General features: G+C 43.4%; 6 protein-coding genes and 1 long non-coding RNA gene across 11 annotated transcripts; 3 read left to right on the top strand and 4 right to left on the bottom strand.

The window, feature by feature from the left end:
• Positions 1-12054: 12054 nt before the first annotated feature.
• On the bottom strand, positions 12055-28842 carry SASS6 (SAS-6 centriolar assembly protein). Of its 2 annotated transcripts, none has more exons than XM_083156944.1 (16): positions 28344-28842; positions 27599-27659; positions 26235-26419; positions 23993-24161; positions 23811-23888; positions 21077-21196; positions 20050-20241; positions 19406-19600; positions 19221-19310; positions 18793-18972; positions 16522-16603; positions 15176-15261; positions 14954-15067; positions 14756-14835; positions 14471-14559; positions 12055-12810 (listed from the first exon to the last, which is right to left on the bottom strand). In XM_083156944.1, exons 1-16 carry the CDS (start codon positions 28412-28414, stop codon positions 12713-12715), a joined length of 1890 nt encoding a protein of 629 aa, XP_083013070.1. In that variant the 5' UTR covers positions 28415-28842; the 3' UTR covers positions 12055-12712. The 2 variants fall into 2 exon arrangements, with proteins under 2 accessions (XP_083013070.1, XP_083013069.1); XM_083156943.1 differs by having other exon boundaries at positions 14933-15067; positions 28344-28838.
• On the top strand, positions 28660-39621 carry TRMT13 (tRNA methyltransferase 13). 2 transcript variants are annotated; one of them, XM_083156946.1, is made up of 11 exons: positions 28660-29138; positions 31560-31606; positions 31699-31765; positions 33368-33427; positions 33683-33752; positions 35451-35557; positions 35954-36121; positions 37091-37157; positions 37231-37305; positions 39008-39329; positions 39439-39621. In XM_083156946.1, the coding sequence occupies exons 1-11, from the start codon at positions 28950-28952 to the stop codon at positions 39608-39610; spliced, it is 1344 nt and encodes a 447-aa protein (XP_083013072.1). In that variant the 5' UTR covers positions 28660-28949; the 3' UTR covers positions 39611-39621. The 2 variants fall into 2 exon arrangements, with proteins under 2 accessions (XP_083013072.1, XP_083013071.1); XM_083156945.1 differs by having other exon boundaries at positions 28668-29138; positions 38963-39329.
• A 325-nt stretch (positions 39622-39946) lies between these two features.
• On the bottom strand, positions 39947-49186 carry LRRC39 (leucine rich repeat containing 39). The gene is made up of 8 exons (XM_083158206.1): positions 49033-49186; positions 47875-47980; positions 46867-47023; positions 44252-44388; positions 43557-43702; positions 43337-43489; positions 41887-42032; positions 39947-39966 (listed from the first exon to the last, which is right to left on the bottom strand). Exons 1-8 carry the CDS (start codon positions 49155-49157, stop codon positions 39947-39949), a joined length of 990 nt encoding a protein of 329 aa, XP_083014332.1. The 5' UTR covers positions 49158-49186.
• A 4589-nt stretch (positions 49187-53775) lies between these two features.
• On the top strand, positions 53776-54511 carry LOC146027065 (uncharacterized). The gene is made up of 3 exons (XR_014454648.1): positions 53776-54102; positions 54197-54335; positions 54428-54511. It is a non-coding gene; the product is annotated as an uncharacterized LOC146027065 (long non-coding RNA).
• A 3659-nt stretch (positions 54512-58170) lies between these two features.
• Positions 58171-65202, bottom strand: LOC146027064 (dynein light chain Tctex-type 5-A-like). Its single transcript, XM_083158067.1, has 2 exons — positions 64825-65202; positions 58171-59918 (listed from the first exon to the last, which is right to left on the bottom strand). The coding sequence occupies exon 2, from the start codon at positions 59909-59911 to the stop codon at positions 59333-59335; it is 579 nt and encodes a 192-aa protein (XP_083014193.1). The 5' UTR covers positions 59912-59918; positions 64825-65202; the 3' UTR covers positions 58171-59332.
• Positions 65203-70099: 4897 nt separating this feature from the next.
• On the bottom strand, positions 70100-96355 carry DBT (dihydrolipoamide branched chain transacylase E2). Of its 2 annotated transcripts, none has more exons than XM_083156940.1 (11): positions 96200-96355; positions 94956-95073; positions 92372-92447; positions 90591-90772; positions 85914-86038; positions 80664-80907; positions 77582-77748; positions 73975-74052; positions 73681-73872; positions 73523-73594; positions 70100-70967 (listed from the first exon to the last, which is right to left on the bottom strand). In XM_083156940.1, the coding sequence occupies exons 1-11, from the start codon at positions 96248-96250 to the stop codon at positions 70800-70802; spliced, it is 1473 nt and encodes a 490-aa protein (XP_083013066.1). In that variant the 5' UTR covers positions 96251-96355; the 3' UTR covers positions 70100-70799. The 2 variants fall into 2 exon arrangements, with proteins under 2 accessions (XP_083013066.1, XP_083013065.1); XM_083156939.1 differs by having other exon boundaries at positions 96188-96346.
• Positions 96356-96459: 104 nt separating this feature from the next.
• RTCA (RNA 3'-terminal phosphate cyclase) lies at positions 96460-114782 on the top strand. Of its 2 annotated transcripts, XM_083156942.1 has the most exons (13): positions 96460-96713; positions 98233-98272; positions 98586-98673; positions 99129-99229; positions 100714-100857; positions 101054-101177; positions 103226-103284; positions 108847-108988; positions 110294-110418; positions 110532-110590; positions 111770-111864; positions 112789-112893; positions 114434-114782. In XM_083156942.1, the coding sequence occupies exons 3-13, from the start codon at positions 98623-98625 to the stop codon at positions 114524-114526; spliced, it is 1098 nt and encodes a 365-aa protein (XP_083013068.1). In that variant the 5' UTR covers positions 96460-96713; positions 98233-98272; positions 98586-98622; the 3' UTR covers positions 114527-114782. The 2 variants fall into 2 exon arrangements, with proteins under 2 accessions (XP_083013068.1, XP_083013067.1); XM_083156941.1 differs by lacking the exon at positions 98233-98272 and having other exon boundaries at positions 96463-96713.
• The last annotated feature ends 494 nt before the right edge of the window (positions 114783-115276 follow it).

The raw sequence follows: 115276 nt of genomic DNA, 5'->3' as shown, positions 1-115276 counted from the left end.
TTGATAGACCGAGATTCCTCAGTCAATGTTCGATGTATATGCAAAACAAATGTAAATGCAATGTATCCGAATGGGATGTAATTATAAGGGTTATGTTGATAGAGACCAGTGATTTTAAGAGGGAGTCCGCACCCAACTCACAGGAAAGTTGGAAAAGATACACCTATAAAGGTATATCTATACAGCCCGTTGTGATCCTGGAGGATTTATCACAAAAAAGATACCTTTTTATCGGTGTATTTTTTCCCACTTTCCTGTGAGTTGGATACGGATTCCCCCTTAAAATCACTGGGCTCTATCAACATAACCCTTATAATTACATCCCATTCTGATACATTGCATTTACATTTGTTTTGCATATACATCGAACATTGACTGAGGAATCTCGGTCTATCAACTGTGACAACAAATCCAGTGCTGACAACTTTGTTTTCTTCTGTAAAGCTTTGCCAATAGGGAAGCTTTTGTGGTTCCTCACCTAACTTGTGCCTGCACGGCTTGGCTGTGCCTTGGGACTATTTCAATTTCTTGTTTATTGCTGCATCAGCAGATGATACTGACCTAAGTATCAGGGTGGCAGAAAACCACAGGATTCCACACAGCATATGCGGTACTTTAGCAAATGTTGTATCGTATGTGGCCCTAGCAACTGCTACTGGATTTGAAAAATGCAACAAAAGTGCAACAATTGCGATATCCGTATCTGATGTGCACCAGATCACGGAATCGGAGGTTAGGCACATATGACTTACCACTTTTCACCTGAGTTCTCGGACAGATGCATCGGAATTGGGTGAAAAGTGTCCAAATGCTATAAGTGTATAGGCACCTTATGAATCATCGGTGGCCCATACATCTGTCTTATTTTCCACCTACAGAAGTGACTCCTACAAAAGACAAACTACAGTACACAGACTGATTAGGGTTATTGAAGATATTGCTAGAAGCTTATTGAGTAATTAAAATCTAAAGATGCTGCAATAGGAATTAGTTGTATTTACATTTAATAAATCCATATTGATGGCAAAGAGGAGAGTTAATAATGTGTCACTCTCAGTACCCACATTTCCAGTTTTAAGTAAACTACTTTGCTATTGGCAAGGGGCATATGGGCCTAATTCACACCTGCTGTCAGCGTCCCCCCTGCTAGCAAATGGACAAAAAAAACATGTGCACTGCAAGTGGGGCAGGCGTAACCTGTGCAGTGGGAGACAGATTTGGGTGGGGTGTGTTGAAACGGACATCTAAATTGCAGTGTTAAAATTAAGCAGCCAGTATTTACACTGCACAGAAACAAAGTAACTCACCCTCTCTTTGCAAGTCACATCAGTCCCACCCACAACATGGTTCTGTCCACCTGCCAACAAAATGAGCCCTTTTTAATGTATTTCTAATGTTGTTCTTTTCAATACCTGAGACCATCATGTAACTTTTAATCATACACTCGCTACACCACATAAATATATTGTACTGGTTTTCCTCATAGTATAGATAATATTGCTATTCAGTGGTGTTACACACTCAGTGTATATAACAATACGAATACTAGCTATAGTATGCGAAACGGTCATTAGGTTGACATGCCTACGGTTGACAGGGTCAAAAGGGGGTGACCCAAGCATTAGGTCGAAATTGGTAAGGTTAACATGGGTTTTTCACATTTTTTTGAGCTGAGGTGCTCGACAGGTGGTATTTCATGCCCTACCATCACCATTCACTACCACGGTCCTCAAGGCAACAGTGCATGTTTTAGTGATGTCCAGGCTTGAGCACAGGTGACTTAATTAGTACCTGAGTTTTTCTGATTAAACCATCTGTGCTGAAGCCTGGATATCACTAAAACCTGCACTGTTGGTGTGCCTTGAGGACTGTGGTTGGGAATGCCTGCACTGGGGCACGGAGGGAGAATGTAATAGTGTACCCAAAGCATGGTGAATTGATGTGTTGCACCGATACTGTGTCCATAGGGACTATGTTTATATTAGGGAATGTGAAAAGGCCACATTGACCTTTGACCTAATGCTTGTGTCGACCTTTTTGACCTTGTTGACCTTTTGCCTCTGTCGACATAAGGCCTGTCAACCTTCCGTGGTCGACTTAATGCAAGTCTACCTTAATTTGGTTGACCTTATTATCAATATCCCTATAGTATATACCTGTACATAATTCATTAAAAACACTAATACAATAATTCCCTATACACACTACTTTAAGTAATCTGTCTATACCCATATAATACAGCAATAAAAGTCAGTGCTAGGTCTTTGAGTGATTTGCTGTCTCTGGAGAGCTGCTGTTACATTGCATAATGGGATCCCTATGAAAATAACAGCAAAAACACTCCTAGGAGATTATGATGCTCCTTCATATTGTGGAACTAATTCCTGATATTTCTAGGATTATCGGTATAAAGACTGGGAGCCTGATTCAGAAATGGATGCTGTTGCACAGCAATTGCTATATAACAACCAGTGGCGTAGCTAAGTTTTGGGTGCCCCCCCCGCCAGGCACCCCCCCGCATCCTTACCTATCGCGCTGGTCCCGGCGGCTCCGTTCTTCTGCTGAGGACCACCACAAGCAGACAGTTTCAGAGAACCGTGTGCTATATGGGGGCGGCCATTTTGTGGTGGTCCTCAGCAGAAGAACGGAGCCGCCGGGACCAGCGAGATAGGTAAGTCTGCGGGGGATTGGGGGGGTGTAACGATAGCACCGCAGCCCCCGGCGCCCTCCCATGCACAGCGCTCCCCCGCGGGGGCTGCGGTGCTATAGTTACGCCGCTGATAACAACATGCTAATACCTGCAGGGAAAAAGACACCTCCTGCCAGCATTTCAGATCATAGTGCTGTGTCTGCTTGCAATGTTTGCAGCATCAGCCATCTGAATAAGCCTAAGCGTACTTATAATGGTCATATACTGTGCCTGCTTGCGAAGCCAGTAAATCTGGGCCTAAGATACAGACATTGACCTCACCACTCCCAGAAAACTGGGACTACATGCCTATTTTCTGGAAACACAGGCAGCACCACTTTCAACTGGCTGCATTTTGGGGACACAGGGCCTTATTCTAGTTCACTCTTAGAGGCAAATTCCTTCTTAGCTGGACAAAACCATGTGCACTGCAGAACTAGAATAAGGCCCACAGGTGTGATCTTGCAGGACATGTGCAGTCCCACATACAGTCTGGTCCATAAATATTGGGACATTGACACAATTCTCAGTATTTGGGCTCTATACACCACCACAATGGATTTGAAACGAAACAACCAAGATGTGCTTTAACTTGTGCAATTTTGGGGGGCAAAAATAGACCCAAAATAGGTTGAAAACATGTATCAGTGACAAATTTGCTGATCTACATGGTTTTCACCCATGCTGTATTTTTCAACACGGGCATTGAATAGTGTGAATTAATTTCACTTGGTGAACAATCCTGCTATAATTGAATACCCCTCTGTGTTAAAGAGGGGTGAAGAGAAGATGGATGCAGACCTGTAGCAATTTCCAAGGCTGGTACAAACTTCAATGGTGCAATGGATAAAGAGCTAGAGAGGAGCTGGACCTACAGCTCCTGTCCAGCCCTTCAACCATTGCACCACTGATGTTCAACCAGCCTTGAAAATTGCTACAGGTCTGCATCCATGGAACGGCGGTTTCAAGCCACGCCATACATGCTGAGGATACCAAGAGACTCTACAAACCCCTTTTCAAGTTGGAATCGGAAGAAACATCACTCCGACCACATGGCCTGAGATTTGAAGCCCTGAATTCCTTAAGGAACGGACTCATGTGCTGTGGCATTTGAGCACCTATTTCAAAGTGCTTTATTGATGCCATAAGCTTTTGTCTAGGTGTTGTAATGGCCATTTATTAATATGTGTTGATTATTTATAAAAAAAAAAAATTTAAGTCAATCCAATCAACCCTATCTTTAGCGCTGCTAAATTCACTTGTTTTTGTATTCTGTTATACAGGTCTAACTAAACCTGGTTACCTAGCAGTTGCTCTAATTGTCTAAAAAACCCCTGTGATTGTGCCTCCATTTGACCCCTCCATATGGATCAATAATTCCAATTGTCACAATGACCTGTACCCACTGCTGCAGGTTCAGCTGTATGTAATCAAACATACTGGAATTGGAAGAGGGATGCCCCAACCACCTGGGAGGGTTTTAGAGACCTTAGCTTGCAGGTGGTTTATCTGCAGTCTTAATGGAAGGTCGAGGGCACTGGTAGTGCTCAGTGTGTCAAAGATTCCTCTGCCGGAGTAGGTGGACACTCCTTGAGATATCTGAAATGGTCTACATCCTTGAGATTGAATGGAACAAAATCAAGAGGATTTGGGAGTAGAAATTAGAAGCTACATCCTTTTTTTCTTCTTTTTTTTTTTCTCTTGTAGCTTCAGAAATTATTTTATAAGCGAAAACCCAAAAAGAAAGGTACTGCTTATATGGTCCGCTTAGCATCTGGATTAGCATTCCAGGAATGCAACCAGATAAAACGTTGAGCTGAAATTCCCAATGCCTGAAGTCGTTTTTTTACGGACATTATCTAATAAAGCATCTCCACCATAAACCCTTGCTCAACAAGGGTACATAAATCATCAATAGGGGCTGCAGATGGTAATTTATAACATTACTAAAGCACTTAACTGCACACAAGACAAAGTGGAAGTTCCTCTCAAAGTTAATCTAGAAATTATAAATGCATCAGTCTTCCTATTCCTTTTTTGCCAAGACCCCCTTGGACTACGTCGCCCTGGGACAGGTGAGTATGGTTTCCTTCCATAGGTTCCTCCATGGATTTCGTCGGACCCGGACGGCAACGGCGACAGCGACGGTCGACATGGAGCCAGAAGACGACACAGGACCAGAAGATCAGGACCAGGGCTACCTATGGGATGAAGATAGGTAAGTATCAGTATGTATGGGCTTTGGATGTATTAAAGTTTTATTTTAAGTGTGTGTCAGTGTGTTTTATTTCACTATTTTTATTACTGTGGAACTACAAGTGCCAGCGGGCCCTTTAATGCCCCGCAGGCTGGGACTTGTGGTTCTCCAAGTCCCAGCTTGCAGGGGAGGCTTGCTGGGACTCATAGTTCCCCAGTATTAGACAATAGTTTATTCTTTTTTTTACACTTTTATCAGCCCGGTGACCACCGCTCCAGGGTCACCGGGGACAGCACCAGGCTTCAGCCTGGTCAGGTAAGTCCTGGAGGGGGGGGACCCCTTCATTGGGGGGGTCCCCACTCCCCCAGGGCCCCTGGCCAGGCTGACTGGTCAGTAGGGTGATGTTTTGGCCACGGGACCTTATATCATAAGTGTCCCCCGGCTGTGACATTACCCTGCTGGCTGGTTTGGCCTGGGGCTGGTTCTTAAAATACGGGGGACCCCTAGTCATTTTGTCCCCCGTATTTTGGGAACCAGCCCCGGACCCTGGGGCTGGTTGTTAAAAATCGGGGAACCCCTATTTGTCAGGTTCCCTGATTTTTAATTACCAGCCCCCCGGCTCTTTCAGTCTGGTGCTGGTTACAGCTGTGGGGGGGACCCCACGCCGTTTTTTTTATTTATTTATTTATTTAATTTTTCTATTTTTTTTTTTCCCCGAAGCCTGCACAGATCTGACTGATCCGTGCAGGCTTAAAGCAAATACGACAGGGAAAGCAAGGTGTATTTTCCTGTCGTATTTGCGTGCCTGTTTTACACCAAGTAGCAGCCGTATTATCAGTACGGCTGCTTAGTAAATCAGGAACCACCATTCTTTTGAATGGTGATTTCTGTCGTATTCGATCGATGGTGTAGACATTCGTATTTGTAAATACAAATACGAATGTGCCATCTTTAGGAATACGAATTGTTGTATTTTCGGGATTGTAAATCCCGAAAATACAAATGTGTAAAAAATAGGTGTATTTCTGCCTACGAATACACCTATTTTTTTATGAATCCATTTTGGTAAATTTCCCCCTTTATCACTTCACCGAGCTTAATAAATCTGCCCCTCAGTGTGGCCGCACTAGATTGTTCAGTGGATACGGTCATATTGTCTACAGCATTTAGGTCTACAAGCATTAGGTCTACACCACTAGGTCGACCTGCATTTAGGCAGACATGCATTTAGGTTGACATGACTGAAGGTCGACAGGGTCATTAGGTCGACTTTTACAAGGTTGGCAGGGTCATTAGGTCCACATGGGGAATGTCAACAGGCAAAAGGTCGACATGGGGTCATTTGACTGTTTTATGAGTCGACTTGTGCCGACAGGCGGTATTTCATGCCCTACCATCCACTAGGGCATGGTGGGAGAATAAAATAGTGTGTTGGGTGTAGCGAGGCACTGTGCCTGAAGCATGGCGAGCGCAGCAAGCCATGTGAGGGGACGCGGTGCTATGTTGACTGTGTCGACGCTTGAAATATGGAAAAAAAAAACATGTAAACTTTTTCACTGTCGACCTAATGACCCTGTCGACCTAACCCATGTCGACATTCAGTCAGGTCGACCTAAATGCAAGTCGACCTAATGGTGTAGACCTAATGCAGTCTGACGAATGATCCCATTCCATTGTTCAGAGGGTAGACAGCGGTTGCAGGACTTCTGCCTTTTTTTTTTTTTAGAAATCTGCCTTTTTTTTTTTTTTTGAGAAAGCTGCCCTGTGAGCAGTAAAACTGCAGGTGCTATAATACCGTGGAGCCCGCCAAACGCTGTCCCCGAAAGCCCCCATTGTGTGTGCCTTGAAACTGAAATAGTCATTAACAACTATTACTTATTTGCATGAACTGTCTAAATAAAGTATGATTAACTTAACATCATGTGAGAAAATAATTAGCACAGATATAGAAGAAGATAACTCGGAAGCAGTGTGGGCAGAGATAACTGACAATAATAAAAAAAACAAAAAAACTAAATTATAATAGGGGTATGCTACAGACCACCGAACATAAACGAAAGGGAAGAGTCTCTTCTTTTAAACCAAATCAAACAATCATCAAATCAGGGTCAGGTATTAATTATGGGGGATTTTAATTTACCCGACATTGATTGGGAAAACGAAACAGGTAAATCAGCAAGAAGCAATGGGTTCTTAATTTTACTTAAAGATCAGTTTATTACACAAATGGTAGAAGCTCCAACTCGTACTGAGGCACTCTTGGATTTAGTATTAACAAATAACATAGACTTAGTTTCAAACACAAAAGTAATTGAACACCTAGGGAACAGTGATCACAATATGGTTTCACTGGAAATCAACTTCAGTAAATTACATCAAAAAGGATCTGCAAAAATACTAAACTTCAGAAAAGCGAACTTTGAATTATTCAGGGAAGCCCTTACAGGAATTGGGTGGAAAACGGTTATGGAGGGAAAAAATGCAGAGGAAATGTGGGATACTCTAAAAAAGGTGCTTGAATCATTAACTATTAAATACATTCCTAAAGTAAATAAGGGTAAATTCAATTAAAAAAAAGCCACCATGGTTGGACAAAAAAGTAAGGTCAGCTATCAACAATAAAACCAGAGCATTTAAATTCTATAAAAATAACTTGAATGAGGAGGCGTTCGCAAAATACAAATAATCAAACAAAACTTGTAAAGGGGTAATCAAAGCAGCTAAAAAATATGAAGAGCGCATAGCCACTGAAAGCAAAACTAACCCCAAGAAGTTTTTTAAATACATAAACAGTAAGCGTTTAATTAAGGAAAACATAGGCCCATTAACTGATATTAGTGGAAAAAGTGTTACTGAGGATAAGGGAAAAGCAAAACTGTTAAATGAGTTCTTCTCATCAGTATTTACTAAGGGAAAGCAGACTGTGGAACGAACATCTACCACAAATGGGACAAATAAGCCAGATCTCATTGTGGATTTCACGCCGAAGGAAAGAATACTGAGGCTCAGCAAAATCAAAACAAATAAATCACCGGGACCAGATGGGATTCATCCAAGGGTACTAATGGAATTAAGGGATGAACTAGCTACCCCCCTACATTATGGGCGGTATTCAATGAGCCTGATTCGCCATGTTTTTATGGCGAATTTGTGCTGATTGGCGAATTTTTGACAAAAACGGTGAATCACCCTATTCAATGAGCAGATGGTGAATACATTTCAAGGTTTTTTTCGCCATGATTCACCGAGTAGCAATCGCTATCTTTTTATGGTGAAGTGGAATGTGAACTTTTAAAATAAAGTGTTTTGTTTTTTTACATTTGGTGTAAAAAAATCAGGAATTTTATTCTGAGGAGGGGCATGCTATTTTTATTCATGTGCTGTAAGCACATGAATATATATTTAATTTAAAAAAAAATATATATATATATATATATATATATATTTTAATACAGCAGCCAGCAGGGGGCGCCGGAGCCGAGCTGCTCATTAGATATTCATATATTCACTGCACCCGATCGTTATCGGGTGTAGTGAATATACCCGGTCCCCTGCTGGCACCGCCGGGGGGCAGCCTGTGCTGCCTGGCACCCGGGGAGCCCACCTCCCCCCACATACGCTCTGGGGCAGGCAGAGAGACTTCCATCTCCCTGCCTGCCACCGTCCTAAGGCTCCCTGCGGCATCGCCGCAGAAGCACAAATTCGCCAGTCAGGGGCAGTGAGCCCCTGACTCGTTGAATACCGGAGCCGTCGAGGCTCCGGAACGTGGCGGGCAGTGGTGAATGTGCAGCGAATCCTAAACAGGATTCGATGCACGTCGCTGGTATTCACATTGAATACCACCCTATATCTTTAGCAAGTCACTATCGTCAGGTAAAGTACCAAAAGATTGGAGAATAGCAGAGGTAGTGCCAATATTCAAAAAAGGAGGATCCCGCAAATTACAGACCCGTTAGTTTAACATCAATTGTGGGTAAACGATTTGAAGGATTTTTAAGGGATGGTATCCAGGAATATTTAGACCATCACCGTCTACTCAGTACTAACCACCATGGGTTCGTGAAAAATTGTTCATGCCAAACTAATCTACTAGGGTTCTATGAAGAGGTTAGCAAAAACCTTGATAATGGAAACACTGTAGATGTGATTTTCCTAAAGCATTTGATTCTGTCCCACACAAGAGGTTGATTAATAAAATGGAGAACCTAGGATTGGGTTAAAATATCTGCAGATGGGTAGGAAATTGGCTGTGTAATAGAGAACAAAGACTGGTTGTGAACAGTGCCGTATCAGATACGATACCAGTACTAAGTGGAGTGCCCTAGGGTTCGGTTTTAGGGCCCATTTTATTTAACATCTTTATTAACGATATTGGGATGGGGTTTCTCAGCAATGTATCCATCTTTGCGGACGATATAAAACTGAGCAGAGTTATTAAATCATCAGAAGATGTCACCACGCTTCAAAATGATCTTGCAAATCTAGATGAGTGGGCAAAAAAGTGGAAGATGAGGTTCAATGTAGAAAAATGTAAGGTCATGCACCTTGGGAGACACAACCAGTGTGCTAGCTATAACCTTAGCGGAGAGGAATTGGGTAATTCCATACTCAAAAAGGATCTAGGAGTCCAAATAGACAGCAAACTGGGGTGTAGTGCCCAATGTAATGTAGCAACAAAAAAGGGCAACACAATTTTAGCATGCATTAAAAGGGGAATGGAAACTAGGGACTCAAAGGTAATTATGCCACTGTATAAAGCATTGGTAAGACCTCACCTCGAATACGGAGTGCAATTCTGGGCCCCACACTATAAAAAGGACATCATAGAATTAGAAAAAAAACCAAAGACAAGCAACTAAGCTTATTAGGGGAATGGAGAATTTAAGCTACGAAGAGAGATTAAGCAATTTGGGACTATTTACATTAGAAAAGAGACGTTTAAGGGGGGACATGCTCAACATGTACAAATATATCAGGGGCCAATATAAGGAACTATCACACACCCTTTTTTCTACTAGAAAGGAATCTAGGACGCAATGGCATGAGTATAGATTAGAAGAAAAAAGATTTTGTTCAGCTAGAAGAAAAAATTTATTTACGGTCAGAGCAGTCAAACTCTGGAACTCTCTTCCCGGAGAGGTGGTAACGGCTGGCTCAATAAATACATTCAAAACAAGGTTTGACAAACATTTACTGGATAAAAACATCCATGGGTACAAATAAGAAATATAATCTGTCTTTAAAATATCATAACCTACCAAATCAGCAATGGATATCTATTTTAGGTTGAACTAGATGAAGCAAGTCTTTTTTCAGCCTTACCTACTATGTAACTATGTATATATGCGCTAAATGAACTTTTGCATAGCCAATTGGAAGTATATGAAGAGTTATCCCCTGGAGACTAACAATCTTTAATTACACGCAGCACAGCACTGTCCATGGACTTCATTCAATGCGTCTGGCCATGCAACTAATATAATTAACCCCTGGGAGGTTCTTATGCTTGCATACTAATTGATTGCATTTCAAACACACAAGTTTGCATTTATATTTATATTCTACTGGTTATATATCAATTATATTCATTCCTTTATTTTAATCTAGTAGATTTGTTTTTCTTTATCATTTTTAATTTTCTATATTTCTCATATTTTTTTTTCATATATAGTAAACAGTTGGTATATTGTTAATAATGATATATTTTTAACCATTGTTGTTGTGCTGTCTAGTGCTACATAGAAGTATCTTACATGCAGAACAGGTCCTGCATTATCACACAGGCAAAATGCTCCCTAAACCACAGCTTGATTGACAAGCTGCAGCCAATTAGGGGCAGGAAGGAGGGGGAGGGGCGCGACAAATCATATTGCAAAATGGTGACATGATTATAGGGTCCTGATCCCAGCAGCTTGCATTTCCTGCCCATCCTAAGGGTTACACAGGGCAATCTGATGCTGCGTATTCAGCCGCAGGAGCAGAAGCGGTCTTTTAACATGCAAATGACTAGGCGGCGCGTGTAGGTTTATATCAGCTGCATCCAAAGACACAGATTCTGTACAAACGGTGTCCATTTCTGAAGGCCAGCAATGCTCTAATACTGGGGTAGCCAACCCTAGTCCACGAGAGCAACCAACAGTGCACGTTTTGCAGGTCTCCTCACAGAATCACAAGCCGCTAATCACAAGTTAGCTCCATCTGAGGATCTTTTAAAATGTGTTAGTGAGTAATGAGTGCAGCAGCTAGGTTGTCTGGAAAATGTGCACTGTTGGTAGCTCTCGAGGGCTAGGGTTGGCTACCACTGCTCTAATAGAACTCTAAATTATTTACTAAGAATCCATGGGGCAGATGTACTAACTCCCTTAGCGCTTTTAAAATAATGGGTCCCGCTTCTCCTGCATAACGAGGAGAAGCGGGCACCCCTTATTGGCTAATGTATTAACCCCCAGCAAGCCGGTAAGGAGAGCCATTATGCCCAGCGTTAACGGCTCTCCCGGTGTCCTGCGAGAGATCTCCAGCGCAGCCCGAGCCAGAAGCAGGACTAGCATTGTCCCCGCAGTGGGGGATAGGACAACACTAGCCCTGAGCTGGCGAAGCAGCCGGGGCGATTTAACACCTGGGCGGCTGTAAATACATCGCCCCGGCCACTAAACACTGGGGGCGAGCGTAACTCGGCGGGCTGTCACTAGCGCACTTTAGATGCGCTAGTAATACATTGGGGAAAATGTAATCCCCCCAGTTAACCAGCGTTAAGTGCATTTCTAACCTTAACGCTGGTCATACATCTGCCCCAATGTTATTTGCGCAACTTGTGGTAAACTACCATAAATATAACATTTCACTAGTTTGTAAGGAGATGTGATATCACAGTAAGGTTCTAGTTTCTCACTGAAATGTGCATATAAAAAAGTCATTAAATATTTGCTCTGGTTTATAGAACAGTTTCCATTGTGAAGTGGCAGGCTTGGCAGGAACTGGAAATGATTATATAGGATTCAGTAACTGTGCAACAACCATTGTGACAGCCCGTGCCAAAATCCTGTCACAGAAACCACACACAAGTCCGTTTGTTACAATGTAAACCTTTAACACCCACAGCCCCTCTCCACCCTTCGAGGAGAATCAATACAAACAGTTGTCATGAGAAATATTACACAGGGAAACAAACCAGCATATAACAGTGTTTTTATTATGTAATCATTACTTTCAGAATATTATCTGAACAGTTCAACGCTCTGATTAGAAGACACTGCAAGACAAAACTTGTTATACAAAAATAAGAGGTAGCATTTAAATATTTCTTTGGAGACATAAAAACATTTAGCTTTAAGTTCATGATGTGCAAAATACAGTATTAAGGAATGTCCTTTTCTAAACATGAATTAGGACACTGTAGTGAAGAGCTTTCATTTCGTTCATGTCTGTGAACCAGTCAGCCAGACTATTCCGTAAGCTGCTCATTATTCATTACATTCAGCTTCTAATGACTGTACATGCAAATAAAGCTCTTTCCCATCTGTCATGGATTAATGTTAAAACATTGCAGGATAAGAAGCATTACATTTTGTATTCACATTTGACACACACACACACACCAAAGTAACTTAACGTTGTTAAATATACAGGAAAGACTGACAGTAAATGTGGCTGAAGCGAATATGGAAAATCTCCTGGGTCCATGGCACATCGGTAATCAACAATTGTTTAACCAAATAAACCTCAGCAGCCACACCATCCAGTCTGTATGGAATGAGCCCCACAAGAACTTGATCCACAACTTGATCTTCTGTAACTTTTGAAAATGTATCACGTTTTGTCTTAACCAATCATGAAGAGGACACTTGCCCTGGAAAGTAAGCGGACTGTATGGGAGGGCGACCAGTCTTTGCTTGTGTTACTGTACGCAAGGAGGCTTTCTGGGGCTCTGCAAGCGAGAAAGATCATGATATTACTTCTGTTTGTAGCTGCGCAAGACAAACACGGGGCACGAACAGAGGGGGTTATTCTGATTCATTCGGAAAAAGGCAAATCACTCTCTAATGGACAAAACCATGTGCACTGCAGGTGGGGCTGAAGTAACATGTGCAAAGAGAATTATATTTGGGTGGGGGGTGTACTTCAAAGCGAAATCTATATTGCAGTGCAACAATAAAGCAGCCAGTATTTACACTGCACAGAAACAATAAAACACCCAAATCTAATTCTCTCTGCACATGTTACATCTGCCCCACCTGCAGTGCATATGGTTTTGTCCATTAGAGAGTGATTGTGCCTTTCTGAGGAAATCAGAATAACCCCCAGAGTACATTTATTAACAGTTTCTTATATAGCGCAGCATATTCCGTTTAACTTTTTGAGATTTTACAGGGGTTCCATAAGAATCCTGAAGCTCCATAGGGCTCCCCCTCGAGATTGGTGCATCCCCTTGACTTAAGGCACACCACTTTTTCACTGCAAGTTGCTGAGGGGAACCCTAGGCTCCAGAGTAAGAGGCCTATGGGATTGTGAAGGAATCCCTAAAAGACCACCGGAACCCCTGCAGGGAATCCCTCTACTGCGATACTGCAGTGAAACCACAAAAACAATCTTATATGGGAACCCCACGCCGGTGACAAGACCACCGCGCAATTATACAAACTAACCCCCTCCCCAATTTGTGTTCTATCATTTTTCTTATAACTCTTTTTTCCATTTTAATTTTATAATTTTTTCTCTTATTTCATCCATTTTCTGGTATTTTACTTACATATAAAGTAAATAACAATTGCAACATGCTCTGACATTTCTTTACACAATTCAAAAATACATTGTAAATTTACACACAGATCCAGAATTAATCCCAACAGGGACTTGACAATTAAGATTTAATGCACCCTCTGGCAGAGCTTATGCCCATCTACTAAACTAATATTGAACCAAAAGGGTCTGGGACACCCTTAAGGAAAAGCAGCGTCAGGCCCCACACTGATAAACACTGGTGAGTGCAGTGTTCCTACCAAGTTAAACTATTGCCATCAACCTGTTTTTCCGGTTGCTCCACTTTACTCCCACAGTCAAACAAAAGAAAAATCAATCCTATTGGCTAAAATTCAGTTTCAGTAGATAAGAACGTCCAGATATCCGATTAGTGGCTGTTTACGGTATATTGGCCGAAATAGGCCCCGGACGGAAAAACATGGGATTGGAGTTAATGTGTGATCATGGGTCCCAGTGGCTGCTTATATGCTCCCATATGCTTCACGTGCCTCAGGCATACAAAACATAATATTTAATAAAAGTGGACAAGGCTAATAGGATGACCCCCGGGAAACTTATCTGCAGTAATGAAGCACCGCTGCTAATAGGATTTCCTTTAATATATGAATGTGCATGTGTCTATGTAAATGACAAAGATGAATTATGCTTTTGTCCTTAACAGTCTATGCAAAACCTGTGATTATTTTTATTCTCTATTAGAGAGTAGACATTAAATCCCCAAACGGTGTTCTTGGTTAACTCTAGGAAATGATCCAGCCTTGCATTAAAAGTTCCATACAAATTTCTGCAGACAAACATTCTGTGCCAACGAAGCCCTGGTGTCCTACCTGGGGCAGTGTTCAGACTAACTCCTTGTAGAGGCTGACCTCCCTCTCTCCTCTTTAGATACTTATGATCCAAGCCTGCTGGCTCTCCACTGAAATAACACAAATTGCATATTTAGTGTTGTCCATAGTGTCTTGGAAACAATGTAGGAAAACAAGTATGTTCTGTATTTATGAATGGAGTCTCAGAAGAACCCCTGACAAGACCGCAGGAGGTTAGATTCCATAAATAAAACCAGAAAATAAGGCAGGAAGGCCGCGTCACAGGGACTGTTGGGAAATACTTACTTCTCTTTATTTGCAACTTGAGATGATGCAGAAAGAGCTTGCGGGAGACTTGCTTTAGCAAGTGGATTATTGTACTGAACCTTAAAAGAAGAGAAGTTTAATTTAATGGGCAGCTGCTAAAATGTAGGACTAGGATGCTAATTCAGTCCCAGCCCTTTCTCCAGACTGTTTCCTTACCCGTGGACCTGTGCGAATTACCTCCAGGGAGGGCTGTTGTGAGGACGCAGCAGGTGCAATGTAAGGTATCACTGGATAGGAGGAAGGGAGTGGGTAGGGTATCCGAGAGCTATGAAGTGGTATCCTGTTTTCTGGCTGTAAAACAAATAAAGATGAGTGTGGAATGACAGCCCATAAAAATACATAATTAGCCTTAATAATTAAAGCATAGTAAGTGATGTATTAGCTCAGAAAATGACTCACCATTTGGCTGGTTGACACAGTTGTCCTGGCTGGATTGGAACTCACAGATTGGTTCTCATTAAGTTGCTTATTTAACCAGGAAATAACTACATAAAAAGGGTATTATCAAATTAGTTTATGTTTATCTACCGAACAGATATCGAAACAAATTTACTTTAGTAATAACGCGTAACGGGGAAATAAAAATAAACACATCAATGTCATTACATTCATTTTAACTTTAAGGATTAAATGGCCCTGTTCTTTTTTAAGTGATGAAGCCAAAATATATGCGCACAGACTTTATTGCGCTAGTGGTGCTTCCAGTTACAGATGATTGCGAACAAGGGTTAAAGAAGGCGTCTATTGCGCATCCAGCTGCCAAGTAATCGACTTCCCACTAAGGTTTCTCAAAAAAAAACTCCACCAAACACCACATAAACAAGAAATAGGAAAGTCACTTATCAGGCGCTTGGAATCCTGAATTTGTACTGTTGTCTTCAATTCACTCAGCACATAAGTGAAAATAAATGAATGGGATGGTGAAGTATGTCAAACACCACTACATGTCATTTAATAACAGCAATAAAACACAGTAAAACACAATAATTAAAAAGACATCTTCATATAAAATCATCAGCACTATGGGTAAAGTGCATAAGTGTCCGAAGCAAAAAACAGAGACCGAGGATTACCGGATTCCATAGGAACTGTGATCTCACCAGTTCCAAGTGCACATAAACACAGTCCCACAAGAGCGTTTCAGCTGGGCACTTTCAGTGTTGGGATTCTGGTCCTGCAGTCTCCTCCCAAGCTTCATACACAGTCCACCTGGTGGACTTGGGAGGAGACTGCAGGACTGCACTGAAAGTGCCCAGCTGAAACACTCTTGTGGGACTGTGTTTATGTGCACTTGGAACTGGTGAGATCACAGTTCCTACGGAATCCGGTAATCCTCGGTCTCTGTTTTTTGCTTCGGACACTTATGCACTTTACCCATAGTGCTGATGATTTTATATGAAGATGTATTTTTAATTATTGTGTTTTACTGTGTTTTATTGCTGTTATTAAATGACATGTAGTGGTGCTTGATGTACTTCACCATCCCACTCATTTATTTTCACTTATGTGCTGAGTGAATTGAAGACAACAGTACAAATTCAGGATTCCAAGCGCCTGATAAGTGACTTTCCTATTTCTTGTTTATCTGGAGTTACAGATGATTGTCTTGTGGTTTAAACCATTGTTCTTTTACATCAAAACAGTGTGTGTATTGCCAAAAGGGTGAATGCAATGCGAGCACAGAAATCAGGTTGGACACAATGGCCAGCCGATACAAGGAATATCCTTAGATAATGTGTTCTCACCATTCTCATTTGTTTTAAGCAGCTCCTTGCTCTCCTCCAACTTCCCTTCCGTTTGTTGAAGTTGGTGATGCAGTTTTTCTACCTGAAATAGATTTTTTTTTTTGCTTTTATTATTATTTCCCAATGTTTACAAAGTTAAAACCTCAACAAATCATGGATTTAAACGTTCCACATACTCTATTTTCCATATTACATATAACAACTACACCAGTATGTGCAAATAAGGATTTGTTTGTTTCAATTTTAAAGCCAGATAGGGATGAGATAATTACCTTCTAAAGGTCCATACACACTGGGTGATTTTGAGCTGAAAGCCGCTCAAAACACCAAGTTTGAGTGGCTTTCAGCTCAAAGCCGCTCAGTGTGTACGGACCGGCGATGAGCTGTGATGCGGCTGTGTGGACAGCTTTCAATAGTGCTGCGCTATGCAAAGCTGTTCACTGACAGAGCCGAGCAGGGGGAAAGCCACACAGTGTGTATGCACTGAGCGGATTTCCCCCCAGCGATGACAGCCCAGTGTGTATGTATCACTGGGTGATTTTGAGCTCACTTTTACAGTTTGAACTGCTTTCAGCTGAAAAGCCGCCCATTGTGTAAGGCCCGGCGGTGAGCACTGATGAGTGGCGGCCAGTGATGATGCAGGAGAGCACATCTGCTGATGTTCTCAACAGACGGATGGGTTTCCATAGCGTCCTGCTAAGGAAAGCTGTCGAAATCGTCGATGATCACTTGGAGGGGTGAATATTGCTCAGTGTGTATGCACAGAGCGATTTTCAGCCCGGGATTTTCCCCTTCATTGCTGTCCATACAGGCTGGAAAAAAACACCCTGTGTGTATGCATATTCGCACTACTAACATATCTTCTAAATCTTTCATGTGCTTTCCTAGTGAGGAATCAGTATCCTCTACCTAGGTCACACTGGAAAAAATGTGTACTTAAGCACTATGGTGACTGTAGTGTTGAGTCAAAGACAGAAGTTGAACTATGAAAGTGACATTCACCCACTACAAAAGGCTGCTTAAGTCCTGACCAATGAAGATATAATTCATATGACCAAACACGCAGCCTGGTGCTCCACAGCAACAAATAGCTAGGCATAGCTTTAGAACCTGGCTTCCCTTTCATATTTATAAGGAAAATTATTTGCGGTTTCGGTACTTGTTTCCTAGCACGGCGCCTGCGATTTTAATTGCATCCATCGGGAACCAAAAAATTGCGTTGATCGCATCGCATGCAACCAAATCGCATGCGATGTGATTGACGCAATTTTTTACATTGGAACCAATGTAAAAATAGTCCCCCCCCCCCCCCCAGACCCCAATTTTCATTGTATACCCACCCTCATGGGGAAATGCCCCCCATTGTAATGCCACCCCACAATCAACACCAACCCGAAGCGTGGCGAGCGGCGGCGGTACGCGTCCTCCGACCTTTTCATACCCCCACTATCCACGTCGGCGTGGAGTTGATTTTATATAGTGTGGTGAGCGCAGCGAGGGGACGCGCATTACTTCACAGGTATTACGCATGTGCTTGCCTCGCTGTGCTCGCCACACTATCTAAAATCAACTCCACGCCGACGTGGATAGTGGGGGTATGAATAGGTCGTAGGACGCGTACCGCCGCCCCTCGCGGGCTCGCTACGCTTCGGGTTGGCATTAATCGCGGGTTGCCGTTAACAATGTGGGGGCATTTAACATACACATTACCCATTAGGGTGCCTATACAATCAAAAATCTGGGCCATTGGCCCAATTAACATTGTTCCCTATGTAAAATCGCGCTGATCGCGTCGGTCGCATCGCATGCCATTATAATGGCATGCGATGGACGCGATCAATGCGATTTTGTAATAGCCGGCTAATTTATCATTGCTCCCTATGTAAAATCGCGTTGATTGCGTCGGTCGCATTGCATGCCATTAGAATGGCATGCGATGGACACGATCAACGCGATTTTCTCATTGCCGGCAATAAAGGCTAACAATAGCTAAATATCAAGTTGGTCGCGTTCATTGCATACCTTAAGTTACCTTAACTTAAGGTATGTAATCACCCACGACGGGCGCCGTGCTAGGAAACAAGTACCGCGGTTTCATGCGGATCAACTTGATAGTATAACACAGGAAACCACTGCAGAAAGGACCACTACATTTTCCTGGGGATATGTTCAGTATTCATCAGTTCTACAGTCCATGTCACAGGACTACCAGTGCACACACCTACTAACTAGTCCCTCACCAAAGGCAGGTCAGAGTGTGCGATTCTTTACCTCTTCCTCTTTTAACCTCAGGCACTGCTGAACATCCTTCATCTTCCTTTGCTCTTCCTGAATCAGAAGTGTGTTCTCGGATAGCAGCTTCTCCTGTTGCACAGTCACTGCATTCTTCAGCTTTAATTTGCTCATCAAAGTCTTCAAATCCCCTTGAAGCTTCTTTATTATATCATTGGCCTTCATAGCAACAGGGCAACATAGCATTAGATCTGGGAGAATGGCGTTATTGGAGCAGGTACCCAGCAATTCATTTAGTTAAAAGCGCAGATAACAGACACCATTCAATTAATTTCTCCAATACAAAATAAGCTCCCCAGACAGACATTTCTCCACTACTAGCGTGCATCTCTAGGGTACCCATGACTTTCATGGAGCCAGTACAATCCCGTGTTCTTATTCCGTGGAATACAAACTTTGGTTCTCACCTTCAGGAGCTCAGCAGATAAGGATTTTATTGTTGCCTCCAGCTTTCCGATCTGCACTTGCTTCTTCTCAGCACTGGCTTCTAACCTAGCCTGTTACAAAAATAAATAAATAGTAACATAAAATAAATATCCATAAAAAAAACACTGGTGTCAGACATTTACCAACGATAAAGCAATGCACCTACCTTTTGCTCCTGTGTGGCTGTGAGAATCTCATTGCTCCTCTGGACTAAGTGATCCTTGTCCTTCAGCTCTTGCTCGAGAACTGCTAGTCGTGTCTGAAGTCGGTTTACCTCCTTCTCCTTATCATGACACTCTGCATCTAGTGCAGTGTTCTCTCTGCCAAGGGATGACACCTTTTGCTGGGATCTCTGTACCTCCTGAAAAACAGGACCGTGCCAGCGATATTAGTCAGCGTTGTGGTCATTTATCGCTTAAGCATATGACTTTTTCCCCAAGTGGAATCCAACTACAGGAATACTAAACAAACAGCTGCAAGTTGTTGGTCATAAAAAAGGTCAGAACCAACTGAAATCTCTAAAGTGTAATTGAATGTAGTGAAAGGGTGAAACATTTCCTTTTATGGTATCTGGCATTAAACTACTGACAGAGGAGATTAAAGGCAGTTGTTATGCAGCTCTGGTGACATTTGTCTCCGATGTTATGGTAGCCAAGCATTTCCCAAACAAGAATCAGAAATCTGACCATGGTCTGGTAATAGGCATCAGGCCCTAGATAGTATTATGATATTTATAAATATGCACATTTCTAGTGAAAGTAAAAGGAGGTAATATATGGGAAAGAATGTGTCAGGAAGGGCTATCAGCACCTCTTCCAGGCCTTGGTACTTTGCTCTGAGCTCCCTTATGGTGGATTCAGCTTTGTACCGCCTTTCAAGAAGTTCCTTGTTGGATTGTTCCAGCTCATTGAGTCTGTCCTGCATCTGCTGCGTATTCTTCTGAAGTGAGCTCTCCAACTCCTTTCTCTGTTGCTCATACTGCTGTTGTAGCTGTGCAGATGCCTGAAAGGAAATCGCATATTGTAAATAAAAAGGAAAAAAAAGCAAAAGTTTTCCAATAAATTGTAAAGTTACCAATTGGAGATTGGAGCGATTAAGTACTACATACTAAAGATGGTGTAGCGGTTAGCATTACTGACTCACAATACAGAGGTCATACATTTGATTCCCACAATGGCCCTAACTGTACAGAGTATATTTATTCATTCATTTATTTATAAAGGCATTTATATAGCGCACACATATTCCGCAGCGCTTTACAGGGAATATTTGAACATTCACATCAGTCCCTGCCCCAGTGGAGCTTACAATCTATATTCCCTACCACATGTACACGCACACACATTCATTCTAGCATTTATTTTGTTGGGAACCAATTAACCTACCAGTATATTTTTGGATTGTAGGAGGACACCAGAGCGCCAGGAGGAAACCCGCGCAAGCACGGGGGGAATATACAAACTCCACACAGTTAGGGCCATGTGAGGCAGTAATGCTAACCATTACACCGTCCGTGCTGCCCAGATTTGCATATTCTCCCTGTGCATGTGTAGGTACTCCGTTTTTCTCCCACTCTCCCAAAAAAATACTGATTGGTTACAAAATGTAATCCTAGTGCTCATGTACCTGTATTTAAAGCAAATTAAATCATAGCCTGTCCAAATGGTTCTTATCTACTGTCAAATTATATTTCTATGCCTCAATTTTGAAAAATACAGATATTAGACATTAGAATAATTTCTCTAATGACCGGTCCATACATGCCCGCTCTCCAGCTGTTACCCCGATTGCTGGGCACAAGTTTTCCTTTGGAATGAGATAGCCACAAGGGATTTACCTGCTGAGCCTTCTCTTTTTCATTTGTGAGCTCTGCCATGTGCTGACTCGTCAGGGCTGTAATCTGGTAAGAAGAGTCACTTTTCAACTTCTCCAGTTCAAGACTTTTCTCAGACAGAGCCTGTGTGAAAGACGGCAGCAGAGAGATCAGACACATATGATACAAATATTAATGCTATAATACTAGGGTAGGATATCTGTGGTGACCAACAACACAAAATCAGACTGCTGTATGATATTTTTCTATGGTATCCGAACCACAAGCAAATATTTATGAAATACATGCCCTCCTTTCAAATGAAAGGCTTGGATAGCATTATATAAGAATAAGTTTGCTGTGTGAGCAGGTTTATAATCTTTACCATTATACACATCCAATTCAGCAGGTAAAACTGGAACACAACAATTTTTCAAAAATCTAGAAGCAAGATCACCATCCATATACCAAAATATCTGAGATCTTCTGCCGACGGGTTACAGTCATTTGGTCTACAGCATGTTGGTCGACAAGCATTGGGTCAACACCATTAGGTCAACATGTGTCAAGGTCGACACAATCATTAGGTCGACAGTCAAAAGGTTGACATGGGGTTTTTCACTGTTTTTTTTAGCCAGGCAGTATTTCGTGCCCTACCATCCACTAGGGCGTGGTGGGAGAAAGTGTGCCAAGCGCAGCGTGCCCGAAGCAAGGGGATGCGGTGCACTTCAAACTGTGCAGACATTCGGGTAAAAAAAAACAGTGAAAAACCCCATGTAGACCTAGACCCATGTCGACCAACATGCTGTAGACCAAACGATCCCAACCCCTGCCGACCAAATATAACTATTGACTACCCTCACACTTTTCCATATGCTATCAGACCCGTCTCTGTATAGTTACTCGTCAGCAGATTTGGACTATGTGTCTGGCCCTAGAGAAGTCCTGCCACTTTTGATAGTGAGTGGCTTACAAATCTTTTTGGACATATTTGCACGGCTGCAAATAGATTAGCAGCTGAACACAGCTCCCACAGCGATCACATTCATTTGCAAAGCGGGATCTTCACTCTGCAAATTAGCAGCTGTGCAATCAGGTCTGAATCCCGGCCCAAGTCTCCATATCACAAGCCACAGATGCTGAGGCCAGTAAAGGGTGAATAGCAAACCCTGAACCTATAGAAATGGACTTAAGACAACCTTCCAACATTTTATCTAACAGATCCTTAAAGGACACCGAGCCCTGAACAGGAAGAATAATGTGCTTAGCAGCTAAATGAGACACTGCTTCAATCTTAGAAGAGGATGAAGCGATACAAAATAGCAAAGAACAGAACGTATAGGCCTCAGCAACAAGATCTGAAGAATTAAAAGGTACAGTAACTCTTTTGCTCCAATGCTTTAAAGGACCCACCAGCTTCACCAATGAGATCTTCTATGCAGAGAAATTCCCCCTCTTCCAAACCTTTTAGCGGGACTCTAGAAGATGTAAGATGCTTATGTGCATTACGCTGCCTAAGATTCTCCCCAAAACTTTCTAAATAAGAGTAAATGTTCTGTAGCCACGATGCCATGCACTTCATGGTACAATGCCGGAGTGGAGCAGGTTACTGTTCCGCTAAGGCAGACTCAGCACCCTTTCCTTCCCAACTCCTGCAATACACCAGGCCCCATCTGACAGGTCGCGCACAATGGCCCTTATTCGGGTTCACCAGTAAAGGCAAATTCTTTCTCAAATGGACAAAAACATGTGCACTGCAGGTGGGGCAGATGTAACATGTGCAGAGAGAATTAGATTTGGGTGGGGTTTTACTTTAAAGGTGATGTTTACTAGCAGGAAAGAATATGTGGTACTTGTGAGTTATCCGGGCGCCCGATTTTAGATCGGGTACCATCGGATCGCGTCGCATCGCGTGTTAACCAAATGGCATGCGATGCGACGAGATCAGCACCCGATTTTAGCAGTGTACCCGATTTTAACATTGGAATCAATGTAAAATGGTCCCTGAGACTCGATTTTACATTTATTTCAATGAAAAAATGCCCAAAACCCCCAAAAAGTGACAAAACTTAAATCCCATCCCCATTGTTAACGCCACTCCACTATTGATGCCAACCCGAAGCGTGGCGAGCGCAGCGAGCCCGTGAGGGGCGGCGGTACGCGTCCTCCGACCTTTTCATGCCCTACTATCCACGTCGGCGTGGAGTTGAGAATAGAATAGTGTGGCGAGCGCAGCGAGCCACTGAGCCCGAAGCATGGCGAGCGCAGCGAGCCCCGCGAGGGGACGCGGATACCTGTGAAGCCCGCGAAGGGCCGCGCTTACCTGTGAAGGTATGCGCGGCGCTCGCCACGCTTCGGGCTCGGTGGCTCGCTGCGCTCGCCACACTATTATATTCTCAACTCCACGCCGACGTGGATAGTAGGGCATGAAAAGGTCGGAGGACGCGTACCGCTGCGCTCGCCACGCTTCGGGTTGGCGACAATAGTGGAGTGGCGTTAACAATGGGGATGGGATTTAAGTTTTGACACTTTTTGGGGGTTTGGGGCATTTTTTCATTGAAATGTGTTAAAATCGCGTTGCATCGCGTGCCATTGTATACCATACAATAGCATCCAATGCGACGCGATTACGATGCGATTTTGGATACAAGGACATTTCAAGGGAAATCGCGTTGCATCGTACTGACATTCAATTTCAACATCGGGCGCCCGGATAACTCACAAGTACCGAATATGTGGATGTCACAGACTTCCTCACCTGCTGGGCGCACATCAGCTGCCGACTCAGATCTGCTTCCATTTTTTTCAATGTCTGCTGCAGTCCTATTTTTTCATCCTGCACAATAAGAAACAAATACTGTGAATTGGCTATGTGTCACAATGTAAGGGAAGAAATGATCCCTACACATTGTGTATATATATATATATATATATACTTACCTTAATACATCTTAGACATGTTGCCAGGTAAGTCTTTATCTCCATGTCGTTTGCTGGTAGGAGTCGCAGAGACAGGTGTGTGAGGTGCTTAAACGGATTAGTCTCAACCACATCTAGCTGAGCAGGTGAACTACCCAAGAGAGCACAGGAGGAAAACTGGAGAAGGAATCTGCAGACAAAGACCAGTAGAAACCAATTTACAGCCTGCGCCTAATCTACCAACAAATAGTCAGACATCCAGTTATACAAGGTATATGGGTGGTTGACAGACAAGGGCTAGGTCAACATGACAATACTAGCAAAAGGTCTACATGGCAATGGTCTACATAAGTTTTTAATTTTTTTTTTTGGGGGGGGGGACGACTTTTTCATACTTTACCATTCCCAAGTGTAGTCCGCGTGGATGGTAAAGTGTGTCAAGCAGCACATTGCCTGAAGCATGGTGAGTGAAGCGGTTCAGCAATTGGGGTGGGGTGTACCCAGGTATCGCTTTGATAACCCCCAAAAATATACAATATACATCCAGCAATAGTGTTCTAATAACTCCTCTCCAATTCATAGTGATTATTCAATCACATCTACTGGCAACTACTCACAGTCTGTGGTATTTCAGACGCCAGCAGGGGAGAAGAGAGTGCTGCAGGCACAAGAATGGTCACCTATCTCCGGAGCTGTGCAGATTCCCCGGCATGAAACCTCTAATTCTAGATACTAGAATATAATTGGTTCTGCGCTCTCTTATAATAGAAAAAAACATTTACAAATAAACATGATTCTCCCTCGGAATGTCCACCACCCTCCTCTTTAGTCCCCCTTATGCCCACACACCCCTATTACTACACAGCCTCCTGTTTTCCTGTGTCGTGACCTCCGCCACTGGGGAGTCCCTGACTCAAAAACACCCTACTATACTATTGCACACACACACTTAAACAACACGCACACCCACCCACAAATGTCACTACCCTCCACACTATCAATGTACATCTTACTCTGTAACCTCTTTTTAATGAAACAAAACAAAACACATCATATGCTCTCTATTTAACACATTTCACCTATAACTCAAGTTGCAATACAGGCATCTTTCATACAATTCTACCCATATTTCTCACAATACAAAAGTCCACAAATTAAGGGGGCGCAGCCCCTTACGCCGGTGTGAAGTGCGCCCGTAGGGCGCGATGAATCACCTAGTAAATTATATATACAGGGAATAAATTCTATGCTAATAACATAACTAAGGATCAGAATTTGCTGACTATGCAGCACTTTATGATGGAGGCTGCATGTACCAAGATTTATGACATATCTACACCCTGCAATCTGAAAATGCATCCTGAGAAAACTAAAGTACAGTCCAGCAACTTATCCTTTCAAAAAGGTTCATAGTTTAAAAGGTTTTGGGGCCCACACGGGGCGACACTTCTGAGCAATGTAGATCGCTCAGCAAGGTTGCTCAGCACACAGCGATGTCAGGGCCCTGTGCTGAGTGATCTGTCAATTAAGTAGATTTATCCAGCATGCTGGATATTAATTGCTGGGCAATAACGACGTTCAGGGCCATGCATTGCTCTCGCTATAGCCCCTACATGCGGATCGCTGTAGGGGCATTTTTTTAAGCAATCTAGACAGATCGCTTACAAAATTCCCTGAAATCACTCAGTGTGTAGGACGCATTAGATCATTTACAAATAACACACAGGGTAGGTAGGACACTGCGGCGGAGTGAATTTGCCCACAACTTACCCCCAACTGCCATAGAGCCCACTAACATCAGGCCTCCCTCCGGGCAGAGGTGCAGGGGGAAAAGCTCATCAGCATATGGGACTCCTATATTTTATCCGGATCTAATACTGTAAATGAGGAATAGGACTATCCTTTCCTGCATATAACGGATGGTAACTATTCTCTAGAGCTAAACGTATGATCACTACTACTGATTTAAAGGAACCTTGAGTGAGAAACACGTATTATCTATTAAGAGGATTAATGCATAAAATGTGGCTTAACTGATTGATTTTTAAGTATATGTATGTATTTTAGATTCCAGTAATTACTGTGAGAAAATATATAAATGTCTTCTTTTTTATTATTGGTTAATAAAAACCTTTTTTATACTAGAATATAATTTGTTCTGCGCTCGCTTATAATAGAATTTTTTTTTTACAAATAAACATGATTCTCCCTCGGAATGCCCGTAAAAAGCTGTAACCTTGTATGTATACAGCAGATTCCTCACCTAGGCACATCTTTGTTTTCTTCATTGATGCACTGATAAAGCAAATCAATAAACTTCTGAGGAAATGCAGAGAAATCCACTAAGAGGCTCTGCTGTAGTTTCAGGCTCTGGAAATCCTCTTCTGATATGATAAGGTTGTAGAGGAAGAATGGATCAGTGTCATCAGTCATACGAACCACCAGGTCCTGCATAGGAGGAAGAGAATCATTTATACAAGAAAAATCACAATGAAGTCAAATACAATAAAGTGAATGAACAAATGGAGATTCCAAGCTATTTTTAAAGTGGTACGTCAATGGACAGAAATAAAGATTGAATCCCAATCAATTACTGCATTCTGTCACATCCTTATCCAGTGGTTTCTATTGTAGCGATCACATCAAATTACTGGAAGTCTTGGTTTAATAAAAAAGCCATGCCATTTATCAATAAATAACCAATGTAGAATTGAGGCTAGAGAATTGTATCCAGTTGTTTCTACTGTATAGTGTGTGAAGTTGTGCATCATCTCATCTCATCTGACATGACACACATCAGGTGGGACAATGTGATATATGACTGGTGAAAACATCTGATTGGGTGTACACACTATAGGGTTGTCATTCCTATCCACCCCTGGAAGACATATTGGACTACAGATCTTGATAATGAATACCCAGCACTAAAATTTACATTCAGCACAACATAAATTGGACTGGGCAGAAAATAGATAAAAAATGTTATATACACACTTTGACAAGTTTCATTGACACCCCTTTCACACCAAAATCACAGGTCCAGCCCTGATCACTTAACACAGGTTTCAAACCATATCACAGCAGCTTAAAACCCGTTTACACTGCAGGCTGTACCCAGGATATCGCAGAGGCTTCTCTTCTGACAGTGCTTGAAGATGACAGGTGAGCCGACTCTTCATATGTGTGAATGGGACCTGCTGAAATGCCCTGGGTTAATTATTATAACTGCCCCGTAATCTGGATTTCCTTGTGTCCAACAGAGGTCGCTAGCCGAGTTGGATTGCTAGGTACCAATGTACACTGAACACTATACAAATGTGATTTTTTTTTTTTTTTTTTAAACAGGCATCTAAGCTTGTCCACCATCTAAAAATACATCCTCATTAAGACCCCCTCACTGCCTGCTACCGGGAAAGTGTGTCCTGATACACAGGAATAGACAGATGGCAACAGAGAGGGATGACCACATGGCCAGAAGTACAGAGCAGTGGCTAACAGTCATAACCGAAATGACAGGTCAGTTGAGTGAAGGGATGTCTGTGTGTAACAAGTACTGCTTTTTTTTCCACCTAGAATAAGGGAGCAATCAGCTACTCTCAGATATGCAGGTAATGGTCACATACACACCTTCTTATGGACAGGCGTTGAAGATGTGCACAACTCAATACAGATCCGGACACTGTGTCGTCTGGAAGAGATTAGGACATGGAAGCATTTTATAGCAAGTGTAATGTACAGAAAAGCTTTAGGTAGGAAACAGCCAGCGGGGAGCAAGTCACTAAATTAGTTATTAAAATAGACATATTAAATATAAGGTGCGAGTAAAGATTGGAAACATAGGAAATGCACTGAAAAAGCTGGAAACCATGTAATTTGCACTGAAAAAGTAAGAGATCAACTATGTAAGGACATTGAGTGCATTGCCATTGCGTTCCTAACGAAGTCATACCTCCCAACATGACCCTCTCCAGGAGGGACACATTGCTCTGCTCCTGGACTTCCCTCTTAATGTATGATTGTCGTAAACTGTGTTGAAGCACCTTTCTCTAGCAATTACCCTGTTCACCACAGGTGATGGCAATCATACATTAAGAGGAAAGTGCAGGAGCAGAGCAATGTGTCCCTCCTGGAGAGGGTCGTGTTGGGAGGTATGACGAAGTGACAGCTGTTAACATTGGCAGTCTGGTGATTAGCAGTAGCACAGCTCCCTGGCAGCACATAGCCAGGCTGTGTGACTGGGACACTAGCTGATGTGTACTGTAGGTTGTCTGATTGCTGCAGAGCTGTTGAGCATGTTGGCAGTGAATGTATAAAGACAGAGAAGACCTAGTGCTGGCATGTCACTTCAGGGCACCAGTTATGGGCACATTACCTGTCCTTGCAGTCTTGATTCCGCAGAAGGACCTTTATCTCCTGGCTCAGCAGCTCCTGAACCTGAGACATCCTGCAGTCCTGCCCTGTCCTAGGGCCTTCTCGATGGGAAAACAGATCAGTCGCTGAGCCTTATCAGCTGTATACCATACTGTATACACTGTCTCCTTCCGCTCTCACCCCCTACAGGGACTGTCTCTGTCAGCAGCTCCCTGCGTATACCGCCCCTCTGTCCTCACCCCCGATTCACTTAAAAAAAAACCCGCTTCTTGTGGCCCTCACCGCTACCAGAGGCAGCCTCTGTTGTCGCGGTACAGTTTCCAAATCAACCGCCTGCTGCGTCCTGTGCGGCGTGACGTCACGGCGACTCAGACTCCACGCCGCCATGTTGAGTGTGGTCGGGCTGTGTTCTCCCTACTGCAACTGAGGGTAATTACACGCGCGCTGGCCTGTGCTAGTTCGTGTCCGGACATCTTTGGTACGGGCAGCAGAGAGGGAAATGCTGACTGAGCTGTAGGGGAACGTCAACGTAGTAATGTGAGAAAAAAAACTACCACAGTGGCCACTGGCCAGTGCCACTAAGGTCAGATACACTAGTCGGGAACTGATGGAGTTTCAAAAGTTCCAGGCAAATTCTAAAAAGGAGAAGCGAGGTCCACCATGTACGGACCCCAGCCTTGCTGCAGGTCCCATGCCCGGGAGGTGCAGTCACTTCGTGCAGAGAAAGAGTAGTTATTGTAAGATGATCGTATCAGAGGGGAAGAAGTTCTGTGGAGAGCATGCAGGGAACGTGCAGGTAATAATGTATGAATGACTAGTGGCTAGTGATGGGTAGTTCGTGAATGATTAGTTCAAAATGAACTAATCTTCAAAGTGAACTAAATCGTTCAGATCACTGCTCTGGCAAAGATTAGTTCATTTAGTTCACCAGGAAGTAAAGCAAGTGGGAGGTGTAACACAGACAGACAGAGCCCAGCAGCTCCATAAGGCTTATTTACTGGATCTTTACTTCCTGAATCTAAAGTTAAAAGTACAACAAAGCCCAGCAAATACAGATCTAATAAAATATAAATATGCACTGCCTAGCCAAAGTCTATGTGTGGTGTGTCTGTGAGTGAGCATGTGTGCTCATGCTGCTCACCTTTATGTGATACTATCATTATATGATTAGTTCAGATGTCCAAGCACTTGCTGCTGCTTCTGGTACTGGGTCCTGAGCATACTGCTGTGCTAAATCTTCTGCTGGGATCTGTGTAGGAGCTTCTGCAGCAGCCATGTTATCAGCTCTCATGCAATACACAGGAGGCAGTACATGGTAGCTGCCAAAGATGGCAGTGCTGAGCTCAGACATGGTCTGGACTCTGCGGATCCAAATGAACTACATTGTCCTGATGACTCATGAGTCCTGCAAATAGTTCAGTAGTTCAATTAGTTCACTGATCATACAGATCCCTGATCTAATCTCTGACTATACAGAGACTGACTATAATGAGACTGTACATTACCTGTGAGCTACCATGTGTGGCACTGCTGTGCTCAGGCATATGTATTGTGTGTATGCAGCCACAGACACAGTGCTGGCTGCTGCATGTTATACAGTATACTGTAGTAGCTCTGTTTACTCCACATTACAGTCAGAGATGGATATGTATGAACCTTCATGATGCATACAGTGGAGCAGTTGCCCCTAGCAACGAATCAGCAACTGGTTACTTTGCAAAGTCTCTACTTTATCTCTCTCTAAGGTCAGTTACATTGGGGCAAGGGGACATGTTTTTTTTCTAATTACTGTACAGTATTTTAAAAGCAGAAAAAATTTGACTTTATAAATTACTCTGAATTTGGGTATTTTACTTGCATATTATGGAAGGTAAAATAATAACCACAATGGGATTAATATTGCAGAGCTAAACAATAAACATGTCACTAGAAGGGTGCTGTATAACTTATTGCTTTTCTAAACTAGAAAATAATCTGATTTATTAAACATACAGTATATGATCATTCTAACAAGACTAAACTCCTACAATGAGCTGGTATTACAATGCCTGCTCTGTGTGTCATAATCTAGTCTAGTTCATCTAGATCCATGCACTCCTCTCAGTCTCTGAGTCAGTGATGGAATAATGAACTAGATGAACTAATCTTCTGATCTAATCTTTTGGGTGAACTAGATCATAATGAACTAGTCACCAAAACGAACTAGATTTCCCATCACTACTAGTGGCAGCATGAGGCAGTGTGAGGCTGCTGGCATGCACAGAGCACTGTTGGTGAATCAATTTTGCAGTAAAATGTATATAGGCGAGCCAGAGTAGAGACCAGTGTATACAGGATAGATAGAAGCTAGTGGCATGATGATAGATACATATACACACCGTTACCCACCCCATTAGTGTACAGGAAGAGCACAGTGGAAAGGGTTGTAGCATGTCCAGCTGTAAAGCACAATGGAATATGCTAGCATTATGTTTGTGTTAATATTATGCAGAGAACAAGAGAGGTGGGGATTATTTGCCAACCACCAATGTTTAACTTTAGTCCTTGATTGCGGAGATCCAATGGCTCTCCTCCATTAATGGCAGAAGTACATGCGTACATTGCAAAGTTGTGCTGCTACTTAGCCCCTACACTCTTCATCAGTTGGACTGCCAGGTTAGCCCCACCTCCAATGCCCCTATTCACCCCATCCACCTGTCCTGATTGAGCCATCTTGTCTGACAGCAGGAATGTCATTTAAGTTCTTAACCCTCAATGGTTTTCCATTGATAGTTTCATGCCATCGATGGCCATCAGTAGAGGGAAGGTTAGTGGCATATGCAGGGTACAGGAGAGAAGAGAGGAGTAATGGAATATGTAGGGTACAGGAGAGTAAGGTATTTGGTGTACCAATATAGCTATGCTTAGCTTGCTATAACTTGCATAGCTGTGAGCACATCTTAGCAGCTTTCATTAAAGCCAGCCCCCCTCCATTTACAATGTCTGGTCAATAATGGCATGACTATTGAAACCATGATATATTGGGCCTAATTCAGACCTGATTGCAGGACAAAATAGTTCTCAAAATTGGCAAAAGCATGTGAGGCAGATGTAATATGTGCAGGGACAGTTAGTTCCGAATAAAATGTCATAATAATTTTAACCTAAATTTAGAGCAGCCTGAACAGGGATATAAATGTACAAAACTATGAATGAAGGGTCATGTTTTTTGTCCTAGGAGGAGAGTAGCAGAAAGCGGATCGCTTGTCCATTAGACCCAAAACAGTGAGTATCCCTGATGTGATCCTGACCATTTCCTGCAATCTGAAAACATTTCCCAGCATAAAGGAACTGTATGGCTCTTGCTTTTTCTATAGCACGGTATATGAGGACCAGCTCCAAAAACACCTAAAGAAGTGCAACTCCAGGGACAAACCTAAGCCGGTATGTTAATATGAGTATTTATTACACTGATGCACATGAGGCTGGAATCCTGCGGTCACCCTTTCTTGATGAACTCTTCCCTCACATGCATCAAATAGCCCAACACTTTACCAGCCCAAACACCATCCCTGACAGGTGATACCAACAGGTGCTTTGTCTTACAGGACTGTGGGGCTGATTCAGACCTGTTTGTTCAGGTCCGAATTCGGCCCTATGTGGAATATGTGTAGGTACAAACCCAAGGGGAAGGCTTGGACGAGATTCACACGCACCGAGCCTTTCACTCCGGGCTGGGAGGGCAGCATTTTATGGCCATCCCCATAAAAATACTGGGCGTTCCCCTGGGCACGCAGGCATGTCGAAATCTGCGTGCGGGCAACAGATGTCTCATGACGTCAGCACCAGCCCCCTTTTTGGCCATCTCCAGCCAGGATGAAAGTAAGTATAGACTTACTTTTATCAATGAACAAAGAAACAAGTGGAAGGATTCCAGCGTGTGTTCGGCGGGGCGCCATATGGCACTTACGCAGCGTAGCCAACAGGTCTGAATCGGGCCACCTGTACTGCTGAAGTCCCTCTATTGTTCCTCATAGAGATCCATTGTAAAGCTACTAATAACATGCCGTGCAGTCATTTTTTCAGTCCAGGCATCACTGCAGATAATGGGGAGGTTACCCGGTGCCCTATCTGATATATCATTAGGTTGCATTAAAAAGGGGTTCCTCAAAAGTGGATACCCCAAGACTACAAAATATTAACCTAAGAAATAACATAACCCTTACGTGAAAGTTCCATGATTATATAAATATCCAACTTAGTTTTAAGAGGTGCATTATTTCTTACAGTAACTAAATAGTAGCTTTAGAGGGGTGGGGGTTATATTTAGTGTTCATTCTAGCATCCCGCCCCTTCCAAAGCCTGTGCAGTTCCTCTTTCCTGCCTAGGGTGTCGCACTCTGCTGTGTTTCTAGCAGTCTGATCTGTATCTCAATACAGACCAGACTGCACTAGAAGCAGCAAAGCAGACAGCGACACCCCAGGCAGGAAAGAGGAACTGCACAGGGTTTGATAGGGGTGGGGACCGGGTGCTAGAATGAACACTAATATTTACACTTGCATAAAGCTATTATTCTGCATTGTTCATTTTTATTCCTTTTTTTTTTTTTTCTCTCTCTCTCTTAACATGGAAAGTATTGCTGTCCCAGAGCTGGGCTGTATATTATATGTGTAGCTCGAGGTGAAGGGTGAGGTGATAATATTTATTAGGACATCCCTACTATGCAATACATACTATTTGATTGTAGTAATCAGGATGGAGACCTAAGAAATTAAGCACAGAAGAAGTAGATATTTCAAGCACAGTATACAATCAAATATATACATTATAGTCATTATTATTCTCTTACATCACTAATAACCAAATACAGGGTTCTATCCAATTCCCTGCGAAGGGTGCGAGGTGCCATCATTAAATGAAGGCAATGGCATCCATTGTGGTTAGAGAGGTTGGGGAGATACAGCACAAACCATGAGATGTTTCCAGACTTGCTGTGGGTATGATGCCCATACAAAGGTTAGCTAACAAGCGTGTTTGTTTTTCCAGGTTTTTTATGTGCAAAACATCAATTCTGGTGCTGTGGATATAGATACCTGCGAGGAACAGGTATGATCTGGAAAATGACATAGTAATACATCACACAACAGAAAATATACTTATTAATGGCACCCAATGTTTTTACTAATGCAGTCATCCAAGCACTCACCATATGTATATCATTAACAGACATCCATTATACTATAGGGGTGTTATTTGTTTTATAGCAATTTGTACTAATCTCACACACGGATTGATCTGTTACATGACACATCAGTCATTGAGCTGTCGTTAGATAACATTACATGTGTATTGTACTTTCAGGTGAGCCTTAGTTCCTTGTCCAGAGAAGAGCTGCAGGAACTGACAGACACATTGGTGCAGGTCACTAGTGGTGAGTGAGCAGGGGCAGTTCAGTGAATCGGATTTATCTACTGTGAGTTGCTGTTATTTCTGCAATATTTTTATAAATGTTTTATTTTTGTTGTTTTAGTTGTACATAATAATCAGCTATACAATTCTATCCTTTATAATGCACGTTAGAAACATGAGCCTCTACTAGCAGGAAAAATATTGTAGACAAAAATTGTTATTACATTTTATTTATAAGGAGCCACATTACCATATCTGAAAAACTACAACGGAGCACAAGTAACAATTATCAACACAACAATTACCGCCACAATTCTCTGTACACAATACAGCTGAGAAGTAGGGAAGTAAAGGAGTTGTCCACATACTACCAGGGGCGGGTTGCCATTGATAGATGACTGATTTCGAGTGAGAACACCTGCGTGTATAGACTATCACGGAATATGATAGAGCTGTAATTGGAGTGTGAGAACAGGAGGGAAGTGGGTCCTGCTCCAAGGAGCTTACAGTCTAGAGCAGGGCTGGGCAACACCTGCCCTCCAGATGTTGATGAACTACACATCCCAGGATGCTTTGCATTAGTTTTGCTATGTGGCCATGCTGAAACTGATGCAAGGCATGCTGGGATGTGTAGTTCATCAACATCTGGAGGGCCGGTGTTGCCCAGCCCTGGTCTAGAGGGAGGGGGAGACAGACAACTGACATGAAATGCAGGCAAAGAGGCCTGAGGACAGGAAGTGAGCATGGCAGGGATGGCCATGGGAAGGGTATGCTTTGATGAACAGGTGGCTTTTCTGTACCCCATTGAAGCTAGTCCTCCAGGTAGATCTGTATTTGTCTTGTAGAGGAAGCTGAATGTGGGTGAGTCCCTCTCCCTTCCTATAACTCACTCACTGGACCTGACTCCGAAATGGTCGCTAATGCATTCATAGCTGTGAATTTGTACGCAGATAATATGCAAAGCTATGCTAATTCTGCTGCCCCACTCACGTCTCATTGTCTGCGTACAAAGACACAGCAATCATCCGATTATCAGAGTTATGAGTAGCTCTGTGGCCAGGCAGCGTGACCACAGGAAGTAAGACGCTAATGCTCTTTCTACTGCATATGTGATCGCAGACAGAAACACGCCCCAAAAACTGCCACAACCTGCCTGTGTGTGAGTTTGCACACCCCCATTACCTCTCAAACACCCCTGCCTATTAGTCATCCTGCAAATAAACCTTCTCTGCGACCGCCATTGCAAGTTCATTGTGGCGCTTGGACGAATGCATAGTCCGCCGATAATCACTCAACCATGCTAGTTGCAAAGTATTTTGTCAGTTATGCAGGTGGGAGGGAGAGTCCAGGTGGCATTCATCATGTGCAATCTATGGTAGGTAGAAGCTGATTGGTTGCTGTAGTGAACTTCACATTATGCTACTTGATACATCTCCCCCTATGGAGGCTGTTGCAGACAAATGACATAAAGCAATTCAATTGCAAAATGAATAAGAAAACAATATTTCTGAAATGTGTACACATAGCTGCTCTCAGATGCAAGCAGTTACTGATAATGATGATCACTCTGAAACCGAGTGTATGGCTAGGGGTGATGTGGACACATAGATGCATGTTCCATGCGCATAATGTAGATGCAATTGCGGCCAAGTCTATGAAGTATATGTGTGGCTGTATGTAACTTATAATTTACTTGTGTATGTGGAATCTCTGTGTACAGGCCTAGAACCACCACTGCCAGACAAGCACTTGCTGCATCCAGCCTTACAGGAAGCCTTGAATGACCCAGCGAATGGAGACACTGCGTCCAAGCACCTCAAGCAGCAGGTACAGGATCTGCCATCTCCTGCCGGAGGCATGTGTTATGAATGAACAGAACTTTTGCTTGTAGAACGGGGTACGGTCATTCATAATTAAAATAATTTAATGTTTTTTTGTTCTTACTAGTAGAACATTGACTTGAAAATCATTTGGAGCCTGTTTCTCACTTCGTATTTAATTTAAATTCTGTCAAAATATGTATTGTGTGTTATGGCTGGAGAAGCAATGTAGGGTGTTCTGGAAAAGCCCAAACACAAGGGAGCCCTATACAAACCATATATATTACCATAGAGTGTGCTGTAAGAGATAAACATGGCATACAATGCTGTGGATCAGCAGCAAGCATAGTGGGGAGTAATATGTGATATCATTCAGTCGAATTAAGTGCTGTCTTCTCTCCAGGGCTCTATTTTGGGTCACATGGAGAGACTGGGTCTTCTGGGTGGTTCTCACTGTTATGTGGAGTTTGGAGCAGGAAGAGGAAAACTGTCCCACTGGGTGAACGTTGCTACTGAAGATGCTGACCGTGTCCTCTTCCTTCTGGTGGAAAGAGCCACCACAAGATTTAAGGTGGGAGGTTGTACACTGACTTCCCAAGAAAACACACTGGTAATGTGATCATCATACACGCTACATCGGTGCCAGTCTAGGGTTCCACTAATCTGTTTATGAACCAGGCTGGAAGTGGTCATCCAAAAAGCACCTGGGAACACCTGCATTTTCACAAACACACCCAGAAAACACCATAATGCTGCCTTTCTGTTACTCAAACTGTGCGAGTCGGCGACTTCTGTGCATACAGATATTTTTTTGCTATCTGTCTTGCATATGTGAAATGCAAACGCTGTGCAGCCATTTGATAGTCCCTCAATTTGCCACATCTCTGATTAGCAATTCATGCTGAAGTAGGCCCTTACACTGATATTCTAGGAAAGCGGTAATAAAGCTCATTCACACGGAACTACTTTATCGGTAGGCAGGAAAGCAGCGATGGAAAGGCCAACTGCTCTTTCGTCCTAGAGTAGGGTATTTTCCCACTGTGTTGTTTTGGATCTGTAAATTTTACCCATGTATATTGGCAGTTAAAACAAGCATAAATCTTTCAGTAACCCAGAAATGTGTTTGTGTTCAGCACTATGGTATACGGTCACTAGATCGACAGTCAAAATGTCGACATGACTTGAGGTCGACAGGGTCATTATGTTGACACAAGCATTAGGTCAACATTGGGAAGATCCACTAGGGCATGGAGGGAGAATAGAATAGTGTGCAAGCATAGCAGTGTCCATGTTGACAGTGTTGACATTCTGGACAACAAAAGTGAAAATCCTATGTCGACCTTTTGACTGTCGAACGAATGACCCTGTTGACCTTTTTCATGTGTCAACCTAAGGCCTGTCGGGCATCAGTGGCCGACCTAATGACCCATACCCAGCACTATTATCCCAATACTCAATGCAGCTCACACTAAAAATCCTAATTATAATGGAAAGTTGCCTTTTGTGTCTGGGACTGACTGCGAATCTGGTTTTGGCACAGGTGGATGGGAAGCAGAGGAAATCGAATTTTGAGAGGCTCCATATTGATATCCAGCACCTGTGTTTAGGTCAGTGGGGTGACCGGTACTGGAGGCAGGACAAATGAAAGTCTATAATAACAGTACGGTTTGTTCTTTTCAGATCGTGTTCCCAGTCTTGCACAGAAGCACCTTCCAGTCATTGGAATTGGGAAACACCTCTGTGGAGCAGGGACAGGTGAGTGATTTCTAGAATTCATCTGTGAATTCATCTGTGTTTTTCCTCATTGTATCTCTCCCTGTAATTGTAATGAGTTGTTATAGCAATGCATTACATATTGTTCTGTATAGATTTATAACTATTAACACATTAATAGAATAGTTTTTGTTTCTGTGCAAACAAGTGTAGGAGAGAGTTGGATAAATGGAAAGGATCAGCAATTTCTGCCCATATCTCCCACAGACATATACACCCAGACTTATACTGTACTAGCTTATTTGTGGCTGTGATTGACACTTAGTTCCCTCCCGGAGGGGGGGGGGAGGGAGAGTACCAGCTGCCAGGTTTTTTTTGGGGTGTCAATGTGGACACCTGTTGACATGGACCCCCAATGAGTTTAGGACGTACTCTCATTTGGCCCGCTTTACTCACCATATTTTAGGACTACGAGTATGAAAGAGTCCCAAAAAACTAAAGAGAAAGAAAAGTGAAAAAACTCATGTTGATTCTTTTTTTTTTTTTCATGTGTCAACTTTTTTGAATGTGACAATTTTGTCAATTGACCTTTTGGTATCAACCTGTTGACCTAGACACCTACAGTATCAACCAGATACCTTGTAAAATTGCAGTGAATGTGGGGATATGCCTCTTAATCAGTCACTATATATTATTTTCTTTCCTACAAAAATGCTAAGTACTTGATTATTATATTGAAATATGATGCAAAATTGAGGAATAGATAAAAAGGCAAAAGACAGAGGTCCAATAAGTCCTCTGTGACAAAAAATGTAATCCTTAGTACCTAGTACACTATGGGCCGAATTCAGTTGTGGTTGGGTGTGCCCCCATGTGCCGCAAAATACAGATTATCAGTCCTTTGCGCAAATGGGTCCTGAGACGCAGGATGGCAGCAGACTGTGAGTGATTGACAGTCTGCTGCTGTTTGGGGGGCAGAGGCAGAGTGATGGTGATGGACTCTGTGAAAACAGAGTCATGTCACTGCGAATTATGGGGAGGGAAGAGGCCAAGGATCTCCGTCTCTGTTCGCAAGCCACCCGGTGGTGAGCCAATGCTTTGATGGTAGGAACACTACTGCAGCAGGAGGAGTCTGCTTGTAATAGAAGCCTCCTGCTGCATTATCATACAGAGCTGTAGCTGCGGTTTCCAAGGAAGCAGCAGTGACAGCATCTCCGTCCATATCTGAATTAGGCTCAATATGCGAATTGATATGTAACTAAATCCAAATAAAGGAAGAAGCAAACATGTGAGAGGAGGGTAGGGCACTACCCATAGCAAACCATCTGGTCGCACCAGGTATCTTGCACCATGTGGCGCATACGGGATAGGTGTGTGCGGACACATCCCTTGTTACGAAGTAAACAATGTCAAACATTAATTTATGCCTTGGTATAAAAGAAAGCATTTGCTCCTGCTACAAGAGGCCCTGGCATATTAGATAACCTTTTATATTAGGGTTCTCAGGCTTTTAATGTGCGGCCAATGCTGGCAGTTAAGAAGTAGAATTTATTCTAAAAAATAAAAAAGTTAAAAACACCAAGTGTTAGTCTTAGTTAAACTTGGTCCAAAATGTTTCTTGCTATGTAAGGTATGTGACGTTTTGTTTATGTTGTACTCCCATTTCTCTGCCCCTCAACAATTCTCTGTGAATTGGCAGACTTGGCACTTCGCTGTCTTGTACAGGATGCCTCTATTCCTGCAGGAGAACCCCAGACTAAACGTTCCAGGACAGAACCAGCAAGCAGCAAGGAAACTGAACCAATTAAACCGTACCCTGTAGAGGGAATTGTCATTGCCCTTTGTTGTCACCACCGTTGTGATTGGCACCACTATGTGGGCAGAGAATACTTCCAGATGCTGGGACTTGGGCAAAAGGAATTTGGTATTTTCCAGCGCATGTCCAGTTGGGCTACCTGTGGTACCAGGAGACCAAGCCAGATAGACATCTCTATAGACCCTGAAGATGCAAATGAACACGACATTGACCAGAAGAACACGGACTGTAATCTAGATCCCATGCAAGGGTGAGGAATGTCTATTGGTTGTGTGACAGTCTTTATATTGTGGTGTAAATTAGTGACCTGCAGTCTTCTATTTATTCACAATGTAAAGGTTGTGTCTTGTCTTTTCTAGGCTGCTTCTGACTGTTGAGGAACGAGAGCATTTTGGACGCCTTTGCAAGCTTCTAATAGACCATGGACGTGTAGACTATTTGGAAAAGATGGGCTATAAAACAACCCTAGAGTATTACACAGATCCTGATGTGTCATTGGAGAATGTTTTGTTGACAGCAGTACCTCAGTGACATCGTACAAATTTTTTTTCCTTTTTTACATAGATACCATCATTTTTCACAAATCATTTACTGTGTCTGGAAACAACAGCTACACATGGAAGACTATAACAGACATTTGTGGAAGTGGTGAAGGTTGATGCAACCGGCCTTAGGAATCCATGTTGTTGTTCTACACTACCATTACACTAAGTCCATTGTAGGAGGATCCAATTCCTGCAGCTGAGGATTGTAATGAAAGATATTATAAGCAGGTATTTTACGTTCTGTGGCTGTTCTCCTCAACAGAGAGTATTCCAGCTAACGGCTCAGTCTTGAAGACAGGCTGGTTTTTCTTTGTCAAGTTAGTTAAAGCAGCACCTTCATGCCTGAAAGCCATAAAACAAAGTTATTGCAGGATCATCTGTTATACATCCCCTTATCCTACTCTAGTACATTTTTCATATTTCATGTATACATATTTTATGTTATTTTTTTAATACATATTTTATGTTTTTTTATTGCATAGAAAAATGATGGCTCTTTCCTTATTAATCTTATTATCTCTATATTGTTACTATGGGGTATCTGTATTTTTCTTGCTACTGTTACTTTTCTTTAAGGTTTCTAGGTTCCAAAATGAACTATTACCCTAGTTTATGCTTTTTTCTAATAATGTAAAATGTAATGATAGGGGCAGATGCACCTGCGCATGATGCACAAGGAACGGCCAATTACACTAGCTGAGCCTTGCTCTTGGCTTCATACACTGTGGGGTTTATTTACTAAGAGGGGAGTTCTATTGGAGATGGGATGTTGGTATAGGCCAATCAGATTCGATATATTATCTTCTAGAAGGTGCTTAATAAATAAGAAATAGATTCTGATTGGTTGCTATGCGCAACATCCCATCTTCAATAGAAATCCCATCTTAAATTGCCCATACACTTATACCCCGTTCTCACTGCAGCCAAATTCCCGGGTCTAGCATGTAGACCTGGGAATTTTCCTTGGTACTTGTGTATTTTGGTGGCGCCCGATTTCAGCATTGCGCGATGAACGCGTCGCATCGCATGCCATGTACCGGATGGCATGCGATGCGACACGATTTTGACCCCCTATGCGAAGAAAAATCGCATAAGCACCCTAACGGGTGCTTACAATGTTAAATTGAAAATTGTATGCCATCGCACACTATCCAAGGAAATCGCGTCGCATCGCATGCGTTATGGTATGCGATGCGATGGGCGCCGCCAAAATACACAAGTACCTTCTCCTTTTAACACAGGATTTTTGGCAGTGTGAACGGGTCGCATACCCGGATGTCAGACACAAGTAAAACCCTTCTGTTTACCCGTGTCTGAGATCCGGGTATGCAGACACGGGTCGTCCCGTTCACACTGCCGAAAAACCCGTGTTAAAAGGCAAATTCCCGGGTAGAACTTCTTCACCCGGGAATTTGCCTTGCAGTGAGAACGGGGGTCCAGCGCGACAGTCCCCGGCATTGATGGCGGGGAAAAGCCGTGTATTTCTCACTCGCAGTGAGAACACGGTATAATCCTATTTGGCCACTTTTCACCGGATTCCGACAGATCGGGGTGAGAAATCGGGTGAAAAGTAACCAACTGGGATGTGTTTGACTCCGATGCACACGTGCATTGGATCGGTTGTTAGAGGTCGGACCTGCTGCATGTACGACCACTGGCCTAGCCAGCCTCCTGGAAGCGGGGGAATGGGACTGCATGCAATATATCATATGCAAAGGACTGCATGTGATACAGTATATCGCACATTTGCTGAAGCAGGAAAACGAAAGTAGCAGCTTTTTTAAAAGGGTGCTGATGACTCTCCGCCCGTCGGGATTCCAATCAGTTCTCCGACATCAGAATCCCAACACACCTGGGCTATTTTCCCTTGTGGGGGTCCATGACCCCTATATAGGGAGAATAGAATAGGTGGCGAGCGCAGCGAGATTGAATACGCACGCCCCACTGTCGGGCTCCTGACAGTCAGGATTCCGATGTTGGAGAAACAACTGTCGGATACTCAACGGTCGCAGAGTTATACCATACCCTTTTAAAAATACTACACTTTCTATATACCATGTGTAAGTACATTTGCATGGAGCTCCTGTATACAATCATGGCAATAGATATTTTATTGATGCTGTTATTGTTGTTTTTTTTTGTTTGTTTTTTTATTCGATATTTATAGTGAAAAAGGCATAAACGCATCCTGATAGAGTGTTGTGAGTACAGTGTATACACACAAGGTATAGGAATAAAAGTGTATCAATATGAAGCCTGCACCTGAGTCACTGGACTTTAGAGTCTCCTGGATGTAAGCGTGCATGAACTGTAGCCCAAATAGCTCTCTCTCATCCTCCTCCTCTCCATCTTCACACGGGGGCAGTGTAACCTCCAGCTCCAATGGGTTATCCCTGAAGTTTACAAATCTTAAAAAAAAGTTTTTTTTAAATTAAAACCATTACCATTGTTTTAGACTGATGCAATGATATACATGTTTTGTTGTGGGAAATGTAAGTATCTCAGAAAAGGACAGCACTAGCGAGGTGTTTCTGGCCAAAATCCTGATGTTAGCGCCCCCAGCCCCCTATGGAAGTCTTTTTGCTAATTGTCTAATTTTGTTGATGGTTAAAGAAAATTGGTGGAAAAAAGCTGTTAACAGGGATTGGTATTTAGTAAACTTGTTGGGTAGACATTCACTTAAGGTGCCCATACACGTTGAGATTTTTCTGTGCTGTGCATTTTGTACTTCAAAGTGCTATGCTATTTTGGCACTTGTAGGGGATGCGATGTACTGTACTGTGCTGGTGCGATGCGATGTGATGTGAGGTGATTTTAGCCTCTCTTTTTTTTTTTTTTAAAGTTAATAGTCACCTAATGGACATCACATCGCATTATTACAAAAGTAATGCGATGTAGCAGAAAAAGTACTGCCTGCACATAATTTTTGTGCTGTACAATATTGTACCCGTGGGGACGTGCATCGCATCCCCGCAGGTACACGGTGCAATTTGAACTTTAAAATGTCAAAACGCATGCCAGAATCGCAACGTGTATGGGCACCTTTAAATGGGATGCAGTTAAAATCCCGACGCCGGAATCCCGACCGCCGAAATGCCGACACATTCTCCCTCCTGGGGTGTCCACGACACCCCTGGAGGGAGAATAAATTAGTGTGCCGAGCGTAGCGAGGCACCGTGCCCGCTGCGTGGCGAGCGCAGTGTGCCCGCTGCGTGGCGAGCGCAGCGAGCCCGCAAGGGGGGGCGATCCACGTCCCCCCCTTGTCGGCATTTCGACTGTCGGGATTCCGGCGTCGGGATCCCGACCGCCGGGATTCAATACTGAATCCCTTTAAATAACTCCCTCTCCCCTATAGGTGCCGGATGACTGCCCGACAGTCGGGATTCCAATGGTCCATACTCAGACATCGGAATCTCGACTGTTTAAATGCCCGACAGTTGGTATCCCGACTGACATGGGCTATTCTCCTGGTAGTCCACGACCCCCATAGAGGGAGAACAGAACCTGTGGTGAGCCACCGAGCCCGCATGGGGCTTCTTTGCGCTCGCCCTTTGTCGGAGCACCGGCAGTCGGGATCCTGATTGTCGGACCGCCATACCACACCCCTCCCCTACAATATGCTAAATCATTTTTAATACTTTACAGTTAATTTTGTTTTACAGCAGGACCAATAAAAGTATTCTAATGATATACTGTAATCCTGTGTTCTTACCGGAGGTTCTGCAAGCTCTGCAGACAAGTTGGGATTTGTCTCATCAGGTTATTGCTTAGGACCAATGTGTTGAGATTCTGAAGGCTACTGATAGATTCAGGGAGCTGGGAGATCTCGTTACGCTGCAGCCACAGGGTGTGTAGCGTCTGCATGCTGGATAGAGACCATAGTAAGTAGTCCTGTCAGACATAGATGTATACAAGCAGATGGTCCTACTCACGTGTCTATATCTTGGGGCAGCTCCTTCAATCTGTTGCTACCCATGTCCAGCCATTCCAGGGCCGGGAGCTCCAAAATTGCCTTTGGAATGGTTGAGAACTGGTTCATACTGAGGTCCACATGGGTGAGCTGTGTCAATTTACTGAGCTATGGTGGAGACAAAATTTTTCTGTCAAAAGTAGGATCTACTGTTGGTCACCCAATGTGGGGCCTGATTCAGTATGGGTTGTAGTTTTGCAAGGATTTGCAAAATTATATCCCATTGCAGTGGGGGGGCCGCCCCACAAGCCGAGTGAATTTTCCATTTGCATCGCTATTGTGCTAGTGATTCATTACATAGCCAAGTGTTTGCACTCTGCCGGTAGCCCCCTGGCTGCGTAGCCTAGCTGTCAAACCAGGCCAGTTTTTGGACCGCAGTGGCTCTGTGCGACATCATGCAGCTGTCACCAAAATGGTCCTGACACTCCTCCGCTGTCCGGCTAGCACCCCCGCAATGGTCAGTCAACGCCCTAAGCAGTTATATCTGCAACAATAGAAGTCTGGGATTTTTGCAGATTACCGATTTATGCAGAATCGGGCCCTTTGTTAATTATTTTAAGGGAATTTATAGATGCTTTTTTCTTGCTATAAGATGATTAATCTTTAATACCAGCTATAGTTTAACATTCACAATATGAAAGTGAATTGTTTATTTACCTGAGCTGGGAGCTCTGCTATGTCTTTGTTCATAGCAAGTTCCAGCCTTTCCAGGCTCTGGCAGTTACTCAGTTCCTCAGGGACCTCTGCAATCCGGTTATAGCTGAGCAGAAGTTCACGGAGCTTAGTGAGTCTACCTGGAAGTGTTAAACAAATAGCGACTTATGCTGGGAACGCACTAAGCGATATGTCCTCCAATCCAGCCAGTGTGCACAGACTATTGCACGCCCTCGCACACCGGTGATCTCATCATCTGATCGCCTGAAAGGCAGGGACACAATGCTCCTTAATGTGGCTTCTGAACGAGATATTGTGCAGTCGCTGTGCAATTTTAAACATCAGTCCACAAGGCACACTAAAGCGGAGTAGACACCTACAGATTTGTCTGACCAATTTGTCTGGTGGGAACATAAATCTGGTAAGGTATATGGGAGCATATGAGAATAAAATATTTGCTCACAAAACCGGAAAACAGACAATGGTCACGCAGACAATTTTTTTAAATCCATTTGATTAAACCTATCTATCACTACAAACATTTTTGTCCATTTTTCAGCATTTGGGAGGGAATGCTCCCATACGTTACCAGAATTTATGTTCTCACCATACAGATTTGGAGAGACAAATCTGTAGGGGCCTTATTCAGATTTGTGCTCAGTACAAATTTGTTTGGAAAATGGGCAAAACCATGTGCACTGCAGGTGGGGCAGATGTAACCTGTGCAAAGAGAGTTACATTTGGGCGGGGTGTGCTGAAACTGAAATCTAAATTGCAGTGTAAAAATAATGCAGCCATTATTTACTCTGCACAGAAACAAAATAACTCGCACAAATCTGCGTGGTGCACATGGTTTTGCCCATTTTCCGAACAAATTTGTACTGAGCTCAGATCTGGATAAGGCCCTAGGTGTGATTCCAGCTGAGCAGGCAGGTTATAGTGGGTTGGGATTATTTGATCTACAGCATGATGGTTGACAGTCATTAGGTCGACATGGGAAAAGGTCGAAAGGTCATTCGTTCGACAGGTCATTAGCGTGACAATGTCTAGGTCGACAGTCAAAAGGTCAACATGTTGTTTTTTTACTGTTATTTGACCCAAATGTCAACACAGTCGACATGGACACAGTTTAAAGTGAACTGCATCCCTTCGCATCGCTCGCAATGCTTTGGGCACACTATTTTATTCTCCCACCACGCCCTAGTGGATTGTGGGGCATGAAATACCAGCTGTCGGCTCACATAACAGTGAAAAACCCCATGTACACCTTTTGACTGTCGACCTAGACATCATCGAACTAATGACCTGTCGACCTTTTCCCATGTCAACCTAATGACTGTCAACCATCATGCTGTAGACTAAATGACCGCATCCCGTTCTAGTGATATCCAGGCTTCAGTACAGATGGTTTAATCAACATAACTGAGGTACTAATTGAGTCACCTGTGCTCAAGCAGGTATAGCACTAAAACCTGGACTGTAAAGCCCCATACACACTAGACAAGGATATTGTGAAAGATATCGCTCATGGTAGAAAGGTAGTTCGGAATATAGCGCACAACAACAAAGGAATTGCAGCAACAAGTGCTTGTCAAAAACACTCGCATATAGACATTTGATACAAAAATGTGAAAACCAAATAGTGCTACCTTTGCATGTTTCCCCATACCATTAATCACACCAAACATTGATACAAATTTAGAATATATCAGTTTTCAGAAATGCACAGGTAAACTTCCTGCCTGAAATTACAAAAAGAAATCCCCTTTCCCAAATAATGGGATTCACATTGGGGGTATAGAACAGAAAAACATCATGGTGAATGTTCCAATATTCTCTGTAAAGCGCTGCGGAATATGTGTGCGATATATAAGAATCTGGTAATAAATATTTTGAATGTGCAATGAATATAATGATTATCATATTTCCTTATTACTTGCCACATGGTTATTAATGTGATGAGTTGCCATTTCCCAATCACTAGATTGTGCAGTGATATTTGGATTTCCATAAAGCTGTCAGTCAATTAACTAAAACATGACAGGAACATGAGACTTGAGTAGGCATGCTTGTGAGAAGAGTGCATGTAACGACCGGATGTGGAATAGCTCACAGACAACGGCTAGGTTGAAAGTTGTTATCTTGACCCCAAAAGGTTGACATTGGTCAACACTGGGAAAATGTTGACACATAAAAGATCAGTACATGAAAATGGAGATACAGGTGTTTGTGCACGTGTTTTGTGTCCGTGTTGACACTTGAGCATGTGGACCCCCAATTAGTGTACGACATCCCCACGCATGGCTCGTTGTGCTTGCCGTGCTTCAGGCAACTTTATTGTATACCGTTTACACAGTCAGTCCCCGTGGATGGTAAAGTATAAAAAAAAGTCCGAACATTTTTATAAAATCATGGTAAATTCATGTCAACCTTTTCCTGTGTTGACCACAGCCATGTCGACATATTGCCTGTCTTGACCTATTGACTGTCAACCTAAAAGTTGTTTATCAGCCATCCAGATACCATAAGGACCATTATACACACACATGCATATTCCCAACAGCATTGCACAGAATTAGAACATGTCAGTAAAAGTAAATACAAGAATAGTAGCTCACCGATCTCCCGGGGAATCTTCATAATAACATTTCGCGATAAGTCCAGAACCAAAAGGTTGCTAAAGTTTGCAATGAATGTGGGTATAGTGGTCAGGCCTGTCCGGTGCAGTTGCCACTCTTGCAATTGTGATAACTTCACCAAGCATGCTGGCAGTGTCTGCAGCAATATATCAATACAGGAAAGTTATTCTCCAGTGGAAAAGTGATAGAGGGGATTATTCTGGTTCACTCCTGGCAAATTCCTTCTCAAATGGGCAAAACCATGTGCACTGCAGGTGGAGTTGATGTTACTTGTGCAGAGAGAGTTAGATTTGGGTGGGGTTTTACTTCAAAGTGAGATCTATATTGCAGTGTAAAAATAAAGCAGCCAGTATTTACCCTGCACAGAAACAAAATAACTCACCCACATTTAATTCTCTCTGCACATTTTACATCTGCCCCCCCTGCAGTGCACATGGAGGTTTATTCTAGTTCATTCTTTCTGACAAAATCCTTCTTAGATGGACAAAACCATGTGCACTGCAGGGGGGCAGATGTAACATGTGCAGAGAGAATTAGATTTGGGTGAGTTTTTTTGTTTCTGTGCAGGGTAAATACTGACTGCATGATTTTACTCTGCAATACAGATCTCACTTTTAAGTAAAACCCCACCAAATCTAATTCTCTCTGCACAAGTTACATCTGCCCCACCCGCAGTGCACATGGTTTTGTCCATCTAAGAAGGATTTTGTCAGAAAGAATGAACTAGAATAACCCCCATGGTTTTTTCCATCTAAGAAAGATTTTGTCAGAAATAGTGAACTAGAATAAGGCCCTTAAGCTTTTGTGTTTAACTAGGTAGAAATGTGAGGGTCAACAGTCCATCCCTGTGTGTCATTCTGAGGTGATTGTATTATATTAGTTATCATCAGTGATGTACTCCGGGGTCTGAAGACTTGTGGGGCTATTTTGAAGAAAGTAATGGATATGTTGGGATATGTTATGTAGTTATTGTAGGAGATAGGTTACCTTCCACTCCTCCTTTTCAATCCTTAGGATTAATCTTCCATCCTCATTGTAAACCTTCTCTCTCAGCTTGAATAACTGGATGCGGCTCTCCCAGAGATGAGAGATTCTGTGACTCCAAAGAGATATCTCATGAGCATGCATATATTATGGACCACATATATAGTAGGTATGTTACTGGTTTAAACAATGTTCTCTGAAGGTGCCCATACACGGAGCGATGAGCCTTTTTACCTTGCAGCACACTAAATAAGATTTTAAAATTGCCAAGGTACCCCATGAGATCCCCACAAAAACACATTGGCCCCCACAGGACAAAAAAAAAAAACACTATTTGCCCCACATATAAAAAAAGAACACAATCAAACTAATCCCCACAGGTAACAAAAATAACATAAATTGTCCATTTACATGAAAAGAAGAGACCAGTAAATAGCAGTTGAACTGGTGTTGGCTATAAACTGGTTTGGGCATCTCTAGATCTGGGAGCACACTTGAAAACAGCTCAAGGCCACTAGTGTGCTATGGCACAGTGGTTGAAAAACACTGCACTAGAGGATATAGTAAAACAGTGGTTCTCAACCTCGGTCCTCAGGATCCCCCAGCAGTGCACGTTTTCCAGGTCTCCACACAGAATCACAGGTGAAATAATTAGCTCCACCTGTGATCTTTTAAAATGTGTCAGTGAATAATGAGTGCACCTGTGTACTTGCCGGGTGACCTGGAAAACGTGCACTGTTGGGGGTACTTGAGGACCGAGTCTGAGAACCAGTATAGTAAAAGATATCAATGGGTTTCTGAGCAATATCTTTGCTGAGCAAAGCGAATCTCCACATGTGTAGGCCCCATAACTCGCTCTGCAGATGTTACATTTGTTCCACCTGCAGTGCACATGGTTTTGCCCATTACAGAAAGATTTTGCTTTTGAGATCCTTACCGAATAACCCATATCGTGCAAGAATGGCGGTATTTCTAAAACAGCAATCATTTACAAGGCTTTGAAAATGATTTCCACTTTGACCTCTTGGTTCTTGCAGGTTAATACATTTATCCCAATATGTTTCGTATATTTTTCATTGGTTAACTATCCACATGGGTTGCCGGTGTATATTACTAATCACTAAGCATATAGTAAGGGTGCAGTGGAGTTGGGTCACTCACTCTCCCAAAGCTGCCTTTCCTCTGAGTATTTTCTGGGTCCTCAACTCTTCCTGATGTCTCTGGATTCTGCCCTCCCAGAGTGCTTTGATACCAGAGATAGACCCTAAGCAGAACACAGTTGTCATGTTCCTCTTTTGTGTCCCAAACTCATTGGCTCATCTGTGGAAGACAATGGATATATATTATATAACAATAATTTTTGCTAATTGTTTAGACTTTGGCCTAAATTGAAATTATCCTCACAAAAGTTAAAATATGAAAAGGTGTTCTATTGGTGAGTAGACCACAGTTACACAAATATTCTCGTGCAAGAATTGCTGTCTTTCAGCGCATGATTCAGTATGCACCACGCTGTTCCAAAATAAGGTACAGAGAGGTAATGATGGTACCACAGGTTCCCATCCTGCCCACGGCATGGCTTGGTCAGTTCTCTGAGTTGTATACAGAAGAAAAGGTTGCCAATATATTTTCAAAGTGCATTTGGCTATGCTAGTTTCTATACAAATATCTCATCTGGGGTGTGATGGCAAGGTAAGAAAAGGTTAATATCGGCCTCAAATACATCAGTTACTATTTATTCTATCAAGAAAACACTTTGCCTGGGTTAAAATATTATTTTAGCTGGGAATCGGGCTTCCCCCTGATTATCAATAGGAAGCGCTTCCTGCTGGTAAACCTAATGTCTCACATGCACACAGGTACTGTTGAACACAACATAAAACAATGATAACATCGAATGTACATTCATTTTTTTTCCCCAATAAAATGTTATTGAAACACCAAACAACACAGTCTTGTACATTTGTTATTAACAAACAATTGAAAAAAGTGGTCAATGTGTACAGTTTCAAATACAAGCTATTTCAGACAATATATCATACAGTATATTCTACTAATGCTTGAGAAAAAGAGAAGTACAGGCAAGGGCGTAACTAGATATTCATAGGCCCCATAGCAAAAGTTTGTAAGGGCCCCTTATTTAGCAACTGATGGTGATAAATGTATGTAAAATATATTTACTTAGACAGTAAAGATGGGCCCCCTTCCACTCTGGGCCCCATAGCAGCTGCACCCCTTGCACCTATGGTAGTTACGCCCTTGAGTACAGGTACTTTAATATCATGACACAGGATAGTCGCCTGAAAGTTCACAAAGAATATACCATATTTTGCTATAGAGATAAGGGTAACGTGGATATATAACTTTCCCATATCGAAAAAAAAAAAATTCTGAGCGTCTCTCCCTCTCCAGCAGACACTCCATCCAATCCATAGTAAAAATATGGAGCAGTTTCTCCCGAAAAAAAAAGATGTAATGTTGGGGGCGCCGTGGCGATCCATGTCTGCAGTATGGCCTTCCTTTCAACCGTACTGATTATTAAAAGTAATTTTTTGCAGCCTCTTGTCACCTGCTGTCCCTCTGGAAGCATCCAAACAATGCCCAGGAATCCCCAAATGGAACATACTATGGTTCACTAGGTGTTCCATGGCATTTTCTGACCTTAAGCCAAAAGCTCTTATTAAATGGCATCCAAAGAAATAATGATAAAGGTCAGCAACAGTGGAGTCACAGCGAGGATGTACATTCATTTTTACTCAATAGACATATCACTTGTAGTTTGCCGTGCCCGCTCGCACCCTGCCATCTGCACATGGCAAAAATGCAGATGCAAGACATCGGTCCCCTGTGCGAACGCACAGGGGACCAAAGCAATGAGAATAACCCCCAAAATCTCTCACTTTCTGATTCTCACACCCTATTACATTTGGCCTATGTGTTTAGGAACTTTTGACAAGACGTAACACAAATATCACATGTGTGGCCAATGTTGAAGACCCATATTGTACAAAAAATAAAAGTGCTGCTGTATTGCAGTGCAAAACACAAACTAGTTTTTCATAAGTCCGTGGTGTATGAGGTACTCATAATTCTGAGCATATATGCAAAACATCAATTTTTTGGTACAAATATACGTATTTCACAGACTAAACAGAAACATAAACATGATTATCTGATTTCTTTGAGAAAGCCGCTGAGAGCGCAGAGCAGGTGGGGAAACGCGTCAGAAACACCGCACCTTTCGGATACTATTTTTTTTATTTTTAAGATTGTGACCAGTTTTACTTAAAAAAGTGTAGGCTTACATACATTTCAATAAAAAGTAGTCAGCATGGGGAGTAATCGCCGCTCACTCAGAAAACTGTAGCACGGAGACTATAAAGAATCCAGCAGACCCGGCAGAAGAATCGGCGGCGGCGCCCCCCAACACCGCGACCATGGGCGGAATGGAAACAGGGATCCAGCACGTCAGGAGACCACCCTCCAGGTGGGATGCACTGGAACCCTGCTCCCGCTCCACCCGCGGCCACAACACGGAGAACGCCGCCACCGACCCGATACTATTTATTTTTAAACTGCTAGCAGGCACCTAAAGGGGACACGGCACATATATCCTTAAAATCCTAAAACTCTGGATAAAGCTGCATGATCCAGGTGATCTACACCACGTGTCAACACTAAAGGTTCCTCTTACATAATGTCTGGCCAGACATAAAAAGGACTGTTTTTTACAAATATTTTTCACATTGGAATCAATAACCTCACTAACTTCTGCTTAAATAGCAACTTGCAGTGCACTGTCTCAACTTATCATGTGCTCACTTATGATAACGAACAACTAACACTGCCTACTAATATTGCATGAGAGCATTACTAACTTTGCCCAGCTGGGAGAAATATTAGGTTTAGTATTGGTGCCATGTTATATCAGATTGTCTTATACATTTTACAGGAAACTATTAAGGCCTATTGTGACATTATGCTTTTATTTTTAATAATTCTAATAACCTTTATCAATTAAATGTTATTGTCAGATGCCCAGTACATGATGGTGCTCGTGAGCGGGTCGTCACAGAAACGTACGACCCGCTCACGAGCTGACGGCGCCGCCGACCCACCGCAAAAATGCCCCTAATGTGATCAGGATCTGATTGCGACCCCCACCCACTACAATGGTCCTTTCTGAGATCCTACCTGCAGCAGGTAGGATCTCAGAAAAGACCGACCGCCCTGCGGGGCCACACATCGGATCGGGATCACATTTACATACAATCGGTCAAGATTGAATCTAAATTGGCTCGTTTTAAGCCATATCGTCCTGGTGTGTACCCCACATAACTATTTTAAGACACCTGTAAATTTACTGAATTTCATGATGCAACTTACCCAGATTTGTACAATGTTTGTATCCTGCTCAGTGCGGTGCCTCAGGATCCATGTGAGTGATTAGAAGAGTTGAGAAAAGATTCTGCAAACCAACTTAGAGCAACAACAGGTGACAGCATCCGGTTGTACACAGAACCAATATAATGCGATAAAATCCCCACATTTTCTGTCATATGCCCTTAGTAGAAACACAGGTCCAATGAAGTCTCTGCTACAGCCCTTGTGCCCAGTCCTCAGATGAAGGAATGTCACCCATCATGGGAATGTGACACGTGACCAGCTGAAAATAACCATCACAACGCTAGGCCTGATACTGTGACAGGTGGGATGTAACTTGCATCTGACTTAATGAAAGTGCTGTACAGCACAGTGACCTCCTACATCACATTATCTTCACATGTAGAGTCATTTATAAGCGAACATTCACTGTTTACATTATTTTAGGTAAATTAAATGCCCCAGGTAAAATAAAATGTAAATAATAATAATAATAATACCTAAACCAATCCAATGCAACCATAAACAAATATACTCTTCAATTTGGGAATACTATTAGTCTGGGGGCTTCACCTCAATTCCTGTGTAATCAATGTCAGTGAATATGACAGGGAAATATAGATATAATTTGTCAAGCTGGCATTACAAAAGCATTACTTTACATTATACCCTTTCACACACATCTTAAACCCATGTTATTGCCGGGTGGACCCTGGGCCAAGGTGCGGTGTGAAACTCAGCAATTCCATCCGGGTTATAAGAAGGGTTAAACCCAGGTCGTCTTGTGTATAATGGTCACCCTGGGTTTAGTGTGAAAGAGTAGGAGCGGGGTTGGACCCGAGATCAAAATGCTATCCCGACAGCGGTATTAGTGATTCAATATGCTAACTTCAATTGCTACTTAAAGCACAGGAGTGGATTATTATATAGATAGTTTCTTCATTGACAATCAATAGCTCTACCCCAAAAACTCAACATGCAATGAGTGGACAGGGTCACAAAGTGTGCTGAGCCTAAAGCATGGTGAGCGAAGCGTTGGGGGTCCATGCTGACAGTTGTCGATATTGACATTAAAAAATGTGAAAAACCTTTTCATGTGTCATTTTCATGCTAACATTTTGACTCTCGATCTATTGCATGTTGACCTTTTGGGGTAAACTTATTTACTGTCTATCTAGACACTGTAGATAAGGGGTGGGGAACCTTTTTTGTGCCAAGGGCCATTTGTATGGGGACAAAATCCTTCGGGGGCCATATGTAAAAATGTCTCTTACAAATTGTCCTGCTGCAGCCGTCCCAGGATCCGGCGGCTGCCGCTGAATAGGACTGACAGTCTCCGGCTGCTTTTGATTAAGAGGAATCTCACAAGAACTACCGACCTCTCACGAGAATTCCCCTGTACCTGACTCCTGGCAAAGCCACCGGGAGGGTGGGTGGGCCACTCAGACCGGCTACGGGGGCCGCATACGGCCCCCGGGTCTGAGGTTCCCCACCCCTGCTGTAGATCCATCAACCGAATCTAAACGGATTTGTTACAGAAACATTCAGCATTGTATTTAGTATATACCACTGTTTCATTTCCAAGACTTGAATACACGGTTCACAAAGGGACGACATCACTTTGAGACTACATTTGTGGCCTTTTTTTACATTTTGTTTTCTTAAAACTCCAGAATGCCGGAAGCTGGTAGCTCCAGTGATATGCTGGCACTTGATACGAGGCTCTTCTTGCCACTCCAGCGTGTGACCGAGGCTCTTCTTGCCACTCCAGTGTGTGACCGAGGCATTTCTTGCCACTCCAGTGTGTGACCGAGGCTGCAGAATCTTTCATTGTTGAGATACTGACAGGTAGGGACCAGTGTTTTTTCTATGGGTCAAGTGTTTGTTTATTTTTCTGTGGATGTCAATATGTGTTTTTTTTTTGTTTTCTGTGCTACTGCAGCGTGTGACAGAGGCTCTTCTTGCCACTCCAGCGTGTGACAGAGGCTCTTCTTGCCCCACTCCAGTGTGTGACCGAGGCTCTTCTTGCCACTCCAGCGTGACTGAGGTTGCAGAATCTTTTATCGTTGAGACACTGACAGGTAGGGATTAGTATTTTTATTTTTACGTGGGAGTAGGTGTGTTTTTGAGGAATATAAATTCTGAATTTACTTTTTATTTTATTTTTTTCCAGATTTTCTGAAACATGGACAAGTTTCTAACTAGGAAACGTGCATTAGCATCAAATGATGATGACAATGAATCAAGTGTTGCTGGCCATAGTTCTGGTGCTAAAGCCATTGTGCGCCAGTGCTAAAGCCATTGTGCGCCAGTATAAAGAAGATTATGGGGCCCATTTATCAAAATTGTAAAAAGAATGGTAATGAAATGGTGATAATAACGATTAAATTCGCATTGCGATTTTGCTTAACATCGCATGAATTTATCATTATTCATCTCGCAGGACAGGGCTTGCGAAAAAGCCCTGTCCCTGCGAATCCAGATCCCCGCTCTCCCCCCGTTAATATCGCACTGTGATGGACCCGGATCCTACTGCGCATGCGCAGCTAATAGAAAGTTAGCCAGCCGGCTTTTACTTTCACTTTCCCCCGTACTACAGTGTCCTCCTGCGGCTGCTCATAAGCAGGAGCTGGGGCAGCTGATCAGAGGAGAGGGGCAGGACGGTGCTTCCCTTTATATCTTTAATAAAACAGAGTGAAGAAACATCCATGTGCAGGTTAGTTCTGTTTCTCCCACGTCCGCCCTCCAGCTCCGTCTCTCCCCCATCCCCTCTCCCTCCCCAGCGCTGCTGCTGTGGTTCTGGATGGAAAAGTACAGCAGCCAGGAACTCAGGCAGGAGAGTCCCCGTTTACATAGGAATCACAATGGGCTCTTCTGCCTGTGTTGGAAGTGCTGCAGTACATTCCTGTCCCCGGCAGCAGCGAGGAGGAGGGAGGGTGGGCGGACGTCCGTGTGACAGATCACCTGCTGCTGCACATGTATGTTTCTTTATGCTGTTTTACTAGAAATAATTTAGGGAAGCACCTGGCCCCTGGCTGCCCAGCTCCTGCTTTTATTAGTTAAGTTTAAGCACAGTACGGGGGCGAGCTCCTTGCAGCTCCGTCTCTCCCCCGTCCCCTCTCCCTCCCCTGCACTGACTGGTGCCATAGCTGTCAATATACAGCAGGACTCGTAGCCGGACAGAAGTCTCTGTTTATTGTAGAATCACTCTCCCTGTCCTGCTGCTATACATTCCAATCCCTGGCAGCAGCGACAAGGGGGGTGGGGGGTCAGGGGAAAGACAGAGCTGCAGGGATCTCTGCACAGTACAGTGCACAAAAGTTTCAGCAGCATGAAGGCAGACTGCTTAGATAAGATTAATAAAAGGTCTCTCTGCACCTGGGTTTGTATTGAAAGCAAATAGGGGAGGGAGGAGGGTGAGGGTGCTGCTATAGGAGGCTGCTAGAGCAGCCTTATCAAAAATGTAATCTGGATAACGCCTCTAAGAAGTGGCGATATTATCACACAGGACCCTTCCGAATTAATTTTACAATTCAAGTTTAATAAATATGAGTAGATCACATTTCCCATTATAATTATGTGAAATGCGATCTGCTTACTAAAAAATTGTGATAATTAGGTTTAGGGGATAAATTTGCGAAAAGGCTTACAATTCAAATTTAATACATTTAGGTGAAACTAAAATAATGCGAAAAGGGTGCGAAAACACCCGTTATCACATTATTTTAGTAAAAATAATGTTAATAAATCGGCCCCTAATCCCCCAAAACAAAACACCCGTTAGGGGGTTAGCCGCAAATATTAAGTATCACCTGAATGTATGTAGGAGGGACCACAGCAGGAATCTCCGATCCCTGCTGCGATCCATCCTGCATCGCCGCCGGCCGCATCCCCCACAGGTTTCCATGGGGGATGTGAAGCTGCCCGATGTATCGCATCCCTGGGCTACCGCCATTCTGAGATGGCGGTAGCCCATTGTAGCCTATACCACACTGCTGCCGGGGCCACTGGTCAGCGGGATCAGTGTAGCGGTGTCATCACTAACCACACATGCGCAGACCCCTCGGCACCTGACCCGGCTCAGCACATCGCAGGGACGGGCTCTTTTTGGAGCCCTGTCCCTGCGCGTGGGGGATGATACACCCTGCCGATAGGATCGCATATTACAATGCGATCCTGGGCAGTAATATTCCACCCAGATCACATTGTAAATGCGAACCTTTAAGGTGCGTACACACGGGGGCGATTTTGTCCAAAATCGTGGGAAATATGGTCGCTCAGCGACCATATTGCCCGCAATGGGAGTGTGCACCGGCGATATATCGCCGGGTGCGCGCTCCCGTTTTTGCCCCTGTGGTGATCGCTGGTCGCAGGAACATGCTCCTGCGACCAGCTGATTACCACTGCCGGGCTCCCCCCGGCAGTTTCTTTTTCATCAGCGACCATCTCTGGTCGCTGATGAACAGGAGAAACTGAGCAATATATTGCTCAGCCATATATTGCTCAGCCATATATGGCTGAGCAATATATCTCCCCCGTGTGTAAACAGCATAAGAAATGGACCCCTTAAGATCTTGTCTAGTTTGTACAGTCAACAACGCTAAAGTTGGGCTTTCCCGCGCATCGTTAATGACTCCTCCCTCGTCTGAACAGTTCAGATGAGCAAGGAGCTCATTAATGAGCTGCAGCATGGCCCTGCTCCCCCAGCCGTTTCTTCCTTCCCGCTGGTATCAGCAAATGTGAATTCAACGTCGGGTCCCCGTTGTGGTCAATATCGCCGTGTACACACATCAAGTAGTGTGTACCCAGCTTTAGTCTTCAAAATGCTCACTGTATTGTATATTGGTCTCTAGGATGTTGTCTGTATTATATATCAATACATTTTATTTTCTCTGTTGAATACCATTTCCTGGAATGCACTCCGTATTTTATATTGGTTTCTGAGATGTTTCATGTATTTTATTTTGGCAACTAAAATGATCACTGTGTTGTATTTAAGTCTCTGGAATACTATATGTTTTGTATATCAATGTATGGGATACTCCCTGCATTGTATATAGGTCCAAAAATTCCTGCCTTTCTTGTAATAAAATATACACTATAAAGCTGTGCTATCCTCACACATTTTAAATTTGGCTTTCTCCTATGGCAGCTCACTTTCATATTTGTTTTTCTGGGGCTACTTTAAGTTCCCCAAATAGTTACATCTTCTGAACTTGCCCCTTGGATTGAGGTTCTAAAAGTAGGCAATTATGCATAGACGTAGTAAGAGGAGTACACGGTATGGGAACGTGATAATAATAAAATTTGCCTTTCATATTATTTGTTTTGTTATCTAGGATAAGTGGATAAGAGAAAGAAGAAATAACAACATATTAAAAAGAAGTGACAAATCTGTGAAGGAGAGGGGGGGGGGTGTTTATACGAGGGTACAGGTTGAGTATCCCGTATCCGGATATCCGTTATCCGAATTATTCCAAAAAACGTGTTTTTTTTTTGGAATAGTTCCAAAAATGTTTATTCCCCCCCCCCCCGACCCTTTTTTTATACTTACCTAGTCCCCAGGGCAGGCCTTCAGCTTCATCTCCGGCATCTCCAGCGGTTCCAGGAGTGCATTGCGTGAGTTCCCAGGCACGCCGGTGACATCATAAAGCTAAGGGCCTGCCATGGAAGCCGGAGGACTCCATGGACGCTGAGGGACCATCGGGGACCCACCAGGGGACAGGTAATTATGTAAAAAAAAAAAAATCCAAGAAAACGTAAAATTCCCTTATCCGGAATGCTCGTGGTCCCGAGCATTTCGGATAAGGGATACTCAATCTGTATAACCATCATATCCACCAAGTTCTAATATGTGATACAGCTAATCTCATTTAAGAAACAAATGATGGAACAGATCTTGCTTAATTCATCTATTTATTAAAAGAAAAGAAAAAATGTCCAACATGAAGAAGCTGTTCTGTTTCAGAATGTATGCATTTAAATTATTTCGTTTTAGCAATGTTAATTTCATCATTTTCTGTATGCGTTCAAATGAAGGTGTGGCCAGGTGTTATCAGGGAGGGTATGTGACGTCCGCTCCAGCCCCAATCAGCCTGATTCGATCACACTGGCCAAATAGGTCCTGGGCTATTCGATGGTGAGTAAGTTGTGAATGGATTTGCAGCTAATCATAGGGCTGTATTATTTTGCAGGCTTGCACAGGGTAGAATTTCACTCTGGATTGGCGGTGATTACCTGATGGCCCATTGTTCTGTTGTATGACACAATACAGCAAGCATCAATTGTCATGCAGGTGGTCTAACATTTTCCTCTGCAATACTGTAATAATGTATAAGGAGTTTATTGTGAACTAAAAAGAAACCTGTGGTTTGAGGTTGTTGTGATCTTCGGTGCATGTTCTTCTCCGTATACGGTAATGTGCATTTAAAGAACCAAAAATCATAAGTCCCACACACACTAGGGGATATTGTGAAAGATATTTCTCAGAAAGGGGCTTCTGAGCGATATCTTTCACAATATCGTCTAGTGTATACAATAGCATTAACAATGCGTGCTCCTGTTAACGATGATTGATGTCTGCAGAACATGGAGGTCAATTTGTCTCTATAGCCAAGACATTATCGGCAGCCAATATCGTTCAGTGTGTACACACAATATCGGCCGATATAGTTAACTATATTGGCATCGATCGGGTCGGCTATTGTGTATGGGGCTTAACTACTAGCCATATTCAGAGATTTGCATTCAGGTCTGAATCAGGCCCCCAAAAGCAGAGCCTGGGGTCACGACTCCCAGAAAACAGGGGCAGTTTTTGGGAATCCTGGCCAGCTCTGCTCACCTCCTCCCCCAAACAACCACAGTCTGTCATCTGATCTGCAGCTTGGTGGCACTGTGCGTGACCTTGTAGTACCCATTATGCACATGCACAGAACAGGTCCTGTGCAGCCGCCCCTCTATCAGAGATGTGCGGAAACCATTGGGTTTACATACATCTCCGCATCAGCTGAATGTGACTTGTCATTGCTATGCTTTCATCTCCGAATATGCCCCTAAATGCACACGTATGGTGGTTGTGTCACTCATAGTACCCAGCATATACAATGCACAATGCAAAGAGAGACTGGTTCTGAAACAAGTATTCTGCATATGTGTCTGAGTTTGGACTCCATACACTTCTGCTACAGCAGCATATGGTCCCCTGTGATACTGGGCCTAGCACCACATAGCAGATGAGCTTGTACCTCTCATAACCAAGCTCTCTCACTGCCACTTTAACTAGCTCTGCAAGCTCCAATGCTCGCCTCTGGCTCTCTCTGGCATCATAGCCACAGTCCTGCAGTTCTCCATCTAAGACACACTTGATGGCCCTAGATGCTTCTTCTGCTGAGAAACGTCGGCAGGGCTGTGGGTGTAACTCCTGATCTGGGTCAGTAGGTCTGCAATCCACAGTATCATGTCTTGAAAAGCAAATGGCTTTAGCATTATCATGGGTGACAGCTTTCCTTCTAACCCCTTGCTCTTGGACCCGCTGTGCACTGGTGAGCATGGGTGTCACTGCCAAGGATCTCATGGTATCGGTTTCATTCTTCTTCTGGAACTGCTTTGGCTTAGGACAAAGCCACCTTCTACACTCTGTATCATGTGCGGCCTTCATCTTCCAGCTGCAGGGTAAAAGTTCAGATAACACACAATTAATTACACAAGAACATACTGTAGTAAAGGTTTTCACATAGACTTCACTGTGTGCACATAATAGATAATCCGCCCACATATACAGCGCCATATGATGACATCTAAAGAAACAGTTGAAGAAGACAAAGTTGGGGACTCACACTAGAGAAAAGAAACAGAAACAGTTCAGTGAGCAGTGTGGTCACATATGATGTAATTTGGATGGCTGTGATATGATATTTCGATAATTATAATATTGACTTTCTTCATGATGACTTTGACCATGTTGACAGCCATTTTATATATTTTGCAATTAAATGTTGAGATTTCAGATAAGTTAGAATATGGACACATTGTCCCTGGTGCCCTGCCGTGACTTACATGCTCTAGCCAGCTCCAGTGACTGGCACTTTTGGGTCAGATTTGGTCTATCCTCTGGCATTCTGCTGAGTATTTCTGCCCTGTGGCTACACCTAATCCCTACGCCAAACCCCTCCCCCAATGCTGCTTAATCTAAAACTCAAAGAAAATATACACAAGGTATATCAGGGTATATATATTCAGCGCTTCAGCAATGGCAGGTATCGAGCCACGGGGAGGACCCTGCGGGTGAGAGGCACCTGGTGCTAATTCATATTTTAATTGTGGGGGGGATGGTTTTTTTCTCTCTTTTTTCTCTTTGTATAAATATTGGTCACTTGCACTGTGATAGTTGATCCCTGCGGACGGGCCAAGTTGCCCGAAACATGTTGGATAACTGAAATAAATTTTGCAGTGTTGGTCACGAAATCAGGTAGTGCCACCTGATTTTTCCCCACTATATATATACTGTATAAATTTCATGTGTCCAGCAGCAACCACAGTTAACCCAATATATTTATCCACTTTTAATTGGTGCTTACCCACTTTATCTAATGTCACAGTCTCCTTTAGGTGGGGAGCCTCGTGTCCAAATTCTCCAAAGATTTGAATGGAGCCCAATAAAAAACACAGGGGGTCAAGGTCCTCAGTAACTTATTTTAAAGGAATATTCCTGTGATTTTTTAGGGGGGATCCCAACTTGAAAGGACAGTCTCCTTTAGGTGTATTTAAGCTTCCGCTTTTTAAGGGTGTAATGACGTCAGCGAGGTTTAAGCTGTAAGTTAGCTGTCTTTGCGGGACACTTCAACCGGCATGGCTCTGTTGGAATATGAGCCTACGCCCGGGAGCAGATCCTCACACCCGCACCTCTTGCCGTCCTCTCAGATAGCAAGGAGAGGAGTCACACTCACCTGGCCAGATGTTAGCACCGTCGTGATCGCCGCAGGTCATTCTCACAGTGCGGCCAAAAACAGCAGATTCCGTAAGACACTTGGGTATCTCAGTATTATTGGATCCCCCAAGGAGTGGGTGCTATCTGGGTTGTAACAATGTCTGGGGCTTTTTCTGGACTCCACCAGGGGAGGGGTGGGCATAGTTATTCCTGGGTTTATTGTGATTGTCTGCTTGATGGAGGTTTTGGGGTCTTTGTTCAGTCTCAGTGGGGGGATGTAGGGTTTTATGTGACAGGTGGAGGTTTGTGGTTTGTCACAGCAGTTTAACAGTCTGGGGGCCACCAGACTGCAGAGCATATTGAAAAAGAAACGGCTTCCACATAGGAGCAGTGATGAATTAATCCTGCCTATTTTAGTGTTGGTCCCAACTTCATTTGATTTGGTGCCGGCCACATGAGGCTACTTCTAGAGATTTTTCCTGGGTCATTTCTCGTTCCCAATCATCTGCCCCTGCTAAAGCCCCATACACACTAGAGGATATTGTGAAAGCTTTCGACCAGAAAGGGTCTTCTTGGCAACATCTTTCACAATATTTTCTAGTGTGTACACTCATGGCAGGGTCGGCTAGTGTGTATGGGGCTTAACCCTCAGCATTCTGACAATACACAAATAAGTCTCTGGCAGAGACTCCCACATGCGCTGCAGAATTTAACACTAATACCCTGTTCTCACTGCCACAAAAACCCAGGCTTTTGCCAGGGCAAGCGGTAATTTCCTGTGTTGGGTCTCAGTGTGAATGGGTGTGAGTGAAATTCCTAAGTGTAATGCCCCGGGACTTGCAAACAGGTTTTTTTTGCAGAGTTTTTACATTGTGTTTGCCTTATCACTGTTTTCCTTAGTTGGACTTCAGGTTTGGGACCTTTTGGATGGCTCCACCAGTATCCGGAACTGGACTGCCATCTGTTTGGGACAACCCGTCTGCCTGCTGCTATACCCCGGGCTATTGTTTTTACATGCTCATTTCATCTTATCTATTGTAAGTGCACATCTTTATTAAAATCCCTTGTTTGAAAGTTATGCACTATCTGTATTTCCTTTGTCAGTTCATGGTAACCCATTGGTAACTTGGAGAACAATTGTTTTTGGAGGAATACTCCTGGAAAGTTTATCCGGTACTTCTGTACTTTCACGGCGCCAGCATGGCGCCGCGCATCAGAGCCCCCTTGTGGGGCTCGCTTCGCTCGCCCGCGCTGCGGGCTCGGTGGCTCGCTACGCTCACCACGCTAATTAAAATCAACTCCATGCCAACATGGATAGTGGAGGTATGAACTATCCATGTTGGCATGGCGTTAACTTCGTTTTTTTTACTTAGTTAGTGGCGAGCGTAACCCGGAAGTACGCGCGGCGCCATGCTGGCGCCGTGAAAGTAAAGAAGTACCGTTTATCCCAGTGGTGAACATCATTGGTGACTATATTAAACATAGGATATCCACCACGGAACTAATTGGGATACCACTAGCGCTATATAACAATTTATTTTCTGTTTTTGCTATTAAGCTTTAAGGTGTTTGTTGTGTCACCTTTAAATTGTTGATTAAGCTGCTGTTGGTTTGTTGTGCGCACATTATCGCAGAGTCACTCTGTGCTCTACTCCTTCAAAACCCCAACAGATACCACCCAGCAAAACCCACTGACGTTGCATGAAATCTCGATGTGCATCTCTGACCTGTAATCATCGAACACATTCCCAGCTCGGCTGGCTCTACCATTAGACAGCTAGGCTATGGAACTAAGAGGCCACCTCCACACTTTCACTTCAGGGGTTGGAAGGTGAGTATTGTTGGTAGCAGCGGCGTAACAGAGGGTACTGGGAATACAGCTCCTGTGGGGCCCAGATGCTTGGTAGGCCCCCGAGGGCAAGCTTGCTATCCCCAGCACCATTCTTTATTCATTTTTTTCCTGGAGGTAGCAGTAGGGTATGGGGGGAGTAGGAGTAGGGTACGGGGGAGGAAGGATAGCTGTAGTGCGCTGAGTGAGTGTGTGTGTGTGTGTGTGTGGGGGGGGGGGGATATGTGTAGTGTGCCAGGCAGGGGTGGTGGGGAAGTATGTCTACCATTACAGGTGAGCGTGGGGGGGGGGCAGTATGTGTAGTGTGTTTGGTGGGAGCTCAGGGGTGTCATCTGCACTGCATGAGAGCTGCTACTGGCACAGCCTGCTTGTTGGGTAGATAGACCCCCATGATATATGGATGTCATCATCTAGCGAGTCCAGAGAGGGGGAGCACAATCCTGGAGCCTCGTGATGGGAAGAGAGCAGAAGAAGCCGTGATGAGTTGAGCAAAGTCTCATTAATTAAAACATCTTGTGACCAGTTGGTGAGTACCCACTGGGCAATATATTGAGTGAACTCGTTGATTGCATCGCTCAGTGTGGATGCACTGCACGACAAACGATGCGCTGTGCAGGAAGTGCATTGTTAACATACTGTATGACCTTCGCTTTAACTCCCTGTCATCACCCCCTCCCCTCCTGCCAGCATCGCATAGTGTGTACAGTGTGCACTTTGCTGATGGTTGTTTGCTGTGGCCCCAGGAATAGCCCAGTTTGTACAGGCTCTCACACTTTCCGATGCCATCAGCGGGTAGCAAAGAGGGCGGGGGGGGGGGGGGGGGGTGTTTGGATCGTTAACAATCCGCTCCCTTGTCTGTATATGCGTAGACAACAAACTGAGGGAGCTTAAACACTTGGCAAAATAATGAGTGATTTCACTCAGAAGGGCTAAAATTAGCATTATCACTTCTATCGCACAGGGTGCATGGGGCTTATTCCTGGCACCCTAGTCAAAATTAAACCTACTGCCCCATTCCCTGAAAACCCACTATTCAGCCCCTCAGGTGAACGTGTGAAGGGGAGAACCATAGAAGTTCCACTACCGCCACCTGCTTTAAGGACATAAAGCATATCTTGTTCATAGACATGTGGGATTTTGTGATAGGCAGACACAATGGCCTGCATGTTCAGAAGAGGGCAAGGATTATTAACGATGCATGGGAGCGCAGATTGTTAACATTATTGAGTGTACACACTAGAGGATATTGTAAGATATATCGCTCAGAATGCCCTTTCTCAGCGATATACGTTACAATTTCCTCTAGCGTATACACTTAATATTGTTACTGATGCGCGCTCCCACGCATGGGGCTATACTGTATCTGGAGCTAAACTATACTCATGTTTACAGACTGAGGTGAGATAACCCATAACATATACAGACTGAGCACTCAGGTGGACAAACACTAGTTTATTCCCTTCATAAATCCTGTAAATCTGTACTTTGACTCTGCTAATGTGTGTGCTATACCGTCCTGTATGGGTATATATATATATACATGCACTACCTTGTTTATATATGTAATCAACATGGTTAATGGGACGCTAAACAAAACAAGTTTATGCAATAAGAAAACACAACATGTGACTGACAACGTCTTTGCATTCCCTGATTGGCTTTCCAATGACTGGCATTGTATGCTTGTTACCTACTGTACTCTGTAGAAGAATATGATCAGTCCTTTACATAATATACACATTAATACAATCTCAGTACGTTATAGAGGTTGATATCATTTTCCAGCGCCACCTACCAGTCATACAAGACAGTCTTTCCTCCAGGAAACGTTCCAATGTTTCCTGCTCAGATATGATAACTGACGCCTGGTTATTTCCCCTTTGTTTGGAAGGTTTTCCCGTTTTTTAGCTTTTCTCCAGCATTCTGGAAGTTCAGTCATGAACCGCTGCCATATAGCACTCAGTCAGTCCCAGTTACTTTGCCCTCTTGTAATTGTTTCTTTGTTGACAGGTTCACTCTTCAGTCTGCATTTCTTACTCCATTCAATACAGCCTGCCATCAGCATCCATAACCTCGCCTGTCCATCCCAATCACTAAGTGCTCTGCTATGTTGGTTCCAGGCTGTTCCTTTAGCAAGAAATAAATAAACCTGCCCACTCTCCTAATTGCATGTTATCCCAGCACTGTGGTGTTGCCATGAAACACAGAGCACCCCCTCCCTCCTTGCTCTCACTCCCATTTTATGTGGATCTCTTTATTACTTTTCCAGATTAATAGCCTGGTGCTCTCTTCACAGGACCCTTATCACAGAGATCCAGGTCCTGAGATAGGTGCACAAGCTCCATTTCCATCATCACACCTCCTGGTGATAGTGTGGAACATACATGCAATGCTGTATATACAGTACTAGCCATCTTACAAGTAATATCCTGCTGAAGGACATTGTATTGGTGGAACTATATGGTTTACATCAGCATGACCTTTATATAGTCAGCCTGATAAGCCAGGCATTCCCAACCTTAGTCTTCAACCCTTTCAGTGCCAACTACATTTGTCAAAATAGGTGTGAAAATTGACAAACAAATGACCTGTAATGTTACTTTATACAGGAAATATAATTTTTTACACAACATTTTACACAATTTAATTTGTGGGGAGCTGGGTAATTGATAAGAAAGGTGTTTCACTACAGGTGATGGCAATATTACATTACCAGGGAAGTCCAGGGACAGAGCATTTCCTCCCTCATGGAGATGGTCAGGTAGGCAACACTGCCCAAGTACAACTCTGCTACATACTGTATACAAGAAGAGGGAAACAGACTGCTAGTTCTTGGGGCCAGGAATATTGCCAGTGTCAATGTTTTCGGAGCAGAGGGTCTCCCCTACTCCCCCCACTAAATGTGCATACAGATAGTTTGAGAGAAGAGTAGGTACGCCAAGTCTACTTGGAATAATGGGGTATTTGTCAAAGCATGTAACAAGATACAAAGCACTAAACAAATTCCCCTACTAAAATAATTGTACAGGCGGTTTGTAGAATGACAGTTAAGAGCATATCGCTTATTCTCTCTACTTTATCTCTCCCCATGCAGTGATAAATAAAATACCACTTTAATTAATTAATGGGGTAATTCAGGCCTGATCGCTCAGATCCGAATTAACCCTGTTACCGATGGTGGGGGCTAGCGGATGCGTGAATATGCACATGTGCAAGCTCTTGAAGCAAACACTCGCTGGGGCATTCACTCACTGATGGGCGGGCAGGGGGAATTCACTGGGGTCCGCCCACCGTTTTATAGGTGTTCCCACAAAAATGGTGGATGCACCCATAGAAACGCTGCCCAGCGTTTCTATGGGTGCACCCACAGTTTTTGCGGATGCATTAGAATGCAGGCGGGTCGATGTCTGCTTGGGTCGGGCGGGTGACATCACACCTGCCCCCATCTCAGCCATCTCCATCCAGGATAGAAGTAACTATAGACGTACTTTTATCTACAAAGTGAGGAAAAATTATTTGATGGCGAGCGACCATCAAATTATGTTTCCTCCTTGCGTACACATCCGCTTTCATGTCAGTGCTGGGATTTGCTGCCTGCTTGCTAGGCAGCAAATATAAGCAGCCAAGCGAACAGGTATAAATCGTGCCGTAAGTCCCATGAGTTCCTGTCATTATTAAAGGCAACGCATGGGGCACAATAAGCAGCAGCAGCAGCACTACAGATATGTGGTAGAGGGGGAGAATAAAACCAATGCATGTGGTGGAGGAGGGAATAAAGGCAATGCATGGGGTACACACAGTAAGCAGCAACAGCACTACAGACCTGTGGTGATGGGGGGAATAAAAGGCAATGCATGGGCATAGTAAGCAGCAGCACTAGAGATCTGTGGTGGAGGGGGGAAATAAAGGCAATGCATGGGGCACAGTAAGCAGCAGCACTACAGATCTGTGGTGGAGGAGGGAATAAAGGCAATGCATGGGGCTCAGTAAGCAGCAGCACTACAGATCTGTGGTGGAGGAGGGAATAAAGGCAATGCATGGGGCTCAGTAAGTAGCAGCACTACAGATCTGTGATGGAGGAGGGAATAAAGGCAATGCATGGGGCTCAGTAAGCAGCAGCACTACAGATCTGTGGTGGAGGAGGGAATAAAGGCAATGCATGGGGCTCAGTAAGCAGCAGCACTACAGATCTGTGGTGGAGGAGGGAATGAAGGCAATGCATGGGGCTCAGTAAGCAGCAGCACTACAGATCTGTGGTGGAGGAGGGAATAAAGGCAATGCATGGGGCTCAGTAAGCAGCAGCACTACAGATCTGTGGTGGAGGAGGGAATGAAGGCAATGCATGGGGCTCAGTAAGCAGCAGCACTACAGATCTGTGGTGGAGGAGGGAATAAAGGCAATGCATGGGGCTCAGTAAGCAGCAGCACTACAGATCTGTGGTGGAGGAGGGAATAAAGGCAATGCATGGGGCTCAGTAAGCAAGAGACGGTGAAGTGTATCTGTGGAATGCTGCAATTATTGAAAGCTTTACGTGATCCCACAACTTAAAACGGATTAATGTACACAGTGTGCAACACGTGCATGAACTCATCGCTTGTTATGTAAATTCCGTATAAACTCCAGATAATTATTTCTCTTTAGCAATACTTGTAACTGTCGCACACAAACTATTTATATAACAACAAATCAGCAGAAGAAAATGCAAACATTCCAAGGAGAAGCAGACACATCCTCAAACAGTACCATGGAAACCGACCCCCGTGAGCACCAGTAGTACTAGACTCAAAGAAAGCATCCAGAAAACTAAAGAAGTTGCTGAATGACAAAACAATGGAAAAAGTTACAGAGATTAGAATGAAAATACAGACCCCAAACATGTACTAGGCTGACTTGTCCTAAGTCAGACCAGATGCTCCTTGAGCTCCGTGGCAGCTCCCCAGGAGGGCTTGCATATGATTTGGCACTGGATATGCCATTTTTATAAGTGATAAAACGCATGTGGCTAGTGGGGGAGTATTGCCCAGAAACCCCCCCTCCTCTTGGCAAGTGCCTTAAATTATGACAACAATAGCACTGGTATATAATATGATCAGTAGAGCTAGCACCACACCACGCAGTGTAAGGGACAGAGCAGAGCTGCTGCACATGCTCAGTGTACCAGTTCTTTCTAGCACATTTACTATGTGTGTGGATCTGAGCCATCAAACATCGCACTGGACCAGAGAGTAGCTGCCAGGAGGAAGAGACAGGAGCCTTACCATGAAGTGGGAGATTGTGAGTTTAGAAAGTGCAGCATTGGTTCTGTTAGGTTTGTGTATTTATTATATGTTTAACCTTTTCCTGACCACTTTTCTTATATAAATGTTTGAAGCAGCCTATAGTATATAGACCATCTGTACGGTTAAATATCAATACTGTATTCCATACAGTATCCAGTGTATAAAAAGACCAATTTTCGGGGCTTTCAACGCTCCCCCAGACTCCCGTACTGCCCTGCAGACGTGGGAGATTTTGGATTGCATTTGGAAACCCCCCTCTAAAAATCCTGTGTTTGTCACTCTGTACGTGGCTTAAAACCACTAAGTAGAAATGTTCTGAAGAGACATCCTATGAGCCTTAGCATGAAATGTACTAGAAAAAAAGTTTGGATACATTTTTCTTTATACATTTTAAAAGTAAATCTAGTGTTTATTATAAACAATATTCTTAAGATGTGCAACAAAACATGTAGGTAATTGTTTTTAAGTTTTTAATGATTTTTTCCAAATCACTTGGCGTGAGCATTCTGCTGACTCTCCCCATTCGTAATGAAATACGTGAGCCATAACTCAGTCACCCACACCCACAGATTTAAATACAAGATCATCTTCCTTTTTGCTCACATAAGTGGGTGGACAAATTGTAAGGTTAGATGGTACCCATACTATGCAATTGGATGCGATGGGACATTGCAAAGTTATGCCCCATTGCATCCAATCACAACTTATTTGTGCTTTTTTCCAGCACCCAATGTGGCATCGCAGATGGCATGCAACATTGGGTGCTGAAAGAGAGCTGACTGCAGTTGTCTGTGTAGCGCAGCACTGTGCAGTAGGGCTAGCGGGCAGGGGGGGGAGGGGTGAGCGGTGGAGGCAGAATTTGAAAAAAAAACTATTTAAAACACTGGGTAACCCGCTGATTGGCTGAGAGTGCTCAGCCAATTTGATAATTATTATGTCCATCACATAATATTTACCAGCACGACATTTGACTGGCGGGCCCACACATAAGGTCAGGTGACCAATTCAACGTGCATACAATCCTTCGATTTATCGCACATATGCGGTAAAAATCGATGGGTTGTATGCAATATCACCCTAGTGCGGTGGTTCCCAAACTGTGTGCCTAGGCACCCTGGGGTGCCTCAGGACACTTGCAGGGGTGCCTTGGGTTGGTGGACCAGGATCAATTCATATTATTAATGGTCAATGTACCAGGCAAAACCAGTTCTTGTGGCTGCCAATCATAATATATGTGGACAAACAGAAGCAAATCCTGTCCTGCCTTGAAAATATTTTGATGCTCTAGGGCGCCGTGATTCAAAAAAGTTTGGGAACCACTGCCCTAGTGTATGGACACCATAACAATTTGGAGCCAGTTAATGCAGCCAGGCGATAAGCACATAAGCAGCCAATCAGGAGTCGGCTGTCAAATTATAGCACACAATGGTCCAATAACGGCAGACCAATCTAGGCCACCTCATTCATTTTAAGGGGGATATTCAATCTACCGCCGCCATTCCCAACTGAGGAAATGGTGGCGGGCCATACTCAATGCGGCTTCCTCGACAGCATTGAACAGGGATGTCGGTAGAATGTGCCCGACTTCACAAGCAGTCAGGCACATTCTACCGCTTCTCGCGGCCACACCCCCTTCTCTGCGCTCGTTAGGCAGGACATTGAATCCCGCCTGCAAATTCCCTGTCGAGCCAGCCGAGAACGGGACATGTCACGGCTGTCAGGCCAGCCTGGAATCACAAGTATGTTATAGTTTAATGTTCATCTAATGAAAGAAAGAGAACCGTGACAATATTGTACAACAATCACAATTTTATTTTGATTGAACAGCAGCACTGAGCATAGGGGTACATGGAGTGCGAGTCTGTACATATAATAATTTACACAATCTCCAAATTCTAACAAGCACAGTACTAATCTACAGATTCATTCTAGGTGTAGATGGATCTGAATGTAGTGTAACAGTCTGGGATGACCTTTTCCTTTTAATGACCTATAAACCCAATATAGATAAACATTGCATTGATTTTAACAGACAGCGACACTGTGTCTGTTTTCTTGAAGATTCCCGCACAAAATATAGGACCAGGCTCAGTCATTGTGGAGTAAGCGTTTCCTCTGGGAAATACCGACCAACATTACCCACATGGACAAACCAATTTTGTGTCAGAAGACGCATTGAAAAGAAATCTGTACAGCTGATCTTACTTAATTTGCCTGAGACCCTGATGCCCATTTAAACCCTTTTACTGCTGAGTGGACAGACATAGCTCTGTACTTGCACACCCTAGTTGTAGAGATGTCGCACATATATTTGTAGTTAGGAGAGCTACAGATTTTACCTTTTGCACCTTCTGGCTGATTTTAAATTGTTCTGTCTCAAACATTTGTCCATAGGACAGGAAGAAGGCCGTTAGGCTGAGGCGTCTCCTGCTGATGAGGAAAACACACTGACATTTTGTATATTGTACCCACTCTTCACTTTATATGGTATTCATTTCAGTTCTAGAAGCATGGAGGATGGATTCTCCAGGTAGGATTTCCATAGGTTAGAGAACCGGGACATGGTTGCCCCATCAATAATCCTGTGATCTGCAGACCAGCTGATGTTGATAATTTGTGCCTTCACAACCTGCCCCCTAGAGTCAAACCTTGGAACGACCTGTGTATTAGGAGAGATTAGTTATGTCACAAAGCGTACCAAATAATAAATGTCAGCTGTGCAGAGCATCGGTAGCCATTTTGTAGTCTTGTGGATTACATAATAAGCAAGACAATCCAACACAAAACATGATTTCTTCTGTGACCATGTCTATCCAGAAGAGCACATGTAATACAATGTTCTGTCAATAGTCTAGAGCAGTGATGGCTAACCTTGACACCCCAGCTGTTGTTGAACTACACATCCCAGCAACAGCTGGAGTGTAAATGTTAGCCATCACTGCTCTAGAGCAGGGGTTTCCAACCTCAGTCCTCAAGGCACACTAACAGTCCAGGTTTTAGGGATAGCCATGCTTGAGCTCAGACCATTAAATTAAAAAACACTGGTGTACTAATTAAGCCATATGTGCTCGAGTATGGCTATCCTTGAAACCTGGACTGTGCGCCTTACTGACCACGGTTGTGAAACATGTGGATTAATAGATCAACAATGTCTAGGTAGACAGTCATTAGGTCGTCAGGTATAAAAGGTTGATGCAAAAATGGTCAACATTTCTGTATCATTCCGGCTATCTGACCACCGTCGGTAGAACGTGTACCCTTGTAGGCTTCTCACCATGCTTTGAATTCTCTTTACACTATAGGTTACTATTCATACTAGATATTCAAGTGGATAGTAAATAAAGCAGATACTACAATGTATGTTGACCTTTTGGACTGGTCCAGCTGATGCATGTCAACCATTTTGTACCGGACTACCTAATGCATGTTGACCCATCATCTGGATGCCAGTTGGGAACCCCTTTTTTAAAAGTAAACAGGCCAAGAAGAAAGCAAAGTGTATACTGAAGCCTGGCTAGATTTCTACATGGAACACCCAGACTGAGAACACAATAGGTTCCATGCACACTCCTGGCCGGAACATGGGAAATGAGCCCTACAAAGATAGCTCACAACATGAAACTTGAAACTTCCAGGAAACCTTTGACACATAACATTCAAATAGAGCTAGGAGAATATGATATAAGCAGTACATATACAGATAATCTGAGGAATTCTTAAATATATATATAGCAAATATTTATAGGGGATAGAGAATTTCAAACAGTGAGGGGATAAAGGAATTTATATTAGCCACACAAAGCACTGCAGGACGTCCTCTTTATTAAAATATAGAAAATTCCAAGACTGAACAACAGTGCACAAAGCAGGAGTATATAATATTAATGGACGGCCGGTAAGCAGAGGCAGGGGATCATGAGAGGGAATGAGGGGAGCACTGGGCACAGACTTTATGGTATGTGTCCATGGAGGCAGGGGGGGGGGGGGGGGGGGCAGGGGAAAACTCATGTAGTAAACACCCACTGGCTCCCTCTTCCATCTCCCCGTCATTCTCTTCCAACCCCTGCATTGCTGACTGCCTCACCACCACTACAATGTGGCATAACATATGGGCATAATGTATGGTATAATGTGTGTATTCTATAGTGTGGGTTACACAGTGTGACATAAGGTGTGGAAATTGCAGTATATCACAATCGGTTTTGTGTGTGTAGGCATTACAGTGTAGCATAATGTGCTGAGATTATAGTGTGGCATATGATGTGGGCACCACAGTGTGTCATAACATGTAGCGACTATAGTGCAGCATAATGTGTGGGCACTGCAGTGTTGCATAATGTTGCAAAACACAGACAAAAGGTCAACAAGCCAAGGTCAACAGGGTCAAAAGGTCGACCAAACTTGGGTCGACACAGACAAAAGGTCAAAAAGCCTAAGGGTCAAAAGGTTGACATGGATTTTTCACTCTCCCCCCCCTCCCCAATGTTGACACAGTCCTATTGGTGTACCACTGCGCTCGCCATGCTCCAGGCACGGTACATCGCTACACTCGGCACACTACTATATTCTCCCTCCTAGTGCAGGGCTGGGCAACACCGGCCCTCCAGATGTTGATGAACTGCACATCCCAGCATGCCTTGCATCAGTTTCAGCATGGCCACATAGCAAAACTAATGCAAAGCATCCTGGGATGTGTAGTTCACTAACATCTGGAGGGCCGGTGTAGCCCAGCCCTGCCCTAGTGGATGGTAGGGCATGAAATACTGCCTGTCAGCATGTCGGTGCAAAAAAAGTGAAAATCCCATACTGACCTTTTGACGGTCGACCTAATGATTGTGTCCACCATTTGACCCTGTCGACCTTAGGCATATCGACCTTTTATCTGTGTCGACCTAAGGCCTGTTAACCTTCAGTGGTCATTCCAATGCCTTATTAGTGTCGACTTAATGACAATTTCCTGTTTTGTTAATATTAATTCAAAATAAGAGTCTACTCCATTAGAAAAGAACAAACAAAGGTTTACCTGGTATCTAATTACTACATTATGCTGGACGTGACTCATAATATCTGTAACTGTATATCACGTACACTGACAACTGCCATGGACAGAATTATCTGGCATTTATGCCGTATTATGGTAACATATATGATCTTCTCATCTAGAATTTCTACAGCATTTAGGTATCACATATGGATCTATGACAAATGACTGACCTGCAGTTTTCCAATGGCTCCGATCGCCACTTCAGGAGGCAAAATAACAGGTTTTGCATATGTACCTCCGATCTATAAGATGTGATATAAGAAGTCAGTGCACCCTGTAAACAGATCATATTTCTTGCCATGCAAAATATGGATTGGGGTCATCGTACCGAACCAATGTTGGATAGGGTAAATGTGCCCCCAGTGAGATCCGTGGCCCCCAGCTGCCCTGTGGCTCCCAGGCTCTGCAAGCGGTTCAGCTCAGCAGCGATCTCAAATATACTGCGGACTTGTATATTCTTCACATTAGGGACAATCAGACCCTGGTGTGTGTCCATAGCAATCCCTATGTTATGAGAGGCCTAGAAAAAGAGGTAAGGTTTGTAAATTCCCGGATCACTTTGCCTTTCACATCTGCTCTAGAAGATTCCTCACCGTTTCGCAATCACAATGTCAGGACTCACCTTATAGGTGATATTTCTACAGTGTTCATCCAGGGAGGCGTTAAGTATTGGGTATTGCAGAAGGCCCAGACTGGCTGCCTGTGGAGCAGAAGAACAATGGTAAAATCCAAGGAGATGGTCAGAGACATGTAATGCCCCCCCTTCCTCCATCAGCAATAAATTGCTGGGTTGTCCCAATACCCCAACAGCCACTCTGGAGATATGTTTAAAAATCATTTTAAATTTCCCTAATGAACAGCTGATCATCACTGGCCACCAACCAGTGGTGCCGTCCGGTCGGGAATACTGCAATTGCAGCTGCTGATGTACAGGGCTCCTGAGATAACGGCCTCTTTATCAATATAAAATAATGGCAATAGGTGAGTACTAGAGCAACCACACTCCGATTTACACAAACAATGATTAATATTATGATATCATCTGTAATAACAAATTTCAATCAACATAAAATATGTAAAATTAAATGTTAATGCATAAAGCAGTGGTTTTCTTTCTGGCACCCCTAGGCTAAAATGTTTATTATTAATAAATTTAGGAAAAAATAAATCAATTAAGTAAATTGTTTGTATATGTCGATCCTATTAGGACCGATGGGTGCGAGCTGTCGTTTGGGTGCCGTTTAAACGCTGGCAATGGCACCCAAATTAAGCAGACCTTGCACCCTTCGCTGGACCGACTTTACTTAAAATTGCTCGCAACCCTATGCAGGTGCGAGCACGTTTAAGAGAATTCAGTCTGCCGTAAAGTGTGCCCAACGCCATGATGATTCGCGAGTGCGAGTCATCCGCACATAATAGGATGGACCTTAGGGACAGTTATGGGGGGAAAGACAGCATTTGCTTCAGTTTGTCCACAGATGTTCTGATTGGAAGCCAAAGGCACTGTTTTTTCCTATTAAATTGATCATAAATAATTTGAATTGGCCCTGCACCCCTGCAAATGTCCCGAGGCACCCAGGGTGCCACTGCACAAATTTGGGGAACCACTGTCATAAAGCAATGAATTATGCATATTACAATATGAGCACTATTATTATTTACCAACTTTGTGAGTACAGATCCTGACTAAAACCATAGCAACTGTTCACTAACTGGGTTTTTTCTCTATAGTGCAAAATGACACAATGGACGCTTTTGTCTGATTGGTTGCCATGGCTTTCACACAGATGTAAACCTTTCAGGAATGTTAGGAAATAACTCTTGGGGTGATGCTTTTATTGCTCTCTTTCCAAACAAATAAAAAAAAAAGTTCCTCTCCCCTCTCTTTGTTGTACATTAACAGAAACATTATCTTTATTCAAAGGACAAAAGACAAAAAAAATGAAAATAAACAACGGTGGCACAGATAGATAGCTAGTAAAAAACGATCCCCATAGCCTCTCCTCCTAGGCTGTGTGGAAAGCATTGCTAGGAAATAGAAAGGTCCACACAATAGTGAAGCTCGTTTTATAAACACACTATACGGCTTTAGAAGAATAAAACATTGGGCCTTATTTAGGTTCACTCTTTCTGACAAAATCCTTCTTAGATGGACAAAACCATGTGCACTGCAGGGGGGCAGATGTTACTTGTGCAGAGAGAATTAGATTTGGGTGGGGTTTACTTCAAAGTGAGATCTATATTGCAGTGTAAAAATAAAGCAGTCCGTATTTACCCTGCACAGACACAAAATAACTCACCCAAATCTAACTCTCTCTGCACATTTTACATATGTCCCCCCCGCAGTGCAGATGGTTTTGTCCATCTAAGAAGGATTTTGTCAGAAAGAGTGAACCAAAATAACCCCCATTGTGATATAAAGATATATCCCAAACACAGCATGAATGACAAGAATGCTCCCGTTTATACAGAAGCCACTGGTAGCACTTCTCTGTGGGACACAGGATTGGATTAAGGCCCTAATGGGCCTAGAGCTGCAAATGTTCAAAGGAATATTATGAAAATTGTAGGAGGTGGGGCCAATGCCATGTAGAATCCATACACTATAAGCCCCAGTGTCTATATGCATATTATATGTATGCAGGCCGCCATCACGGGGGTGCGACTGGGACAACTGCCCGGGGTCTGGCTGCTCTGACAGAGGGTAGGTCTGAGACCGCTCTGTCCCCATATCCTGCATGGCTGCCAGAATCCCCCTTCACTGCACAGCTTTGGCCGCGGTTCATCTCTGGTCGCGACCCTACCCTCCCGCCCCCCAGGCAGTGCAGTGGGCAGCAGGAACAGCGGGGTAGGGAGATGGCTCTGGGAGCCGAGAAGGAAAGAGGGCATGCTGCAGCCCCCTCTCCTACCTCCTATGCCAGTGGTTCCCAACCCTGGTCCTCAAGTACCCCCAACAGTGCGTGTTTTCAAGGTCACCCGGCAGGTGCACTCATTATTCAGGCACATTTGAAAAGATCCACAGGTGGAGCTAATTATAGCACTTATGATTCTGGGTGGAGACCTGCAAAACATGCACTGATGGGGGTACTTGAGGACCAGGGTTGGGAACCACTGTCCTATGCTATGCTGGTTCCCGCTGCCTGCTCTATTGCATCCCAAGCAGAGGCAGAGGAGCGCCTATAATCAGCAGCTTGGCACTCCCCTGTGACCTACACTTGGAACTTCTCAGCAGGCTGCGCTGACTGAGGAGCTGGCCGGGAAGCAGAATGCAGGGAGGAAGGGAATGCATCCTGTCAGTGTATGCGGAGGAGGCAGTCAAGGAGAGCAGCAGTGGGCAATCCATATAAATGGTATGTGACTAAACAATGATGTCACTTACACAGGGGAGGGGTTTTCACATCTCACACATGGGGAAGCGGGACATGGCTGACAATGGGGAAAGGGGAAAAGGCTCACGCAGGGCGAACAGGGACTGGGCTCACACATGGGGAAGGAGGATATGGCTGACACTGGGGGAATATAATTCAGAGGGGTTGGGACATTGCTCGCACAGGGAGACAGCGTTTTTTGCAGCATGGGCGATTCTAAAGAAAAACCTTGCATGCGTACGGTATGCATGTGTAAGCATAAAAACACTTACCATATTTAAAGTGTTTGCCATCACCAGTCCGTCCCCCTGGGTGGCTTCTGACCGCAGCTGCATATCGCCCAGAAGTCTTCACCCAATATGTAATATGGCGCTGAATGGAGCACTGGGTGACTAATTCCAGGCACCACCGTGGCTGTAGTCAGGAGCCGCTCAGTGGGATGGAATGGTGACGGCAAGCACTTCAAATATGGTGAGTGTTTTTATTCTTGTTTACTGCCCTGACAAAAATGTGCAAACATTGAAACGTTGGCATCTACCCATCTATTTCTGTGTCTTTTTTTTCTGAATGCCGCCGTGTATTGATACACACACACACACACACACACACACACACACGTATACTTTCACAACTCTGCCGGATGTGCTGTGAAGCAACAACATAACCTCTGAAATGGGGTCAAGAGATACTGTACCATGGTGAGGGGAGATGAATGTAGGTAAGAGCACCACACAATTGGAAGAGAGCATGTTTTTATTGTATAACTATAGTATTGTCTTCACTGCTTCATTGTTTGCAGACTTTTGTAATACTGATTTGGTAGGACCGCCAGAGAGCCTGTGACTATGCCAAGACGCTTACCTTCAGGAAGAAAGGCATAAATGACAGACGGACTCCTTTAGATTCAGCCACAGACTTTAGGTCCTCTCTTAGTTGAACAAGCCTCGTCATATCTATCTCATCACAGTAACCAAAGTGGGGAATTTGTAGTGCTGCTGACATGGTCTTCACCATGGCTCTGTGGAACCCTTTAAAAAAAAAAAAAGGGAGGTAAACACAATGGGCCAGATGTACTAAGCTTGAAAAGTGATAAAATGGAGAGTGATAAACCGCCAGCCAATCAGCTCCTACCTGTCATGTAACTGGCTGTGTTAGGGAAATGACCGGTATGAGCGGATTGGTTGATGGTTTAGCACTCTACATTTAATCACTTTTCAAGGCTTGGTACATCCCGGTGAATATGTGAGATGGAATATGACAAATAATGTTTCCCAAATGTTACAGGAAAGTTTAGTTGTTGGCCTGTATAAGCAATACTTTGCTAGATTTATTCTCCTTTTGCTTATAACTCTGCATTGATCTCTGGAATTCTGGTTGACAGTCCCAGAGTGCCCGCTGCCGCCGCCGTATCCTCTACTATGAAAACACATCCCCTTGCATGTGCCCGCAGCGGGAGAAATCATTCGATGGTCAGCAACCATCGACTGATTTCTCCTGGGCTCTTAAATATAAGTCAGTGGAGGCTGACTTATATTAGCGGGCTCCAGGACGAAGACAGGGCGGGTGGCTGATGTCATGTGATGTCAGCCGCCTACCCCTGGCACACATCTGCCTGCTCGCATTCCCAGGAGTGACACCCGACCCTGCCGCCTTCCACCCCTGGACCCTGGCAAATGGCTCTGTGACTATGCAAGTCGCCGAAGCCATTTGTAAAGGAGACCTGCACATGCGCACACTAGTCCGTGTGCATGCACAGTTCTTCAACCATCGGAAATTAGCCGAATTCAAACCCATTGGAGCAGATCCTAGACACATTGGGCGGTATTCAATGTGAATACCTGCGAGGTGCAGCGAATCCTTTTTAGGATTCGCTGCACATTCGCCACGTTCCGGAGCCAGCGGGCTCCGGTATTCAACGTGTCAGGGGCTCGCTGCCCCTGACAGGCGAATATGAGCTCCTGCGGCGAATGCCGCAGGGAGCCTGAGGAGGGTGCCAGGCAGAGAGATGGAAGTCTCTCTGCCTGCCCCTGAACGTTTGTGGGTGGCAGGTGGGCTCCCCGGGTGCCAGGCAGCACAGGCTGCCCCCCGGGGGTGCCAGCAGGGGGCCACGTATATTCACTATACCCGATCGTAACATCGGGTGCAGTGAATATATGAATATGTAATGAGCGGCTTGGCTCCGGCGCCCCCTGCTGGCTGCTGTGTAAAAATTTTTTTTTTAAAATTAAATATATATTCATGTGCTTACAGCACATGAATAAAAGTAGCATGCCCCTCCTCAGAATAAAATTCCTGATTTTTTGACACCAAATGTAAAAAACAAAACACTTTATTTTAAAAGTTCACATTCCACTTCACCATAAAAAGATAGCGATTGCTACTCGGTGAATCATGGCGAAAAAAAACTTCAAATGTATTCGCCATGTGGTCATTGAATAGGGTGATTCACCGGTTTTGTCAAAAATTCGCCAAACAGCACAAATTCGCCATAAAAACATGGCGAATCAGGCTCATTGAATACCGCCCATAGACCCCAGATTATACAGTCTATGCACACCTGCGGGGCTATCCAGGAGGCCTGGTGCATTATGAACCATGTTAAAGGCTTGCTAGGTGTGAATCCCACCATGGCCGTAACTGTGCGTAGTTTGTATATTCTCCCCATGCTTGCGTGGGTTTCCTCCGGGTACTCCGGTGTCCTTCCACAATTAACCCAGAATGTCTGTGTGTGTGTGTGAACATGTGGTAGGGAATATAGATTGTAAGCTCCACTAGGGCAGGGACTGATGTGAATGTTCACATATATTCTGTAAAGCACTGCGGAATATGGAAGTTATTCTGATGCTGGGCGTTCCCATGGGCGTGTCCATCTGCCCCCGCGCCCCCCGACCACACTGGTGGGTGCGAATGTGACAGCGAACTTGTAGTTTGCCGTGCCCGTACACACCCTGCGCAGGCACATATGCAGAAATGCGCATTAGGCAAACATCGTGCGGTGGAGTGAACAAATTAGAATAAGGTCCAATGTGTGCGCTATATAAATAACTTGTAATAAATGAATACATTCTATTATTGCCACTATTTGTTATATGGTAATGCAGTATGCAAGGTTTCTGACATTTATCATCTCGTCCTCTGAAAAGCTGAGTACACGGCAGCGATGCTGCCAAATTCAGGGCATCACAATGTCACACTTATGTTAGCACTCCTATCGTATGTATTTGTATAGGTTACATTCTTCACACAATTATCATCATTCACCTCTATAACACTCCTAACACGTGCAGTAACTGCTCTTGTATATCGAACACCACGTCACTGCTACACTAGGGGGTGGTTTGGCTGGGCTCTAGACGTGAACCCTTATAGTGAGTACACACAGTGCAATTTTGCTTGCGATTCGATTGGGTTTGCAAAATGCATTTGATTTGACTATACAGATTTCTACTATATATTCTTGCCTGCCAAGACTATTTTTCTATTCGATTTACACTACACGGGAGCGCGCATTGGGATCGAATCTGCATCGAATGTAGAAAAACCATTCGCTTTTCTATTCTATTCGCTTCTATAAGCAAAATCGTTGCATATCTCACCATGTGTTCCCTCTATTAGACTGTTAGGGATTTACCCCATGATGACACCTGGCCATGGTGAGTAAGCTCATAACACTGGGCAAGAGCATAAAAGATTCTGGAGGGAACATGCACTTAGTGGAGCGGTGGATTGAGTTTTAGAAAATATGCTCTAGATCAGAGATTGGCAATACATGGCCCTTCACCTGAAAATAATAATAATAATAATAATAATAATAATAATAATAATAATAATAATAGTATTTATGGTAATAGATACTAAGTAGATGCTTGTGAATGCTTTTACTGAGTTTTGGCTCCTTATAGCTCATTGTAACCTTAGTGGATGCTTGTGAAAAGCACGTTACCTTTCAAGGGCTCTGTGACATCCTTCCCTGAGAATGTGATGGGTTTGATAACGGAAACCGGAATGCTGGGAGTCATTTCTTTCTTAAATGGTTTGTAAACCTCTGCTTTTGGAGGAGGTGGTGTGATCTCCATTTGAGGAGAAGGTGGCAATATGGCACCTGTTTGTTTTGCCAAAAAACTAAGAATGTCTTCTTTAAGGATGCGTCCATCCCGTCCACTGCCCACTACTTCACTTAGTTTTATCTGAAAAGTACAAAAGTATCAAAGAACATTTTAAAAAGGTACATCCGGACAGAGTTTCAGGATTATGTTAAAACAAAACTAGATAACAATATCTCAAAAGCCTGGGTTTTTGGTGGAAAGTATTCATCTGCAGATTGCAAACGCCTTTCATCAGGCACTCGACTGTTAAAATGGCTGCGACTGTTAAAAAAAACGATACTGTCAGAATGGATCTCGACAACCCCATCCTCATTATCTTTAGCCTTCACCAGAATAACATATCTGTTTATGATGGACTGGACAGAAACCTCTGTTCAAAAAGAAAAATTGACAAACAAATTCTTTGATACCTGGTTGCCCTATATACGCACCCTCTCCCACCCTTTAAAAACCGCCCTAAGAAACTCTCTCGGACACCACCTGGTACTTAACTGAAACCTTAACTACATAGTTGCATACCCTCCTGCATTCTGCAGGAGACTCCCTGAATTAGCAGCAATCTCCCTCTCTCCCTCATTAGTCTAGCAATCTCCTTCATTTCACCTAGCCCCCATTACACTGTTACATTTTTGGGGAAAAGAGGAATAAAGGATAGATAAATTTACATTGATTCACTATCACCATTTCCCAGCACTTTAGCAAGTATAATAGCTCTTACTAACTGCTTTGGGGCTCATCTACATTTGGATATAAGTCATTTTAAAAGATTCCTCTCAGATGTAGCAGTACACACCCACGCCCATTAAGTGGAGCATGACACGCCCCCTCATGGGGCTCTGTGCAAAATTCTGCTACAAACTATAATCTCCCTGAAACTAGTTTTCAAAAGTAGGCAAGTATGCTTAACTAATGACCCTCCCTTCTGAGTTATTACATGATTGTGTATTTGTGGATTAATGTGGTGCTATAACCATCCTACAGATTGCGTGAATGTACCATCAACCAATGTTATTAGTGTTAAATTCTGACCAGACAACTTTATTTTTGTTATTCGCAATTGTATTTTGTACAAGTTTGTCTTTTTCTGTCAATAAAAGATAAATAAAAAAAAAGTACATCCATCAACAGTATATTTCAATGTATGTAGGGTACAAGGGGCACAATTCAGGTTCAGTGCCCGTTTTCCTAATCTCTGACATGCTGGGGACCGACCAGCACAGGGCCAATAGGTTGAGCATCTACATACATACATACATATATACATACAGAAAGAATGAACGAACGTGCAAGTGTGGCAGCCTTATACCACTTTTACACCAGAACTGCCAGGTCCCAACTGGGTTTTGTACCTCGATGCAACCGGGCAGTTGTTCCCTTTAACACCAGCATCCCCCAGCATTTTGCCGGGTGTGCCACGCCAGCAAAGTCAGGCCCTGAGCCGGCGATGGAGAGGATATCATCTCCAAGCGCCGGGAAACCCGCAACGCGAGCCCAGCACCCAGGAAAGCCTTCATGCGCCCCAAGCCTCCGTCCATGAGGTGAATGGATGCCACACACAGGCAGCAGCGGAGGCTGTACGCACCCCATGCCCAACCTCCAGACTGACCGCAGTATGCTGCGGTCCGGAGGTCGGGGCTCTCCTATTGGTGGAAATGGGTCCACGGGTCAACTCCGGGGAAGCCCCGTGTACGACCTTGAAAATTTGCCGGGTCGGAAACCCGGGGAACAGGTTATTTTTTTTTACCCATTTTAAAACCAAGCCCCAGCCCATATTGGAGCAGCAATAACCTGGGTCGAGGCTCTGGTGTAAAAGGGGTATCAGTTCAGTGGCTGTGTGGGAGGCCAGACGAACTAAGGTTTTTTTAAAGGGGCAAAACTATACATTGTAAATGATGCCCCTTTAAAAAAAACTAAATGTTGCAGCCGCACCATAGGAGTGGTTTCGGACTTAGACAATGAATCACTTACATTGGAAGCGATCTCGTAATGGATTTCTGCTCCTAGCATGGGGCTTGTGCAAGCCCTGGTGGTGCAGTGCAGTGGTCAGCAGTGCTCTTGTACATTCAGGGGAAGGGATAATACTAGCATTAGCATGAAGTCACAGACATAAGTATGGCAAAGGAAGGAAGAGAGAGAGAGAGAGAGAGAGAGAGAGGGAGAGAGGGAAACGTATAACTGCAAACAGAAAGTGAAAGCTACATAAAATAACCCCTTCCCGACGAGGCCTTTTTTGTTAATTTTTTTTTTTTTCCTCCTTGCGTTCAAATAAGCGTAACTTTTTTAATTTTCCGGCTATATAGACACATGAGGGCTTTTTTTTTGCGGGACAAGTTGTACTTTTTAATGGTACCATTTACTATACCGTATAATATTCTGGGGAATCAGGAAATAATTCAATGTGGGGTAAAAAAAAAAAAAACCGCCATTCCACAATTTTGCGCTGGTTACGGTTTTTTTGGAGTTCATAGTTCGTTTAAAATTATGGGTTATCTTTATTCTATGGGTCGTTACGATTCCGGTGCTACCAAACTTATATAGTTTTCGTTACGTTTTAGCACTAAAAAAAAAAAATAGAAAATTTTAAGTTTTTTCTAATTTGCGTCGCGTCGCCATGTTCTGCGGCTTATAACTTTTTTATTTTTCCACCTACGGACCTGGGTGAGGGCTCATTTTTTGCGGGCTGAAGTGTACTTTTTAATTAATACCATTATGGGATATGGGCGACTTTCTGATCTCTTTTAGTTATTTTTTTTTGGGTAGGCGATGCGACCAAAAAACGTAGTTTTGGCGTTGGGAATTATTTTCCGTTTACGCCTTTAACCGTGCGGGATAACTAATGTTATATTTTAATAGATCGGACTTTTAGGAACGCGGCGATACCAAATATGTTTATTTTTTTTATTTTTTATTTATTTTTATTTGTGAAATGGGGAAAGGGGGGTGATTTGAACTTTTAATATTTTTTTTTTTTTTTTATTTTTAAACTTATTTTTTTTTTTTTTTTTTTTTTTACTTTTACTTTTACTACAAGGCCCCCTAGTGTACTTGACCACTAGGGGGCGCGATCGCCTGTACTAGGTTCAGCCATAGAGCTCTATGGCTGAACATAGTGATTTTCAGCACTTCCTATTACATCCTGCCTCAGGCAGGATGTAATAGGAATGCTGACACGGCCAGCACAGGGGTCTACATTAGACCCCTGGCTGCCATGGCAACCGATCGGCACCCTCCGATCTCGCCGCGGGGGGCCCCGATCGGCGCCGGAGGGGGGCGCCCCCCCTCCGATCAGCTATTTAAGCACTGCGGGCGCTTTGCCCGCGGTGCTTAAAGGGTTAAACGGCCACGATCGGCGAACTCGCCGCTCGTGGCCATGAGAGCAGGTACCTGGCTGTAATATACAGCCATTACCTGCTCTCTTTCAAGCCAGCTCACTCCGTGAGCTGGCTTGATTCCCCCGCAACCGACATATGACGTAAATGTACGTCATATGTCGGGAAGGGGATAACCTTCTGTCTCTATGGCACAGTTGCCTACCCTCCTGCATTCTGCAGGAAACTCCCTGATATAGCAGCAATCTCCCTCTCCCCCTCATTAGTCTAGCAATCTCCCTCATTTCCCCTAGTCCACATTACACTGTTACATTTTTTGGGGAAAAAAGGAATGAGAGACAGATACATTTACACTGAATCATCAGCACCATTTCCCAGCACTTTACCAAGTATAGTAGCTCTTACTTACTGCTTTGGGGCTCATCTACATTTGGATATAAGTCATTTTAAAAGATTCCTCTCAGATGTAGCAATACACACCCACGCTTCTAGGTGCCACGTTCACAAGGTCTTTTCACAATCTCTCCATATATGTACTAGACACGCCCTTTGGGTGGAGCCTGACACGCCCCCTCAATGGGGTGTTTTGCTAAATTCTACTACCAACTATAATCTCCCTGAAACTAGTTTTCAAAAGTAGGCATGTATGCTCTATGGGATGTAGCTGTTAGGTGACCATTGATAATGTCAACACCACAATGTCACCAGTTATGTCAAAATGTTGACTTTAGGGTTAGGATGTGGGCAGGAGTGTATAAATTAGGCTCTAGGGGAAGGTTAAGCACTAGAGGGGGGGGGGGGGGGGGGGAGCAACCTTGGACCTCGAAATATACCAATACAGTAGGTCATATATTCCAGATCGTGTATGGATCAGTAGAATGTGTTGGTTAGGAATAACTCCAGCACATGTTACTTAGGACACTGCATGAGCCAATGTCTGACCTGGAGGTTATGATCACATGACCGATATAAACTGTGCTGGACCTGCTGCAGCATATGAGTTCTGGGCCACCAGAGACAATGGAGGTCATTCTGGTTGGCTTGCAAAGCAGCGGTAGCTCACTGCTTTGTGAGCCTTGTAATGTCGCCACACTGCAAATGGATGTTTTGCATAAACATAAATTCGCAGGCTTGCGTTCAGGTCCAAAATCATTCCATGGTCGCCGAGCATTGAATGATTTCTGTAGTGCTTGCAAATCTAAGTCACTCCCTGTTGGGTTTTCTGCAACGTTTTCCTGGGCGCACCCAGCGCTTTCATGGGGACGTCCAGTAAACAAAGGGCATTCACCCGACTCTTACATGCACCCCCCCTTTGAGAGCGTCTTGGAGACTATGCAAGTCTCGGAAGGCGTCCGGCACCCGCATAGAAAGTAAATATGTGCACGTGCAGAGCTTCAACATCAAACTCCCCGGACAAATGTGCAGGTGAGTTTGCAAAACCAGAATGAGGGCCAATACGTCAATATAATGGCCGTCAGCCATACATGATTAACAGGGCATGCTTATGCAGACATGATGCCCGTCACACATCATACCACACCCATCCCTACAGTATAACCAGTACATCCAATTTAGTTTGCATAGCCCAGCAGGAATGCCTTGCTTGGTATTGCTGGTGTCCCAATATGAGAGCATAAGACAAGCAAAGTTTCCCTTCCCTGTGCAGCAGAACCTCAAAGCATCATCTGATCTGACCGTAACTGCATATTATGTTCCCATGTATCAGGGGACTGTGCGATACAAAGTAAGGAGCCTTACATTGTTCTCCATAGCCAGGCGTCTCACGGCAGGCGTGGCTAGTGTCTTGTGTCCCTTTATCTCTTGGTGTGTATGCTCTTGGGATACTGCAGGCGTTTCTACAACATCCTCCTCAGACGCCACATCTAGAGGAAACAAATGTGTTATCAATTACAGAGATGTACCAGGGAACACTCACTGCTTATTCCCCCATGAGATTAGTCTCCAGACAATAAACACTGCATAATGGGCCTAATTCAGACCTGCTCACTAAGCTGTGTTTATTTGCTGCCTAGCGAGCAGGTAAAGCTGCTAAAGTTCTAAATAACGTAAAAAAAAAAAAAGTACAATATTTTGATGTATCAAGTTCAGAAGTTACGCTATTGGTGATATATTTCTACTTACGCAAATCAGATCTGGTATTACCACTAAATATTTTTCTCAGTGTAAAAAAAAAAATCATAAGATAGTCTATATAATAAGTTGAAGAGTCTGTGTGCGTGCGTGTGTGCGTGCGTGTCCGTTGCATTGCGGACACACCGTGGCACTCAGAGCCACCAAATTCTGCAACAAGATACCTCTGTACCCGGTGGTGTGCACCTCGAAGCCGTTTTTGAGAAATTTCACTTAGAAATTTAAAAAACACCAAGTTTTAATTTGCCTTAATTGATGATCTGGGAACAGGATCGACGATCTGGGAAACCGTTGCGAAGGAACAACTCCACACCTGATTTCATTGCTGTCATTGAGTATGAATGACACATTCTAACACTATGGTGGAGACTTTAAACAATTAGGAATAAATTAGGATATACATAGACCACACATCACACACAAATGTACACATTGTACACGTGCACACACACACAGTACACCACATACGCACACATAGTACACAACACACACATATATACGTAGCGAGCTTCACACACTTACACATTGGACAGATACACACAACAAAACACACACATAACACACCACATGCAGTACATCACAAACCCATATACACTACAACACACACCCAAAAACAGTACAACAAACACACACACACTTAAACATTGTGCAGATACAGAAACACACACAAACATTGCCAGGATAGGCACAGCACACTACACTACACACACATGTATACGTAGCGCACCTCACAAACTTACACATTCAGCAGATACACACAACACACACACACATAACACACCACTCACAGTACAACACACACCCACATTCACTACAACACAAAGCCAAAAACAGTACAATTCACAGATCACACACACTTAAACATTGCACAGATACACACACACATATTTATACGTACAACACCTTACGCACTTACACATAGGGCAGATAAACACAGCACACACACACATAACATAACTCTAATAACACAACACACACCCACATTCACTACAACAAACAGCCAAAAATAGTACAATACACAGATCACACACACTTAAACATTGCACAGATACACACGGCACACACATTTATACGTAGCACACCTTACGCACTTACACATAGGGCAGATACACACAGCACACACACACATAACATACCTCTAACAACACAACACACACCCACATTCACCATACACACCCAAAAAACAGTACAACATACACAAAACACACACTTAAACATTGCACATATACACAAAGACACAACATACACATACTGTATATACATAGCACACCTCACACACTTACGCATTGGACAGATACATGCAACACACACAACCACATACACTACATCACACACACAAAAACAGTACAACACACAGAACACATAAAAAATTGACGTTTATTTAACAGTCTGTACCAGCAAATAAAAACTGTACCTAATGTACCGTTTTTCTTTTTTCCGCATATCCGTCTCTCCAGTCCTCCAGCCTGTCACTGCGCTCCCCAGCCAGTTGCACTGAGAAATCTTTGTCCTGGCCAATGCACCCCTTGATCAATACAAAGTGGGTACACTGCACTCACCCTGTCAGTTGTATGTTAGGCACTGCTCTGCCTTGAGGGTGTCCCAGACTCTTTTGGTTCATAGATAATGTTTGGTCGATGGGCATGAGCGCTGCATGTATTCGTTTGAATGTTATGAGTGTAAGAATTTGAAGAATAATACTGAGATGAAGATTTGCCACGTTAAAGTGTACAATTTACTCAATAAATCGTGAAAAAAATATATGTACATAGAAGTACAACCAAGAAATAAAAGTAGGTTTAAAAAATAAATTCTAATTCAAACTGATAATTGTTTGGATGGGGTGGGTTGCCAAACAAATCTATAAGTGGAGGGGGGTATGGATATTGTGGGCATAATTGGTGTTTGGTACACCTACAGGGGGTCCCCAGTTGATGAGAAATTTTCACTACAGTGTCACCGTAGGGGGAAATCCAATTGGGGTTCAGGTGGTCTTTTAGGGACCCCTTTACAATCCCGTTGGTCTCTTCTCCTAAAGCCTATGGTCTCCCTCAGTGATTGACTATTATTAAGGGAGACCGTAGGCTCAAGGCGAAGAGACCTACGGGATTGTAAAGGGTTCCTAAAAGACCACCTGGACCAAATTGGGAATCCCCTTATGGTGACACTGTGACCATGACACTGTAGTGAAAATCCCATCAAATGAGTAGCCCCTGTAGGTGTACCAAACACCAATTATGCCCACAATATCCATATCCCCCTCCACCTATAGATTTGTTTCACAACCCACCCCCATCCAAACAATTATGAGTTTGAATCAGAATTTATTTTTTAATCCTACTTTCATTTCTTGATTGTACTTCTATGTACACTTATATCTTTTCATGATTTCTTGAGTAAATTGTACACTTTAACATGGAAAATCTTTATCTCAGTCTTATTCTTCAACTTCTTACACTCCAAACCTTATCAATGCACCCATTGATGATTGCGATGGCTGGATCGGTGGATTGGCCCGGCGGGTGTAGGGAAGAATTTGGCCCATTGCACCCATTCCCAGTGGTGCATTGCAGTGTTGTGCGGGTAGCCTGCGTCGCGTTATGACGTCATGTGGCCAGGCCTGCGGACATGCGCCCACACTCAGGGGCTGCCCCACTGGTAGAGATGATCGGTGCATGTGCTTTACAGATCTCCAGACCTCAGAGACTGCTGCAGGCTGGATTGGTGAGGGGAGCGGGAGTGGCAGGGAGCGTTGAATTTTTTATTAATTATGGCGCGGTAAGTAACGCCCACCCCGGTCTCCACGCACTCAGCGCCTGTAATTACACACCCTAGAAACTGTACCATTGAAAGTATAGAAATGGAGGTGTGGCCACATCCCTTTCTGATTTTGTACCGATTTCTGACCCTCAGATGTTGGAGGCTATGTCATAGGTGCTAAATCTCTGGAGTGGATGTAGAATTCATCAACTCAGGATCGTTGTGTTTCCAACAACACCACCACACCTGAATTCATTGCCGTCATTGAGTATCAATGCAAACACATTCTAACATTATGGTGAAATCTACAACAAATTACTATCTTAGGTCTTTGGCACAGCATACTGTAAGATTACATTTTTCAGCAATTTTGGAAATAAAAAAACCCCAAGGTTTTCCCGGGCAACGCCGGGCGGGTCAGCTAGTTTTAAATAAAATGGTAGATATTGCAGGTAAATAGAGTAAAATACAACACAGTGGAGTGTAAATATACTAAAGAGTCTAAAAAAAACAGGTGATGCTGTCAATAGTAAGCAATCAGATTCTGTCTATCATGTTCTAGGATGCAACAGAGAAATGATAGATTCTTATTGGTTTCTATTCATCGCCTCTTTTCCTTTTTATAAAGATATAGTAAATATAAAACTAGGTATCTCCACCCATGATGGGGGAGCCCCAAATGCAGCAAACAGGAGTAGTTGAAAGCAAATGTATACATGTGACAGTTCAGAACACTTCCAGCAAACAGTCAGTTACATGGTAGAAGTGCTCTGATGATGTCATTTTAACTTGGCAGTTTTACATGAAACGCATTGGGTACTTTATGATCATGTGAAGTGTTAAGACATTTGTGGGTTAAGATAAAATATGCTGAATATCGCACTCTTATCAAACACATTAGATGTGGGTCTTCCACTGCCCATGTAGTGTGGTTTGGACTATTTTATGGCATAACCCAGTGGTTACCAAACTGTGTGCCTAGGCACCCTGGGGTGCCTCAGGACACTTGCAGGGGTGCCTTGGGTTGGTGGACCAAGATCAATTCATATTATTTATGGTCAATGTACCAGGAAAAACCAGTGCTTGTGGCTGCCAATCATAATATATGTGGACAAACAGAAGCAACTCCTGTCCCTCACCAGATAACTGTGACATCTAAACACAATGCACTTAATTTAATATTTTTTTCTGAATTTCTCGATAAGAAGCATTTGGCCTAGGGGTGCCATGAAAATATTTTGATGCTCTAGGGTGCGTGATTAAAAAAAAAATTGGGAACCACTGGCATAACCTGTACAGAACATACTGGAATTACAATGAATTTTCTGGGTCATGTATATTTTAGCGCACATATTATACACATATATAGTATATATGTGACATACTATTTTGAAGCTATACAATACTAAAATGTATCCTGGTTGAAGAAAAATTGTACAATGGATTCTAATGGAACGCTAAGTCACTCAGCAGCCTGACTCGGAGGAAGTTCCTGTGAACACCCAGATGGGGGCAAGCTCTTACCTTTCAAAGCATCAGTGTCGATATCCACCAAAGGCTTCCCAACTAATGCTGTGTCCTCCACATTGTAATACAGCTTTTTGATAACCCCATCATAGCGGCTGGTGATGGTGACTGAGGCTTTGTCACTTTGTACCTCACAGATACTATCAAACTGGGAGACCGTGTCACCTTCTTTCACATACCTGAGTACAGACATTATGAGGTGTGACACAGAAACATGTAATAGTCAACAGAAATGATAATTGCACTGATAAAGAAATATACTGCACTTATTGCAAAGTTTTGTGTTTTTTTTTGCATTTGTTTGTGGTCTTTGAAGAGTTCTTTTATAGCCATCATCACACATTAGTTACACATTCATAAAGACTAGTCAAGTTCACGGTATTCTGTATTTTTTATGCCTAAAGATAGATCAGAATATGATTACAGTATGGAAAATGGAAGAGGAACAGGGGATGAACTTATCCAGAAGTTTTCAGCAACTGCAACAGATATTGGGCCAGATGCACTAGGCTTCAAAAGTGATAAAATGGAGAGTGATAAATAACCAGCTCCTACCTACCATGTCACAGTCTGTGTTTGAAAAATGTCAGGCAGGAGCTGATTGGATATACAAAAGGTTTTAATCTAGAAGATCGTGCGCTTAATTAAGCAGCCCTGGTCACCACTTTCAAAGTATTTTGAAGAACCACTTAAAAAAAAAGGGGGTTGACATACAATACCAAATTGGGTTTTGACAGGTTTTCTAGGCGCTTTAGCAAACATCCAATAGAAGCAGTTATTAAGTCCAGATGATATACCCAGAAGAGAAGAAAAAAACGCTACAATAGTGTGATACTGTTAGACATTAATTCAATTCAGGCATTCATGTTAGTGTGGACTCGTACCCTAAACTTTGGTCTACATGTGGTGTAGACAACAGCGCATAATCATGAGAGACGATACACGTCACACTGGATAAGGTCCTCCCTTTTCCTCCTCCTTTAATGCGATATAGTCTCAAAAATATAAAAGAGACTTCATGGTGCAGTATATACACACTTTAATTCAAACAATTAAAAAGCACATGAACAAAGATTGGGATACAATGGGCTCTCACCATATAGTTGTGTCTACAAACAAAGTGCAGACCAACAAAGCATGTGATGTTAAAGATTCCAATACAGGCATCCCTGGATAAGGAATTGGGCGAGTAGCCCAAATCAGGAGCTGATTGGTCGGTTGTTGATCACTCTACATGTTATCACTTTTTGAAGCTTAGTGCATCTGGCCCAAAGCCCCCTGATAGCGATGTGTGTTGGAGCATCAACCATTCTCGGTGATCTCTTGTCTTTTGCAGTGTACACCCCTAATGCGGCCTACACATGTAGCAATCCCCAAGCATTTTCTAAGAAATCGCTCCGTGTGCAGGGGCATAGTGATAGCAATGTGCAGCACTGTTGGAGAACACTGGCCCTGACAGATCGCTCAGAGGCACTTTGCTGTGCAACCATGTACGGAGCTATCTAGCATCGCTCAAAATCATCATCTCCCCACATCGCTACGCATAGGCCCCTTAATGCTGCACAAATGATCACATTATCTTAATTATAGGATCACCAAGATATGCGGCCATCTATGGAAACTGCAAGCCATGTGCCATCAGCCCTGACTGACAGGTTCTTTACATATGATGTTTATCATACAATCTGTGCAAAGCTCAATATCATTTATTTTTCATTAAATTCTCAAATATTTAATATATTTAATACTTCACTTTAGTGGTCATTGAGTTCACCTACCAGTCTTTTACTATGACTTCCATGATTCCTTCTCCGATGTCTGACAGTTTGAACTGTACAATCTGACCATTTAAGGCTGGAAATACAGACAGATAATATCGGTTGCAGTGTGGATACAATTGAGCCGGTCTGGTAGGCAGTTACAGAAAAAGTGGGATTACAGTGGAACGCAGACAAGTGCTTGCAATGTAAACATCGATTAGTGCCGGAGAGCACAGAGCAGACCTCAAGTCTATTGAAGAGGACAAATAGCCTGCGTTACGGGCAATAGAAAGATAGTAAGTGGGAGTATGTATGACATCCTATACAGACGACAATAGAAACCACCCAGGAGATTTAAACAGACCAGGGCTCCAGCAGCACACATCTCCTTGAAGAAGGCAAATAGCTGAAACGCGTTGGAGACATTACACTGAACCAAGCTAGCAAAAGAAACGGGCTGAGATCATCCCCAGACGTAAGAACTGAAACCGGCTGAACGTCGACGAGACACCGAGATACCGTCAGCGTGGAGAGGGTAAGTAGGAGCGAGAGAGGGTCCAGAGAGGCAGTAGGTTTCCCGGGCGGTCAAGCGAGGCAGTGTTGACGGCGGCGTTGCCACCCGATACACTGATCCCCGCTATCCCAAGTCCCTGCAGCGAATGGGTGTCAGCGGCGTGTGACGCATTGAGTGCAGTACCACTCGCGCGGCACCTCCGCAAGCCCAAGTAGCAGCAGAGAAGACACCGGCACCCTAAGCTGCACCAGTCCCCCCCTCCTCCGAAAATCCACAGAAGAAGGAGTTAAATTTAAAGGGGTACACGAAGACTCATTTTGCACCACTATACTACTGTGTGACGGGACGCCGCACGCAGAGTATAGGCATAGACTGAGACTTTTAAAACGCTGCAATTCGGCAGCCAATATTGGACAAATTGAACTGTGCAGGCACACACACCAGGAGATCTTAGACACAGATCGTGTACAGAGGCCAAAGGCCAGTGCACGCAACGTGGTGGATTTCCTACACTGTGTGCATCATTGTATCAATGAAACAATTTCCTAAGTAAAATTGTGTTTAGATTAAACACTGTGTCACATCCATTATTCACTATTTTCCCAATTAACACCAGCATATAAGATTGAGCGCATCACTATTCCTAAAATATATGTTATATTGTACCTTGGGACACAGTCAGATCCCACAGTGTGATCGCAGCTCATCGCAATCAATCTTTCAGTGCGCAGGTATTTAAAGAAAACTGTAAATCCTATACAGCAACACCTTCTGCATTAGTGGAGAGTAAAGTTATTCAGTTGCTGTATATACAAATTATAGCCCTGTAGCTCAGTCCTCTCGCTATAATTACTTTGGAATTAATAGTACGGTTATATCTGGTTTTGGTTTGCAAATCAATCTGTGTGTTCTGATCCTGATAATCACTGTTAAATGAAATTATATCTCAGGGTTGCCTACTTTATAGCTGCCCTCTCCAAGAGAGGGCAGCCAGTTCAGTGTGGCAGTGGGGGGAGGGACCACCGACGGATGGGAAATGGGCATGACAGAGGCAGGACCATGAAAGAAACTTCATGTTTATAGGCATGGCCAGCACAATTGTGTCCTTGCAGCCACGCCCCCACAACTAATGCCGTTATTTCAAGCATTGGACAGTGGTGGGTGAGGCTACAAGGACGCGACTCGCTTCTTTGGTCACACGGACCCCCCTGCCGAGAGGGGGGGGGGGGCCATGGGAGACTGCATGCAATCTGGGAGACTTGCAACACTTTCCGGGGGGAACGGGAGGGGGACAATATTTCCAGGACCCTCCCGGTCATTCTGGGAGGGTAGGCAACCCTGGTATATATCATAGCTCAGATGACGAGCTTCCTACAGTCAGTCTTCTTATGCTCATGACCTCATTATAGGCAAAGTTACATAAAATAGTAGGCAACTTGATGAGTAGCTGGGCACATACTGTAAGTGCATCTAACAATATAAAATCAAGAAAGATCTGATAAACTCGCCATACATCAGTGATGGACTGGGGCAATTTGTAAATTTTGATATAATTGCCCTAAACCAATGCTGATGTATGGGCTTCCCCAATCAACATTACTATCAAAAAGTGATTGCAATCACCACTGCAGATTGACAAATATGTTGGATAATCTGCAATGGACTGGATTTGCAATTGCTAATATACGGTGCTTGTCTGTGTGACTGTGTTGACAATCAATCATACAGTGCTTCTACTGATATAGAGATTACAATTAGGTGGTGTATGGGCATTTTTAGATTTTTCGGTTAAACATCTGTAGTAAGGGCACAGATTGTAAGATTGAGGAAATGTGCAATCGTGGGAGAAATTGCAAAGTCTTCAAAGATTGTTGAAGTGTGGCCAGCTGTAATTGCTATTTACTATTTCAAACTTGATCACATATAAATGAATTCTATCAGATGCACACCCAAGTTGTTTTACCATACAAACCATTTCAATATTTCATGTATGGTCCATTTAAATGATTGAACTGGCCAGAAAAAGGCATAAATAAAATGTGACTGAACTGGTTTATAGGTTTTAAAAACGAAATAGCTGGTCCTTACCAGAAGTGCTTCTGAAGTATCTGAGCTGTAAAGGCTGTAGGGTCACAAAATGAGGCTGTTGGTTGCATAGTGTTAATAGTAAAAACCGGCTGTTTGGGGTCAGCAGTCTAAAACTAGCCTGGAGGGGAAAACAAAGACGGATGTCAAAAGTCAGAAACACTATAGATTATAGCCACATACATACTGAGTCAACACACTAAAAAATATAGATACACAGGGGTGGAGGTGCAGGAATAAGTTTAAGAGAAGAACAAGTAATAGTTCCACAACAGATTACTCCCCAAGCTAAAGAGCATGAAATAAAGAGGTGGCCCTAACTAGTGTGTGCAGTTACATTCAGGGGAAGGAGCCAGTTGGCACAGTAACAAGAATAGGCTTCATGTACAAGTGATATGGCGGTACAAGGAGAACTTTGAATATGCTCACTGTTGATATTATTGTTGTTTTTGTTATGTATAAAGCCCAGCATTTTAGGCAGATATGTGCATTAGGAGGCTCATTTTACAAGCAGATAACATAAATAGGACCTGCTCAAGGGAACTTGCAATTTGAGTGGTGTGGGGAATACAACATACATGAAGAGCAACACTGGAGCTATTGGTGTAGATCAGGGATAGCCAACTCCAGTCCCCGAGAGCTACCAACAGTAATGGTGTGTACACACGGTGGATGTGCCTTAAGATCCTATCCACGATCTGATCAGATAGGATCTTAAGGCACATCCGATTTGCATCCTATCTTGACTATATAGTGCAGATCTGCACTATATAGACAAGGCAGCCAAGACTTTCTGGCTTCCGATACGTGAACGCGCATCGGGATCGGATCGGGATCGCAAGGGTTAAAACCCTTGCGCTCTGCATCCGATACCGATCCGATGTTGACTATATCGTCAACATCGGAAAGGAAATCGGACCGTGTGTACACAGCATTAACGTTTTCCAGGTCTCCTTAGAGAATCACAAGTGAAGTATTTAGCTCCACCTGTGGATCATTTATAATGTGACAGTCAGTAATGAGTGCACCTGTGTCCCTTCTAGGTGATCTAGAAACCGTGTACTGTTGGTAGCTCTCGAGGACTGGAGTTGGCTACCACTGGTGTAGATGCCTGTCCATGTATAGAGGCAGTGTGCCAGTCCCTGGCTCAGACAGAGCCCTTTCCTACACAGTGATATAGACTGGAACAGTACCAGCCACTGAGTGACAGTCATATATAAAGCAGCATAACCTACAGCTGATCTTACCAGACGACCTAATGACTGGCTGCAGCTCCTCAGTGCTCTCGCAGCTGCCATCTTACCCGGAAGAGGTCGGGCTACCAATCATGTCAGTGAGGTGCTGCTAGTGTCCAATCACAAGAAAGCAGAAGGAACAATGTGTCAGTCCAAGGAGAAGGGGGAGGGAGAGGGGTGTGCGAGGCTGGCAACCAATAACTGCAGGAAAAATTCACTGCCTGGGCTTCAATGTGAGGGGCGGGGTGTAACACAAGAGGCGGAGCCTGATCTAGCCAACATCCGTGCGATTTGAATCTAAAACGCGTGTATATACTTTTTGACACAGACGAGCTTACATAGCAAGGAAGTACTGTGCGTTCCATCTGCACCTGCCACTGACTAGGAGGAAGTTAGAGAACTATTGAGGCCGGCAGTATCTTTATTCATCAGAGGCCGGTCGGAAGCAGCCAGCTTCCTATACACAGGACTCTACAGAACTGCATATTCATAATCATATTCACAGCCAAGCTCAGCTTGCCACGAGGTGTGATGTTCTATTCATGTGCACTTTATGGGGATGTACTAAAAGGAATGACAGTGGAATGACAGTCTGGTCTGCTGATAAGGAATGCCCATTCACTATAAGGGGAGACAATGCCATTTATATGTATATTTCTGAAATTATTCAACATATCTATAGCTCTGTTTTTGTCTGTGGAACTCCTGCATCGTGTCTTGACCGCATAGTACTGTATATGGGCAACGATTAGCTTCATTAACATTAAGAAGGTGTCTGTATAGGGTTACTCCTGTCATGGTGTGTTCGCAATAGTGTAGCATCTACTTTTAAGGACTCACTACAGCTATTCATGTTCTTGAATGCATCCAATTTTGTGTTTCAAAGAAAATACTTGTGTATTTGCATAATGCTGAGAGTGTGTGGATGTAATATATACTGTGCAGAGATGCATTCAGTGTTTTACAGGCCATGCAGCTATATCTACAGTTCAGTGGGTATGGGTAAAAACCGGATCCGGACAAGCCCACGGAATGCCGGACCGGACATCAAACTCTGCATTCCGGAGCTTGTAGTGTCCTGTCCAGGGGGCTCCCTGTGACAGCTGTCACCAGGAGGAAGGAAAGAATAAAGCCTCCCTGTATGGTCCGAGCATGTAACAAAAACCAGAACGGTCACAGGCATAACCCCGGACAAGACACCCCCAGGACGGGACACCCCCCAGACCAGACACTACAAGCTCCGGAATGCAGAGTTTGATGTCCAGTCTGGCATTCCGGGGTCTTGTCCGGGTCCGGTTTTTACTTAGTCCCCAGTGGGGACTATGTAAAAACCGGACCGGACCGCCGGACAGGACATCAAAATCTGCAGTCCGGAGCTTGTAGAGTCCAGTCCGGGGGGATACCTTTGATAGCTATCACCAGGGATATGGGGAAGGGGAGATTACAGCCTCCCCGTGTGGTCCGGACCGTCCGGTTTTTGCTACATGCCCGGACCATACAGGGAGGCTTTATTCTACCCCTCCTCCTCTACCTGGTGACAGGTGTGACAGGCAGCCCCCCGTACAGGACACCCCCGTACAGGACACCCCCCGGACCGGAGGCTACAAGCTACAAAATGCAGAGTTTGATGTCCGGTCCGGGGGTTTTGTCCTGGTCCGGTTTTCACCCATACCCAATATAGTTTTGTATGAGTACTTTGTTGAGTACTGTAGTAAACATATTATGGGAACAGATTGCAGCATAATGCACACCTGGGGGTTAATTCAGCATGGATCACTAATTAGAGAATTTGCAAATCAAGTGATTTATCAAATGACTGCGTGGGCACATATTGCGACTGAAATTGCGAACTCTTTCCCAATCCAGTTGCAGTTTGTCTGACAGTAAGCCTGGACGTATGTCTTTTTCAACCTCTACTACTATGAATGTATATTTGGGGCAAAACTGTGGTGTTTTCTAGGTGTGTTTGAAAAACGCGGGCATGTCCGGGGGTTGTTTGGGGTGGGCTTCTGATTGCAACGCTGATCACTTTCAACCTGTCTCAGTCGCAGATTTGAAGAATCCTCAGATTTACACAGATTGCAGGTACTTTTCAATGTTCCAGGAATTGTTGATGGATTTGCCAATGCATGGCAATTTTGCCAGGGAAATTATTCTTTCCTTTTGGGTTGCAGCTTTTTTGCCCATAGGTTTGACTTTGTAACTTAATCTGGACATTTCCAAAATAAATGGCATTCTTATATGTTGGTGCAATATACTTGTGCCCAGTATACATTCAGTCAGGAGTAGATCAATCATTCAAAAGTCTGTATGCATTGGAGAGCCTGCATTGTGTGGTCAGATTCTATTTGTTGCAACTTAATACCTGCAAAGTGACCTCTACTTTTACTGTTTGCAGGTAGCTCTCCTGGAGCTTAAGTAAGATCACCATAAAAATGGCAGAAGAAGGAGGACCGATCGATATTGATGGTAGCATCATGGAGGGGGTAAGTGACCACCGGATTATACATTGTTTACAAAGGCAAAATATGTAGCAATACAGAGGCTTAAATTAAGATGGCAGGTTGGGGAGCAGTATTTGGTGGGTGATAGTGAACAAAATTTTAGTTTTTCTGAAAATTATTTTTATTTATATTACGTACCATTTTGAGCAAAAAAAAAAATGTCTTGGTACATGTGATATATACATGTTATGAGCTGGTTTCTAATGCAATACAGAATTTTTAAGACCAACACATGGAGTGGCTGATCGGTAGGTGTGTATACTGAACTCAATTGGAAGCTCTGTTGGCACAATGGCAGGTCCTCTGACAAATTTGTCTGGAGTATACAGTCTTCTGTACCCCATGAACTCACCACTTGAGGCATAAAAAGCTAAGCAACATTTTTCGTTTGTTATTCATTATTTACATAATTATATGGTCATTGTTGGGTTGCATAGGGTGGCCAGATCCTGCGTATCTGCACTGCTCTGAGCTGTCTCCTGGGGCTGCGGGTCCGTGTGCTGAAGATCCGGGCAGGCCGGAGTACACCAGGACTGAGGTAATTCTAGTATTCATTATATAACACATGTTAAATGCTGAAATGTCAAGCTCATGATTATTTTGATGTTTGTTTCTTTTATCTGTTTTTATTATTGCTTCTGTATACAGTACATCTAAAAGTACATATAAAAAACTGGGTTGAGAAAAGTACTACAAGGAAAAAACTACCACTGGCTACAGTGACTGTATTGTGTATTTCCATCCATGATCACCATATAAAACATCATACATTGTAATATATGCAGCGGGCCACTATAGAGATCATATTTCCCTTAGAGATCCGTGAAGCCCGCTTGCCGGTGTAATGTGATATACACTGGAGAACCATGTTCTACATACTGAGCAACAAATAACAAGAACTTTTTCCCTAGCTAAATTCATTAGAGACTGTAGAAAGTATCAAAATAGGGAGAAAGAAAGTAAGGACCCGTTATGGTTTTGATGCAAAGTTGATCTCTGAAGTGCGAATTCCCAGATCGAGCACTTACTGCATAGAAATAGCATATGTATTGTCATTGCAATCCCACCATAATTTGGACAGGAAGCTGGCGTTTGGGTGTGGACACCGGACGTTGTCTGGGAGTGTCGGAAGAAACGCATATGTGCCCAGACAATTTCAGGGAGAGTGTGTCAGCACTGTCTCTTTTGCAAATGACTGTTGCGGCAATCACCGGAATAGAGCCCAAATTGCAGTTGAATGACAGTAGATGCAATGCGATGCGTAGTCCAGTGTGCATCGGACTGTAGCCTGCGAGTTGCATTGGTTGCACCGGAGTCTGTGAGCAATTTCTTGTATTGCTTGTGCAGCCGGACAGGCTTGGCTGGGAAACCATGTGATATATTGCATGCAAAAGGACCCCATGCGATTTATTGCATGCGATCCGGCCACCCGAAAAGGTCTAAGGTGGTTGCACATGGCCGATCACTGGCGACTACCCTGAGGGGAGAAGTCGCCAGTGTATCGGGCCTTAAGGATGAGACTTTTCCACATATATAGCATATTTTGCACATATTTTGCATGTATATAAATACGGCAAATCTGCTGCATTCGGCTGATTGTAAATTAGCCGTGTACCGGGCACCGGACATGATTTACATAGAAAGGTTACGAAATGCTGCATTTATTACCCATTCGATCTAAATTTACCCCTTAATAGCTCAATTAGGTCTTGGAATTCTTACATATGTTTGGGAATGATGAGCCTGATTCAGAGATGATTGCAAATGGTTTTGCCCATTTGAGAAAGATTTTGCTTTTGCGATCAACTTTGAATCAGGCCTGAGATCAGTAGCTCTCTTATATGTTCAGTTTATGTAAGTGACTATTGAGCAGGCCAGTTCTACTTCAGCATGGCATCGCCTGGTTTACCAGTATTCTATAGGGGGAATGTGTACCAAATTCTGTTACAGCAGACTATACTAACCTGTAAGAAATGTGACGCCTCTTCTGAACTTGCCTATCCATTGTCATCTTGTCTTCAGGCCACAACACCTGTCTGGACTGGAGACTGTTCGGGATCTGTGCGGGGGGCAGTTGGAAAAGGCACAGATAGGGTCTACTGAGATAAACTTTACACCTGGAAAGATAAAAGGAGGAGCACTGACGGCTGATACAAAGACTGCTGGGTTAGTATGTTTATAAAAATGGCACTTACAAAAACGAAATATCAAAATCCTGTGTATGCAGGTATTGTATTGTATTGTATTGTATTGTATTGATCTTATTTTGGAAGCTTCAAATATTAATGTCAGTTGGACACTAAGAAATGTACCCCATCATTCTGGATCCTGAAGGTCACGTTATGGCTGCTTTTGTCTGTAGGAGTGTGTGCTTGCTGCTGCAAGTTTCCCTTCCCTGTGTCCTCTTTGCTGAGAGTCCATCTGAGCTAGTCTTCAAAGGAGGCACAAATGCAGAGATGGCCCCACAGATTGACTATACGACAATGGTTAGTATATGTTATCTTATTATTTTACCATCTCAGGAAAACCCCTGAAGTCTAATTATTGTCTGAATTTGTTTTCGCATATCCAGTATTAACCCTTCATATCAGGGGTTCCCAATCCCCCCTCGCACAGTATTTAAGTAAATTGAAACATAGGGGCCCATTTATCAAAGATCACATATTTATTGTGATCTGGACACAATTTTACTGGGATATAGATATAAGTTACTGAATGACTGAGGCCCTAATTACATCACCTGTATTCCAGTAAAAACATCCTTTAAACCTGTATTTTTAGTCTTGAGGACCAGAAAGAGGAAGCACTGCTTTATCCTATTACTGCTACATTCATGCCATCGTGATCTTTCATAGTATCTCATGAAACCAAGCGTATAATCTGATTCACCCCATTATAAACCTTGAAGTGTGTACACACGGGCTGACTCGTGGCCAATGATTTTAATATCAGCAGCCGGTGGGGTGACGGCATCAGCTGGCAGGGAGGGAAGGATGGCAGGGGGGGATTCTGCATTGAGCAGCAAGGCCCACCTTACGATCTAGTAGAAAAAGACTGTGCTGTACAGTCTATTTCTATTTGCAATAGCAATGCCACGGGGCCGCCCATCGGTATCGCAAGCCCCCTCACACAGTGCAATTTTTGGCTAACTGTCCTTACAATTTTGACTTAAGCATCAGTCCATCCATAACAAACACATCAAGACCTCCAACAGTTTCTACAGCCAGGCTATTCAGATACTACTACATTGTGCAAAAGGAAACTTACTTTATGGTTATCATCCTTCAGCAATTCACAATAGTCACAAAGATACTTAGAACCTATGTCCTGAAATTGGGGTACTAAGGAGAGTAACAGGAGACTTGTAACTAAATGTTCAAATGTTCAACAAAGTCCATTAATTGGAAATCTTGTATTAGAAGCAAGGACATTTACAGGTCATACCAAGTTTTGGGACCTGTCTTTCCACTTTTATATAAAGACATAAGGGGGTAGTCAATCCCAGGTCCCGACGGTCAATATCCTGGCCTGGTTTCGGTCCACTCGCCTGCTTTTATGCAGATTGGATTCAATGTCCCACCTGCCGATCAGCAAAAAGGGGGCGTGTCCGTGAAAACGTTCTGAAGAGATGAAGTTTCAATGCTGTGGGGAAAGACCGCATTGAATAGTGCTCCCGCCCCTATTTCCTCCATCGAAAATAGCAGCAGGGATTGCTGTCATTCCCGACAGCATTGAAGAGGCAGATCGACAGAACGGACCCGACTTTAAAAGCATCATGGCTGGATCTTGACAATCCAAGGCCGTTTTCGCAGACACGCCCCCTTTTTACCGATCGGCAGTTGGGGCATTGAATCAAGGCTGCCAATAAACTGTCGAATAAGAATGAAAATGGGCCAGGGTCACGACTGTCGTACCGTCAGTCAGGACCGGAAATGAATACCCCCCTTAAGCTTTAAAAAACAATATCCTACATTTTGCCCATCTTTTTTCAATTATTATTCTAACTGCTCTATCCAGTTATCCACAATTTACTAACAAGAGCGAGTAAGTGCAGATGCATACAAATCAAGGTCAAGGTAGGGCCCCAAAGGTGTTTACACACTGTCTCACTGCAACTCTCCCCCTCATGTTCGGTGTTGTATATAATGACTAGTTACCAGCCTGTGAACATGATAGACTTGCAGCACACAAGAGTTGGACACCATATAGTGGCCGCTGGTGCCGAGAAGCAGCATTTTTAATAGATAACCTACATAAACTGAAAACCTGTATGAATCTTTTCTACTATACAATAAATAACCCCATCACAGAAACCTCTGCAGTTCTGATCTCTGAAGAGCAATAAGCAAATATAGATTTATGTAGGCATTTAATATATGCCAAGGACAGGGCTAATTTAGGAAATAAAGACATATATATTTATACGGGATGCAGAATTATTCTATATTTATCTGTAATTCTGTTCTAATAATACATTTGAATCAAAAATTGAAAATTTCCTTTTTCTGTGTTTTTTTTCCCCCCTCCCCCTCAGGTCTTCAAGCCAATTGCAGAACATTTCTCCTTTAAGTTGGATTGTGACATCAGGAAAAGGTGACCAGGCAATGCAGACCACCTATGTGCTGCTAAGACAGTGGTAGCCAACCCTAGCCCTCGAGAGCTACCAACAGTTCACATTTTCCAGACAACCTAGCTGCTGCAAAGCTGCACTCATTAATCACTGACACATTTTAAAAGATACACAGATGGAGCTAATTAGCTCACTTGTGATTCTGTGAGGAGACCTGAGAAACATGCACTGTTGGTAGCTCTCGAGGACTAGGGTTGGCTACCCCAGTGCTAAGACATGCTAATATGTCAGTTAGATATCTAAAAGTTCTGCATCAATTGCAGTACTATAGAAGTATCTGTGGCCATACAGTAGCTCAACTGAAATCAACTAGGTGATTGACCCCTTAGGCAAAATGATGTTAGCAATAGTCACGCGCCTGCGCCGTGCTGCATGTTAACATTTTTAAACATAATGGAAATTAACTTAATTGCGGTTCTGCATATGTGCCTCACCCATCAGGCAGTTAGCAATTTGCTGTAACAGTGATGTCTAGATTGCAGTCTTTACAAAACATTTTTAAAACGCATTTTTTATTTGCCCATTGAGAGTATGAGGATATGTCTGTGAGCTCAATTGGGGGTATATTTACTGCAGGATTGGAGAAGTGGGGAACCAATCAGTTTCTAGATATTCTCTTGTAGATAAATAAGTAGAATCTGATTGATTTATATGGCCAACATCTTCACTTCTATAAACCTGTACTTAGTCTACCGCCTAGGTATTTGCTCCAGGTTGACAGGGAATATGGTCACTAGGTTGACATGACAAGGTCGACATGGGGGTAGGTTGACCGAGGCATTAGGTCGACATAGTTTGAAAGTCTACATGGGGCTTTTCACTTTTGTTTGAGCCGACATGTGCCGACAGGCAGTATTTCATGCCCCAACTTCCACTAGGGAATGGTGGGAGAATAAGATAGTGTGCCTGAAGCATGGCAAGTGCAGCGGTGCACTTTTTTAGTGTCCATGTCGACTGTGTTGACATTTGGGATAAAAAAGTGAAAACCCCATGTTGACCTATTGATCCTGTTGACCTTCAGACATGTCAATCTTGTTGGCCCTATGATCCATACCTGTTTACAGGCCTTGTTTTATTTTCATTTTTTGGATCACGGACGTATCCTCCCACTCTCACATTGTGCAAAGGAAAATAATAAATGAGTTTTAAAAATTGTTTGCGATTTGGCAGAAATGATATACGGTAATATAATTGTAGTGTGTTTATTAGTAGTAATTTGTTTGTGGTAAATATTTAATGCTGATTCTGTTTGTCATCAAATAAATGATCTCTTTACAATGTTCCTAGACTAAACTAAAACCAGGATACAAATGTAATGTCTCCATATTAAGAACATTATGTGGATGGAATAGGTGCACGGTGTCTCTTCTACACATTGTAGAACATTTAGTATAGAATGCAATAAATCCCTAAATACAACATGTAATGAACTCTGATCTAAAGGCCCCCATACACTATGCGATTTGGGCCCGATTTCATCCGATTCCAGTGGATCGAGCCGAGAAATCTGCCCAAATAGCATGTGTGATATCTGATCCGATGCAAGGTCCCATGCGCATCGGATCAGAGCCGGAGGTCATACGCGCTGCACGTAAGATCTCTAGCCACCGTATCCCCTCGCAAACATGTGTCCCATCCCCTCGCATGTCCCGCTGCTGGAGAAATCATTTGATGGTCGCTGACCATCGAATGATTTCTACAGGGCTCGCAAATGGAGAATGGAAATGGAGACTGACTTATATGCAGGCTTCCGGCCGAAAATAGGACGGGCAGCTGACGTCATGTGACATTAGCCGCCCGCCCCAAGCACCCCGCTTCATGCTGCCATTTGCATGAAATGCTGGGCATTCCCATGCCCAATCCCCACAACCCACAGTGCGGGTCGGCGAGGTTGCTCGCACAGCAGCCCTGCACATTCACATAACTGATTATGCACAGGGCAGAACACGCGGGGCATGAATAAATAATTATCTGCCCCATAGTGTATGGGTACCTTTATTTCTTTACAATTATTTCCTTTTTAAGCATTTTCATGAGCAACTTGTGAGCATATGTATCAGCACGCAGCCTATACAATTACAGTTAAGTTTGAAGAGAGACAAATTGGCCAATCAGCTCTTGATGTGTGTGTGTGTGTGTGTGTGTGTGTGTATATGTGTATATATATATGTGTGTGTGTGTGTGTGTGTGTGTGTGTGTGTGTGTGTGTGTATATATATATATATATAGCAGTGTTTGTAGCCCGGCTCTCCTATGCCACCAGGGGAATGGCGTTTATGATCCTGCCCGGGTGCCCACACTGAGAGCCGTGGGGCTCACAAATATAACCAAACGAAGAAGGGTGTCACTCCGGGGCTTGTGCGTAGCAAAGATGTTTATTAGAGCGTTATGTCAACGCGTTTCGAGAATAACTCGTCATCAGGACATTAACAAATAACATAAAAACAATGCTTTAAATACATACCAGCGTTTGGGTGTTCCCCCTCCGTCGGCGGTCCTCCGTTCCGGTCATTGCCCTAGCTTCCGGGTTGTAGCCCGGAAGTGACGCTACTCCGGCGGTGGAACGCAAACCAGCAGCCGGGGGGACACTGGAATACAAACAAGAAAAACTTTATTAATACAAGACAGTGTTATGCAGCGCTTATCCTAAAGTTAGCAATAGCACTGTCAACGTGTGTGTATACACTTTAAACCTGATACACCTATTAAAACAGATACAAAGTCGTGTGATAGCCTGGATTATTATGATCAGCTCTCTTCGTGATCGTGATTGTGCAATAATATTTGAAGAAAATAGATATGAGGGCATTCATACCCCTATGTGTTACCTCACGATCCAAGTAGGAACTTAGAAATGTGTAAACATGATAGTGAATCTCCCCAATAGTGATAATCTTTATACTAAGTCGATAAACATATAAACAAGAAAAATAGTGTTTTAGTATTATATATCAGCCGTGTAGGACACCTGATGGTCATGGTGCCCAGTGGCTGAGTTAAAAATAGGGCTGTGTCAACCTCTTCCCCAACAGACTGAGGAATGGGAAAGTTTAGATCAAAAAATCTAATCTCTATGATAATAATCAGAAACATATATCTATACGGATATACATATGTATAAAATTTTACAAAACTGTAAATGGGTAAAAAAAAAACTGTTGGCAAAAAGACATAAAAAAAGTGTGCAAAAATTTTTTTTAGAAACGCAGACATCATAGCAACAGGCAGCCTGTGTTAGAGATGGACATAATCACCTAATCATAAAAAGCAACTACAGGTTGAGTATCCCGTATCCAAAATGCTCGGGACCAGGAGAATTTTGGATAACGGATTATTCCGTATTTCGGAATATTTTAATATTTCAATGATGTATTTTGAAGTATCTTGCATTTATGCTGTATAAACACATAATATACACACAAATATATTTTATTACCACATAAAATACACACAAACATATTTTAATTGTTCAAAAAACAAGGTTTCAAAACGTGAAACAAAATGTGTGTACTATCTCAGCACTGAATTTGAATGCCAAGCAATCATTGTCTTGCACATATATAGTGCCAGTTACATATCATGTCCCCAGTGATGCTGTTACATATGTCCCCAGTGAGTTTTTAGCCAAAAAAAATTTTTTTTTCACTTTCTGGAATGTCCGTATTTCGGAATAATTCGGATAACGGATATTCGGATACGGGATACTCGACCTGTATAATTGATGGCTTCATTTAAACCCAGTGGATTAATGGTTTGCAATTTATAGATCCATTCACACTCACGTCTCAATAATAATTTATCCCTATCCCCCCCTCTCACTAGGGGTGGGATATGATCTATCATGTGGTATTTGAGACCAGCCAAGCTGTGACACGCCTGGGCAAAATGACGGGCCACCGCCTGTTCACTGTTACCTGTCACTAGGGCGGCTTTAATGGCCGTCCTGTGTTGGGCCATCCTCTCTTTAAATTGTCTAGCTGTCTTGCCCACGTAGTTTAAACCACATGGACAAGACAGCAAATAGACAACATAGCGTGAGCTGCAAGTGAGCGGGAATTTAATTTTAAAACGTGGGCAAGACAGCTAGACAATTTAAAGAGAGGATGGCCCAACACAGGACGGCCATTAAAGCCGCCCTAGTGACAGGTAACAGTGAACAGGCGGTGGCCCGTCATTTTGCCCAGGCGTGTCACAGCTTGGCTGGTCTCAAATACCACATGATAGATCATATCCCACCCCTAGTGAGAGGGGGGGATAGGGATAAATTATTATTGAGACGTGAGTGTGAATGGATCTATAAATTGCAAACCATTAATCCACTGGGTTTAAATGAAGCCATCAATTATAGTTGCTTTTTATGATTAGGTGATTATGTCCATCTCTAACACAGGCTGCCTGTTGCTATGATGTCTGCGTTTCTAAAAAAAAATTTTGCACACTTTTTTTATGTCTTTTTGCCAACAGGGTTTTTTTACCCATTTACAGTTTTGTAAAATTTTATACATATGTATATCCGTATAGATATATGTTTCTGATTATTATCATAGAGATTAGATTTTTTGATCTAAACTTTCCCATTCCTCAGTCTGTTGGGGAAGAGGTTGACACAGCCCTATTTTTAACTCAGCCACTGGGCACCATGACCATCAGGTGTCCTACACGGCTGATATATAATACTAAAACACTATTTTTCTTGTTTATATGTTTATCGACTTAGTATAAAGATTATCACTATTGGGGAGATTCACTATCATGTTTACACATTTCTAAGTTCCTACTTGGATCGTGAGGTAGCACATAGGGGTATGAATGCCCTCATATCTATTTTCTTCAAATATTATTGCACAATCACGATCACGAAGAGAGCTGATCATAATAATCCAGGCTATCACACGACTTTGTATCTGTTTTAATAGGTGTATCAGGTTTAAAGTGTATACACACACGTTGACAGTGCTATTGCTAACTTTAGGATAAGCGCTGCATAACACTGTCTTGTATTAATAAAGTTTTTCTTGTTTGTATTCCAGTGTCCCCCCGGCTGCTGGTTTGCGTTCCACCGCCGGAGTAGCGTCACTTCCGGGCTACAACCCGGAAGCTAGGGCAATGACCGGAACGGAGGACCGCCGACGGAGGGGGAACACCCACACGCTGGTATGTATTTAAAGCATTGTTTTTATGTTATTTGTTAATGTCCTGATGACGAGTTATTCTCGAAACGCGTTGACATAACGCTCTAATAAACATCTTTGCTACGCACAAGCCCCGGAGTGACACCCTTCTTCGTTTGGATATATATATATATATATATATATATATATATATATATATATATATATATATATATATATATATATATATATATATATATATATATATATATATATATATATATATATATATATATATATATATATATATATATATATATATATATATATATAATTATTGTATGCCTTATACTGAGTGACCGTACCTTTAGTGGTACGTTATTTTTCACCGTTGTTTCTCTTTTTCCTGCCTAGAGGTTACTATCCTCGTGGTGGAGGAGAGATACTAGTCAGAGTTTCCCCAGTTAAGTATTTAACTCCTATTAACCTGACAGATCGAGGGACAGTGACAAAGATCTATGGCCGAGCTTTTGTAGCTGGAGTTCTTCCCTATAAGGTCAGTATGGGCACCTTGCATTTTACATAAGATACTGTGTACAGACTTTGGCCAGTGTGATGTACAGCTTACCAAACCACTTTACCATACTGAAGAATTTTGGTGAGCCAGGAAGCGCCCTTATCACATGCCCATAGTGATTGGTTGGTTCTCCTGCCTTCGGGTTTCCACTTACACATAAGGATTTCATAGAGATTGCTATCCTCTTCTAGTGACAGATGGGAAATGTGGATACCATTATTTTCAGTATTTCCTATCAAACACATAGGGGGTGATTCTGGTTGGTCTGCAAAAGCAAACACCTTCTTTAATGGACACAACCATGTGCACTGCAGGTGGGGCTGTAACATGTGCAGAGAGAGTTACATTTGGGTGATTTATTTTGTTTCTGTGCTGAGTAAATACTGGCTGCTTTATTCTTACACTGCATTTAGATATCAGATTGAACATACCCCACCCTCTTCCTGCACATCTTACATCAGCCCCACCAGTGCACATGGTTTTGTCCATTAAAAAAGGCGTTTGCTTTTGCAGACCCACCTGAATGACCCCCATAATCTGGATCTTACTTTGCCACAACTTGCCTTTTGATAGAACATATGTGTGTAGCGTAGACCTGCATGTTTGTGCATGATGCAAGTTTTGGCTCTGCCCCCACAAGTTCTAGGACTGATTGCCTGCTTGCCAGATCTAGGCTTCACGTTCTCTATACAATAGTGGGTACTCTTTACCTAGAAGGGCGCCAGCGATTGAAATCGCGGTCGTCGGGGGTAAAAATCGCGGGCATTGCGGGTAAATCGGGATGGCCGCGATGACCGCGATTTTCCCATAGGGAACAATGTTAAAAAGGCTGATTGACCGCGATTTGACTGTTAAATGCCTCAATGGACCCGATTTGGCCCTAGGAATCAATGTTAAATGGGCCACAGAGCCTAAATAAGCACAATTAACCCTTAAATGTCCCCCCCAATTTTTAACGCCACCCCACGATCCACGCGAACCCGAAGCGTGGCGAGCCCGCGAGGGGCGGCAGTACGCGTCCTACGACCTTTTCATGCCCTACTATCCACTAGGGCGTGGAGTGAGAATATAATAGTGTGGCGAGCGCAGCGAGCCACCGAGCCCGAAGCGTGGCGAGCGGACGCGGATACCTTCACAGGTAGACGCGGGCTTCACAGGTGTCGGCGTCGCCACGGACACCTGTGAAGCCCGCGAGGGGACGCGTATAACTGTGAAGGTATCAGTGGAGCATTCAAGGGAAACGTTTTATCAAGCAGCACATTATTTGTCTAATTCCTTTGCCAGATGGTGAAGGATATGATTTCAGCTGCAGTACGTTGTATACGGCGGGAGCTGAGGGAGCTCTATGTGAATATCCAAGGCGTACAAGAACCACCAGAGAAAGCTGTGGGAAATGGGAGTGGGATTATGTAAGTTGTTGCTGGGCATGTTCTGACCAGGATGTATTGCTACAGGTGAAGAAGATGGCCAGGAAACCTATATGCATCGGTTGTAAATGTCCATTTTCCTTCTTGTTTTCTAGTATTATTGCAGAGACATCCACTGGTTGTATGTTCGCAGGGTCGTCCCTGGGAAAAAGAGGTAAATTCGTCATCCAGAAATTATTTTCCCAAAGTTATTGTAGTAAAAGGTTTGCATAACGCAGGCGACATATTAGCCGCCCATCCCGAGTGTGCAGTGCAAGTTTGGTAGGAATTTAGCATATCTTAGAATGTACAGGATGTCAGAACTGCCCTGCTTATGGTTGTTCCTTATGGATCACCTTGGATACATTTCTGAGCAGGACAGGACTCTGACACGGATCACTATGCAGCTTTAGGAGAGTCAAAAACAACCTCATTTAAATGAAAATGGCCATAGAGCGTGAAGTTCTACCAATGCTTTAGTAGTTGAGTTATTATGTGTATCCTGCTTGTGAGACTAAAGGTGCCCATACACGTTACAATTATTGTATACAATATTCTATACAATATCGAATCTCATCGCATCTCTTTTTGTAGTAGATCTCATCGCAAAATCGAGATTCGATGAGATGTGATATTGTATACAACAATTGTAACGTGTATGGGCACCTTAAGGGGTGTATATATAAGGGGCGGGTTTATAGAAGTGGAAATGTTTCCCATACAACCAATCAGACTCTACTTGTCATTTATTTAGCACCTCCTAGTCTCCGTATGCATGCATCAGGGTGCATTATCATAGTCGCATGCTGCATCTCTTTATTTGCAGTGAGTGATAGACAGGGAATGTGTGAGGGAGGTAATGGAGCAGTGATCGCCAGATGTATCAAGCCAGCCAATCTGCTCCTAACTGCCATGCTACAGGCTGGGTTTGCAAAATAACAGGTAGGAGCTGGTTGTTTATAACTCTCCAGTTTATCACTTTTTTGAAGCTTGATACATCTGGCCCTCAGTGACCAGAAGGCCAATTATCAGTGTCTCAAAATCCTGACATAGGCCACATTTGAAGTGTTGAAATTAGATTTTTATACAAGGGATACAAGATTTTGAGCTATCCAAGTGTGGACAACACCAATATATCTGTGTCATGATACTGTCAATGATTGGTCCAAATAAGCCTAGCTCCAAAAAATATACAGACATCCCCCTTGTGGACGTCAGAAGACATGCTAATATATTCCCTCTGTCTGAAGCGCTAATAAAGGAAAGGGTCAGAGGCAGATACAGATCAGCTCCTACAACTACACGGTTTGTTATCCAACTGTTTAATTGTGCTGTCCCCGGGTTTATATGTTAGGAGTGTCTGCAGACTGTGTTGGGGCCGAGGCTGCGGAGATCCTTCTCCGGAACCTGCGTCATGGAGGTTGTGTTGACGAGTACTTGCAGGACCAGGTATGAGTAAGAGACTTTTACTTCCACCCACATATGTACATCCATTGTTATATAGTACTAATATATATTGAAGTATTAAAGCTGCTTTGTTCCAATGGTGTTGGTTCTCATTGTAAAAAACTGCGACAACCATTCATCAATTCATGTGTTCCATTTGTACTGGGAAAATTCAATGGATCTTGGGGCCAATTCAGGATTGTTAGATGCGATCTGAATCCGTCCCCAGCCCCGATGGTCATGGTTTGCGCATTTCTGCGCATGTGCAAACTCTGGCACCGACCGGCGGTGAGTTACAGGGGAGATATGATTTGTCTCCCCTTTGGCCACATGTGAGATGATGTGTTTGCGTACATCCCGTCAAATGGTACGAGGGGATTTTAGCTTTTTTCATTACTTTATGGCACCAACCTGCTTGATAAGTGGTTCCACACGTAATGATGTTTCTGGTAAGGTGATCTTTAAAAAAAAAAAAAAAAAATATGGAAATGATCAGTAATGTTGTTACTATAGGGATTATGTATCAAGTGGTCCAAAGAGAGAAGAAGTTTTCCTTATCAACCAATCCTTTTCTACCTATCATTTCATAGAATGGTTGCTATGGGTTTCTACTGATCCCCCTCCTTTCCCTGCTTTATACATCATTTCCTAAATCTTGTACACAGCGCCACTGCGGATGGATGTCTTCCACCGGCTTTGGAGTGTATTGTGCAGAAGGAAGTAACGTCTGCAGTTATTGCTGCCAAATCCATCTAATTTACAAGCAAGCATGTCCTGACCGTCACAATCTATTTCCAATAAGTCAGGCTGAGCACTGAGCCATCGCTGTATACGGCATCATCATTACTCATCATCCTGTTGGTATAGGGAACATGTGACAGAAATGGTTCTGCATTTTATTTAATTAATTTTATTTTTTATCTGCAGTTGATTATATTTATGGCTCTGGCAGATGGGGTGTCCCAGCTGAAGACAGGACCTGTGACCCTGCACACACAAACCGCCATCCATTTCACAGAACAGCTCACCAAGGTAACAATAGTGTTTACATTACAGTGGTCACTTGCCCGCTATCTGGCGAATTGGGCGTGGGTGCTGACATTTACAGCAGTACGCCCAGCGTTTTCATGGGTGCGCCCACCGTTATTGTGGGCACACCCATATAATGCTGTGCGGTCCCTGCATCTTCCCCATGTCTGCCCCTTCGTGCCCATTCTGGTGCAAACACCTCCCTATATTCCATATCTGTCTACAGACAGTGTTAGTCTAATGCTGGACATACGTTGTCAGATAAAATGTCTGTCAGACATATGGCCACTTACTGTGAGATATCTCACAATGTATAATGCTGCATAATATCTGCATCCTGTGAGGTATGCATCTGTACGCAGCAGCGCATACACTGCAGGTTGTGGCCAACCAAGTATCTGGTCAGGCCATACACTATGCAGTTATCGGTACTTGTTTCCTAGCACGGCGCCCAGATTTCCTACGTACGGCACCGTAGGGAAATCGCATCGCATGGGCCGTTATAGCGGCATGCAATGCAATTTTTTTTTTTAAATGTCTTTTTCTATGGGCATTGTACCCCACTATATGGCAAGGCATCACATGTCCTTCAAAATCGCATGCGATGCATTGCGATTTTATAGAATACAATGCCATGACATCAGGTATACAATAATATGATTGTATGTTCCAAAAATAGGTTTAACGCACTCCCCCAATATCCACGCCACCCCGAAGCGTGGCGAGCGGCGGCGGAACGGGTCCTCCGACTTTTTTATTACCCCACTATCCACGTCGGCATGGAGTTGATTCTATATAGTGTGGTGAACGCAGCGAGCCACCGAGCCCGATGCGTGGCGAACGCACGCGTATTACTTTACATGTATTCCGCGTCCCCTCGCGGGGCTCGCCACGCGTCCCTATATAAAATCAACTCCACGCCGACGTGGATAGTGGGGTAATGAAAAAGTCGTAGGACGCGTTCCGCCGCCGCTCGCCACGCTTCGGGTGGCATGGATAATGGGGGGGGTGCGTTAAACCTATTTTTGGGACAATTATATTATTGTATACGTAATGTCATGACATAGCACCCCACAAAATCGCATGCGATCAAAAAATCGCATTCGATCGCATGCGATTTTGCGTGAGGTGCGATGCCATGCGACGAAATGGCCCTGGGGACAGAACAGCAGTGAATAAATTAACTTAAAAATCGCATCGCATGCGATTTTTTGGGGAGGTGCGATGCGATGGCCTGGGGACATGAAAGCAGTGAATAAATGAACTAATAAAAATCGCATCGCATGCGATGCGATTTTTTTTTTTACGCAGAATAGCCCTCTACGCAATTAACATAGTGGACGCCGTGCTAGGAAACAAGTACCCAGTTATCATCTCAATTTGGCAATATTCAGTGGAATTGGCCAATAATTGCATTATGTCCCATAATGCCCAGCTTTATTAATGGGACACTGGTCTTAAGACTTTTTACATATGCGTGAATTGCAGCTGGTTAATGATGTATACTATGAGCAATATATGCATATCTTTTCTTACCCAACAGGCCAAGTTTTCAGTGAAGAAGTGTGAAGAGCCAGACACCGATAGCTATATTATAGAGTGCCATGGAATTGGCCTTCAGAATAAGAACGTCTGATGATAATATGAACATACAAATCTCTTCAGTCCAGCATGGCATGCAGCGCACAAAGCATGACACAAGGGGGCAGCATATAGAAATAATTCACCTTTTTACAGCTTCAAATCCTGATTCTAAATGAAAGATAATCAGATATTTTGAGGCGTATCCATTTAAGTTAATATCCATTTAAGTTAATATTTTATTGCTGCGCAATTGATGTGACAATGACATGTCAGTGCCAATACTCCAAATAAAATGTGGGTAAACCAAATTATGGGACCTTTTTTTTTTTTTTTTTTTTTTATCTATACTCTGTCTAACCTGTTTTTCAGTATACACCAGTTTCACCTTTGCAGTATGGCTCTGTCTATGAAACATAGAAGTATACAGTTGTGAAAAACAAAGGACAGAAAGAAACTCTCTTTGTTGGGGCACTGCTTGTTATTTACAAGATATTAGTATCTATATCAACAAATATTAAAATCTTTTAATTTAGTAAAACGGACATGAACTACATAACACTTAATACATACAGTGTGCATTTATCATATTAGATTCAATGATCAAAAAAACGCGTTTTGCTGGGAAAAATATAGCGTATTTAACAGATTAAGCAGTAATATGCTAATTTCCTCTACCTCCCCATGGCAGCTGACCTATGGGTTTCCTCCTCATTAGGTAGATCTGGAAAGGAAAAAAAGACACAACACTGCCCCTATATAAGGCCCGCCCCTACAAGGCTCAGTGTCTTTTTTTCCTTTCCAG

The sequence above is a fragment of the Crinia signifera genome, chromosome 8, assembly GCF_055691185.1.
Source record: "Crinia signifera chromosome 8, ASM5569118v1, whole genome shotgun sequence".
NCBI classification, from domain to species: Eukaryota; Metazoa; Chordata; class Amphibia; order Anura; family Myobatrachidae; genus Crinia; species Crinia signifera.
Note: the sequence above shows the minus strand (reverse complement) of the source record. Positions and strands in the feature narration are given on the sequence as shown.

Bases quoted from the DNA above. Each gene is read 5' to 3' on its own strand.
- SASS6 (XM_083156943.1), bottom strand. From the start codon at position 28,414: ATGTCTCAGGTTCAGGAGCTGCTGAGCCAGGAGATAAAGGTCCTTCTG. The intron at 27,660-28,343 runs GTAATGTGCCCA...AATCTCTTCCAG, and splicing joins AATCAAGACTGCAAGGACAG to ACGACACAGTGTCCGGATCT. The intron at 19,311-19,405 runs GTAGGTGCATTG...TTTTTGTAACAG, and splicing joins CAGCCACACAGGAGCAAAAG to GCTAGGTTAGAAGCCAGTGC.
- TRMT13 (XM_083156945.1), top strand. From the start codon at position 28,950: ATGGAGTTTCAAAAGTTCCAGGCAAATTCTAAAAAGGAGAAGCGAGGT. The intron at 31,607-31,698 runs GTGAGTATCCCT...CTTTTTCTATAG, and splicing joins TGTCCATTAGACCCAAAACA to CACGGTATATGAGGACCAGC. The intron at 31,766-33,367 runs GTATGTTAATAT...TTGTTTTTCCAG, and splicing joins CCAGGGACAAACCTAAGCCG to GTTTTTTATGTGCAAAACAT.
- LRRC39 (XM_083158206.1), bottom strand. From the start codon at position 49,157: ATGACAACTGTGTTCTGCTTAGGGTCTATCTCTGGTATCAAAGCACTC. The intron at 43,490-43,556 runs GTGAGTAGGACC...GTCTCTATCCAG, and splicing joins CTGCCCCAAGATATAGACAC to CATGCAGACGCTACACACCC. The intron at 39,967-41,886 runs GTGCAGGCTTCA...TATGGCTTTCAG, and splicing joins TCTAAAGTCCAGTGACTCAG to GCATGAAGGTGCTGCTTTAA.
- LOC146027064 (XM_083158067.1), bottom strand. From the start codon at position 59,911: ATGAAGGCCGCACATGATACAGAGTGTAGAAGGTGGCTTTGTCCTAAG.
- DBT (XM_083156939.1), bottom strand. From the start codon at position 96,250: ATGGCAGCTGCGAGAGCACTGAGGAGCTGCAGCCAGTCATTAGGTCGT. The intron at 95,074-96,187 runs GTAGGTTATGCT...TTTCCCCTCCAG, and splicing joins GTCGTCTGGTAAGATCAGCT to GCTAGTTTTAGACTGCTGAC. The intron at 80,908-85,913 runs GTAAGGCTCCTT...TGTACTTTTCAG, and splicing joins GCCTGGCTATGGAGAACAAT to ATAAAACTAAGTGAAGTAGT.
- RTCA (XM_083156942.1), top strand. From the start codon at position 98,623: ATGGCAGAAGAAGGAGGACCGATCGATATTGATGGTAGCATCATGGAG. The intron at 98,674-99,128 runs GTAAGTGACCAC...TGGGTTGCATAG, and splicing joins ATGGTAGCATCATGGAGGGG to GGTGGCCAGATCCTGCGTAT. The intron at 108,989-110,293 runs GTCAGTATGGGC...TTCCTTTGCCAG, and splicing joins CTGGAGTTCTTCCCTATAAG to ATGGTGAAGGATATGATTTC.